Source organism: Dipodomys spectabilis, unplaced genomic scaffold (assembly GCF_019054845.1).
Source record: "Dipodomys spectabilis isolate Male_0828 unplaced genomic scaffold, ASM1905484v1 ptg000512l, whole genome shotgun sequence".
In the NCBI taxonomy this organism is placed as follows: Eukaryota; Metazoa; Chordata; class Mammalia; order Rodentia; family Heteromyidae; genus Dipodomys; species Dipodomys spectabilis.
The window spans coordinates 444306-563962 of record NW_024871189.1 but is presented as its reverse complement, the minus strand read 5'-3'; the positions used below and the strand labels follow the sequence as shown (position 1 = coordinate 563962).

Sequence of the window (119657 nt, the reverse complement as noted above, 5' to 3'; positions counted from 1 at the left end):
TGTGTGTGTGTGTGTGTGCCTCATGGACGGGCCCGGCGCCCGGGGCTGGCAATGCCACAGAGCAGCTTTTCAGCAAGGGCCTCCGAGTGTTCTTGGAAGCAGGCTGAGTATAAATTATAAATAAACAAATGAGAACTCCACGGCCGGCGTGGGCTGGGAGAGATGGAGACAGCAGAGGGGCACCTGGGCTCGAATGCTGCTCCCTGGCCCGTGGCCGCCGCCCGCTGGGCCTCTGTCCCCCATGCCACCCGCCCCTGGCCAGGGCCTCGGCTCCCCAGGAGGCATCCCGGGGGCTCGCGCTTGGGGAGGGGCCCAGCTCCCCGAGACTGAGTCTGATCCTTGCCAGGCTGACTCCGTAGAGCGGGGTGGGCCCCTGTGGAGACCCCATGGTAGGGACTGGGCCCCCAGAGCTGAGACACCGCCTCCTTGGACCAAAACCAGCCCCGCTGGACACTCGTGGGAGGTGTCTGCCAAATGTTTGAAGGGGGAAAAATCCCGTTTGCTTAGGAGCTTTTTTTCCTTTCTATTTTTGCATTATTTTTCTAAATGACTTCATTTCTAAGAAGGGAGTAGTGGAGAGGAGGAGGATGGACAGTTGAAGGTAGAGGACCTGGGCCTGGGGGCGAAGGCTTGGGTGGGAGAAAGCAGCGAGCAGCCGGGGTCAGGAAGTAGTGACCCCAGGAGTTTGTGTCTGCAGACCCGCGGCCGCCGCCCTCCCGGGAGCTGTGCCCGCGGGCTGGGCCTGCAGGCGGATGGTGCCCAGGGCGCAGCCCCGGCCCCTCGCTCTTCCTCCCATGTCTCCAGAATAGAATAGGCAGCTGACGGGCAGGAGCCCCTGCAGGGTGCTAGCTGCTGACGCAGCCGGGAGCCGGCCTGGTCTCGGTGACTGCGCAGCCGGGGCAGCAGGACACAGCCCTGGAGTCCCGGAAGTCTGCTACTGCAGCGTCCCGCGTGGGTCCCGGGACGGCTTTCGGGGAGCTGAGCGCCAGCTGCGTCTGTCCCCAGCAGAGCTCCGGCTCCCGCGTGCGGACGGACACGGGGCCTGTCGCGCTCACAGGGAGCGGCCACCCAGCATTCTCGTCACTCAGCCAGTGTCCCTCTCGGCCCCTTGAGCTCCGGAGATTCTGCCTGGACAGACGGGTGCACGCGGGGATGCCGCCACGGTGGCCTCTGGGTCAGCAGGACCCCGGTGGGGACACACAGCCCGGGAGGAGCGCAGTCGAGGCTGAGGTGGAGCTGTGGCCCTGAGAACGCGGAGCCTGGGGCCCAGGGACCTCCAAACCGTCCTCAGCCCTGCCCTGCGCCCTCCGTGGCCTGGGGAGCGGGGAGGGGCGGCTGCTGTGAGCCCCCCCGTGAACCCATGGTTTGACCGAAAGCGATCGGCACTCAGCTCCGGAGCCCTTGACGTCCCAGGTCAGGACACGGGCAGCACGGGGCCCTTCTGAGCCAGTTCCAAGCCTGGGGACCCCTGGTCTGCGGACCATCCCCCCACCTCCGCCTCCACTGTCCATCTCAGATCTCCCTTTCATCTGTCTGGACAAGGCCAGAGGCAAAGGTTCTGGGTGGACACATCTTTCCAGGGCCGAAGTTCAGTCCCCTGTGAGGGGCCAGGGTGCGGGAGGAAGGGGGGCAGGAAGTGATGTAGGGGCCAGCTGCCCCGCCCACCCTTGGCCTCCCTCCCTAGTGATCGCCCACATCTGCTTTAGCTGACCAGATCGGGGTCCTGCCCCATCTAACGTCCCGGGGCGGGAGTGCGGCAGTGCGCATGCTCCCAGGGCCCCGGCCCGTCCGTACCCTGCCCCGCCAGGCGCGGCCCGGGGAGGGGGGTGCAGCCTGTCCACACCTGACAGCGTCTCCTTTGCCTCCCTGGCACCTTGGCCCTGTCCCCCCATGAGGCACAAGCTACAGGAGCTCGTGCAGACAACCCCGCCCTGGCCCGCAGCTCTGCCTCGCTGGCGGGCGGCGCCGGGCCGGCCCCCACTTGGGACAAGGCGGTAGCAGAGCCAGCGCAGGGCCCGCCTTGGGGGCGCCCCTACCCGCGCCGGCCGGCCGCCACGCCCCTCCAGGGCAGCCGTGGGCAGCAGAGCGCCCGGGGCCGCGAGGGCACGCTGACGCTTGGGGGGCGGCGGCTCTGCTCAGGTGTTTCAGCCCGGGGCTGAGTGAGGTGCACCTGTGGTGCAGCCTGTGCCCCCCCCCCGCCCCCGCCCCCCGCGGCCCAAGGTCATCACCGGCCCCGGCTCTGAGCCGCCAGCCACCTTGGCCGGCCCAGGCCAGGTCGCTCCTGGCAGACGCCTCGGCCGTTCTTGGGAGAAGAAAAAAAGGCAACTTCCAGCAAAGAGAGGCTGACAGCCGGGCTGAGTCACAGGCGGGCGGAGGCATCTGGTGAACAGAACGGCGCCGGGGTGGGCCCGCCTTGGGGTGGGAGTGGAGATGGGGCACGGGGGCCGTGTACCGGGCCCCCCGGACCTCTAGACTGCCCCCCAGCCCCTCTGGGGCAGCGGTGCCCAGGTTGGTGCACGCTGGGCACTGACCGGAGCCTCTGGTGCAGCGGGACGCGGGCGGCAGCCTGGTCTTCCCGAGCTGCCGCCTCCCTGTGTCCCGTGCCGTGTCGCCCTGTGTCCGGCCCGGGCGAACGGAGCATGCTTGCCACTCCAGCTAGGCTGTCACCACTGCAGGCCACAGCTTCGGGGTGCAGGCCGCCCTGCAGTGTCACCACTGTTCTGAGGGAGCTTGTGGGGTCTGGGTGGTCCTGCTCCCCCAAACAGGGGTTCTGGGGGTGCCCCTGGGGTTCTCCCAGCCTCCACTCCTTGGATGGTTTCCTCTATGATCTTCCACTCTGCTTTCTTGGCTCCCGGTAACCCCAAGGGGCCCTCTGCCCAGTTGGTTGGAATCTGGGGGTCCTCAGGACGGGGCGGGGCGTTCTTCCTTAACCGGCATCCTGCCTGCTGGGAAGCCGGGCGAGCCGCCTGCCGCTCCTGCCGGCCTGGACGGCCCAGGCCAGCTGGCCTGGTGCCTGGCTCACCGAACACATGCAACCCCGCCTCGGGGCCCAGCCCCGGGCACCCTGGCTCTGTCTTTTGGGGTGTGCTGGCACCCCACATTGCTCTTGGGGGGAAGCCCAGCAGAGCTTGCTGAGGATGTGTCCACCCTGCCAAACCCAGGAATCAGGTAGGTGCTGGGAAACTTCCCCAGAGGTCTGTAGACCTGAGGGACTTGGCCAGGGCCTCTGGCCAGGTGTGACGGAGCCTGTGGCCCCGCCTCCCTGCCAGGTCCCCTGAGCCCCTTCTCCACCACCTGGCACCTTGGTTACACCCCAACGCTGGAACCCCTGTGGGCCCAGCACCCCCCCAGCGTGCCTCTCCTCCCCCGCTGGCGCCCGCCTCTCCCGCCCCCACGCTCCTGGCGGGAAGGGGTTCCTATGGTACCCTTCCCCCGCACACACTTAGCTCACTGGCAGCCATCTGCCCCGGGAGGCAGCAGATGCCTCCATGCACAGCGGTGCCTGAAACGCGGGCGGCCTGCCTGGGTGGACTGAGCGCCAGCAGTCAGTGCCGGGCCCCGGGGCCGAGCGCGAGGCCAGGGTTCAGAACAGGACCAAGGGCAAAGCGGTTGGCGGGGCTGGCATCCCATGCCCCGCACTGCCCCGAGGGGTCTGGTGGGGCCTCTCTAGCCAGCTCCGTTCCTGGGGGTAGGACTGTGTGGTGGCCTGCTCCCTGGGTGGGACCGGCAGTGAGGGAGGGGGAGCCGGCCACCGCAGGGAGTGGCTGAGGTTGATGGAGGGAGGGGTCGGCGGTTCTGAGGCTCCGGGCCGGCCTGGCTGGAGGGCAAGCCTGGGCCTCTCAGCCCGCCTGAGCAGCAGACCCTCTGGGCCTCCGGGCCTCCCCTCAGCCTCATCCGCCTCCCAACCTCTCCTTAGCACAGTGGGGGTAGGTGGCAAGGGGGGGTCAGCAGACCCTCGCTCCTTGGCGGTGGCCACAGCCCTGGGCCCACTGGCTGTGCCCAGGACACACGAGGCCACCTGGTAAGCCAGGTGCAGTTCTGCACAGCCCTGGCTTGGGAAGGTGGGGCTACGGAGGGCCCCCGGAGCCCAGCCTTCGGCTCAGCTCTGCCTCCCTCAGCCCCAGGAGCAGGACTTTGGAGTCATGTGTCCCCAGCTTGGCACGGATGGTGAGCCCAGGGCCCAGCACGGGCCAGGGGTCAGCACTGGAGCCCTGAAGCACTTCTACCCGCTAATATGGGGGTGTACGCTTTGGTTGAACCTAAAAACCAGTCCAGCATGGTGCACATCTATAATGCCAGCACTCTGGAGGCAGAGGCGGGAGGATGGAGCGTTTGAGGTCAGCCTGGTGTGTACAGAAAGTATCTCAAAGACCAAACAAAACAATTAATTAAAAGCCCAAATTGAGCAAAACCCAACCGACAGGGCTGGAGTCCTCTGCTCTGGCTGGTGCTGGGTGGCGCTCGGTCTGCACGGAATTAGAACGTCTCCGGATCCGCTGGCTGGCCGGCCGGGCCTCTGGGACGTTCTTGGCGGGAGGGGAGAGGGTCTCTGGGCAGCCAAGGTCTCACTGTGCCAAGGTGGCCCGGGCTGGGGGACAGACAGCCTGCGTCCCTGGGACCCCGTCAGTGGTGATGCCGGAGCCTGTGAGCCCCCGTCCTGCCGCCTCCTCCCCGCGTCCCTGCGGGGCGAGCGTGCAGACACACGCAGGCTGGCACACGCGCACGCACGCCCCCAGGCCGCCTCGGCTGCCTTGCAGCGTGGGTTTGTTTTGCTTTAGCAGGGCTGGAATGGGGACACGCTGCTCTCTCCCCACTGGCAGCTTCCTCAGCCCCCCTCACAGGTGCCATATGTCAGCGTCATGAACAGGCGGGGGGGGGGGGGGCTGGGACGTGGCAGCTGTCAATCACTGGCTGAGCGGAGCAGGGAGGGGCGGGGCTGCAGCCTGTCAGGGTAGGGCACACCCACTCCGTGGGGGGGGGGGGCGAGCCAACTCCAGCTAGTTGCTTGGAGAGGGCCAGGGTCCCACCTGCCCAAGGTCTCTGCTGCCCACGGGACCAGCAGAGCCAGCACCTCTACTTCTGCATGCCGGCTGGGAATGTTCTGTCCCGGTGAAGGGAACTAAATCCAGGCACGCCTGTGTCCGTCCAGCTACAGTTCATGTTCACAGCACTCCTAGGACCTGGGCCATCATTCCCACTTCACAGACGAGAAAGGGAGGCTAAGGAGGCTTTTTTGGTGAACACCCTCACATCTTCCAGCTTGCTGGGGGTGGAGCCTGGGCTGCCACTGGTTCCAGGCGTGGAGCTGCAGGCAGCCCTTCCCGAGTCCCACCTGGGCCACTGTCCGCCTGGGGCCTCTCTACCCACCGCCCCGCCCTCCCTGCCACCCCTCCCCTGTCCAGGGGGCTTGACTGCCGCTGCCTCCAGAGCTGTGCTGTGGTCCTGTCTCATTGTCCTCCTTGCTCTCAGGACCCTGAAACAGAAGGCCCAGCAGACACGTCAGGAACAACGGCCTGCGCAGTTGTCCCCAGGCCGGTCCTGCCCCAGCTGCCGCCTCTCAGCGGCCACCTGTTCAGGTCGGTCCCTGTGGAGCGAACACGTGGACAGAGGGAGCTGCAGGATGGAGGCCGTGCTGAGGGCTGAAGGCCACGGAGGCACCGGCCGGCGCTCCGCAGGCCCGCGCCTCGCTCCAGCCCTGCTGGAGGCCGAGTCTGGGCGGATTGGCCGCTCCAGGTTAATTGGCTCCTCTCCCTGCCAGCATGACGGATCCTGCCTGACATTTCCCCAGATAGTTAATTGATACCAAGTAATTTGTCATGGAGACCTCGTTATATGCCAAGTGGGTCCCCTAAGCCGTTAGCGTCTGTGCCCCAGAAACAAGATTGGCAAGTTAATAATGGAGCCTTAATCACACGCTTCCCCGCTGGCTCTGGAAGAGGATTTCTGGGAGACGGGATGAAGTCTCATCTGAGCTGAAGGTCTCTGCCCCTTCTGCAGAAAGCCCCAGCCTCAGTTTCCCCACCTATGTGTACTTGCTTTGGGTAAGAGGGCGGTCATGTCCCGCTGAGAAATGCCCTCTCCCCACGGTGGGCTGAGGTGTGTTTCGGCCCCTGGCTCCGTCCGGGCTGGCTGCCTCCAGCTGGGTCCTGGCATTACTCTCTCCTGTCCCAGACCACCATGATGCTCCGGGGAGCAGGCTGGCAGGCTCACCTGTGTTACCTGGACTTCCACTGGGCACTGGGCAGAGGAACCCCCAGGCAGGGGGCCCTCACTGGGGCAGAGGTGAGCTCCCGGCTGCTGGAGCCATGGAGCCGAGAGGAGGGGCATTGGCGGCTCCCAGAGCCAGGCATTGGCCAGGGCCCGAGAGCCGGCTCCTCCCTGGAGCTGTGGACAGGACCTGAGTTTGGCTTCACCTGAACTCTATCACATGTGACCTGGAGTGGTGACCATGCACAGGGCGGTTTGGTTCACAGATCTGCAGGACCCACGGGTGAGGGCCTGGGGAGGGGACGGCAGGAGTGAGGGTCTGGGCCAGGACCTGTGCTATGGGAGAGGGAGGGTGATCATGAATATGGCTCTGCTCTGCCCTCCGCCGTCTGTGCCACCAGCCGGGCAGGAGCGGCTGGCAGGGCTGGGAGGAGAGGTCCCGCATCACACACTGCCTGGGCCCCAGCCTGTGGGCACGGCCTAACTTCAGCACCAAGGACAGCGCCATGCTGATCTGCCCAGAGGCCTTCACACCCCAGGTTTGGTCCCCAGCCTCCTGTAGATCTCTTTGGAGGGGGTTTAGGACCTGGGGCAGGCCCTCCAAGGGGATGGGGTCCCTGCTCTCTTGCTCTTTTCCTTTCCGGCTGGCATGAGATTCAGCAGAGGGCTTGGCTCCCAGCACTGCAGGCTGCTACACCATGGGTCCCAAAGCAACAGGGTGCTGTGGCCACAGAGATGTGGCCTTGGACGGAAGCCTCGGAGGCCACCGGCCATAATGAACCTTTCTGCTTTTCAGAGGGTTCACTCGAGCACGTTGTAGTAATGGGAAGCTGACTAACACAGGCAGCCTCCACCCCATGCCGTGGCCCCCCCCCCCCCCAGGGGCCCACGGGTGAGTGACACACACCTACACACAAAGCCAAATGACTACTTACGATAGTTAAAAACCCCAACAACCAGATTCCCAGGTCTGATGGCTGGAAGGTCACCATGGGCACAGGCTTCAGGGCCCCTCTCCAATGCTTAGACAAAGAGGCAATTTGAAATACAGGGTGGCAGGAGGGCCGTGCTCCAGGCTGCGTGGGGGCACCAACAGCAGGTGTGCAAGGCAGACAGGGCAAGTAGAGCTGGAGTTCAGACCCCAGTACCACCCTCGCCACCCCCAAAACACAAACAGCCACACTGTCCTGTGACCTGGCCTCCGGCATGTTCTGTGGGTCTGTGGTCTGACCCAGTGGCAGATAGCGGGCACACACTCCAGAGGGGCGAAGCACCAGCCATCCAGGAGGCTGGCAACACAGGCTCCAAGAATAAACAACTCATAGATGCCCTGCTGCTTCTAATGTAGAAGAAGATTTATATTCATTTTATTCCGTTGTAGGGTTTGGGGATAAATAAGTAAGGGGTGCATAGAAAATAAACCTCCTCTCCTCCAATGAGGTAATTATAAACCCGTGAAAAAACAAGAGATCGTACAGAAAAGAAATGTAATTACAATACATTCCTCAGCTGTGACTAGACTATGAAGAAATAACCATGCAGCCACTGAATTCTGAGTCTATTGGAATGAGATGGGTGGAGTGCGTGCACAAGCGTGCGTGTGTGAGCAGGTGCCATGTGTGGGTGTGTACATATCTGCACGCCTGTGTGCGTGTGTGTGTGTGCATGCATGTGCATGGGCTACAGAAAGGAACAAAGTCCCAGTCCTTGCAGAAGGAAGTCATCGGGAGATTTCAAAATCTGAAAAAAACAAAACCTCCAGAAACTTCAATGCTACTTAGAAAGGAAAAGCTGAAGGATCCGCTAGCAGGATGTACCCGTGAGGGGAGCCGGGAGTCAGGGTGGGCTGTGGCTCTGACCAGAGGACATAAATGACACCGAAGGACCGAAAACACCTGTGCTGCCCCTGCCCCGCAGTCCCACAGTTGCAGAGGCTGAGGTGCCGGCTCGGGAGGAGCCTGGACTCAGGGTCTCTCCTCCTCCTCCCTCCTGCTTGTAGGGGTCCCCAGGAACATGACGGGAGGGGAAGAGGGGCCGTGCCTTGGTGCTGCCTTGGCTCTGCCCTCGCTGCCCTTGGGGAGGGAGCAGGAGGCAGGGGGCCCCCCCACACCAGAGGGGGGGCTCCTCACCTGACACCCGCCTAATTATCCTGCGAGCGAGTCATTCATCTGCAGCTCAGCCCAATGTAGCCACCTTGTGCTTTGCCTTTAATGAATAATTTGGCTAAAATAAAAACGGTGCAAAGCCAGGCCGGGGCAGGGAGAGGGCTGCAGCGCGCTCGCAGCCTGGCGAGCCCAGCAAGCGCCAGTCCTCCGGAGCCTGGAGCCCACGGGCAGCGGTCAGGCGTCGGCAGCCTGGCGTGGCCTGGGGGACAGGGTGGCCCAGCCTGGGGTGGTGGTGTGGACGGTAACCCTACTATCCCACGATGGTGAAGAGGCGAGGAGACCAGGCCGGCTCACAGCACACGGTGTGGCACCACTCACAGCGGCCCGCGGGGACACAGCTGCTGCGCAGGTCCTTCGGGGACTCTCCTGACCAGAGCACGCAAGGGGGGCGCGCGCAGCCACCGGGGACACGGCGGGGGAGCTCCCGAGGCCTGGAGGAGACCCGTGGCCCCCCTGACAGGGACGTGGCCGGGCAGGGGTTTGGGCTTCTCCCACTTTAGTCCCACACTAAAGTGTGGGCTTTAGTCCCACACTAAAGAGCCACTGCTGGGGCTCCACCGTTCCCAACGGCCGCAGGACAGGGCACGGGGACCGGCCGGGGTCTGGAAGCAAGCCAGAGGCCAGGCCCCGGCCTTTGCCAGCCCCCGGCGGGAAGGCAGGCCCGCCCGGAAGGCGCGCAGAGGCTGCAGGTGGAGAGAAAAAGTTCTTTGGATAGAACTTCAATTATTCAGAGCTTCAAGAATATTCTTAGCTCCAGGGAGCCGTGGTCTGCTGATGGACACGGCCAGGGCCCTATTTTTAAAGTTCTGTGGCGAGGCACAGATGCCACCGCACTTTGGGCCTCCAGGGGCCCCCCAGGCTCCTGGGGGCCTGTGTCTGGCGCGTGTACCCGTGGCCCCCAGGCCCTGTACGCACCCTCCCGCCGCCAGGTGAGGAGGCAGCCCGGCGGTGCTGGGCTGTGTCACGGCAGTGCCCCGGTCAGGCCAGGGGCTCCGTGCACGCTCACTGCTCCATGGGGGCCCACAGCCTGCACCCCACCAAACCCAGACTTTTCCAAAGAACCCTGAGGGTCTGCGGCTCCTGTGCTGCCTCTCTGTGCTCCTGGGGCCCCGCCCGCAGCAGGCATCCTCTCAGAGGGCCTGGTGAGCCTGTGGCCCAGGGTAGTGGGGAGTCTGCATGGGGTCAGCCAAGAAGGGAAGGCTCGGTGGACACAGCCCGCCACTTCTGGCAGAGGACACAGGTGGGAACGTGAAGCGTCAGGCCACTGTGGGACCTTCCCAAGAGCCACTCCACAGCCAAGACCCAGGCGCCCGAAGCATGGCCAAGAGTGAGTGCGGCCGGCTCACGGCTGGCCTAGCTACTCAGGAAGGCTGAGATCTGAGGATCTCGGTTCAAAGCCAGCCTGGGCAGGAATGACTGTGAGACTCTTTTCTCCAACGAACCACCCAGAAAAGTGGAAGTGGTGCCATGGCTCAAGTGGTAGAGCGCTCGCCTTGTGCCGAAGAGCTGAGGAACAGCGCCCAGGGCCAGAGTTCAAGGCCCCACAACCACCACCACCAGCAGCAACCAGGCCGAGTTCAAGGCCCACAACCACCACCACCAGCAGCAACCAGGCCCAGAGTTCAAGGCCCACAACCACCACCACCAGCAGCAACCAGACCCAGAGTTCAAGGCCCACAACCACCACCACCACCAACAAAAGTGAAGTTGGGTGCGGCACAGGGCCTGAACCCAGCGCTAGCGAAGCGCTTGACCTCTCAGCCACGTGCCCTCCCCTTTTGTGCTGGTACTAGGGCTTGAACTCAGAGCCTCAAGCTCTTGCTGGGCTTTTTTGTTCTAGACTGGTATTCTACAGCTTGAACCACACCTGTTTCCAGCCTTTTGCTAGCTAATTAAGAGGCAAGTCTCCTAGACTTGTCTGTGCAGGCTGGCTTCACACCTGGATCCCCAGGTCTCGGCTTCCTGAGTATGAGGATTACGGTGCGAGCCACGGTTTTTGTTTGTATTTTGTCCAAGACCTTGTCTGGCCTGGAACTCCCCACCCTCCAGCCTCTCCCACCAAGCAGCTGTGATTTGTGCCTGTGAGCCTTACTGGGCCTCAAAGTGCAGATGTTTCTAAGGACCTCAGGACACAGAAAACAGCAAGAACACATGTGTGAGGACAGAGCAGATGCTGCCAGACACCAGCTCCACGCGCACAGCACACCGCACGCACCGGAACCCGTGCTGCTCTACAGCAGATAAAGAAAACTTTTTTCTTTGTCAGTTGTGGGCCTGAACTCTGGGCCTGGGCGCTGTCCCTCAGCTCTTCAGCTCAAGGCGAGCGCTCTACCACTTGAGCCACAGCGCCACTTCTGATTTTCTGGGTGGTGTATTGGAGATGAGTCTCATGGGTTTTCCTGCTTGGGCTGGCTTTGAACCGAGGTCCTTGGCCTCCTGAGTGGCTAGGATCATAGGTGTGAGCCTCTAGTGCTTGGCTAGGAAACCCATTGTTAAAAGATGGGAGGACTTGAATTAAAGTTTCTACTGAGAAGAAACACAAAAGGCCAGCGAGCAGAGAGGCGACGGACAGCACTAGTCCCTGGTGAGATGCAAATGAATGGCAGTGAGCGCGCTCTCCACCCATGAGGTGCGCGGTCCCCAGCCACGAGCGTGGTGGACACACGAAGAACTGGGCCTGATATGCAGCTCCTCCCCTATGTGTGCACCCTCGGAGATGGAGGCCTTGTGCGCTCACGTGTGGAGCACACAGCCCTTGGACAAACAGTCCAGACACACGGCAACTTACAGCTGCACGCAAGGTAGACGTCCGCCGGCAGCGCATCTGTCAGTCTGGAAAAGGACGGATGTGCCGAGCCAGGCAGACCACAAACACCCCAAGGCAGCGTGGATGTGGAGGTGGCCAGACGCCTTGGGCTGGGCAGCACAGGGAGAGCTGGCTGGCGGTGGTCAGACCCGGGGGCAGGGGGGCAGGGGAGACACCCCACAGCTAGGGTGGCCGTGGCTCCTGAGGCCGTGCGTGCTCTTCAGGGCCTGTGCCGCCCAGCGGGCCCTCCACTCCCGGGCTCACGTGGTCCCGGGGTCTCAGCCTCCTGAGCGGAGCCACTGCACACAGCCAGACCGAGAGTGAGCTGCACACTCCAGTGTGAGTGAATGCAGGAAGTTTATTTTGAAACCAGCCAAGGGAAACCCACGTGGAAGCTGTCTGCAGGCTGACCTCCTGCTCTGGCGGAGACCCCACCTGAGGGCCGCGTCCCGCAGGGTCTGCACGCCAGCCCACCCCAGTCCTGGCAGGCCTCTGGCAGGGAACGATCCTGAAGACAAGACGTCGGCCGGGCCGTGGCAGGACGCTGGCTTGCCGGCTTTCGGGGGAACACGAGGGGAGCGGGGCTTGTGTAGGCAGAGGCGGGGCCTGGAGCAGGCTGCTGGAAGGGGTTTCACCTCCTGGGAGCCCCACGGTCCAGCACGCCCCGACGCTGCAGGGGGACAGAGGCCACAGCGGCAGGGCCCCCAGCCACGGCCCCCTGCGCTGTCCCAGGTACGCCGTGGGACGGGCGTGTCCGGGCAGGCTTCCTCTACCTCCAGGGGCCGTGTCCAGGCCCAGCCTAGGACTGGACCCCAGGACCCTTGCTTCACTGGCTGGCATCCGAGTGCACAGGGATGCTTGTCTCACACACACCCCGAATCCTGGTGAGACCCCAGGCTCCAAGCGGGAGCCCTTCTCCCCGTCAAGGACTGTGCAAGACTGCGCCCAGGGGGTCCTGTCACCCACCACCAACTGGCCACCAACTGCTGGGGGACCCGGCCGTTCTGCCCGTCCAGACAGCAGTGGGGGCAGGGAGGGCAGAGCCTGGGGCTCAGCCGGAGCCGTGGCTGCTGGCACGTGGACGTTTCCATCCCTGCCCCTCCATCCTGACCAGAAGTGGGCCCTCACCGGTCAGCCCCACTCCAGGGAGGCTGGGGTCTGGGCGGGGGAGTGAGGGGTGAGGGGCTGAGGACTCTGCAGGGGCGCACCTAGGAGCCCAGCCCCTCCGCTGGCCCTGGAGGGGGGTAAGGCACTGGGCTGAGGTCAGCTGTTATGTGGGGGGGCTCCCAGCCCAGCCCAGGCCAGCCCCTCCGCGGCCCCGGCAAGGCCACCCAAGGCCAGCAGTCCCAGGCAGGAGGGCGCAGTGAGGCTGATGTCAAGCCCAGCTGCCCAGAGCCCTTCCAGCCACCGCCGTGGCCGGCGAGGGCTATGGCTGGGGCCACGGCTGGGCCAGCTGCGCGGCGCCCGCCCGGCTCCTGTGTTCCACCAGTGGCTGGGCGGGGTCACCCTCGCCGTCTCCGGGGACCGGCTCCTCGGCGCAGCCCCCGCTCTGAGGCGGCTCCAGCGGCTGGTGCTGCACGGCCTCCCCAGCCCGCCGGTCCCCGTCCTGCTCCTGGGGGCCTGGCGGTGGGGCCTCCGGCTCGGGGCCCGGCCCTCGGCGGCTGCCCTCGCCCTGGCCTCCTTTGGGACGTGCTTCTGGCCCCTGCACCTTCTGGGTCCTGGCAAAGACATTGAGAGAGATGTGGCATGAGATGCCAGGGCAGCCCAGATTCCCACGTGCCTCAGTGGTCCCAGGAAAGCCTGTGACGGATCCCGCTGGGTGTGAGGCCCACCCGCATGCGGGCCGCCAGCCCCAACTCTGTTGTGCGGGGGTACCAGCTGCCTGGGGCCCGGGTGCTCCCGGCAGCTTGGTCAGGCTGGGGACAAAGGTCAGGGAAGAGCAACCCAGGTCGGAGCAACCTGCTAGCCTGCGAGGGGGGCAGGTGCGGAGAGAGCAGGCGGGGCTGGGCAGGGACCACGCGGCAGGCCTGTGCCAGGCAGGCAGCCTGCTGTGTCACAGCGAGCACAGGTCTGCGCCCCCCGCCCCCCACCGAGGGAGGGGAGACGGCAGCTCTGAGCGCACGTGGTGGGCAGGGTGTCCAGGGTGAGCTTGGTCGGCTCCCCAGGCCTCAGGAAAGGCTGGGCAGCCCTGCGGGAGGTCAGCCTGAAGCTGGTGGGCGGAGGGGGTGGGAATAGTCCACCCCTCCAGGCCCGACCCCTAGTCCTGAGCTACACGCCTGCAGCAGGGAGAGGCCGGGCCACCACAATGGCTCCTGGCACCTCGCGGGGGGCTCACCTCTCCCGGCCCGGTGCAGGTGGCCCTGGGGGCGCGAGGGTCCTGCGGATGTGCTCTCGAGATCGGATGTCAGCCTGGAAGACACAGACGGCTCAGAGAGAAGCAGAGCTGGGTCTGGGCTGCCCCCAACACATCTGCCCACCCAGCTTTTCACAGGAGCCTACTCAGGGCCCAGCCATGGGAGCAGCAGCCCCACTGCTGTGTGGGTGCCCAGGGGGCAGGGGCAACGACAGGCCTGAGTGGTTGGCAGGAGCCAGGCTGAGCGGGGCTCCAGGCTCCTCCCTGGAATCTCTCAGGCCAGCTGGTCTGTGCCCACGCTGGTGTCTGCTGCGATCCCTGCCCATCTCTAGAGGCCTGGGGCCCGGGGGCGGAGCAGGAGCCTGACTGGTGATCCTGGCCTCAGGAAGCCTCTGACCCCAGCCCAGATGGGCTTAGCCTGGAGGCATGTGACACACGGATAACAGCTCGTCTCCTACTTAGCTAATGGAGAGGTGGCACACGTGTGCACGGGCAATGGGAAGTCCTGCCAGCCAGCAGCCCAGCCTGGCAGGGGATCCTGGACCTGGCACCAGGTCTAGGGCCCCGTGGGGCCTGGGGCTGTGCCAGGGCGGGCACTTTTGGAGCAGGTGGCATGCATCCTGCAGCCACGGGCCTTTCTCGGCATGCGTCTCCATTTGGCAGGCTTTCCTGTGGTGCCAGGCCTGCAACCCCACCCTGTATCTAGAGGTTCAAGGTTATTACAGAAGGCTGACCCCTCATCTGCTAGGGAAGGGCGTAGCTAGAGGCAATGGCCAGCAGAGGCCTGCCCAGCAGGTCTGGGACAGTGCAGCTGGGTGCTGGGATCTCTGGGGCTTTCTCGTTAGGCTCCCGCGATGGGGTGGAGGAGGGAAGGAAGGGGAGAGGACTGTTCCTGAGGGACACCTACAACCAATGCAGACGCCCCTTCCAGCGGGGCTACGGTGGCGTGCAGGCTGTTGCTGCCCTCTGGAGGCCGCACCTGCACCTGCAGCCAGGAAGGCCCCAGGCACCCAGGGCTAACCTGGGGCTGACGGCCTCCACGGTGTCCACAACTGTGGCAGGCCAGGCAAACCCAGCATTTCTTTACCGACTCGCAGCTTTGGTAGCTGAGGCCCTGCCGGTAAGGCTTGAAATTTGACGCGGCTCAAGGCCAGCAAGCTCTGGCCTGCTTGGCACCTCCCTGAACCGTTCTTGAGCACATCTAACACCTTCCTGCCTCAGGGTCTTTGCAGATGCTATTCCTGTGGTGGACTGCCCTACTCTCTTCCTTCTCTAGTGGACCTCCTCCTAAGGGTGGTCCCTCCTGGGTCCTCTCTCTACCCACGGGCTTGGCTGAGGTGACAGCTTGTGACTGCTCACCAATGCCAGCACGTGAGCGTGGCTCAGCAGTGCCGATCCTGAGCTCTATCCCTAGATGCCTGGCATAGCTGTACCCCAGGGTCCTGACGTGTGCCCCTGGTCCAGCCCGTCTTGTCCAGCATGAGCCCTGCTGAGGTGACTGTCCCCCGAGGGCTGATTGGAGGATGGGGCTTGAGGCCTGAGCCCCCACTGCTGGGGCTTTGAGCCGCAGTGTTGGAAGGCCGAAGCGGATGCAGGGCTTGGGTGTGGTGCCGTGGCCGGGCCTTGCCAGTGCATCAAGGATCAGCTTCTCCTACCACTGCTGTCCCAGATAAGGGTGGCGCGTGTGTCACCGCCACCAGGGCCCGGCCCGGGAGCGCCTACCTGGCGCACTGGCTCGGGGACCCGGAACCTGCAGCAGCGGCAGGTCAGGCGCACGGCTGTCTCCAGGCTGGTCTTGTGGCCCACAGAGACGTAGAGTGGCTTGGAGCTGCGGTCATGGCTCTTCAGGGCCTGTGGGTGGGGAGCGGGCAGAACGCAGCATGGACACTTCCCTGTGTGGCTGGGCGAGCCTTGGGGGCTTCAGGCTGGGACAGAGTCCTGGGGCGGGGCGGCATGGGGGGGGGCTGGGTACTCTGCAGGTCAGATAAGGGTAACTCAGCCAAGGAAAGCCGCACACATCCCCTGCTGGGCTGGGTCAGAGAGTCAGGATGTGAGTTAGGCCTGTGCACCTGTGTGGGTGGGAGCCGGGTGTGTCTGATAAAGCTCTTTGACCTGGAAGCAGTTTAGGGCAGAAGCATGACACTCACCACTCCCAGGACAACCCCAGAATCTCCTGTCAGAGGAAACTTATCCCCCGCAGCCCGCAGAGCTTGAATCTAGGAGATGGGGAAAAATACTTGTAAAATCATTTTTTCTCTTTTTGTCAGTCACGGGGCCTGAACTCTGGGCCTGGGCGCTGTCCCTCAGCTCTTCAGTTCAAGGTGAGCGCTCTACCACTTAAGCCACAGCGCCACTTCCAGCTTTTTCTACATATGGGGTGCTCAGGAATCGAACCCATGGCCACATGCATGCAAGGTAAGCACTCTACCACTGAGCCACCTTCCCAGCCCCTTAAAACATTTTGTCTTGGTGAAGCTCTGAAGGCAAGTCTCTCAAAATGTAAACAGGACACATTGTTAAACTATACAACTTGTGGGTGGGGATGGGAGGGAAACACCAGGGGCCAGTGAGGAAGGAGCAACACTATCTAAACCAGGAGCCAGAGGCTCACTTGTCATCCTAGCTGTTCAGGAGGCTGAGCTCTAACTGCAGTTCAAAGCCAGCCCAGGCAGGAAAGTCCATGAGACATCTCCCATAAATGACTCAAAAAGCCGGGAGTGACGCTGTGGCTCAAGCAGTATAGCACTAGCTTTGAGTAAAAGCAGCTCAAGGACAGTGCCCAGGCCTAGAGTTCAGGCCCTAGGACCAGAAAAAAGAAAGTACTGTTTACCTGACTTATGTAACTCTACCCACTCTGTACATCATCTTTATAATAACGATAAAAAATTAAAAACCCCACTAAGTAGTAGGGCTGGGCGCAGGGGTACAGGCCTGTCAAGCCCAGCTGCCAGAAGGTAGATGCTCACTGTCCAAGGCCAGCCCTGGGCAAAAGTGCAAAATCCCATACAAGCCGCTGGAAGGTGGCTTCGTGGTGGAGCATTAGCCTTGAGCTGAAGAGCTGAGGGACAGTGCCCAGGCCCAGAGTTCAGGCCCCACGACTGTAAGTAACAGAGCCCCTGCCTAGCAAGCTTCCGACCTCAAGGCCCTGATCTTAGAGAAGCCGGAGCTATGCCCAGGCAAGGGCCACGTCTCTGGGCATCAGCTTGGCCAGGCCCTGAGGCCAGGGGATCTCATCTTACTTGACCACGGGTCTCAGAGAAAGGGTGGCACTTATCCAGAGCCATTGTACCAGTGGGCAGAGGCAGGGGGTGGTGACCTACCAGTGCTGGACACTGCCCTGAGCTCAGGCTTCCCCTGCGGCTAGGATTTGGGCACATGGGAATCAACTCACAAGCCTTGTCTTCTGAGTGGGGGAAGGGTGGGCTCGGGAATGGATAAGGCTAGGCCCCTGCAACTTAACACGTTTCCTAAGCAATGTTTGCTCCACACAGGTGTGTGAGAGCTAGAGAGACAGGTGTGGTCTCTGCTCGCAGTCCTGAGCTAGAGGAAGTGTGGGTGCGGCCCTGCAAGGCGGGGCACAGGAGGGTCCAGAGGACGGGTCGGTGAGTACTGCTGGAGGCTGGGCTGTGGAAGCCCCCGCGGGGAGGTGCAGGGGTGAGTCGAGGGAGGGCACAGAGGCAGGGTGGAGGCAGCAAGGGCACCATGGCAGGAGCTGGGAAAGGAGGCAGGGAGTCCTGAGGGCTGCTAGCCATGTGCTGGGCCGTGGAGAGCACACCAGCAGGCCAGGCTGGAGCCCCGAGGCTGTCCGTTACCCAGTGTGAGCCGCGGGTGGGCGCCGGACACTCCTTACCTTCTCCTTGTGCAGGGTGTTGTTTTCCAGCCCGTCCACCTGCAGGAGCTTCTTGGCCACCCCAACGCAGGGCAGCCCTGTGAGGACACCGAGGTGGCAGGCCACACCGAAGCCTGCCAGGAGGCAGAGGGGTCAGGAAGCAGTAAACCAAGGGGCCTGGAGGTGGGCGCAGGACACGGGCAAACCTGGAATCTCCTGTCTATAAACAGGAGAGAACTGAGGCACCAAACCCACCTTGAACGAGGTGCTCTGGCCTGACTGGGGAGAGGACTCCTTCCCCTGGCCCCCTAATTTGCATTCCCACAGCCGTGGAGGGCAGACCCGAGGCCTGAGAGCAGCAGCGAGTGAGGGAGGAGGCGGGAGGCCGTGTTGGGCGCCGCCTGGATAGGCACAGCTGCTCACTAGCCGCAGCCATCTCACCTGGGCCCGGGTCACCGGACATCAGTGGGGCCAAACACCTGGTGGCAGTGCAGGCTGAGAGTGGGGTGTGGCTACCCTGGTGTTGGGCGTGGGTGGCAGCACCCAGAGCTGGGCGGCAGAGGGAGCTGTGGGGGTGAGGGGCAGGCAGAAAGGGTGGGATGGAGGGGAGCCTCCTTTGGGGTGGGGACACCGAATGTCCTGACAGTACACACACGTCCAGAAAGCACGTGTCAGTGGTAGTGATGTCATGCGGGGGCATGGGAGACGCAGCGCCCCAGTCTCCCACAGCACCCCTGGGAGCAGGAGTTACCTCGGGGGTGCAGCAGCCCGTTCCCATCCACAAGAAGGACCTGCGGAACCACAGGGGGTCCCGGTCAGATGAGCCTCTGCCCTGTACCTGCCCCGGGGCGCTGGGTGGCGAGGGGCCAGCAGGGGCTCCCCCTCAGCCCCAGAAGTGAAAGGCCCTCTGGCACCTGCCTGGGGCATGAGGCCTGGCTCTGTCTCCCGCAGCCGCTGCACCAAATCCACCAGGAAAGGCACCTCGCGGAAGGCCAGGAAGCCGGAGATGTAGGGGGCGGTCAGGCTGACCATGCGGCTCTCCTCGTGGATCACCTGGCGCCAAAGCCCTGAGGTCAGCAAGCAACCCCACGCACCCACTCCTCCACGGTCCTCCCTCCCCAACCCCACCTCTAGCGACACCCTCCACCCCTGGAGGAAGAAGAGGGTCGACTCCCAGGTGCTTGCCGGGCCTGCGTGGACCCAGTGTGTGTGTGAGCTCACCCTCTCCCCAGCCAGGATGCGCGTGTCTGAGGGGCTCTCACCCACCAGGAGGGCTTGGTCTCTCTGGCTAGGTGACCAGCCTCAGCTCCGCTTGCTCCTGGCCCCTCCTCATGAGCTGGATGCCCCTCTGGCCTCCCTGGTCTGCTGCCCAGGCGCTTCAAGCTCCAAATCAAAGCCCCAAAATGTGCCTGGGTAAGTGGGCCACAAATGGAGGGCACACTGTTCTTGTCAAAGGACCCTGGGGGGAGGCTGCCAACGCAAGCCACAGAGGAAGAGGTGTGCAGTCGTTCAGGAAAAGGAAGGCACGCCCCTGGAGATAGACAAGCTGAGAACAGCAGTGCTCAGGGCTGGGGGAGCTCAGGACCAACTCAGGCTGCGAAGCAGCAGCACGCAGAGGTGTGGACCGGGGACAGCCTTGCCGTGGGCGCTCGGAGGGTGCGGACCAGGGGGCTTTCCACACAGCCTAGGGACCACGGAGAGGCTTTAGAAGGCCGCCAGCCACGGTCCTCTGGGCTCCCCTGGCAACCTGCCACGGGTGGAGCATCACTAAGGCCTGCCTAGAACAGGCGCGCACTGCGTCTCCTGACCCCTGGTCTTCGTGGGTCTCACTGGCTGGATGGGAGGTGATTCCCACAGCACACACAACTCTTTTTTACGTCTACCCTCCAAATCTAGCTTCCCAGTCACAGTCCCCACTTCCCCTGGAGGCTGGCCTGGGCTGAAGAAGCCTGGGGCCTGTCCTCAGGACATTCTCAGTCATCACTCCTGAGAAAGTCACCAAACTTTCCAATGACGCAAAGTGAGGAGAGTCCATGCCAATGGCAGCCGGGAGAACCTGACCTGTAACAAGCTGATGACTGAAGTCCACACAAGGCAAGGCAGGGACACGTGTGCAGTGAAGTGTCAGGGTGACCGTGCCATAAACTTCACAAGCCAGAGAGAGCTCGGCGAGGGAGGCCTCTCCCAGCTCGCCCCTCCCTGCTGACTGCACCCATGCCTGAGTGCGCGCGCACACGGGAGGAGAGCCGCCCAGGCAGTACAGTGGCTTGGCAAACATGGAGGCCCTCAGAGACAAAGGCCAAGCCAGAGTGACAGACATGGAAGCTGAAAGTAAAGCCAATGAACAGACCAGAAAAAGAAAAAATGCAGAGCAGTTAAAGGAAAGATTGAAGCTGGGCGCCAGTGGCTCAAGCCTGTCATCCTAGCTACTTGGGAGGCTGCAATCTGAGGATCATGATTTGAAGTTTGAAGGCAGCCCAGGCAGGAAAGTCTGAGATTGTGAGATGCTTATCTCCAATTAACCTCGAGGAGGGGGGGGGGGAGATAAGCAAGCAAGAAAAAAAGGATCGAGGAGGACCTAGATTTGTGCCTCAAGTGGTAGATCAGCCATAAGAGGAAAATAAACAGAGCAAGTTTGAGGGTGATGGTGAGTTCAAGTCCTAGTACAGACTCAAAAAAAGAAAAGATTGACGGGCATAGGATATAGCTTCGTGGTACAGTGCTTGCTTGACACGTGTAAGGCCTGGGTCTTATCCTTAACATGGCATTTGTATGCATGCGTATGTGCACATGTGTATAGAAAAGCTGGGCACTGGTGGCTCACACCTGTAACCCTAGTGGAACTATGGTTTAAGGCCAGATGGGGCAGGAAAGTGTATGGAATCCTTTCTCAGCCTATAGCTGGGCAAGTGGCAAGCTCGGGGGTCTCATCTGTTTAAGAAGGGTCCAGGGCCTGCTGTGGAAGTGCTTTCCCAGCCTGCGATTCTGGAATCTGTAGACTTTAACAGCTTTATTGCTATTCCAATTCCAAGTGTTTTTTATTTTTTGGTGTTTGCAACTAATTTCAGAACACTTTCCAAGATACTCCTGGACTTAACCTCACCCCTCTCTCCCACAGCTCTAGGTAATCACCAACCCACTTTCTGTCCCTAGGGACCTGCAAGTGGACTCTGTATTCTTAAACACACCGCCAGGTGACCCATGGGAAGGCATTTGGAGCCCAGAACCTTCCAGACCCTTTTCTCATCTAAGCTTACATCAAGGGACAAAGGCCAACCAAACGCTCAGGTTGCAGGTGTGGCGCAGGGTGAGGGGTTGCAAGAGGACAGTGGAGAGGTGCCAAGCTGGCACATGCACCCATCCAAGCCTAGGACACAGACGCGGGCGATGAGGTCTGCAGCCAGGGTATGGCGGGAGAGGGCAGTGTTGACTGCTTCCCTCACGAGGCTACCACATGGGTGAAGAGCTTCCTCCTCCCCACCTCAGAAAGAAAAGAAAGTGGGAGGGTGGCCAAAACTGGCGGAGCTAGAGTATGGACAGGAGTGGTCTCGTCTGGGGCCTACAGATGGGCAGTGGTTCCCCCCAGGTCCTAGCAGTGCCTGTGCTGGTAAAAAGGTCTGCCTGGCAGAGCTACAGGCGCAGGAAGACGACGCTGGTGTTGGGTGTGGGCGGAGGAGCAACGCGGGAGGTGAGGCGGCAGGGTAGGGCCAGCTCCTGAACCCCTGGCTGTCAAGTCGACGGGCTCACTGCTTAGTCATGTACATTGGCTTGGGGAAGGATGTGTGTCTTCTACAAGCCGGGGCAGAGGCACTGCTGGTGGGCAGGTTCTGGCTCCTGGCATTGTGGAGTTTATGTTCTGGAAAGGAAATGGGCCAATTCCGTTCCAGTAAGATGAAGATGAGGATTAAGGCAGTTACGTGCTAAGACTGTAGTACACAGGTGATGAGATTAAAAGGCAGGCCTTGGGGAGTGGTTCTAGCATGTGAGGACAGGGAAAGGGTGACAGGAAGGGAGCTCTTTCCAGATCTTCACCACGCTGACCCCAGATCAGTCAACACAGCCCCGAGACACAAGCTTCTGCCCTTTATATAAACCACCCAATCTGGGGCATTTTGCTATAGTAGCCCAAATAGATGAAGACTCGTTGATGAGAGCAACTCTTCTTGGGGCTCACTGGAAGAAATGTCTAAATTGGGCCCTGGGAGGAAGAGATGCCAGGCAGGTGAGGGCTATTTCAGGAGAGGAAACATGGCTGCAAAGACTGGAACTCAAAGCTGTCCAGTGGTGAGTGGAAAGGCTGAGGGTGCAGTGGGAAGTCTGACCTAGCAAGCGAAGGGAACAAACAAATCAGACTCTGATGCTACACCGGTGAGCGTGCCCTTGTTTACTACAAGATCACAGAAAGGGCGATAAAGAGCTTACACCTGCTGTTTACAAAAACTTCTCTCCTAGCAATGGGAACAAGCAACGCCCGAGACAGAGGGTCGTGGAAGATATGGCTCAGTCCCCTACAGGATGACAGCAGCGCAGACAGAGGAAGACAGAGGAGGCAGAGAAAACAGAGCTGATGTAGGACAGGATGCGGCAGGGAGGGTCATGAAGGCACAGTTCTAGCATGGGCACCCGGGGGCGCAGGTGAACCAGGCAAGATGACAGTCAAGATCTGGAATCAATTTTCCCAATTCCCTTCCCCCTCCCTCCTTTTTCCTCGACATTTCACAAAATTCTACAAAAGGGCTGGAGGTGCAGGTCAGTGGCAGGTCATTTGCCAAGCAAATTTGGGGTCCCAAGTTCAGCCCCCAGCACCAAAGAGAAAAAAAAAATTCCAAAAGGAACGCCAGGCTCTACTCTGGCTTCGTCCCCTCTTGGAGGCTCTGCCCCTCTCCAGTGTGGCAAGTCCATGCTGGGTCAGGTTACCTCGAGCTCTGGGTAGCTGAGCACCACCAGGGAGGCACAGGCACAGGCACTGTCCCCTTTCACAAAGGACACATCGACACCCCCGACCCTCTGCAGCCCCGAGAAGCTGGGGTCTTGTTGCCACGGCTCTGTGTCCCAGTCTACCACGCGGGCCTTCAGCCAGGTTTGTTCCCTAGGAGAAAAGACTTGTCAAAGCAGAGCAGGGACCAGGCTGAACTCTTGTTATAAATGTGCCCTCCAAAACCACTGGAGTCACAACTGAAGATGGGAAAACAAAGAACTGTCTTCACAAAGCCAAAACCTACTTCTGCACAGAAGAGTAAAGTGCCAGCCAAATTTCAGGCAAGCCAGAGCAGGTGGCAGCTAGAGTCCTTTTATTCCCTAACACAGCAGGCCCTGCCCCTCTGCTCCAACTGGCCAAGCTCAGGTTCCCAATCTGCGGATTGGCTAGTTTGAAGAGGCTAGGATGTATTTACATGTTGACACCTGCCGTTAATTTCCTAGAACAATCTGAGGCATGCTTTCTAGAACAATCTTAATTACTCACACCTTCAGCTACTTTCTGGAATGCTCTCACGGGTGACTTAATTACACCCTCTTCTTCTTTCTAACAAGAGTTGAGCAGGAATTTTTTTGGGGGGGGGGCTTGTCCCTGAGCCTCTCTGGCTCAAGGCTGTGTATGTGGCACTGAGGAATCGAACCCGGGCCTCGTGCGTGCTAGGCAGGCGCGCCCCCAGCAGGAACGGTGAAGAAGATCTCGGGATCGACAGAGTGGAAGCGACCGCCGCTCACACTCCCGCCAACCCCCAAGAACGCAGACGGGGGACTCGGAGGCCCAGGGAGGCCGGAAGTGAGGGCCGCGAGCTGGGCACAACTTCCGGAGGCCCGGCCGGAAGCGGAGCCCGGGCCCAGCCGGGAGCCTCCGCCGCCGGGCTGCGAGGCTGAGGCCGCGGGATGACCGCGCGGCCCCGGGCCCCGGCTGCTGCGCGGCCTTCGACCCCATTACCGTTCCCACAGCGACAGGGTCTCCTCCGGAGGCCGTTCCGCGGCCTTCGAGTCCATGCTCGGTCTCCGGCCGCTTCCGAGGCGTCACTTCCGGCGCGCCCCGCGCGGCGTCCTCCGCGCTGCGACGCCGGCGCCCCTGGTCCGCTGGCTTCCGCCTTCCGGCCCCGCCGGCGCGCTCGCCCCGGTCCCGCCCCCGTCGGCGCGGCGGCCCGGCCCGGCCCGGACGGGCTGAGCGTGCCGGGCCCCGCGTGGCGCCCGGGGCCCGGGTCGGGAAGACGGCGGACACGTGCGGCGGCCGGAGGGAAAGCCATGCCTGCGGGAGCTGGCCTCGAACCCGTGGCTGCGGAGGGCCGTGGGGAGCCATGAGGCTAGGGGTGGCGATTTACAGCCCCTGGACAGGGCCTGGACAGCGCCCGCGAGCTGGGGGAGCCCCACTTCGTTTTCTTTTTCTGTGGTCGGTCGTGGGGCCTGAACTCTGGGCCTGGACGCTGTCCCTCAGCCCTTCAGCTTAAGGCTAGTGCTCTACCACTTGAGCCACAGCGCCACTTCCGGCTTTTTGCTTTTTGCTTATGTGGTGCTGAGGAATCGAACCCAGGGCCTCAGGCATGCAGGGCAAGCGCTCGACCACGGAGCCACCTTCCCAGCCCCGAGTCCCACTTGCTCAGGACCCAGTATTTACCAGCCCCTGGGCTGTTGTTTCCCTTGTCTTTATTTTCATCATGAGGAAACTTGGGGCTTCCAAAGGGCAACTGGCTTGCCTGCTAAGCGTGTCAGCCTGGTCCTGCCCCGCCCTGGGCGAGGATTGGTAACACAGCCTGAGTTCTCAGTGTAAGGTCCATTCCTGGACGGCGAACAGACCTCACCCAGTACCTGCGTTACCTAGGCAACTGGGATACCTGGAAGAGGTCACATCCGCATCCGCTGAGGTCACATCTTAACCTGATGTGGCCGCACCTTTCTCCCACCTGATCCCACTTCCCTTTACCTGGACACACCCTTCCCCACCCCCTACCCTATATAAGGCCTAAACCGCGGCCAGACCGCCCTCTTTTCCTTTTGCCAGCCGCGTGGAGTGCCAACCTTGCCTGGTCCCAGCAGGTCTACTGAATAAACCTACCCCTTACCTGAATACCACGTGCGTGGTGCAGTTCTTACTCGGCCACCTCTTTTTAAAAACCTAACACTCAGGAAGTAGCTGTTGTCTAGGGCGAGGTCATGGGCTCTTAGGGTACAGGTGGAGATCGGAAAGAACAGAGTAAGTTCACATAGGGAGGGCAGGGGGCTGCAGGCCACAGAGTACTGAGCTTGCCCTCCCCATTTCACGGTGTCATCATTACTGACAGCTCTCAAAACACCCATGTTGAAAGGAAGCGGGCCGCTGTCCAGAATACCCTACAGAAAGGTCTGAAGGTGGATTCTGAACACTGCCGCACAGGCTCAGTCCACGGGCCAAGGGGTCAGAAAAGCGCACGATGCAGTATCAATGCTAGTTATCTTCACTCACTCAGATTTTGGCTCAAGGCCTCAATTTCTCCATTTACCCACGGAGAGCTCTCCCAAGCCCCATTGGTTCTGAAGCCTGGTGCTTCGTATCAGAGATGGTTCTTAATGGCACATCGGGGTATGTGGGTCTAACTAGCCCTTTGAGCTGACACTTCTTTACCATGACTTTACTATTAGAAGTTTCTCAGTTGGAACTGCTTGAACATACAAGGATGAAGAAAATAGCTCGTGGCTGTCTGATCCAGTTAACTTGCACACTCGATCGTTGAAAAAAAAAGTATAGTTTGATGACTGCTTCTCCTTTACTGCCTTTATTCTTGATTACTAAAATGAAATGGGGAAACCCATTCCACAGTGTCATCATTACTCATGGGCTGCTAGAGCTGAGCCGTCTGCAATAAAACACATTTAGGCACAAGACCTGCTCTGGCTCAAGGCTGCAGCCTGTTTGCGGCTGGCTCCACCATGGACAAGCAGTTCTGTGCTCCTTTTGTCCAGGTAAAAAAGTTTATGTTCTCAGCAAAGGCATAAATTTTGTGTTCTGAATTCTGTATTTCATGGATAGAAGGATCCTGTAAGAACATTTCCATAGAAAACAAACCATTCTCAAATGCAGGCCAGCTGGGTTCTTTGTGCTATATAAATGGAAGTACTGCCCACAGAAAATATTCCTTTTCGGCAAAATTCAAGTTTATTAAATATGACAAGGATAATTATGCTAGATATCAAAGTTAAGGCTTTGAAACAAAACACATAAAATGAGACATCTTAAAAAAAATCATAACAGTGGAAAAAATTCTTAGGCCCAAGGAGGAAAAACAAATTCTAAGGAGATTTGACACCCAATTCCCACCTGCTAAGGTGTATTCCAGTGAGAAGCTAAGTTTGAGCTGCTACCTGGCAGGGCAAGCTGCAGCGCTGCCCAAAGGTAGCTGATGTCCATTCAGAAGGCAGAGGTGTGGGAGGGCGTGGTCTGGCATGGTCAAGGAGGATTGTCGTGGATCACTAGATGTGAACATGTCACTTCTCCAGGTCCCCTCACTGCACTCCCACGAGACACACAGTGGGTGTCAGCACAGATCACTCCTGGGTGCTGTGTCCAGGGCCGGGATCCTGGCTACCAGTTAGTATTGTAGCTCAGGAGTAGATGGGCCTAAGAGTGGGTAAGTCCCTAACTCATTTCAAATTCATGTGAGGGCGTATGTGTCACCTCTAGCTACATTGGCTGTCCTGATCTCACTGTGAACAAGGGCTAGGCCGCCAGGCAGGGGAGTTTGTCCAGACACATCAAAGATATCATATTAACTTGACAAGAGACAGTGGTTATGAGAAAAGGTGAGCTGTTTTTCCTCAGAAGTGTGAATGATTTTGTACTGAGTCTCATCTTTGGTTCTGATTCAAATAAAAGACCAGATAGTTATATATTGGGATGTTGAGACATAACCAAGACTGTGTATTTATCGGGCAAATGCTAGACAATCAGAAAACTCCAAAGCATTGCCCAAAATGCACCTTTGATCCAAGTTTGTATCAATAAACTTTCCTTTAGAATCTGAAGACCTGAGAATTGGAAGGAGCTTTGGCTGCCAGTATACCCTGTACATTTTATCCAAGGGAAACTAAGACTCTGAAAATATCCCAGGCTCCTCCTAATATCTGGCTCTGACCCTGAGGAGTTTGGCAGTGGTTTATTGTGGGCTGGCTCAGCTCTTGTTCATGAGGCTTTAAGGCGTGTTATAGACACCTGGCTCTCCTTGGGTTAGTGAGAAGGTGGAAGGCATGGGGCACATTTTCAGTTTCTTGGAAACCAAGAAATATGGACAATACTCAGAAGCTAAAGAACTGAGAAGTAGACTTTGTATGTGTATGTGCGTGTGTGTGTGGCACATATGCTCAAACGGTAGAAGAGAAATGAGTAGCCTGTGCTTTCTTTTTCCTCCAAGTAGTGATGTGAGGAAGACGTTCCTAATGGTCACGAGGTAGGATGCTGGCAGGCTTGAGACCTCTGCACCACGGCTTTTGCCTCCCGGAATGCACAGGATGCAGCTGCTTTCTACTGTTGGTCTTCCTCTCACCTCCTAATGGACAGTACCCACTGAACAGTTTTAGAACATGCATGTTGTCCGCTTGCATGCGCGCGCCGCCTGGACCAGAGCTGCGCCTGCACCGCGCCCGGGCGCTCACAGTCACAGTCCTTGTGGGATCCAGGCTGATGGGAAGGGAGCGGGAGCCATCCTACTGTCTCTGCCGCTCCTGTTTCCGGGTGGCGGCTGCTTTCCACACTGAGATGCAGCTGGACATCGGGATCTCTTCCGGGAACTGGGACTCCACTTCCGGAAGGGGTTCACTCTCTTTAAAAATCATGTAATTTACCAGAGTTTCCTTTATTCTGCCAAGAAAGAACAGGAGGTGGTGTTTATAATGCAGTGGGCCTCTTTCTGTCACTGATGCTAGCTTGGTACTAAGGGTCAGCTAAATGCTGGCCTCCTGACGTGGGCTGGATGCCACGTTCAAGGCCTGTTCTCAGTAGAACAAATTACTATGTATTTTGTAGTTAGAATTGTTGTTGTTGGTTGTGGGACTTCAACTTGGGGAGGAAGGGCGTAGGGGTGGGCTGGGCGCTGTCCCTGAGCTCTTTTTGCTCAAGGCTAGCACCTTAACCACTTGAGCCCCAGCTCCACTTCTGGTTTTCTGGTGGTTAATTAGAAACGAGAGTCTCACAGACTTTCCTGTCTGGATTGGCTTTGAACCATGATCCTCAGATCTCAGTCTCCTGAATAGCTGGGATTATGGGTGTGAGCCACTGGCCCCTGGCAGAATCTCTTTTTTTTTTTTTTGCCAGTCATGGGGCCTGAACTCTGGGCCTGGGCCTGGGTGCTGTCCCTCAGCATTCCAGCTCAAGGCGAGCACTCTACCACTTGAGCCATAGTGCCACTTCTGGTTTTCTGGTGGTTTATTGGAGATCAAAGTTTCATGGACTTTCCTGACCAGGCTGGCTTTGAACCGTGATCCCCAGATCTCAGCTTCCTGAGTAGCTAGGATGACAGGTGTGAGCCACTGGTGGCGGGCTCAGGATCTCTCTTTTTTTAATCCCAAGAGACTAAAACCAAAGTAGGCAGAGCTGGGGTGTGCTGGAGAGGGCCCCACACTGGAGGGAGGGTTGGTGTTGCGCAGCACCCTGGCTCCAGGCCTGAGGCGCGACCGGGTGAGCCCGTACCTCCAGTGGGGTTCGAAGCTGCTGTGGCTCCTGAGTCTCAGCACCATCATCTCGTGCAGCTCCAGGAGGAAGGCATCCAGGCCTGGGCGGTTCAGGAAGGCCTGGAGAAGCCTGGCATCCTCGGGGCTGAGGTCTGCTTTGAACTGCTGACCGAGGTCCCGGAAGGGGTCCTGGTGGGGAGGACAGACAGGAATAACCGCGGGGGGAAGCGGGGTACAGCTCCCTCCATCCAGGGAAGGCAGAAGCCAGACTCACTTTCTTGAGGTGCAGGAGCTGTTCCGACTTATATGCCGAGAGGAACTGCCAGAGGGCGATGGTGTGTTGCAGCTGGCATTTGCTCAAGGAGGCCTGAGGGGAGCAGAGCGGGCTGGAGGTGAGGAGCCCCCGGCTGCCCACCCCTGCGCACCAAGGAGTCTGTGCCCAGCTCTGCTCTGTACAAATCCCATTCGCCACGGTGGCGCACAGCTGTGACATCATAGAGCACACAGAAATCGCGGGTGCTCTGGTGGGGCACTCAGCCGGGCGCCTGTCTGACTTCTATCCCTAGCGTGCAACGTTCATTTTTTTCTTTCCGTGCCAGTCCTGGGGCTTGAACTCAGGGTCTGGCACTCTTCCTCAGCTTGCTTCACTCATGGCTGATGCTCAGCTACGTCAGCCATACCTCCAGATCTTGCTTTTTGCTGCCTAATTGGAGATGAGATTCTTGGGTTTGTCTGCCTGGGCTGGCTCTCAGCCCTCAGAGTAGCTAGGATTACAGGAGTGAGCAACTGTTGTCACCGGGCTCCCAGAACACAGTGTGCATACTCACCTCCCCCTTGTGGGGGCGCCCGCCTCCTTGCTCCCGGGCAGGAAGCAGGAGACTTACTTTCCTAGATGCCTCAGACAGGGCCTACCTTTAGAACTGGGGTCATCTGATCCCTCATTCGCAGGACCTCTTGGACATACACATCCAGCTGCATGTTGGGATCTCCTCCAGCTGTGCTCAGGAAGCCCAGAGTGACTTCGACAACAGACAGCGCTTCACAGACGTTGCTGTAGGACTGCAGCTGCCCAATGGTGCTTGTGGCCGAGCTGGGGAGGGGGTGCTGGGAAAGCAGAGGCAGGACAGGGGTGGCTGTGGGCTTCTTGTTTCTTGCTACTGGGAAGAGCTTAGCTCTGTCCCCGCTGAGGGAGGCCAGCCCTCCAGGGACAGTCAGTGTCTGCTTCTGTGAGAAGTCAAAACCACCCAGGACAACAGTGCGGCCATGGCCACCCATCTCCTATCACCCAGCCCTACACGCTAGCGCCGTCTGCCCGCCTCTGTGGAGGGCACGGGGCCCATCAGAGCCCCTGGGACTCCGGTGTGCACGGCAGACACGGGGGACAGGGTAGGGCTGCCCTGGGGAAGTGGCCGCCCTGCAGGAAGCAAGCATCATCAGGAGCACCTGTTTCATTTTGTTCTTGATGCCCATGAAGAGAAGTTCATAGTTCCAGTCATGTCTGTATACCAGCGTGGGGATTCCCTGCCACGAGAGAGAAGAGAGGGGTTTTGGAAATTAAATCTGTACGGCGGGTTTGCACAGATGACAGATAACGCCCGTGGTGACACTCCGTGGCGGCACGGGCCAGCGCCATGTGGCACAGGAAGCTCTCAGTTGCGTCTGGTCTTTCACTTTCAGAGCCCAGGCTACCCACCGTGGCCCCAGACACTGCCAGCAGAACGCTGTGCGTCAGGAGTGCCCACGCCAGGCATCTCTTTGACAGCTATTATGCATAGATCACAAACAAGGTGGTTACCTCTTGATGACAGGCCTGTCAGCGTGAATAAAAACTGTCTGGGTCCATCAGTTCTCTGTCTAGTTGAGGACAAGGAGGACTAAGTACACCTAAGCACAACATATCTGACTGGAAGGAAGGATGGGGGGGGGGGGCTGCCAGATGAAGGAGCAGGGGTAGAAGTGCCATTAACAATGGCTGGAAAGGGGCTGGGAGGGTGGCTCCGTGGTAGAGTGCTCACCTGGCACGCATGAAGCCCTGGGTTTGAGTTCTCAGTACCACATATACAGAAAAAGCTGGAAGTGGCACTGTGGCTCAAGTGGTAGAGAGCTAGCCTTGAGCAAAAGCAGCTTAGGGACAGTGCCCAGGCCCTGAGTTCAAGCCCCAGGACTGGCAAAAAGAATGGTAGAAAACCCAAACAGAAGATCTAGGGATGTGGTTCAAGTGGTAGAGCATACACCTAGCAAGCATGAGGCCATGAGTTCAAACCTATCCTGCCAGACGTGGAGTCTGTGAAGACTCAAGGTTCCCCAGGGGCTTTGTGGCTCACATCTGTAATCCCCGCTACTCAGGAGGCTGAGACCTGAGGGTCGTGGTTCCAAGCCAGCCTGGGTAGCAAAGTCCATGAGACTCTTATCTCCAACAAACCACCAGAAAACCAGGAGTGGTGCTGTGGCTCAAGTGGTAGAGCTGCTAGCCTTGAGCTGAAGAGCTCAGAGACAGCGCCCAGGCTCCAAGTTGAAGCTCCGTGATCAACAACAACAAAAGACTCCACATGGGGACTGAGTTGGAGATGGTGGAGAGGGACGAGCAGTGGTTGTGGGAGCCCCGCTCCCCCGGGACACACAAAGGACACGCAAGAGGCAGTGTGTACGACATGCACGCGTGTGCACTCAGCAGCACGGCCCCTACCCTGAGCGTCAGCCTGGGCTTGCCCTGGAGGAAGCGGCTGCCGATCTGCCGCTGGATCTTCTCCAGGTCGAAGTCCTGCAGGGTGTCCCCGCCCTGCTGCACCTGGTATTGGCAGTTGGAGAGGATCAGTGGCATCAGGTCCCGCTCCACGTCATAGCTGACCACGTGCAGGTCGGTGACCTCCGAGGCGTCCACTGAGTAGCTGAGGACACAGGAGCAGCTCCTGGGTGGCAGCTCGTGTCCTGAGCTGCAGGGTGTGTGGATCCCGCTCCCATGTCGCCCTCAGGGTCTGGGGGGGGGCCCGGGGGGCTGGGGTGGAGCTGGCTGAGGAAGGTCCGCTGGGGAAGGCGCAGGTGCTGGCTGGCGGCTGCCATGGGCCCACGGGCGGGTGCGGGGTCTCGGGCCCTGCTGGCTGTGCACATACCTGTTGTCTTCCTTGAACTTTCCCATGATTTCATTGTGGAGGCGGATCAAGTAGCGGACTAAGGCAGTGGAACAGAGGCCCAGGCCCTGGGGGCGTGGCAGGATGACCTCGAAATCGCTGTCCAGATCCAGGTCAGAGCAGCAGTAGTCTTGGGGTAGCTTGATTTCCCCTGGAAAGGGCAGGGTGGTGAGCGGCGTGGCAGGGCCCTGCTCCATTCGGGAGGCCCTGCAGCGAGGCCAGGGCGGGAGGCCCGCTCGGCTGGCCTGTGGCGGCTCCCCTGCTCCCAGGAGCACCAGGGGTTTCTGGCGTTAGCTCTTTTATTCCAGGCCTGCCAAGGCACCCCTGGCAGAGCCAAGCTGGGGAGCGGCCTGCAGGACGGGCGCTGCTACGCACGCTTACCGTGGGTCTCCAGGGAGCGCCTCAGCGCGTTCCACGTGGACAGGAAGATGGCGATCCGGTTGTGGAGCAGCTGCCGCAGGCCATCTGTGGAACCAAACGCCCAGCGTTGGAGCCCAGGGAGAGCGAGCCCCAGCCAGCTCCGAGTCACCCTGCACCCATCCCCGGTTCCCCACATCACCTCCAGCCAAGGTGGAGTCAGCGCCAGGGGAAGGCGGGCAGTCTCCGGCTGCGGAAGCCCACCGTGGGTGCGGGGCTCAGGACCCCTCCACCTCATCCTCAGGTCCCAGAGTGCCCATTAGCCTGCACCCCTCCGGGGGACCTTTTGGTTAAGCACCCCTCAGAGCGGGGGGCAGAGTCATACCTGAACTGTGACTGCTAATAAAGCCTCGGATGGAACTGAATTCCACCTCTGGAATATTCTGGAAGCGTTTCACTAGATCCCTCTGCAGCGCCAAAATCTCTGGCAAGAATTTTACCAGCCTCAGTTCTGCTTCCTGGAGGGAGGAAGCCAGAAGGAAGTCGTTGGGTGTATGACGGACCGGCGGGGGCCCATGCGGGGGTTTACCCCAGTCGGAGGGCCGTGTGTCAGCACCACACACCCAGAAGCTTGCAAGTGGGAGGAAAGATCACCCCAGTCTTTCTCCAAGCACCTGCAACGGCTGGGAAGAGGTCATGCCCGGGGTGGAAGATGAACAGCTAAAGCTGATGTGTGGACGTGAGAGAGAGAGAGAGAGAGAGAGAGGCTCCGGATGGAGAGCTGAGCCTCCAGCCTCAGCAGACGCAAAAACCAACTGAGACAGATCAAAGCCCGAAACATAAGACCCCAAATTCTGGAACTACCAGAAGAAAAGTGGGGAACACTTTAAGGCATTAGGGTAGGCAAAGATTTTGTGTCAAGGACTCCCAAATTGCACAGGAAACCAAAGCAAATATTGACAGACGAGATTCCATCAAACTGAAACGTTTCTGAATGGCAAAGGAAACAAGTCATAGAGTGGAGAGGGAACCTGCGGTGGGAGAGAAGATTTGCCCATTATCCATCTGACGGAAGGCAAATATCCAGGAAATATATTACAGATTCAAAAACTTAACAACAGCTGAGATCTGAGGATCGAAGTCCAAAGCCAACCCAGGCAGGAAAGTCTGTGAGACTCTTATTTCCAATGAACCACCAGAAAACCAGAAGTGGTGCTGTGACTCAAGTGGTAGAGCGCTCACCTTGAGCTGAAGAGCTGAGGGACAGTGCCTAGGCCAGACTGGCCAAAAAAAAAACTAAACAAAAACACTTAACAAAAAATTGAATTAATAATCCAATTAGAATCCTGTTCATTTAAAAAAAAAATCACAGGAAGAGTAGAATCCAATCCATCAATGGGCAAAGGACACTTCTCAAAAGCAGACATACAAATGATCAACAAGTATTTGGAGGGAAAAAAACCTCAATATCATTAACCACCAGAGAAATGCAAATCAAAGCTACAATGAGATATTATCTCGTAGCAGTTAGAATGACTATTACAAAACAAAAACAAAAACCACCTCTAAGGCGGGTGCTGGTGGCTTACGCCTGTCATCCTAGCTACTCAGGAGGCTGAGATCTGAGGATTGTGGTTCAAAGCCAGCCTGGGCAGGAAAGTCCATGAGACTCTTATCTCCAATAAACCACTAGAAAACCGGAAGTGGCACTGTGGCTCAAGTGGTAGAGCGCCTGCCCTGAACTGAAGAGCTGAGGGACAGTGCCCAGGCCCAGAGTTCAAGCCCCATGACCGACAAAAAAAAAAACAAAACACCTCTAGGTAACAATGGTGGCCGGCCTGGGCGTCTTCCACAGGCCTGGGGGTCTTAGCATCCCCAGTGTCTATGAGAAATTCCAGCTCGAATCCTGCAGTCTTTTTTTGATTTCCAGGAGCCTTGATTCCTGCATGAGTTGGACAGGTCTGCAGCCTTCCACAGTCTCGCCGACACTTTCCTGCTACCAACCTTCCGCTCAGAAGTACAGAAAGGACAGGCTCACCCTGAACGTGGTTGTGGGGCCTCCAGGTCCCCAGGAGGATTTGCATGGAGGAAGGAAGGGCCACGGACGCACAGCCAGACCTACCTTCTGGAGGAACTGCCAGAGGAGAGGCACGGTCTCTCTGCCATTTTTCTGTTCCACCACGTGCTGTAGATACTCCACGGTGATCCTCTTCCTGCAGCTCCAAATCTTGGAACAGTGAACCACGCTTTTCCGGGGCAAGTGCGGCAGGAAGGTTGCTGGGTCTCCATATATGATCTTAGCCACGGGGTCAGAGCTGATCCGCTCGTCCTGGCTGATGATAGCATTCACGTCCAGCAGGGTTCTGTCGAGATGCTGAAGAAGAAAAGGACATAAAATTCTGGTCAGTCTGGGACACCTGGTGACCTCACCGGAAGCCCGGACCATCTTGACTGGCACTGGGTGTTCGCTTTTGTTACAATTTATGGGAGTTTTGTTGCGGATTGTGTGTTTCCTCAAAAAAGCCAAGACTCAGAAACTTCTATTTTGTTGGCTTTCTTTTATGTTCTGAATTGTTTTCTGAAGTTCAGTTATTCTCAGTGCTGTCCTTCTCTAAGAGAACTTACCAGTCTATGGTATCAGTCGGTGTATTTCTGGTGGGTCTCTACACAACAGTTTATTATTATTTTTTTATCTTTTACTCTCATGCCCTGTTGTAAGAAATAGTAGGGAAAGGTCAGGTGCTGGTGGCTCACACCTGTAATCCTAGTTACTTAGGAAAGTCTGAGATTCTCATCTCCAATTAATCAGGAAAAAAAAAAAAAAAGCTGTGGGTTCAAGTGTAGCGTGCCGGGTGTGAGTGAAAAGCTTAGTGAGTACCAGGCCCCGAGGTCAAACCCAGTGCCGGTGCACACGCGCACGTGTATGCACATGCGCACACACCTACCTTCAGTTCAGGTATAAAAAGAGCTTCAATGTGTTTTTCCCAATTGTTCCTCTGTCCTCTGGTTGACCATTGTGCATCAAAATCTAATGGCCCTGTAAAGAAAATAAAAGTGTATAGGCTGCCCAGGGAACAACAACAAAAAGCATCCCCAAACAAATGGATGGCACGATGGCCCTAGCTATTTGGGAGGCTAAGAAAGGGGGCCCGTGGTTTGAGGCTAGCCTGGGCAGAAGCATCTGTGAGACACTTCTCAACCTATGGCCACACAGGAGGCTGCAGCTGGGAGGACAGTGGTGCCAGGCCCGTGCTGTCAGCAAAGTCTGTGAGCCTCCACCTCCGCGGAAGCTGAGCACGGTAAAGAACATCGATCCTCCAGGAAGAGGCCTCCGGCAAGCAGCCGTGGACCAGGAAGCGTCTGGGCAGAAGTGAGACCCCATCTCGGAAAGGATGGATGAAAAACAGCGTTGAGGGTGTGGAGCATCACTAGGCACCTGCTTAGCAAGCACAGGGCCCTGAGTTCAAACCCTACTACTGCACGGGGCAGAGGGGGAACACCCCAAGGACCAGAAACAAAACCAGCAGCCTACCTGTGCTAAGTTCTGAGTAATACATTTGGTGCTAGTCCTGGGGGTGGCATAACAGCTTCCTAAGGTCACCAAGTATATGACAACAGCCACTGCTGCCACCACTGCCCCACTGGATTTTGTGAGGACCCCTCTGACCCCCAAGACTAAAGCCCTGAAGCCATTCTGAGCAGCCCCACAGACGCCCCACCTCAGCAACTGCTTCCCTGGAAGCCAGATCAGACTGGCTGGTCGCAGGCAACGTTGTTTCCTAATAGCTATTATCATTGCTGTTTTAAAATAACATGATCACTTCAAGGTCTGGAGTCCTGGAACTCAGAGTGAGATACCACATAAATAAACAGGTAACTGTGTCTTCTCTCTTTTTTTTTTTGCTGGTCCTGGGGCTTGAACTCAGGGCCTGGGTGCTGTCTCTGAGCTTCTTTTGCTCAAAGTGCTCCACCCCTTGAGCTACACCTTCACTTCTGGCTTTTTGGGGGTCCGCTGGAAGAGTTTCATGGAATTTTTGCCCAGGCTGGCTTTGAACCATCAGTCTGAGATCTCCACCTCCTGTGAAGCTGGGATTACAGGTGTGAGCCACCAGTGCCCGGCTCTCACAGTGGTAATTTTAGAGGAGCTTTTCAGGGCTGGGGATGTAACTAAAAGCTTGCCTCACATCCTTGCTTTGGTTTCAGTCCCTAGCAACAAAGCTTTTTACAATTGATCAAAACAAAGTAAAAATTACATTAGTAAGTGCTATTGCTGAGTATCTCACAGGCCTCTGTGTGTGTGTGTGTGTGTCATGGGGCTTGAACTCTGGGCCTGGGCGCTGTCCCTCAGCTCTTCAACTCAAGGCAAGCACTGGACCACTTGAGCCATAGCACCATTACTGTTTTTCTGGTGGATCAGTGGAAATAAGAGTCTCACGGGCTTTCCTGCCTGGGCTGGCTTTGAACCACGATCCTCACATCTTGGCCTCCTGAATAGCTAGGATGACAGGCGTGAGCCAGCAGCGCCCGGATCAACTGTTCAGAACACCTAGCGCAGCAAGCCCAGTGTTTTGCGGGTCACCCATGGTGGACACAGAGGCCTGGGGTCATGCACAGCCCTCGTATTTTCAGGAAAGCCGATGCTGGGGAGAGACCGATTGTTCCCCACATCGCCTGCTGTGGAGGACATGCTGGGTCCACGAGGTTAGTTCCCGTGTGCACACCTCTCCCCGAGGCGGCGATGTCGGGTCCTAGCCAGGTGTGGGGTGAGCGGAGGGACAGAGGAGCCGTGCCAGCCTCCAGGGGGAGAGGCGCGTTCTTGTGACTGTGAGCCACGGGGGTGGGGGAACCCCTGCTTCTTGGCAATCGTGCTACAGCCCCATACCTAGCTGGCCCGGCCCGGCCCGGCCCGGCCCAGCCCCGGCCCCGGCCCCGCGCTATTACTCTGGCTAGAGGCGGGGTGTGGCCCCCTGAGGAGGCTGCGCAGCAGGACGTGCACGGCGTGCGAGGTCTCGTCGGCGCCCTTGCCCAGCGTCTTGGCCAGCCGCTCCAAGTCCCTCAGGATGTGCTGCTGCAGGAAGCCTGCGGGGTCCCGCACCGGGGGCTTGATGATGCTCGACAGAGCCTGTGGGCGAGAGCCGGACGCGGGTGATGCGAGCGTGCAGTGGCTGCGGGCAGTGTGACACGGCTGCGGGGGAGGTGGGGAAGGGGGGGGAAGCCAGTGCCTGCTCCGGTGTTAGCTGTGGGCGCCCCTCACGCCTGGCCTGCTTTGTCTGCCCTGGGCAGTGGGAACTTGGAGGAAGTCCCCAGAGCCAGGAAGAAGGCAGAGGCAGGGGGGACCCCCCCAGCCTCCCCGCACCCCGGTGTGGACGGAGGACACGGAGCTGCCCTCAAGGTGGACGTGAAGCACCAATACACCTCCGCTCAGGCGCTGGCGCCACATCGCACTCTAAATGCATGCAGCTACTTGAGGTTAAAAATAAAAATAGGTTTCCGGGCGCCGGTGGCTCACGCCTGTCATCCTAGCTACTCAGGAGGCTAAGATCTGAGGATCACTGTTCAAAGCCAGCCCGGGAAAAAAAGTCTGTGGGACTCTTTTTTTTTTTTTCGGGGGGGGGGGGGGGGAGAGGATCGGTTGTGGGGCCTGAACTCTGGGCCTGGGCGCTGTCCCTCAGCTCTTCAGCTCAGGGCTAGTGCTCTACCACTTGAGCCACAGTGCCACTTCCAGCTTTTTTTTTTTCCTTTTTGCTTATGTGGTGCTGAGGAATCGAACCCAGGGCCTCATGCATGCAAGGCAAGCACTCTACCACTGAGCCACCTTCCCAGACCTGTCTGTGGGACTCTTATCTCCAACGAACCACCAGAAAACCAGAAGTGGTACTGTGGCTCAAGTGGTAGAGCACTTGAACTGAGCTGAAGAGCTCAGGGACAGTGCCCAGGCCCTGAGTTCAAGGCCCACGACCTACATTTAAAAAAAAAGTGCTGGGGTGCAGTGGCTCAGGGGCAGAGCTCCTGCCTGGTATTTCTGAGGCTCTGGGTTTGACTCAGAACATGCAATCTATCAGTCAATAAATACATTAAAAAAAAAGGGGGGGCTGGGTAAATGTGCCTAGTAGTAGAGCACTCGCCTTGCATGGATGAAGCCCTGGGTTTGATTCCTCAGCACCACCTACACAGAAAGGGCTGGAAGTGGTGCTATGGCTCAAGTGGTAGAGTGCTAGCCTTGAGATGAAAAGCTGAGGGACAGCGCCCAGGCCCTGAGTTCAAGCCCCATGACTGACCAAAAATAAAATAAATTTGTGCTGGTCCTGGGGCTTAAACTCAGGACCTAGACACTGTCTCTGAGCTTCTTTTGCTCAAGGCTAGCACTCTACCACTTCAACCACAGCTCTGCTTCTGGCTTTTTGTGCTGGACATAAAGAGTCTTATGGACTTTTGTTCCTGAGCTGACTGCAAACTGCGGTCCTCAGATCTCAGCCTCCTGAGTAGCTAGGATGACAGGCGTGAGCCACCAGCGCCCAGCTAAAAGCAATCTGAGCAGTAGTTCTCTCACTCAATCACAGACTGCAGTGGGAAGAGTGGGGGTATGCACATTTCGTATTACTTGGTGGCTCAAGGGACCAGCCACAGACTCCAAAAGTCCCCAGGGGGTGGCTAGGAGACCAGCAGAAAATCCCCGCGGCCGTGTTCCCATGGCAACCCGGTGTGGAGCAGACGGCGGTGGTGTGCCCCACATACCTGTGGGTTCTGAGCAGCTCCCAAAAGCATCGTCAAATGAGTGAGTAACCGGAGGAGGAGGAAGACCACGGGCGACAGCTGGCGATCAGATGCCACGGTCACATTTGTGGGCTGTGGGCTGCCCAACACGTGGCCAGTCTGAGTCCTGTCTGGGACTCGGTTCCTAGAACGGATGGGAGAATGTCAGGAGGGACTGAAGGTGGCTGCTGGCTCCCAGCCCAGGGCACAGCCCACGTCCTTAGGGCTCAGAGTCAAAGTTCACGTTTTTTGTTGTTCTTTTTTCTTGGGACGTGGGTCTTGAACTCTGGGCCTGGGCACTGGCCCTCAGCGCTTCAGCTCAAGGCCAGCGCTCTACCACTTGAGCCACTGCACCACTTCTGGTTTTCTGGTGGTTCACTGGAGATCAGTCTCACAGACTTTCCTGCAGCGGCTGGCTTTGAACCTCAATCCTCAGATCTCAGCCTCCTGAGTAGCTAGGATGACAGGCGCGAGCCATGGCACCTGGCTGAAACACCCCGTTTTGTCCTACAGATCTAAGTGTCCCGCCAACCCGGCCCCTGTTTAAATGAAACCTGCTGACAGGCCAGCAGGAAGGCGCTGCACTGGGGAGTGTGATCGTGGAGGCTGCTTTGAAGTTAAACGGGAGCTGGGCATTGCTATCCAGTACAACGGGTCTGTGCGTGCCCCAGAGATACTTAGGCTACTGTTGGTATCCATTTAGCAGCAGGAAAAGAAACAGCCCCAATGCCCAGGGCTTGGCTGCCCAGAAGGAGGTGGAAGCTTACGTACGGAATAATCTGAAAGCCTGGGTCTGGCCTGTGGTTGATGCCTCCGATCCGAGCCCCGCAGTCAAGGCAGGTACTTTGTTCCATTGGCTGGCCGCACTAGGGAAGACAAACAGCATTGGTCCACGCACAGAGCCCCGTGCAGGGGCTCTTCCCGTCTACCAGAGGTGGCTGGTCCAGCCTCCCCGGGTGGGTGGACATACTGTCGGGAGGTGGCTGGGGTCAGGGTGGATGTTTACTGCACGTGGGTTGACCGTGGGGAAATGCACACTTGTTTTTATTTTATGCTGTGGTTTTTTTTTGGGGGGGGTGGGAGGAGTTGGGAGGTTGGTCGTGGGGCCTGAACTCTGGGCCTGGGCACTGTCCCTCAGCTCTGCAGCTCCAGCTTTTTCTTTTTTTTTTTTTGGGTCCGGTCGTGGGGCCTGAACTCTGGGCCTGGGCGCTGTTCCTCAGCTCTTCAGCTCAAGGCTAGCGCTCTACCACTTGAGCCACAGCGCCACTTCCGGCTTTTTTTCTTTTTGCTTATGTGGTGCTGAGGAATCGAACCCAGGGCCTCAGGCATGCAAGGCAAGCGCTCTACCACTGAGCCACCTCCCCAGCCCTCCAGCTTTTTCTGTGTGTGTGGTGCTGAGGAACTGAACGCAGGGCCTCATGCATGCTAGGCAAGCGCTCCACCGCTGAGCCACCCTGGGCGGACAGGCTTCTATTTTCACTTCACAAATTCCTCCTTAGCACACACTGCCATTCCTGCACCAGCGGTCACAGCCTCTCGTGCTGCATCACCCGCATCTGCTTCCCAAACAAAACCCCATCCTCAGCTGACACAATGTCGGATAGAACACCACCGCTCTGTTGCAGAGGGCCAAAGCACAGAACCCTAGAGCTGGAAACACCTGGACAAACCCTCTTTCTTTCTTTTCTTTTCTTTTTTTTGTAGGTACTGGGTCTTGAACTCTGGGCCTGGGCGCTGTCCCTCAGCTCTTCAGCTCAAGGCGAGTGCTCTACCACTTGAGCCACGGCCCCACTTCCGGTTTTCTAGTGATTTATTGGAGATCAGAGTCTCATGGACTTTCCTGCCGGGGCTGGCTTTGAACCATGATCCTCAGATCTCAGCCTCCTGAGTAGCTAAGATTACAGGCGTGAGCCACCAGTGCCTGCCAGACCCTGTTTCTGTCTCATTTCCTGGCCTAGGAGGTGCTGAAGCTCAGGAAGAACAGGTGTTGTTCTAGGATTTGCCCTCCACGGCTCTAATTTACTAATAACGTGCATTCTGGCAAGGGCGGCTGGGCCGCTCTCCTGTCCTCTGCTGCCCGTGCACACTCCTCTCTGCCTAGCAACCCGTGGACCATCTCGTCAGCTGGTAGCCATTCTCCAGGCTGCTGGGACCCCAGGAGTGGCCTCCATCCCACAGCTGGATCTCTGGCAATGTCTGGGGACATCCTTGGAAGCAGGGGTGGGGGGGCCTGCTCCTGACGCTGGGGCGTTGGGGAGACACACTGTTGTCTGACCATGCACAGGGCGGACTTCACAGCACCTGCTGTATGCACAGCGCTGGAGGGGACTGGGGCCAGCCCTGAGACCACCGTGCCCATGCTTAGCCAGAACCCCCCCCTCCGCAGCAGCAGCTCCCGGGCCTGCCCCGTCCCCCTCTTCTCCTTGGAGCTGGAGGAGCACGGTTGAGTCCGATCCCAGACCCCAAGACTCACCTCTCCCACAGAGCACGGGTGGCCATTGGGACAAGCTGTGAAAAGAACAAGCAGAGTGGCGTTGGCTGGAGAGCGTGCGTCAAACACCCTCCACAGCCAGTGCTCTCCTCCCGTCCTCACCACAGGCACCGCACAGCCGCCCCCGAGCACCTGCTGCGGGTCCTGCCTGCAGGGTCAGCTCCTGACATATGCCCAGGGCTCAGCAAAGACACTCGGTGAGGGAAATGCTAAGCTTAAATCTCCAAAGCAGAGGGGAAGGAGGTAGCTCACACCACAGGCAAATTGGGGGCAGGATGGGTACATTGTGTATCTTTTTTAAAAAAGACTGTACTATAAAGGTGAGGGGGAGAGCCAGCATCTTTGTTGGTTGCTGACATAGGAAATAGAGGTGGAGGTTTGGGCTGGAGGGCAGCGCTAGGCCGCAGAAGCCGTCGGGGATAGAAGCTACGCGTCTGCCCTGCTCAGGTGGCACGGAGTATTTTATCTTTTTGTTCTCTCGTAGTTTTTTTCTTTTTTCTTTAGTTATGAGCATGCTTAATGAGTTAATGAAGGCATGAACTTTGGGGCTGATACCAGGGTTTGAACTTAAGGCCAGTGTGTTCTCTTAGCTTTTCTCACTCAAGGCTATGGCTCTACCACTTGAGTCACATTTCCATTCAGGCTTTTTGCTGGCTCACTGGAAGTAAGAGTCTCATGGACTTTTTGGCCAAGGCTGGCTTTAAAGCACAGTCCTTAGATCTCAGCCTCCTGAGTAGCTAGGATTACAGGTGTGGGTCACTGGTGCCCACGCATGAACGACTTTATTTTCTTTCTTTTAGTCGTGGGTCTTGAACTCTGGGCCTGGGTGCTGTCCCTCAGCTCTTCAGCTCAAGGCGAGTGCTCTGCCACTTGAGACACAGCGCCACATCTGGCTTTTTCTGCTTATGTGGTGCTGAGGAATCGAACCCAGGGCCTCATGCATGCAAGGCAAGCGCTCTACCACTGAGCCACCTTCCCAGCCCTTGTACCACAACTTTCAAAGCTAGTGTTCAGAGATTGCTTGCTCAGGGCAACAGCATCACCCACACCCAGTGGAGGTTACATCACTGTGTCCTGGGCTGTGAATGCACCTGAGCATGCATGGGTCCCCCGTCTCCTGAATGGCCTATTTCTCTCTGGAGGATGAACCCTAGGCCCCCAGGGCAACCCCACGCCTGCTCACAGTGCCACCTGTGTGGCCACGGGCTGAAGCTCAGTGCTCACGTCCCAACACTTACTGTACCAGCGGAGGGCCTCCAGGCCCTGCCACCCCTGGGCTTGAGCCAGCAGGTCTTCAGGCATGGTTGGAAGGAAAGCACTCTGAAAGGCCAAAGCACAGACAACACCGGCTAAGCGTGCAGCTCATGGCTGCCACGCAGCCCGAGCCCAGCACCAGCGAGGACTCCCCGCTCCCTGTCACATGCTAGTGGCAAGGACGCATGGCCGTGCCGGGAGTCAGCGCGGGCTCCACGAGTCTACGCCACCTCGGTGGGATGACGGATGCAGTCGGACAGAGATGGAAAGAGAATTGAAGGGAAAGGAGCTTTCCCGGCACCCACGGCCACGGAACTACGGCCAGTGTTACTGAGAAATCTGGGGTGAACCTACCGTCATCTGGGCTGGGGAGAAGGCCAGGTTCTTCAGCGGTTCCAATACTTTGTTTTGTCCACACATGAGGACACAGGCAGTGTGAATGGCCAATTCTATCACTGTCCCCTCAAGGCCGCTGTCACCCTGGGCCGTCAGCAAAGGCAGAGTATTGTCCACGAGGGATGTGGCGAAGTGCCTGACGTCCTGAGAAGCCAGCAGCTTGCTCTCCTCGATGAACTGGTTCATCGCCTCGCATTGCTGGCAGCGAGAATGAGCTGACGTTAACATACATCACCTAGAGGGGTACAGCGCTTGCCTCGCATGCATGAAGCCCTGGGTTCCATTCCTCAGCACCGCATACACAGAAAAGGCCAGAAGTGGTGCTGTGGTCCAAGTGGTAGAGCACTAGCTTTGAGCAAAAGCAGCTTGGGGACAGTGCCCAGGCCCTGAGTGCAAGCCCCAGGACTGGCAAGAAAAAATATAGCTAATAATAACAATAAAATGATACTTTCAAAATAGATATAGTCAGGCCCTGACTTCAAACCCAAAAGTGTAAGAATATTAAGGAAAAAATGCTATATCCAGACACGGTGGTGTCTGCCTGTAGTCAACAGCACACAGGAAACTGAGGCAAGACTCTGAGTTCTAGGCCTGCCTGGCTACACGGCAAGACCGTCTCCAAAAGAAGAGCAAGAGACGCCCTGCGGGGACTCAAAGTCAGCCCCAATACCAAATTATCACCAACTAGAGACACATTTTTCAAAGGAGGAAAATCCCTGCGCACCCGCCTGGGAGATGCTAGTTTAGTGGACATTCGCTGGTGTTCCTGAACTCGTTGGAATTCTGACTGCTTTGGGCCACCAGGAAATCGTTCTTCCCCACAATGAGGTTGTGTGGAATCTATCCTTGATTGTAAACGATGGACATAATTTGTGTTTGTGACTAAAAACGAACGAGAGGGAGAGGGAAAGGGAGGGGAGAGGAAGGAGATGGAGGGAGGGAGACCCTCCAAAGAGCGAGGCTTGGAAGCTGCGCCCCAGTGGAATGTCTCACCTCCGGCCTGGGACGGAGGCTGGCGTGCGGGGAGCGGTGCAAGACGGCCACCTCTCTGTACAGGGCCAACAGCAAGAACGCGGCTTGCTGCGTCCTGGGGCTCCGGCAGGCCTGCCAAGACAAGGGCATCCAGGGTGAAGGCCGAGGGTGCCCCATGCAGCCGCACGCATCGGCCCTTCCCAGGCAGGCCCGGGCGCCTGGGCCTTGCGTCTCAAGAGCCATCCTCCAGCAGCAGCTCTGGGGCTACGAGGTGCACTCCGGCGATGCTCTGCACGCGCTCTGACCCCACAGCAGACAACAGGAGCGGCAGGAGGTGACCGAGGTCTGACCTCGCGCGGCACAGAGCCGGGGTGGAGGGTGACTTGCGGAGGAAGCGGCCCGAACGGCGACGGGGACGATTCTGTGAGCCGGGACTTTAGCAGAATAAATTGCGAGGCCTGATTCAGCACACCGTCACAGCGGTGTCTCAGCGGCCGCACATCCACGTCCAGCCAACAGTGCCACACACAAGGCCGCCCCGGAGGCCGTGGGCATCCGACTCTGATACGTGGTATCGCTGTGTCACGCTGAGGGCTCTGTCCACACCCTCCCCACCACCCGACTAGCTAGCAAGGGCAGGCAGCCTGGGGCGCTGCCTGCCCGGGGAGCAGCTCCCAGCCCATCCTACCTTGAGCGCCTTTCCAATGTTCGGGGTCTCGCATTGCACCATGGCTTTGCCCACCGCATCGCGAACAGCCTTGTACTCCTCCCCATGAACCAGGAACGCATCTATCTGGCCCTGATTCTCCTTCAACAACCCAAAGAGTACAGGGGTTCATCATGTGGCAGGGATATGTGTGTGTGTGTGTGTGTTGTGTGCAGGGGGCAGGGTGGAGGGGGTGAGCTGGGCTGGGGCAGGGTGGAGGGTGGAGGGGTGAGCTGGGCTGGGCTGGGGCAGGGTGGAGGGGGTGAGCTGGGCTGGGGCAGGGCAGGGTGGAGGGTGGAGGGGTGAGCTGGGCTGGGCTGGGGCAGGGTGGAGGGTGGAGGGGTGAGCTGGGCTGGGGCAGGGTGGAGGGTGGAGGGGTGAGCTGGGCTGGGGCAGGGTGGAGGGTGAAGGGGTGAGCTGGGCTGGGGCAGGGTGGAGGGTGGAGGGGTGAGCTGGGCTGGGGCAGGGTGGAGGGTGGAGGGGGTGAGCTGGGCTGGGGCAGGCGGAGGGTGGAGGGGTCCCAGGCAGAGCCCTGTCGCCCCATGGCCCCGTGGCCCACCTGCAGGGCGAGCACAGCTTCGGGGAACACCCACTGGAGGGGGTGTCCGGGCCGGGCCAGGCCCTGCAGGAAGCTCATGCCGCGCCGGCTGCACAGCCTCCGCACCAGGTACACGCAGTACCAGCCGCCCCCCGCACGGGTGCAGAACTGCTGCACGTGGCCCAGGAAGCGTTGCTTGTCCTCGGCCAGCTCTGGGAAGGGAAAGGGGACAGGACAGAACACTTAGGACAGGCCTCAAAGCCAGTGAGGGTGAGGGCCGATCAGGGAACTCCGAGCGACTCATGGAAGGGAGAGCAGAACCCCAGGAACGTGGACCCCTAAAGGAACGGGGCGGAGAGGTGGACACCTGCCTGAGCCCTCCTGATGCTCCGAGAGGAAGTCGGAGGCCTTGTCCAGACACAGCCGGATCCTGGCCACTTCCTGCAGGTATTCCACGGACCCCGCTTCACAGTCCCGTCCTCCCGAGAGATACGCGGAGAGGAAGCGCCCCTCCTCTCTCAGGTGGCTCAGCTCGCTGCTCCCGGAGAAAGCGCCTGTCTTCTCGTACATGGAGTCCTACACACCAGAGAACAAGAAACCAAAGATGTAGCTCTGCACCAGTCCTTAGGCTTGAACTCAGGGTCTGGGAGCCATCTCTAAGCTTTTTTACTTTCTTCTTTTTTCTGTCAGTCACCTGGCTTGAACTCTGGGCCTGGGCGCTGTCCTAAATCCAAGCCCCTGTACCCACATTGACGCCGTTTACAAAAGGAAAGCGGGGCGGGGGGGGGGGGGGGCTCACACCTCCAGGCAGCTGATAAACAGCAAATACAGTTCCGTCTTGTCTTCAATCAGGAATGTCTTCTTCTCTAACTGGGACAGGTAGTTCTGAACGTAATCTCTTACTTCACGGAAGCTGTGGGAAAAAAAATATTCCTAGTTATGTCACATCTAGAGACTCATCTTACGAAAGAAAGCATCTGTCTATCTGTAATCCCATATTTTAGGCTGTAATTCCGTATTTAGCTGTTTTTAAACAACATGACTTCCGATGCTTTAAAGAGAAACAAACAGAAGAAAAAGAGGCTTAGCTGGGCACTAGTGGTTCATATCTATGATCAACTACTCAAAAGGATGAGATCTGGAGGATCACAGTTCAAAGCCCCAGTTTAGGCAGAAAAGTCTGCTAGACTATTTCCAAACAGACAGATCAGAGACATGGCTCAAATGGTAGAGCTCAAGCACAAGGCACTGAGTTCAAATCCCAGTGCTGGCAAAACCAAACAAATAAAACAAAGCTCAGGCTTTGACACCCACAGAGGGCTTTTCTTTAGGTAGCTTGCAGCTATCGATATTTATGATATGCATCATTTAAACAGAAGAATTTCAAAAGCGTTTGCCAGTGAATTTACAATAACAAGAATAAACGGAGTCCATGTTAACAGACTAGCAGGTGACTACTCGCTTTTCCTACGTGGAGTTAAATGAAGGAAATGACACCGCTGGAAACAGGACTTTTCTCTGATACTGTCCCAATGCAGATCAGCCATCCTCTCTAGAGGTAGGGGCCAGAACCTGGATAGATCGTGTGTGTGTGTGTGTGTGTGTGTGTGTGTGTGTGTGTGTGTGTGTGTGTGTGTGTGTGCGTGTGCGCGTGTGTACAGGCGCACTGGTAACAGGACTTTTCTCTGATACTGTCCCAATGCAGATCAGCCATCCTCTCTAGAGGTAGGGGCCAGAACCTGGATAGATCGTGTGTGTGTGTGTGTGTGTGTGTGTGTGTGTGTGTGTGTGTGTGTGTGTGTGTGTGTGTGTGTGTGTGTGTGTGTGTGTGTGTGTGTGTGTGTGTGTGTGTGTGTGTGTGTGTGCGCGTGTGTACAGGCGCACTGGTACCATGACTTGAACACAAGGCCTGGGCACTGTCCCTGAACCTTTTGGCTCAAGGCTAGAACTCTACCACTTGCACCACAGTTCTACTTCTGGCTTTCTGGTGGTTAATTGGAGATGAGTCCCCTGGACTTTCCATGCCTAGGCTGGTTTTAAACCATGATCCTCAGATCTCAGCCTCCTAAGTAGCTGGGATTACAGGTGTGAGCAGCCAGCTCCTGGTATCAAACTGACACTGTTTAGTGGTCCTGAGGAGTGAGCCCTGGGACTTTGCGTATGCTTGGAACGTGTTCAGTCCCTGACCTTGGTAGCCAAGCCGGGCAGATCTCGTGATGCTAACACGGTTTTATTGCATAGCGGATCAGGGGCCAGAATGCCACCCATGAGCATGGGCACAGATCTCATGGGGTCTTTAGGTATCAGATGCACATCAGCTCACGGAAGAGACGCAAGTTTTACAGAATTTTAAATTTCATTACAAAACTTGAACGGTCTCATTGGCTACAAATGCTGCAGTGGTATTGGGGTGATCAGCAAGCTCACTTCTGTGTCCTCGAGACACGCCTCGGACATCCCTGGGCGTGCCAGTCCTCTGCAGGCTGGCCCGGGGACAGCAGCGTCGCTCACTCAGGACTGCGGGGAGTGACTTCCTCAGAGGCTAACAGCCACTGTCTGTCTGTCTGCCTGCCTGCCTGCCTGCCTGCCTGCCTGCCTGCCTTCAACTTGCAGCTGGAGCATTCTTTGCAGGCCTTCCATTCCCACAGAACATGGTAATGTTGCATCGTTAATGGCCAATAAGTGGAACTGACATGGAGAAGATCCACGTCCTTCTCGGTGGGGATCCCAGCGCCTCCCGGCCAGCTCCGGGAAGGGCCGGTGTGTTGACAGGAAGGTGACATTGTCTCATTACTCCAAACACGGTTTTGCACTCAGACTGCCCTTCCAGTCCCAGAGTCTACAGCCCCCGTCCCGTGGCCCCTGCCCCCGCACTGGAGATGTTTCTAGAAGCACACCACCCGGGGGAGCTGCTCCTACCTGTACTTCAAAAGCAGCTTCAGGACCACTGAGCGGATGATGGGCGTCTTGTCCACCAGGTCATCGAACGGGGAGAGACACTTGGTGAGTTCCTGCTGTCCTGGAGGCAGAGAGAGCGAGAGAGTGAGAACGAGAGAGAGAGAGCGAGAGAGAGCGAGAGAGAGCGAGAGAGAGAGCGAGAGAGAGCGAGAGAGAGCGAGAGAGCGAGAGAGAGCGAGAGAGAGCGAGAGAGAGCGAGAGAGTGAGAACGAGAGCGAGAGAGCGAGAGAGAGAGCGAGAGAGAGAGCGAGAGAGAGCGAGAGAGAGCGAGAGAGTGAGAACGAGAGTGAGAGAGCGAGAGAGAGCGAGAGAGAGAGCGAGAGAGCGAGAGAGAGCGAGAGAGAGCGAGAGAGAGCGAGAGAGAGAGCGAGAGAGAGAGCGAGAGAGAGCGAGAGAGAGCGAGAGAGAGCATGCGCGCGAGCGCGGCGGGTGGCGAGTCCCCAGCGCGGTCCCGCACTGGAACGAGGCGGGCGACCGGGTGTGGGGAGCTCACTTTGGGGAACGTCCTGCAGGAGCTTCTTCTGCACGAAGAGCAAGGACAGCAGGCTGTCCACCACCTTCTTCCGCGGGGGAGCGCCGTCCTTGAAGCACATCGTGGACACCAGGTCCACGAAGAAGCAGTTGCAGAGGTGCCGGAACCGCGCGTGTTTCTCGATCGCTTTCCTGAGGGAGGTGACATCTCAGCCAGAGACCAGTCAGTGGAGGCCAGGGGGACAGGGGACGGGGAAGCCGTGGCTCCCACCTACGACCCTAGCTGCTCAGGAGGCTGAGATCTGAGGATCAGGGTTCAGAGCCAGCTGGGCAGCAGAGTCTGCAAGACTCTTATTGCCAATGAACCACCAGAAAACCGCAAGTGGAGCTGTGGTTCGAAGGGGTAGAGCACGAGCCTTGAGCGAAAGAGCTCAGGGACAGTGCCCAGCCCTGAGTTCAAGACCCACGACGGACAAAAAGAAAAAAAAAAAAGATTCCAAGCTTACCAGGGCTGAAAAATCTATGATCTCAACTAACCAGCAAAAAGCGAGCTTAGAGATGTGGCTGAAGTGTGAAGCACCAGACTTGAGTGGAAAAAGCCAAGAGCCCAAGGCCCTGAGTGCTTTCAAACAGAATCAACAGAGGCAACGAGCTCCTGGCTAGGTCAAGGCTGGGCTCCGAAACTACCAGACCACGTCTGGATGTCTCTTTCTCAAACAGCTTGAAGAGCTGTCTTACCCAGCCACACCCAAGCAGGACAGGAAGGAAAAGCAGCTGATACCGGAGCCAACCAGCCCACCTAGCACACACCACGTCTGGGCCTCCACCTCCAACACCACGGGAAAAGGAAAAAAGACAAGCTACGGCTACATTTGGGAGCTCTTTCTGTGAGTGTTCCGCTTCATTTCTCTTACTTTTGTTGTCTTCAGATCTGCTTTGTTTGTTTTGTGCCGGGCCTGGGCCTTGAACTCAGGACCTGGGCACTGTTTCTTAGCTTTTTTGCTCAAAGTTAGTGCTCTACCACTTAAATCACAGCTCTACTTCTGGCTTTTTTGCTAATAAATTGGGTCATAAAAGTCTCACAGACTTTCTTGCTTGGGCTGGCTTTGAGCTGTGGTCCTCAGATCTCAGCCTCCTGAGTAGCTGGGATTATAGGCGTGAGCCACCAGTGCCTGACTGGGAGAGAAGAATTTTTAGGGCACCTGATGTCTGGGAAGGTTCTTGAGTTGAATCTGTGTAAAGGGAGCTTTCTGAAGCCAGGCTTTCTACCAAATGAAGGTGAGGAGAGAGGTATTTCTGAATCTGTAGTTGAAAAGGAAAAGGAGAGAAAGGCAGGAAGGAAAGAGGAGATGCCTCACCTGTGTTCCTGGGAAACCGTCGGCGAGAAGTCGTCTGGCAGCTCGGTTAAACAGTAAGGGCACTGCATCTGCCCCGGGGTGAGGCAAGTCTGGATGCAGGGCAGGCAGTACACGTGGTCGCAGGGCAGGCACACGGGGTCCTGGGCGTCTCCCAGGCAGACGAGGCACGGCTGCAGGCCGAACCTAGGACCCATAAGGTGCTCAGTGGTCACCTGGACGCCGCCCCGGAGGACGGCTGGCCCCCATCCAGGTCCCAAGCCAGGGCTCACCTAGCTAAGGAACTGCTGGCTTTGTCCTTGCAGTCACAGAGCAAGTTCATCACAGCCGCAAAAGGCCGGGGCGTCTTGATGTCAGAGTTCTCCTGCAGACACTGGGGTGGGATGGGGTGGGCAGGGGTGAAGCTGTGCGGGCAGTAAGGTAGGGCAGAGGCAGCAGAGGGAAGGGCCTGCTACGCAGGTGCGGGGCGGGCAGGTCGTGGGGCATCTATAGTGCCAGGCCTTCTGCATTCTTTCATAGTACCGACCCTTTGGCTGCCTTTGCTGACTGTGTTGGTCTTTATGTCCAATTTCTGAATTTTTCCCTTCTTCCTTTTTTTTTTTTTTTGGCTGGTCATGGGGCCTGAACTCTGGCCTGGGCGCTGTCCCTCAGCTCTTCAGCTCAAGGCTAGAGCTCTACCACTTGAGCCACAGCACCACTTCTGGCTTTTTCTGCTTATGTGGTGCTGAGGAATCGAACCCAGGGCCTCATGCATACGAGGCAAGCACTGTACCACTGAGCCACCTTCCCAGCCCTCTTCCTCTTTTCTTTGAAGGTCTACTTCCTACCATTATGAGATATTTCAAATTTTAAATAAGAAGATCACCATGACTGGTGGCGTACCTATCATCTACTTTATTTATTTTTGGTGCCAGTCTTAGGGGGCTTGAAGTCAGGGCCTGGGCGCTGTCCCTGAGCAGTTCAGCTCAAGGCTAGTGCTCTACCACTTGAGCCACAGCACCTTGAATTTTAAAGATTAATTACCTTTGGAGATTATACATATCTAATGTAATATATATTACATACTTTTTATTTTATTTTTTGCTGGTCCTGGACCTTGAACTCAGGGTCCGGTGCTGTCCCTGAGCCTCTGTGCTCAAGAGGAGCACTCTACCACTTGGGCTATAGTGCCACTTCCAGCTTTTTCTGAATAGTTTACTGGAGGTAAGAATATCATGGACTTTTTCTGCCAGGGCTGGCTTCAAACCATGATCCTTGATATATTTTTAATACCCAGATCAATTTGATGTTTTAATCCAAAATGGACAATGGAATTAGACATTCCTCCAAGCAAGATGCACAAGTGCTCAGGGACACACGGGAAGATGTTCAGCACCATGAGTACCAAAATGTGAAACACACCCACCACACATACCATATACACACAATACATGTGCCACACACATCACATACACCTACACACCACAACCACACACATCACAACCACACATCATGCACACGACATACACCACACACACACCACATATCATACACATCACACACGCCACACACGCACCACACATCATGCATACCACACACCACACACATACCACACACACACGCCTCACACTACACACTGAGCACCACACGCATCATACACCACACACATATCACACACATCACACATACCTCACACACTCACCACACACAATCACGCACACCACATACCCTGAGGGATCCTGTGGCACACAACTACTAGCAAGTTTGTCTGAAGTCACCCACCCTGATGTAGCGACCAGGAGAGGGAGTGCACTGAAACCATCACAGACTGTGATGGCAGACTCCTGGCATTGCCACTTTGTACTGCCGGGGAAAATCGCCGAGGTGCCAGGGGCAGACGCAGGCGGGGGGGAGGAAGCGTACGGGGTGGATGAGCACCGGGGCGGGTGCGCTGGCCTGACTCGCGTGGAACTGTCAGGGAGAGCTCAGGCACTGTATCTTTTTTTTGGTAGTACTGGGGATTGAACTCAAAGCCGAGAGGCAAGTCCTCTACCACTTGGACCATGCCCCCAGCCCTGTCAGCTTGTTTTTCCAGAGAGGATCTTGGGCTTTTGCCCGGGCCAGCCATGGCTGTGACTCTCCTGGGTGTCTCATGACTACCTGGGTCACAGGCCCGAAGCATCAGGCCCGCTCTTCACCAGGCCCCATCCTGCCCCAGGGGGGTGGGGAGGAAGGGGGAGGGGGGGACTCAGCCCAGGCCAGCGCTTACCTTGTTCAGAAGCAGGACGTGCTCGGTCACCAGCGGGCTGAGCTCGGGAAGCTGGCTCTGGGTCTCTAGGAGCACGTGCTCCACGAAGAGCGCCACCGAGAAAATGCGGTTCCACTGGGCTCTGACCAAAGAGGAGTGAGTGTCGCTCACTCAGTGCTGACAAGGCAGCCTGAGAGGCTGGAGGGGTGGGGGGCAGGGGCAGGGGGCGGGGATAGGAAGGGAGCCAGGGTAAGGAAGAAGAGCCTGTGCCAGGCTGTGCCAGGCTCCTGACCTACAGGCGCTCTCGCTGAGGCTGGGCACAGGCAGCCTCTGTGTCTCCCACTCGGTGCCTGCGCTGACGTGGTCCCCACCACAGCTCTGCAGCTAAGTCCCTCCTGGTGTTCACACCCGTGCGGGACACCCCCAGCCCTGAGGGCTGTCCCTCTACAGCCATGCTCGCTGCCCTGCTTCCACGATCCCCGGACCCCCGGGGTGATCCTTTGTCTGGATCAGGTGAGCTCCTGGTGCTAGGAAGGGCTCAGCAAACGCACCTGCTGGCTCCCGCGTCAGGACGCTGTAGGCCCACAAGGGAAGGCCGAGGCGAGCCCCCAGCGGCCGGGGCCCAGCTCTCACCTGACCTGCCGGATGACAGCCCTGGCGGTGGCCCCGCCGCCTTCCTGCAGGTAGCCCTCAGAACACACCAGCTCCAGCGGGATGGACAGGCTCTTCACCAGCTGCAGCCAGGCCTGCGGGCTGGGCGTCAGGATGTCTCTCGTCAGCATTTCCACACAGGCCATGGCCGCAAAGGTGTCCAGTGTCTGCCAAGAGCAGAGGCACGCGACTCAGGAGGGTCCCCGCTCCTCCGTTCCACATGGCGATGGGATCCTGAGGCCAGGGCTCTCTCAGGGCCGCTCCTGTGGGGCCGGCTTATGGCCCCCTCCCCCAACATCCTGGCACGGTCACGCGTGTGTGCCCAGCAGGCCTCCCCATGTGGGACACAGTGCCCTCCCTCCCCCTCGCCCGTGCGTCCCGGCACGGAGGACCCCGGCGCTCGCCGGGATTTCCCCACAGAGGCTGTACCATTTCGGGCCTGTGCTGCTGCGGGGCTCCAATCAGGCTCTGCAGAACCTGAGGGTAGATGGCCAGGATTCGGCTGAAGGTCTGCAGCCGGGTCCCGAAGCGCTGATAGGCCAGATGCACCCACGGCAGGGAGAGCGGAGCCTCCGGCTGGCCGACCACCGCCTGCAGCTCTCCGATGCAGGACCACAGCGCCATCTGCAGGACCTAGAGGACCAAAGGCTCTCAGGGAGCTAGATTACGAACACACATTTCCCTGCGGAAAATCTGAACTATTGAAAAGTTACCCAAAGACAAGAAAAAAGAACTAAAAAATCAGGCTCCTAATCCCCTGTTGCTTTTTGCTAGAATCCACTGATTTGCTAGAATCCATTTTTTTTTCTTTTCTTTTTTCTTTTCATTGGTCATGGGGCTTGAACTCAAGGCCTGGGCCACTGTCCATGGGATCCTTTGGCTCAAGGCTAGCTCTCTACCACTTAAGCCACAGCGCCACTTCCAGCTTTTTTTGTGATTAATTGCAGGTAAGAGTCTCAGTTTTTTTTGCCCTGGCTAGCTTCAAACTGCAATCCTCAAGATCTCAGCCTCCCAAGTGGCTAGGATTACAGGCGTGAGCCACCAGCACCTGGCTAAAACTTGACATTTAAAAAGAAGATGCTACCAAGAAATCAGAGGACTTGCAGGGAACAAAGTTGTAGTCGGTTAGTCCCCAGCAGTGGCCTAGGACTGGCCCGTGTGTGGTGAGCCGCTGGAGGGGCCTTACCACCCCCAGGCCTGTGAGGACCCCGTCCTGCTCCCCCGTGACAGCACGCGCTGCAGGAAGCCACACCTGCGGCGAGCGCCATGTCTACCTCGTGTTAATGTCATCTTCCTCGCGTTACTATCATCTTCCTGGTGTTAATATCTACCTCAAGTTCTTGGTAGCTAGACACCCTTCTGGTCAAGAGCAGGAAGTCCTTTGTGAAGTCCTGCAGGAGTTCCTGTTGCTGTTCTTCAGGGAGCTGAGCGAGAAACCTGCCCAGGGGAGTCTTCTGGAAGATTTCCACCAACTTCTTAGAGGGCCCTGCAGGCAGACAGGAAGCCACACAGTGGCCTCAGTGAGAGACACCATGTGCTCTGCTGATCACCACTGTGCTCACCGCAGTGACGTCGGCCGCCTGACCTTGCAGAGAAGGGACCAGGCATGGGCCCGACAAAAGGAAAATGGATCAAAGGCAGAATCTACCTTAAGCTTAGGTCACAAATAGCCAAGCAGGAAAAACATGAAAAACAACATCTGAAACAGCTCAAGTTCTGTGCTGCATGCCTACAGTTCCGGGGTCACACTGGAGAACCCCGCCAGCCAGAGGCCCGCCTTCCGGCACACAGGAGCCTGCTCATATGCCGTGCTGGAAAAGCACGTTTGTGCCAACAGAGTGGCAAAATGCTGGCCCAGATCAAGGTCTCTTGAGTGTTTTTGTCAGTCCTGGGGCCCCTGAGCCTTCATGTTCAAGGCTAGCGCTCTACCACTTGAGCCACTGTGCCACTCCCAGGCTTTTGTGGTCAATTGGAGGTCAGGCACTTTCCTGCCCGGCCTGGCTTTGAACTGTGATCCTCAGATCTCAGCCTCCTGAATAGCTAGGATGACAGGCATGAGCTGCTGGTGCCCGGCTCCTTTGAGCAGTTTGACCAGTGCTGTGAGAACAGTTTTTCAGTGGGTAAAAGGCAACTTTTCTAAGCTATCTTGGCCACGGCTGGTTTTTCTGGAGTGACAACAACCAGCACCCTGGGCACGTGACAGGCAAGCCGAGAGCTGCCCGGCCAGGGACTGTCGGGGGACGGAGCGACCGCTCCCTGAGCGGAAGGGTCGCTGGCTGCTAGCCGGTGCTGGCTGCCGTGGATCGCTGCCAATCTCCTCACAGTGTGATTTAGAGGCTTTGGGTCCCCTGTTGGAGACGCTCTCCACAGAGGTATTCCACAGGCAAAGTTAAAATCTCCCGGATGAACCGAGCGCTCGCTCACTGCTGCCGCTCTGCCTGTGGCCGGTCAGCGGGTCTCTGAAAGGTGGAGCCACCCACACTGCCCTGCACCGGTCTGGGGTGGCCTCACCGTCGGCGTCGCCAATATACTGAGCCTGGACCCAGAGCTCTTCTAGGTAGTCCTTGATCCTCCAGCTGAACGGGACGCTGTTGGACTCGTGCTCGGGCAGGCTCATGTCACTCTGCACCAGGATGGGCGGCATCTCACTTTTGGCTCTGCGGCGGGGACATGGGAGTGAGACTACGGAGTGTGGATGGAGCACCGGCTGGGCTGCAGCAGCCACACGACACCCCTCGTTCACAAAGCAAAACCAAATCCAAGACAGGCAGTAGTGGCTCACCCCTATCCCAGCTACTCAGGAAGCTGGGATCTGAGGATCACGCTTCACAGCCAGCCCCGGTGGAAGAGTCTCTGAGATTCTTATCTCTAATTAACCAACAAAAAAGCAAGAAGTGGAACTGTGGCTCAACCAGTAGAGTGCTACCCTTGAGCAAAAACACTAAGGGGTGGATAGGGCCCGAGTTCAAGCCCCAGGACGAGGAGAAAAAAAAAAATCAAGGTGGGCAGAGGCCAAGCAAATAGCCAAGTCTTGGGGCAGAGCCAGGTCTTCTAGGGATGCACCTGCCCTTCCCTCCCCTCCCCTCCCCTCCCCTCCCCTCCCCGCCAGCGGTGCCCTGGCTCCCCTGTACATAACTACGGCAGTTAAAATGAGGTTTTCCCTCGTGGATACCAACACTGCCCTGACTTCTACCACAGAGCCTCAGCGGGCAACTCAGAGTCCTGGTTCTTATGTACACGTCCTCGGCCAGGCCCCAACCCAAAGTTCCCTGTGATCCAGACAGCCACGTCGGGAGGTCCGCTGCGCCTACGCCCACAGGGCTCCCAGGGCCGCCCAGCGCCCGCAGGCCCGGGCGCAGGCCAGGGCGCAGAGCGTGGGGCGCAGAGAGCGGACGGCTCCACAGCCTCCGTGGGGAACAGAGACGCGCACGGCCGCCTTCCCCCGCCATCCTCCAGGCCACCTCCAAGCCATGACGAAAAGACAGTCCTCACTCTAGAGGGGACGCTCACCGCCGCAAATGCTCCCGAGAGCGCGTGGCTGGCGTGCCTTTCATTCCCTCCCTCCCTGTAAGATGAGTCTCCTACTCACGCCATGGTATTTGCCACAAGAGGAATGTCCAGGAACTTGACGTCGCCAAAGATGAACATCCACACGGCCTGCACCCAGGCTGGCGTGTCGGGCCTGGTCAGCAGCTCCAGGTTGCCGTCCCGGTCCATGAGCGATATCATGCTGGCCAGGAGCGGGGAGACCGTGCCCTGCACCCGCTTCCACAGGCTATGCCTGTCACGGGGACAGACACCGCTGGGCACAGAGGAGCCCGGGGAGGGCCCCCACAACTCCCTCCCTCCCCGGCCTTGCAAATCCTCCAACTCCAGCACCACTGCAAGGTGAAACCTAGACTACTCTTCCTCTTCTTCCTACTATTATTTTATATAGGACAAGACATTCATAAATGGAAATGTCCGGGTAGAGGCAACCAGCAGGGTGGACAGACATTAACTCAATAGCTAATAGGCTGGAGCTTCACCATGAAGGTGGAGAGACATTTGCCTTGAATATATAACTGTGCTCTACAACGAGTTTTACAATCCCCGGGCTTTATAAAGGAAGAAAACAGACCTGGGCGCCCGTGGCTCACACCTGTAATCCTAGCGAGGCAGGAAGCTAAGATCTGAGGTTCTGGTGTGAAGGCAGCCAGCAAACAAATCTTTGAAACTGTTATCTCCAACTAACCAGCAAAAGGCTGGCAGGGGAGGTGCGGTTCAAGTGGCAGAGGGCCAGCCATGGGAAAAAAATTAGAGGACCAGAACTTTTGCCACCCTAGGGAGGGAACCCAGGGCCTGGTACACGCCAGGCCAGCACACGGCCACGTGAGCAAAGCCCTGTTTTCATTTTTGTTTTGGAAAAAGGGTCACCGACTTTTCTCAGGATAGCCTGAACCCTGGTGCCTGCACCTTCCACACAGCCGGGGATTACAGGTGCGTGTCCCCATGCTGGTTCTCACGTTATGATGAAAAGAACGCCAAGAGACATGAGTAGCGTCCAATGAACTCAGCCATACCCACTCCCCAGCGGCACCTGGGGCTAGGGGGCGGAGGGGGGGGGCAGCAGCCCTCCCGCCCCATTTCCTCAGCCCGGGAGGGGCTGCGGGAGCAGCGTCCACCCCTGCGGCGTCCACCCCCACAGCGCCCCCTGCCGCGGGTACCTGAACGTGCCAGCCTCCTGGAGGGCGTCCTGGTTGGCTGCCTCCCTGGAGACCCACGCCTTGAGGCTGCACAGCAGATTCTCCTCCTGCTTGCAGAGGAGGACGTGGAGGCGCTTCTTGGACACGCACAGGAAAGCGGCTATAAAAGGCACAGGGGACACAGTTGGCTGGTGAATCCTAGAGTTGCGCTCGAGAGACGCCCATGGACTCTGCCTTGTCAGCTCTGCCCGAGGGGCTGGGCCCGCACCCTGGGGCCCACTCCACCCTCGGGAGCCGGCCCCCCAGCCCCTCTGGGCACAGGCACAGACCGGAGCCCCCCCCACGGGTACCAACCGTTGCCTTGGTCCTCGTCCAGGAGGCTGAGCAGAATGGAGACCCGCCGCATGTTGCGCGTGCCGCCCTGGTCCCGCAGCAGCCCCACCGCACCCTGCACGCAGCTCCTCAGCAGCCGCGTGGTGTCCAGCACCTGCCAGGGCCCGGACAGCGTCTCAGCTCAGGCCACGGCCGAACTACAGGCGGAGGGGGCGGGGGGGAGGGCGTGTACCCGCCCCCTGCGCCCAGGCCGCCAGCCTTGATGACCAGGACGGAGGGCGGGGAGGAGGGAAGAGGGGAGAGCTCCACCGACACCCAGCACAGCGGCCTGGCTGCTCTCTACCCTCGTCTGGCCAGGGGCTGAGATGCACTTCCGGTGCCTGCAGAAGACTCACCTCGGCCGCCCCGGGGCCAGAGTCCTCCCACTCCATCTCCTCCGGACCCCCCGACTCCGCTTCTGTCTCCGGCAGCTCCCCAGAGGTGTCGTTTATGTCCATGTCATTCTCCTGCTCACCTTCCCCTGCAGACACAGCAGACAGTCACTCAGGACAGCACCCGGACACGCAGGGGTGGGGCTGGCCGGCACCGGGCCGCCACCTGTCAGGTGTCCCTGTCCTTAGCAGCAGTGCTGGCCCCAGGTAAGGGATGTGTGACATGCAGACAGAGGCCTAAATCTCCCATTCGGCACCCACACGGGAGCCGGGCCTGGATCCGCCCCCCCACAGCCGACACGTGGCTGCGGGCACGCTTCCTGCGGTGAACACGGCAGGTCCGGGCGCGGCTGAGTTCTCGCTAACGGACGGGCGCCGAGGCTCCAAGGGGCTCCAGTGCGAACTGCCACACGCGGTGCCTCCCGCCCGCCCCGGCCACCCCTGCGTGGTCCCCAGATGGCCACCTCTCCGCTCGGGTGCAGGCGGGACTCCCGGCCGGAACAACTGGCTAATGGTGAAACTCTGCAGCTTCGTCACATCGGAGGCCATGAGCGTGCATCTCTGGAGGTCATCGATGTGCACGGATCGCCACGGCCCTGCGGGGAACACCAGACACTCCGTGTCCTCCCTCCCTCCCCGGCCTCCCCGGGAGCTCTGAGCAGGGACGCTCGCCAGGCCAGGCCCGCTTCCACGGCTGCTGAGAGCCTAAGGCCTTGGACACATCAGAAGCTATCAGACAAATACCGCAAAGGATAGACAGATAAGGCTGGAATTCTCCACGGAGTTCCTCTCATTATCATGATCAAAAGGAGTAAAGGAGTCTGGCACCTACCGTGGCTCACACCTGTCACCCTAGCTACTCAGGAGGTTGAGACCTGAGGATCACGGTTTGAAGCCAGCCTGGAAAACAAATCTAAAAGACTCATAACACCAAATAGCCACTAAGAAGCCAGGAGTGGAGGTGCGGCTCCAGTGGTAGGGTGCTAGCTTGAGTGAAAAGAGTAAAAGAAAGGGTAAGATTGAGTTCAAGCCCCAGTACCAGTGTGCACACACGCACAGATGCGCATGTACACACACACGCACACACACAGAAAAGGGATATGTGGTGTTGGCTGGATTTGCTTTCCATTATCCATGAGATTTCTAAGCCAAACTCTGCCCCCGGCCCCCCCCCCCCCCCCCCCCCGCCACCATGTCCCTGTTTATTTCTTTCTTTCTGTTGGTCATGGGGCTTGAACTCTGGGCCTGGGTGCTGTCCCTCAGCTTTTCAGCTCAAGACCAGCACTCTACCACTTGAGCCACAGGATCACTTCCAGTTTTCTGGTGGTTTATTGGAGATAAGAGTTCCACAGACTTTCCTGCCTGGGCTGGCTTTGATTGGTGATCCTCAGATCTCAGCCTCCTGAGTAGCTAGGATGACAGGCGTGAGCCACCAACACCCGGCTGTCTCTGTTTCTAAAGTACCAGTCACCTTATACCACACAGATGGTAAACATTCAAGAGACCAAGAGACCAAGAGACATGCGGAGATGGGAACATTGCATTTCAGGGCCGATGCAGTGATCAGTGCAGGTGCTGGGTCAGGAGATGGAGGCCACACAGGAAGGAGGCGGCCAGCCCCAGGGCCCTGACGCCCCCAGGACACGCTGAGGCCACCACAGGGCCCCAGACGATGCCTTGGGTGTTTTTCTCTTGAGACTGAGCCTTATGACAAAGCCCAGGCTGGCTTTGAGTTTGCGGTGCTCCTGCCCCAACCTCCGGAGTGCTGGGATTATAAGTGTGCACCACCACGCCCGGGCTTAAGAGGCTAGCTATGAACCATGACCCTAGGTATGAGATCTAATTGTATCTGAAGACAATGTCCTGGGGTTCATCTTCTGGTTTCAGATATGGGACTCCCAAAGCAATAACCAGGTACTACTAAATGAACACACTTGGGACACTGGGGTCCTACCTCCATGGAAACCCACATAGGATGCCCCACTTCCCATCCGGGATAGCTTTGTGATGAAGTAGACGAAGATGCGGCCCTCTGACTCTTGTACTTTGTTGATCTCATTGATTGCAGAATACCTGTTGAAACAAAACAGACAACTATCAATCCCAGTGGCGCTGTGGCCATAGTGGTGGAGCCCTTGTCTCCAGCTGAAGCGCTCAGGGACAGCGCCCAGGCCCAGCGTTCAAGCCCCATGACCGACAACAAATAAAAAAATAAATCATAGAGTACTTTTAGGCTGGGAAGGTGACTCAGTGGTAGAGCGCTTGTCTTGCATGCATGAGGCCCTGGGTTCGACTCCTCAGCACCACATAAGCAAAAAGAAAAAAGCTGGAAGTGGCACTGTGGCTCAAGTGGTAGAGTGCTAGCCTTGAGCTGAAGAGCTGAGGGACAGCGCCCAGGCCCAGAGTTCAGGCCCCACGACCGGACCCAAAAACAACAACAACAAAATCAATCCCAGCTGGGTGCCGTGGCTCACGCCTGTCATCCCAGCTACTCAGGAGGCTGAGATCTGAGGATCAAGGTTCAAAACCTGCCCGGGCAGGAAAGTCCATGAGACTCCTAGCTCCAATAAACCACTAGAAAACCAGAAGTGGTGCTGTGGCTCCAGTGGTAGAGTGCTTGCCTTGAGCTGAAGAGCTGAGGGACAGCGCCCAGGCCCGGAGTTCAAGCCCCACAACCGACCAAAAAAAAAAAATTCAACTCCAAGCCAGCCACTGAGCGGAAGCCACACTGTGGAAGGCAGTGGGGGTCTGGCAGGCCACGGGGCCACCCTTGGTGACAGGAGTTTTAGCCTGAAGTCATTGTCATACTTCATGACAGGCACTTCTTCCCCGTGAGCGAACTCACAGGTGCTCATTCAGTGGGCCACCACCAGCCAGAAGCCTGCCCTCCCCCCCATCACAGGGCCCCGATGCTTGTGCAGCCTGGCCGGCCCTCCAGGAGACCCCGAGCATCCTGGCTGGCCCTCCAGGGGGCCGGGGCCCAGGAGCCAAGGCTGGACCCGGCGGGGTTTGACAACTCTGAAGGAACTTCAGCCTCCAGTGTGTTAAAACGCCCAGATATCACTCTATAGCACGCTGCCATAATCTTGATAATTGCCAAATGAACACAGTTAATCTGGTATTTCACATAGTTAATCCGGAGAGTATCAGAGTTCCACTAGGAACACCATAAAGATGTCCAAAAGCATTCATACAGTTTTGTGCCTTTCAACTTGCAGTAACTTCTAATTGGGCAATTGAAAAATCAACAAAGACCAAAAACTTGACTATTAACACTCTATTATTTACTTTTCTTTGGCTTTTTTGTCCCTCTCAGTACTGAGGTTTGAACTCAGAGCCTTGGGCAGGTGCTCTACGGCCTGACCAACGTCTCCAGCCTTTCTTTTTTCTTTTTTGCAGTTTCTCTAGCTCTCCTAGTCTCCAAGGAGGAGCGCTTTCTTATGATTATATCTGTGTTTATTGGCTTCAGGGCAGAAAGTCCTAAAGAAATCTGGGTTCCCTACGCTGTTTCAGAGACAAACCCTGAAAAGCGTACTTGGCCGAGGCGATCAGCTGGCCACCTTGGGTGGTGTCACTGAAGTCGGTCTGGATGATGAGAACTCTGTCCCCAGCTGTGTCCTCGAGGCAGCTTCTGAAGAAAAAGGGGAATATGCAAATCAGCTCCCCCCCCCCCCCCCCCCCCCCGCCGCCTTCCTCCCTCCCTCCAGATCCAGTGGCTTGGTTTTCAGGGTCTGGGTGCAGCCTCTTAGCTTTCTGTTCAAGGCCAGCATTCTATCACTTGATCCACATCTCTACTTCTGGCTTTTTGCGGGTTAACTGGACATAAGAATCTCATGGACTTTCCTACCTGGGCTGGCTTTGAACCACCATCCTCAGCTCTCAGCCTCCTGAGTAGCTAGGATTACAGGTGAGAGTCACCAGCGCCCGGCTCTAAGTGAATTCTCCATCTAAGAAAGGGACAAGGAATTTCCCCCCAAAAGTGCAGAGGCTGCACAGAAACTAGCAGGCCGCTGTGGTTTCCCTTCTGAAAAGCAGACCACTTAGAAAGACAGCCGAAACAAGCATCCTAAAGATGGGAGCTGAGAGGCGGGACAGAGGGGCCTTGCGAGGGTGTACAGGAAATGGGGGGGGAGGTGCAGCTCACCTGACTTTCTTGAGGAACGAGCTCTCCGTGTCAAACTGCTGCAGACACAGCAGCGTGGGTCTGGAGGCCAAGCCCTGCAGCTCTGCCTCTAAGGCCTCACAGTCGTGACCGGTGAGCAGCCTGGAGAAAGTAGTGACCTGCAAAGTGACAGCATGGACGGTGGGCTGGAGCCCCAGTGCCCCGTGGCCCGCAGGCCTCAGGGTCAGAGGGACCCGGAGAGTGGGCACGCCCGCCCCGTCCTTCTGAGATGCCCACGTGTCTTCCGGCCCTCGGTGCCAACTCGGGTTCTCATCCATGAGCCCGAGGCTCAGCACACTCTGGTCTGGTTCATGCTCGAGGGTGGAGTCAGTGTGAAAAGTCAAACGTTCTGTTCCTTAAGGTGTGCCGACACCCCAGCTCCCGAACCGAACCCGCAGCCCGGGCTGGCCCGACCACCAGCCCACCGACTCCCACACCCGCCAGCTCCAACGCACCCAAGTGGGCTCCACACTTGGCTCCAGCCTGTGGCTCATCCCTGTGATCTCAGCCCTGACAAAAGCTGCCAGCTAGCTCCGAGGAGACCCAGGGGCGCCCTAGAACCCCCCGCTGCCTGCTGCCCCTCTATGCAGTGAGCAATCAGCACTACCTGTCTACAGCTAGCTTTTTTCTTCTTTGTGCCAATCCAATTCTGGGCCTTGAACTCAGGGCCTGCACACTACTCTGAGCTTTTTCACTGAGGCTGACCTTCCACCCCATGAGCCCATGCCATCAACCCCCTCAATACCCTGGGCCTGCGCGCCTGGTGCTGTCGACAGCGTGGCCACCAGCGCCCAGCCCTGCTCAGAAGCCGATGCTTGAAGCTCAGTGACACTGAACTTCTCTTTACTGTGCACAGAGGAACCAAAAGCCTCAGCAGTGCTCCGCATCATTCCTACACCGTGGCTTCCCCATGATGGAGAGTTCTCAGCCCCAGGGGTACAGGTGGGGGGCTGGGGGGCTGGGGGGGCAGGCACCTCTGTGAGGACGGCGTGGCGCTCCGGATGTGGGGCGCGCAGGTGAGCCTGCAGGAAGTCTGCGAAGGAGTCGTGCTGTTGCGCGTGGTAGTAACTCCCTGCCAGCTGCCGGGCAGTGTGCGCGCCCAGCGCGGAGGCGCTCAGCCGGACCACGGCGTCCGGCGTGGCACAGTCCAGCAGGATCAGCTTGGCGGCCTCCAGCACCCTGTCGGACGTCTCCTCGGTGGACAGCTCCCCGGGGCCCTGCCTGTCCATGGCCTGCAGCACGGCGGCACCACAGGCGTCTGCGTGGTAGCCAACGAAGACGTCCTCGGCGCGGTACCTGTGCCCGGCCGTGAACTGCTGGGTTTTCACCTCGGCGAAGTCCCGCGCCCACTTGGCCAGCTCCTGCACGATGCCCCTCTGCCTGTCCTCCAGCATGGTGCGGATATCCAAGTAGTGCTTCTCCAGCCGGTTGATGAGGGGCACGGGGAACTGCGTGTACACCACGTCTTTCTCCTCGATGACGATGAGACGGAAGTCCGCGTGGACCCGACACTTGACGCGGTGGGTACCCAGGCCGAGGTCCACATACTTCTGGCCCCCGAGGTAGACGTAGTACTGGTTGAGTGCATCGTACAGGCTCTCGTACAGGTTCTGCAGGTTCAGCAGCACCACCGTGCGGCCGGTCTCCATGCAGATCTTCACCCGGTTGATGTTCCTGCAGATCTGGCTGTATTCCTGGTCCTGGGGGAAACTCGAGCCAAAAATGATCTCGGGCTGCTGGGCCCCCGCGCTGAGCATCTGCTGCAGGATGGGCAGGGCTGCGTAGTTCTTGGTCAGCACCAGGAGGTAGCGGGCCTCGGCGTCGTGGTCGGGGTCTTCGCCGGCTGCCCTCTCGGGGCCCCCGAAGATGTTCTGCCTGATCAGCTCGACGGTGCTGACTCTGTCCATGTACCTGGCCTCCGGGATGCTGGCCGTGAAGATGTCCAGGGCCGGGATGTCGTCTTTGCCGCTGAAGTTCCGCAGGATGGCATGCGCGATGCCCCGCTCCGAAGGCTTCCTGCTGGAGGCCTTGGCCGTGGCGAAGACCATCTTGATGAGGCTGTAGTAGTCGCGGAGCCCGAAGAACTCCTTGTCCTGTCTCCGGCACACGGCTTCGTAGGCCCTGGCAAAGGGTGTGAAGTACCCCTGGATTCTGCGCTGAACCATGGGGTCGGAGGAGCAGATGCCCCGGGCGCTCTCGATGAGCTCCCGCTCGTTGGGACGGCTGCGAGACACAAAGATCCCGCGGTTCATCTTGGCGGGATCCAGGGCCCAGTTGGAGATGCCCACGAAGCCGACTTTCTTGTGTGGGGACGGGTCGTCCTCGATGCACCCGTCTTCCAGCAGGGGGTGCAGCGTCTTCAGGGGCATCTGGGGGGAGTCCTCCGCCAGCCCCACCTCGTCCAGCACCACCACGGAGACGTAGTGCTGCAGGTCCTTGCCCTGCTGGAAGCGGGCGCACTGCTTGAAGGTGCCGATGATGCCTTGGGGGGTGGAGTGGGGGCTGCACTGGAAGGACACCAGGTGCACCTGCTTCAGGCTGCGGAACAGCTCGGAGTGCGCGGCCTGGCCCTGCATGGCGTCCGCCACGATGGTCTTGGCCAGAGACTTGGAGCTGCCCGGCTTTCCCACTAGAAAGAGCGGGATCCGGAGCTCGATGCAGACGATCATCATGAAGACATTCTCCTTCAACGCCAGGTTCTTGGCGATGGTCTTCCTGAGTGGCACCCCGTTCAGAAAAAGGTCCTGCGTGCGAGTGATCTCCTCCAGGATGACCCGGCTGTCATCGTAGGGCTCGGGGAAGCAGGGACAGACGGCTTTCCGGTATGATTCCTTGTCTTCTAAAGAGGCGTGGTAACATATCCCAATGGCCATAACCAGAGACCAGAGCGTGGGATTTCTGTCGAAGTTACCGTCGCTGATGTGGGACTCGCAGGGAGAGGCATCCAGCTTGGCCAAGAGCATCTCGCTGTGGTCGTGAAACCACTTGAAAACCTTCACGCAGCGCTCCACATCCCTCAGGCTGACAAAACTGCATTCGGTCTCCTTCTTCCTCATGAAGGCCTGCGAGGCGGCCAGCACGCCTGCGATCACCTGTGTGTCCGGCTCCTCCACCTCCATGCAACTAACCAGTCTCTGGACGATCTGCCGGATGTACAACTTCTCCGCTGTGTCGTTCAGCTGCCCAAAGTCCCACACCAGAGGAATGAGGCTCGGGGGCAGCGCGTGGACCCGGTACACCAGCTGCCTGAGGGGGATGGACCCCAGCCTCTCCGCTGTCTCCTCGGCCCTGACCCGGTACCCCAAGCCTGCCGCCTCCAGGCGGCTGATCGCCTCCTCCGAGTGCTTCCGGTAAGGGTTGCAGGCGGCGATGATCTGCAAGCCCGAGTCCTCCTCCAAGGGCTGCCCGTCCACCGTCCGGTCGCACAGGACTTCTTTGATGCAGCTGATGGCTTCTGTTGTGTTGGCTTCATCAAAGAACAAGATGGTGTCCAACTGGTGCTGCTCCTGATTCTCGATGGCGAGCTCCTGCGTCTCCCAGACTTTGGAGTAGATGGTGGCTGCGGTCGTGCCCCCGTGGACCTTCACCAACTGCATCGTTTCGGCAGGGACACCGCCACGTCGCAGGTCACTGAGGAACTTAATGAGCCTGGTTTTCCCGCAGCCTGTCTCTCCCATGATGATCACGGGGATCCCACACCGGAACCGCATTTCGATGGCCAGGATCTTGAGCATGTTGTCTGTCGTGAGCTCGTAGGTCTCGTCGGGGTCGGTGGCCCACTGAATCCCCAGCGCCAGGCAGAGGCGTTCCAGTTTCTCGTGTCTGGGTAGGCTGTCGAAGTCGATGTTGAAGGGGACCCGCTGAAGCAAGAGCCCCTGGTACAGCTCGGTCGTCATGACGTCGCTCTTGATCACCTGCTGGGTCTGGTGATTGATGGCGTCCACAAAGCCGTTATTCTTGGGTTGGAGGTGGAAGCCAATGAAGGTCATGGTTGTGCGGTCGCCGTTGAAGAAGACATACGGGTGGGGCTCCAACTCCCACCTCTTCCGGAGAGAGAAGGGAGCCAGATCTTCCTCCGCAACCCCGTCCATGGTGATCAAGTGACCCCCGGGGCTCTGGTCGGAGGTGTGAAGCGTTGGGGTGGCGAAATCCCTCGCCATCAGGATCATGAAGGTGACCACGAAGTTTTTGAAACCCCTCAGAGTGTCGCCGATGAAATCCGGCTTGCAGAAGAGCGAGTTCTCACAGTCCTGCAGCTGACAGTTCAAGAAATGAGCAAAATTCCTCAGCTCGGACCAGGACGGGTTCACCACTCCACAGTAAATGAGGAGGTGCTGGATGCACTCCTCCGGGGTGCCTTCCACGGAGCCTTCTTGGTACTCAAACCAGTCTAGGTTTTCCTTTTGGTGGAAGCGTTTCAGGTACTGGAAAGGTCTCTGGAACGCTGTGCTGCGGAACTCCTTCCTGTCCATCCCGGGCTCTCTGAGCCTCCGCTGTGGACTCAGCCCCATGTCGATCACCTCCTTGGGAGGTCTGCAGGTGACCGTGGGGAAGACGTCAAGAAATCTGAATGGAGGGACATGCGAATTCTGCAAAGGAGAGACATGAATAGAACTGTTATAACTAAGCTGGGCACTGGTGCTCACACCTGAAATCCCAGCTACCCAGGATGCCGAGATCTGAGGATCACGGTTCAAAGCCAACTGGGGAAGGAAAGTCCCTGAAACTCTTCTTACCTCTACTTAACTACCCAAAAGCCAGAAGTGGTAGAACATTAGCCTTGAGCACAAAAGCTCAAGGACAGAGCCCCAGCCCTAACGCTCAAGCACACAAAAAAGAAATGAAACAAAACAACCAAGTTTAATGGTGGCTATTTTTCTGTACTAACCATGGAGTCAGCTGCTTCCTATGGCAAAAGTGGTGGAGGCCGGGCGCAGGTGGCTCAGCCTGCCATCCCAGCTACTCAGGAGGCTGAGATCTGAGGGTCACAATTCAAAGCCAGCAGGAAAGTCCATGAGACTCTTATCTCCAATGAACCCCAAGAAAACCAGAAGTGGCGCTGTGGCTCAAGTGGTAGAGTGCTCACGTCGAGCTGAGGCCCAGAGTTCAAGCCCCACAACCGACAAAAAAAAATGTTGTGGAGAAGGGATGGGAAGGAGAAACAAAGGAGGAGGCAACAATGCTTGATAAGAAATGTACTCATTATCTTGCCCATGTAACTGTAACCCCTCTGTACGGTATTTTCACAATTTAAAAAAAAAAAGTTGTGGAAACCCAAGAACGGTTCACTCCCAGACAGAGGGGCTGGCGAAGCCCTGGCCAGGACCACAGCGTTCCCTGCTTACCAGCTTAGAAGACCGCTCAGGCTGCTCTGAGCTGCCCTTCTGGATTTCCACGATGTATAAGTGGCAGGGGTTCCGCAGCCATATCTTCCCCCTCACGTCCATGAGGTATTGTAAAATGAGGAGTTTGAAAAGGAACACCCAAATGCCAGTCTTTACCTAAAGAAAGGATCAGGAGGGCGTGTGAGCACAAAGCCGAGGCCGAGGCCCACCCCCAGGCCCCCAGGGCTTTTCTGGGGAGGAGTTCCCCCCGCAGGGAGGGGCAGGGGGGCACGCACAGAGCTGGTCACGTCCAGGTGGAATATCACAGGCGTCTGCTGATCTCTCTCGGTCAGGAAGGGCAGGAGGGAGCTCAGCACGTAGCTCTCATCCACCCGAGGCTCAGTCAGCCGAATGGTTTTTAAAGGCACTTTTTGATGGTTTAACTTCTTTCTCAGTTTCCCATGTAACCTCTTCACGTAGAGAGACTTTCCTGCAATATGGAAACGTAGACATTAGATCTCGAGGGGGGCCAAGAGGCAAAGACCTCCAAGAGATGCAGCCCCACGCCAGGGCAGAGTACACACAAGCCGACGCCTCCCCCGTCCCTGCTGCCCAGGCCGGTCGGCACCACCGTCCACACAGAACAGAGCATGACTGGTGGGCTAGGACAAGAGCAAGTTTGGGGCCCTGTCAGCAGCTGGTGGCCACCGCCACCCTGCAGCAGGGACACGTGCTAACTCAAGGGGCACCAAGGGCCCCTGGATGCTGGGTAGAGCGCTGCACGCCTGTAATCTCAGAGACTCAGGAGGTGGAGGTGTAAGACAATGAGCTCAAGACCATCAAGGCCAAGTGGAGACCCCGTGGCTCACGCCTGTAATCCTAGCTATTCAGGAGGCCGAGCTCTAAGGATCCGGATCGTGGTTTAAACACAGGCCAGGGCAGAAAAGTCTGTGAGACTCTTATCTACAATAGACCACTCAAGAAAAAGCTGGAAGTGATGCTGTGTCTCAAGTGGTAAAGCACTAGCCTTGAACACAAAGAGGCTCAGGGACAGCGCCCAGGCCTTGAGTTCAAGCCCCAGGACTGGCAAAAATAAATAAAAAAGATTGGGCTAGGATGTAGCTCAGTGGCAAAGCACTTGCCTAGCAAGTGCAACGTCCTGGGTTCGATCTCCAGTACCAAAAACAAAAACAAAAATAAAAAAGATCAGATTCTGGCAGATACGCTGATTTCTAACTACTGGGGAGTCACAGTCTCCCTGGACTCAGTTTCTCCACCTGCAGCAGGGTGTTATCTGTGTGAGCACTGCCTTCCTGGGTCTGTCCGGCGGGGACCCGTCTGCCCCAGGGCCCCCCTTACCGACACCCGCCCTTTCCGAAGTCACCAGCCCAACACACAGCCGGTCTCCAAACACAGCCGCGGCCGACGGGGTCTGCTCCGGGACCTGGAAATGGTCCCCCAGGTAGGCCTGGATGTCCTTGAGCGGAGCCTGCGGGACGAGGAGGACCTTGTGCTGGCTGAAGGCGGAGGGGAGGTAGCAGTGCTCCCGCTCAGTGTCGCACACCAGCACCAGCCGGTAGTCTTCGCGGTGGACGCGCTTGCACAGGTCCTGGAAGAGCTCCTCGGCCTGGGAGCCCACCTCGTAGCTCAGCTGGTCGGCAAACAGCAGGCTGTAGACCTTGTGGTCCTGGGAGCCTGGGGTGAGGCAGCGGCGCAGCAGCAGCGCCACCTCCTCGAGCTCGGTCTGCGGCGTGCACACCAGCACCTCGTCGAAGGTGGGCAGGGGCTGGTGTGGGTCCTGCATGTAGAGGGCCAGGGCGGCGGGCAGCACGTCGGAGTGACCACACAAGACCAGGTTGGGCCGGCCGACACGCAGGCCCCTGGGCAGGGTGCGTTCCACGGGAGGTCCATTCCGCCTGGCCAGCTCTGCCAGACAGCAGCCAAGGGCCTCCAGGTCCAAGCACCCGGGCAGAAGGGCACTGATGCACATGATGGACTTTTCCATGATGATCTTCAGCTTGGGCACCAGGCCAGGCATGAGTTTGAGCAACAGAGGGAGAGCTGTCCTCGCTCTGGTCTCCCGGTCTCTGGTAACCTTATCCACGCACGCCTCTGTAGCGCGGAGGATATCGCTGGCTGTGCAGCCGTCTAGGATGAAGGACAGCATCATCAGCGCGGCGGTGCTGGGACTCGGCTTCCTGAGCTCGGTGCTCAGGTAGACCAGTTGCTCTGCCGTGTAGAAGTTGAGGTAAAAGTGCTCTGTTCGCTTCTGTTTCACTTCCTCCTTCCACTGGCGCAGGAACGTCTCCATCTGCCTGCAGAGGGCTTCCAGGCACGCGAGGACGTCTCCGTGCTCTGCCAGCTGGTCCACCAGCTCCAGGCCCAAGTCCATGCGCACGCAGACACCCTTCCTGGGGCTGCAGTAGATCTCTACCATCCAGGTCCTGAACAGCATGTTTCCAGCAGAGTACAGGTTGATGAAGGCCTGGACAAGCCGCTGGACGCTGCAGAATACCTGTGAGGAGGAAAGCAACCGTAAGACAGACAGCGGGAGGAGCGTGCGGGAGACTGGTGCTGTGAGGTGCTGGACGGGGACCCGTATTCTAAACACAGCCTTGTAACTCCAACGTTGAGTCTTTGCCTTAGATTTGCTCATTGCCACAGAAACACACACAATCATTATGATTATTGCTCCTCCCTCATTGATAGGATCAGCCTCATCACAGCAAAAAGGTAAAAGATAAAGAATATCAATGGTGCTGGGCACTGGTGGCTCACGCCTGTAATCCTAGCTACTCAGGAGGCTGAGATCTGAGGATCACGGTTCAAAGCCAGCCCGGGCAGGAGAGACCATGAGACTCCTATCTCCAATAAACCACCAGAAAACCGGAAGTGGCGCTGTAGCTCAAGTGGTAGAGCGCTCGCCTTGAGCTGAAGAGCTGAGGGACAGCACCCAGGCCCAGAGTTCAAGCCCCACGACTGACCAAAAAAAAAAAAGAATATCAATGGTAGCTCACACCTGTAATCCTAGCTAGTCAGGAGGCTGAGATCTGAGGGTCAAGTCTAAAGCCAGTCTGGACAGGAAAATCCATGAGATTTTTTTTTTCTTTTTTCTTTTTGGTCAGTGGTGAGGTTTGTCCTCAGGCCTGGATACTGTCCCTGAGCTTTTTTCACTCAAGGCTGGTGCTTTACTCCTTTAAGCCAGTTCTGTTTTTCTGGTGGTTAACTGGAGACAAGCATCTCATGGACTTTTCTTTCTTTCTTTTTTTTTTTGGGGGGGGGGGGTCCGGTCATGGGGCCTGAACTCTGGCCTGGGCGCTGTCCCTCAGCTCTTCAGCTCAAGGCTAGCGCTCTACCACTTGAGCCACAGCGCCACTTCCGGCTTTTTTCCTTTTGCTTATGTGGTGCTGAGGAATGGAACCCAGGGCTTCAGGCATGCAAGGCAAGCACTCTACCACTGAGCCACCTTCCCAGCCCCTCATGGACTTTTCTGCCCGTGCTGACTTCAAACCACAATCCTTGGATCTCAGCATTCTGAGTAGGACTACAGGCTTGAGCCACTAGCGCCTGGCTTCTAAGAGACTCTTATCTCCAAATAACCACTAAAGGATGAAACTGTGGCTCAAGTGCTAGAGCACCAGCCTTGAGCAAAAACATGCCCAGGCCCTGAACTGAAGCCTTGGAACCAGTATATACCCATATACACACCCACTCATAAAATATCAAGTGTAAAGTTCATATGAACTTTAAAGAAAACCTCCTCATACAATGAGACTATTTAGACACCAATCCATGTATATCCATTAGGCTGTGATGGTTTTGACAATGCCCAATCGAATTGAATCTTTAAGTGTGTGTGTGTGTGTGTGCGCGCGTGCGCACGCGCCAGTATTGAGGCTTGAAATCAGGGGCTGGGTGCTGTCCTTTCAATTTTTTGCTCTACACTTGAGCCACAGCTCCACTTCCAGCTTTTCGGAGTAAAAGAGTCTCACAGACTTTTCTACCTAGGCTGGCTTTGAACTTCAGTCCTCAGATCTACGCTTCCTGACTAGCTAGGACTATAGGCGTGAGCCACTGGCACCCACCAGGTGTTTGAGTTCTTGTCAGGTGAAGCAATTTACCATTTTTGCTTTTTCTGAGGACCCCTGGGTCGTCTCCTCTGGGCACAGCCGGGCCCGTGTGGGGACCACGAGGAGGAAGCCCTGCCCTCGAGGCCTGCATGCTCAGGGGCCTGTCCACAGCTACCACGCGTGCGCAGGCCCCGTGCAGACCCAGACGGCTGGCGAGCACAGCCAGCTGCCCATCCAGTGCTAAGGCTGACCCCTTGCCCCAGGCCAGAGATGGAGAGCGTGGCACAGCTCCACGCAGCAGCACGGAAGCACACCCTCACCTCAGAGAACTTCTCCAGCTCCACGTGGTTGTGGTCTTTCTTGCCAGACATCAGCATCAGCTTGTTCAGAAGTTCCTTCAGCTCCTCCAGGGAGTAGTCGCGCACGGTCTCCGTGCCGCCGTGGCCCTCAGGGAGGAGCAGGCGCAGCACGGCATCCATGCTCACCTGGGCGGGTCAGGGGCGTAGAGAGGGTTTTCAGGCCCAGATCGCCCCTCCCCCGCCCGGGCCCGCCAGGAACCCCGGGGGCTCACCTTCCCATCTCCTCGGGGCGCCTCAATCACATAGATTCCCCGGCTGTTGATGGCCGTGGCCAGGGACAGCGAGGACAGCTCCACTGAGCCGTGGCTCTCCTTCACCGTCTTCAGCCATGCCAAGTTCCTGGCGGAGTCTCTCTGTTGAAACAAAGGTGGAGGATACAGCCGGGGTCTGTCTCCCCCGCCCGGCCTTCTGCTCTTTGCCCATCTCACCTCCGCCTGGGCCTCACACTGGCCACTCCACGGCCCTCATCCTCCGGGGCCGGGGCGGCTGCCCCGGGCCCGGGCCGCGTCCATGGGCTCTGCCCATTCCAGCAGGACCCTCCTCCGGGGCCGGGTCGTGTCCATGGGCTCTGCCCATTCCAGCAGGACCCTCCTCTGGGGCCAGGGCGGCCGTCCCGGGCCCGAGCCGCGTCCATGGGCTCTGCCCATGCCAGCAGGACCCTCCTCCGGGGCCAGGGCAGCTGCCCCGGGCCCAGGCCGTGTCCATGGGCTCTGCCCATGCCAGCAGGACCCTCCTCCGGGGCCGGGGCGGGTGCCCCGGGCCCGGGCCGTGTCCATGGGCTCTGCCCATTCCAGCAGGACCCTCCTCCGGGGCCAGGGCAGCTGCCCCGGGCCCGGGCCGCGTCCATGGGCTCTGCCCATGCCAGCAGGACCCTCCTCCGGGCCCGGGCCGCGTGGCTCTGCCCATGCCAGCAGGACCCTCCTCCGGGCCCGGGCCGCGTCCATGGGCTCTGCCCATTCCAGCAGGACCCTCCTCCGGGGCCAGGGCGGCCGTCCCGGGCCCGAGCCGCGTCCATGGGCTCTGCCCATGCCAGCAGGACCCTTCTCATGCAGTGGGCTTGCCTCCGCTCGTCGCTCATGGCCACGGAGGCTGAGTGGGGGCTGCCGCGCGCCGCAGGGGCTCAGGGCCTCGGAGGACGGATGCGCGGGGAGTCCTGACTACTCTGGCTGTGCTTCTGCTCTGCAGTCCCGACGGGGCAGAGCACTCAGCGGCTGGCTCGGCTCCCTGCTCCACACCCCGTCCTCCTCTGACTGCACCCGGAGAATTGACCCGGGTCTGCCGGGACCCAGCACAGCTTTCTCCAACTTTCAAGGTAAGTTCATTTATGTCCGAGTGTTTTTAAAGCCTGGCATTGGTGGCTCACGCCTGTAATCCCAGCCAGCCTAGGCAGGAAAGCCTGTGAGACTTGCATCTCCATTAAACTGCCCAAAAAGCCTGAAGTGGCACTGTGGCTCAAGTGTTAAGAGTGCTCGCCTTGAGCCAAAGCAGCTCAAGGACATTGCCCAGGCCCTGAGTTCAAGCCCCAGGACAAGTGTGTGTACATATACACACACACAAAAACACACAATCAATCAATATCAATTGTGGAAAATACCAAAATCTCACAAAATAAAATGGTCATCATTACCATCTGGAGAAAAATACTGGTAACATGGGGCTGGGAAGGTGGCTCAGTGGTAGAGCACTGGCCTTGCATGCATGAGGCCCTGGGTTTGATTCCTCAGCACCACATAAGCAGAAGAAAGCTGGAGGTGGCGCTGTGGCTCAAGTGGTAGAGTGCTAGCCTTGAGCTGAAGAGCTGAGGGGCAGCGCCCAGGCCCAGGGTTCAAGCCCCATAACTGACAAAAAAAAATACTGGTCACATGTAGTGACGCTTTGGTCCACACGAGTTTGGAGCTTGGAGATGACTGCAGTGGTCTGCAGATGTACATCTCTCTGACACATTTCCACACAGGAAGAGTCGTAGACAGCCATCTGTTAAATGGCTCTGCACACACCCTCCACCCAGGGGCGTGACCGTGGGCTCCGTCTTGGCCCGAGGACGCTTAGAGGCGCCTCGGTGACCGACGTCTGTCCCGGAGGTGGAAGGAATGCTCACCAGCTTGTTGGGTAGGCATGGGTCGTTGTCCAGAGCCTTCCACAGTTCTCCCAGCTGCTGCTGGACCTCCCGGAAGCCTGCCCCGGGGTCCAGCTTGTACAGCAGGGAAGCGTAGCCCTGCACGGCGTCGTGGAAGCAGGCCACCCGGTCCACGTCCATGTCATTCTCCCCGGCTGAGATGGAGGCCAGGTCCACAAACACCTTGAGCTCGTGGATGCCTTGTGAGAGAAGAGAGGTTAGCACATTCTGCTCCTCTGCGGGCATGGGGTTCCGATCTGGGGCAACACCCCACTGTGAGCTGTGAATGGCCACGCCAGGACCACAGGGGGACAGAGCCCGGACGCTTCCCTGCCTGCAGGAGGGATCTCTGACCCTGGTGCACTGATATCCAGCTTCCTCGGCAGCGATGTCTGCCCTTGGCCCTGGCTGGGGCGGCAGGCGCCTTATTTCTTTAAATCTATGCTAGGTTCGCTGAAGCTCGGCTGTTATTTCTATACAGGTGATTCACTCTAAAACCTGAGACAAAACCAGGGGCAGTGGCTCACACCTATGATCACAGCTACTTGGGAGGCAGAAAACAGAACAATTATAGATGGAGGCCGGCTGAGGTAAACAAGACTCCTGAGCAATAAAAAGCTGGCGTAGTGGGGTGAATCTGTCGTTTTACCCATGAGGAACATGAAGAGAAGGAGCACAGTCCATTCCAGTCTGGGCAGAAAGCTAAGACCCATCTCAGAAATAACCAGAGCAAGCTGGGTGTCCGTGGCGCACGCCTGGAATCCTAGCTACACAGGAGGCTGAGACCTGAGGATCGCAGTTCAAAGCCAGCCCTGGCAGAAAAGTCCGTGAGACTCTTATCTCCAATATTTTTGGGGAGGGGGGAGGGGTCGGTCATGGGGCCTGAACTCTGGGCCTGGGCGCTGTTCCTCAGGTCTTCAGCTCAAGGCTAGCGCTCTACCACTTGAGCCACAGCGCCACTTCCAGCTTTTTTTTTCCTGCTTATGTGGTGCTGAGGAATCGAACCCAGGGCCTCAGGCATGCAAGGCAAGCGCTCTACCACTGAGCCACCTTCCCAGCCCCGATCTTATCTCCAATTTAAAAAAAAGTAAAACACCAGAAAACCGGAAGTGGCGCTGTGGCTCAAGTGGTAGAGCGCTCGCCTTGAGCTGAAAAGCTCAGGGACAGTGCCCAAGCCCAGAGTTCAAGCCCCATGATCAACAAAAACAAAAACAAAAAACAACAAAAGAAATCACCAGAGGGAGTGACAGCGTGCCCGCCTAGGAACTTCTAAGCCTGAAGTTCAAACCCCAGCACTGCCAATAAAATTAAAAAGAAACTCAAGGTCATTCTCCCTGAGCTAGTTACCACCGAAGGGTACAGATGCAAGGGGGCCCTAGCGTCCCCGGTGGAGGCAGCAAAGCTCCCACAACAGCTGGAGCCAGTGCAGCCTCCACAGCGGCAGGAGGCAGTCCCTGCAGGTCCCTGCTGCTGCCTGCCCTCTTCCCACCTCCCCGGGCTCTGTCTCTGCCTCTTCCACTTTCCTCTAGCGAATCCCCACAACTAAGTTTGTCAAGCTCTTAGCTGGGGAAGAGATGTACACCATCCGTGATGAAGCCATACATTCTCCCTGACAGGAGCTCCTCATTTTCTGGTGAAAATCACTTGGAGGAAGACTTGCAGGCAGGGACCCCCAGCTATGAGGGGCAAGCTGGGGGTGGGGTGGGGGAGAGGAAGTGGTTTATATACAAAGCCACCCAATGCAAATTCTACCCCTGGTCAACACAGCCACCGCAGCCATCCGCACAGACGGCCAGGAACAGCTTCCTGCCCTTCGTATGGCACAGGGCGCCCGGTCGGGTGCCCGCAGCGCCCCCTCTGAAACTCTCTCCGGCCCCCAAGCCCAGAAGAGCGCGGTACCTCCCAGCGCCTCTCGCAGCCAGCGGACCAGCTCCATCTGCAGACACAGCTCCTCCAGGCAGCGGCGGCGGCGCTCGTTGATGTCGGCCAGCAGCTGCTTGGTGTGGATGAGCTCTGGGCTGATCTGGGCCAGTTTCTCATTGTGGTAGGTCTCGATGTCCTCGCTCTGTGAGAGGAAGCTCCGGTGGGGGCCGGGCAGCAATGCCAACCGCCCACAACCCCCTCTCCCCATCTCCCGGCTGAGCCCTGCGACGGTGCGTGCCTGGCACCGTTACCAGCAAGGGAGACAAGGGGCACCTCTCCGCTGCCCTCCCCGGTCGGCCGGGAGACAGGCCCGACCCACACCGTCTCGGCCATAATATCAGCCATGATGTATCATAAATATGGAAAGAAAACCAGGCACCAGTGGCTTGTGCTTATAATCCCAGCTACTGAGGAGGCTGAGATCTGAGGATCATGACTTGAAGCCAGCGCAGGCAGGAAAAGTCCATGAGACTCCGATTAAGCACCAAAAAGCTGGAAGTGGAGCTGTGGCTCAAGTGGTAGAGCACTGCCCTGAGTTCAAGTCCCAGGACCAGCACAGTCCCCCGCTCCTTACACACACACACACACACACACACACACACACACACACACACACACACACACACACACACTCCCATCTTAGCCCAAACAGGAGTGATGGAGTATTTCCTGCTTCTGGAGATAACTAAATATGAACAATTGACAAAACGTGTCCCTCCGGTACTTTCATAACCCAAAGAGGCCAGGGCCCTCTCTCTCCTGTATTCTCCATCCTCCTACTGACCCAAGAAAACTCCCTGGCTAAGGAGCAGCCGCATTCTCCAGAAAAGGTGGAGCCAAGCATAGCCCACGAGCACCTTTGCTCCCGTTTCCCGGGCCAGAAGGGCACCAAGGGGTTTGAGGTGGGTCCCCCAGCCCCCAGGAGGCCCGAGCAATCACTTACAAAGCTTAACAAAGTAGAGAGAACACTGAAGTCGCCCGTCAATTCCAAGTTCTCGCGGACCTGCCAGATGACCCTGGCGGCGCTGGCGGCCTGGTGCAGGCTGTGGTATTCTTTGATCTGTTCGACCCGCTCCGGAATCCAGTCCTGAGAGGCCTCGGGCTCCACCGTGCACATGACCTTCAGGTCAGCCGTCAGGTCATCGTATTTACCTACAAAGTCCTTGAAAATGTCTCTGATCTCCTGGAAGGTGATGTCTGCCGACTTCAGGTCCCGGTAGAGCTTGGTGAGCCTCTGGTAGCAGGGAGAGTACAGATGCTCCTGCACCAGGGTGAGCAGAACCATGGGCTTCTCCGACTCCTGGTCCAGGCTGTTCAGCTGCTCTGACGCAGTGTCCCACAGTGTGTGGAAGACGTGGCTGTCCTTCAGCAGGTCTATCTGCGCCACCATCTCCTGGACCTCCGGCTGCAGGTGGTAATGAGTCTTTGGCTTGGAGAAGGAGGCGGAGGGCGGAGTCACGGTCACAACTTCATCCAGTCTCTTGCTGCTCAGGTCCATCCAGTGCCTTTCTTCTATCTCTCCAAAGTCCACTTCGAACAAAGGGTTGAGAGTCAAATCTCAAACCACGGCAGCATTATTTACTGCTTATTGATGTGCTGTGCCAATCCTGGGCACAGAGGCCTGGGTGCTGTCCCTGAGCTTTTCTCCAGATGAGCGCTCTCCCATGAGTCACAGCCCCACATCTGGTTTCCTGGTGTTTAATTGGAGATGAGAGTCTCCAGGGCTTTAGTGCCCCCGCTGGCTTTTAACTACAGTCCTCAAATCACAGCCTCCCGAGTAGCTGGGATTCCAGGCGTGAGCCACCAGTGCCCTGCCCTTGGCAGCAGTTATTTTTCTTTCTAATCCCATCTCTAAGAACAGCCCAGTGAATGCAGCGCTGGGGTTGTTTCTCAGGAGAAGGCGGCTTCCCCGCTCCCCACTGGCTGCGCTCACCCTCCTCCTACTTAGATGGCAGGAGATAAAGACTTTTCAAGTCACAAAGGCAGCCATAGCCCACCACAGGCCCTGCCCCGTAAACCCCCAGCCTCCCAATCCATCTACATCTCAGCACAGAGACAATCTCCAGACAGGTAAAAAAGCTGAGGTCCAAGCAAACCCACAGGATGGGGGTGGGGCTCTGAGGTAGAGCTCAGTCTGCAGAGGTCCTGGGGCCCACCCCAGCACAGCAGGGGTGGGGGTGGGGAACAACACGGGGCGGGGGTCTGTGGCTCGTATCTATAATGGAGACTGACATTGTTGGGATTGCAATTCAAGGACAGACTAGGCAGGAATGGTTCATAAGACTTTTCCAAGGAAGGGCTGAGTGTGGTGTACACTCCTGCTATCCTGCCACCCACAGCCTAGCTGGCAGGGTTGGAGGGACTTTGTGCCCAGATATAGTCCAGGGCTGTAAAGTCTCTCAAAAATGAGGAGAAAGCTGGGCGCTGGTGGCTCACGCCTGTACTCCTAACTGCTTAGTAGGCTGAGATCTAAGGACGGTGGCTCCAAGATGCCTGCTTTGGCAGGAAAGTTTATGAGATTTTTTTTTCAATTAACAAGCAAAAAGCTGGATGTAGAGCTGTGGTTCAAATGGCAGAGTGCCAGACTTGAGCAGAAAAATCAGAGAAACAGTTCAAGCCCTAGAACAGCACTAAGGACACCAAGAGAGAGGCACAGAGGCGGAGATAGAGAGAAAACAGAAAACAGAAGGCAACCTCAGAGACAGGAGAAACTTGGCACAAGAAAGGTGAAATGATCACAGTGGCTTTGTGGCTCCCTGGAGAGTGTGGTCTTTACCTCACCAGGGTTAATGACCTTCCCAGAAGCGCAAGCCTCCAATCAGATGCCGCGGAGGCCTGGCGTCAGGGGCAGGGCCTCCAATCAGATGCCGCGGAGGCGTGGTGTCAGGGGCAGGGCCTCCAATCAGATGCCACCTGAGGTGTGCCGTCAGGGGCAGAGTCACCAATCAGAGTCTCCACAGGAGGTATGGCATCAGGGGCAGAGTCTCCAATCAGATGCCACAGGAGGCGTGGCATTGCAGGCAGGGCCTGGGAGGAGAGGCGGCACTTCCTCTCCCCCATGGGAAATCATCAGAGAGCACTGATACCCAGAAAACCAGGGGACGGTTTGCAAACATGGAGGCAAATACCATAAAGGAAGAATCTGTGAGTTAAGCTGGTTCTCCCAGAAAATGCATAGGAAACTTGGTTTACAAAGTAAAAACAGGGCTGGGAATATGGCTCAATGGTAGAGTGCTTGCCTAGCATGCATGAAGCCCTGGGTTCCAGTCCTTAGCACCATATACCCAAAAAAAGCTGGAAGTGGTGCTGTGGCTCAAGTGGTAGAGCGCTAGCCTTGAGCAAAAGCAGCTCAGGGACAGCACCCAGGCCCTGAGTTCAAGCCCCAGGACTGGCAAAAAAATGAATAAATAAAACAACAACAAAAAGATTCTTCAATCCCTGCTCCAGTGGCTCACACCTGTAACCCTAGCTACTCAGGAGGCTGAAATCTGAGGGTCACAGTTCCAAGTCAGCCTGGGCAGGAAAGTTCATAAGACTCTGATCTCCACTGAACCACCAAAAAGCTAGAAGTGGAGCTATTGCTGACGTGATAAAGCTCCAGCTCAGAGATAGTGCCCAGATCCTGAGTTTGAACCCCAATACCAGCACAAAAGAAATGAGGGCCTGCTACTATGTTCTACTCTATGAGCAAACTCCCCTGACCATCCCCATAGGAGCGGCTGTCCTGAAGATTCCTGAATGCTCACTGACCATCCCCATGGGGCGGCTGTCCTGAAGATTCCTGAATGCTCACTGACCATCCCCATGGGGCGGCTGTCCTGAAGAATCCTGAATGCTCACTGACCATCCCCATGGGGCGGCTGTCCTGAAGATTCCTGAATGCTCACTGACCATCCCCATGGGGCGGCTGTCCTGAAGATTCCTGAATGCTCACTGACCATCCCCATGGGGCGGCTGTCCTGAAGATTCCTGAATGCTTACTGACCATCCCCATAGGAGCGGCTGTCCTGAAGATTCCTGAATGCTCACCTTGCACAAAGGGCCTCAGCCTCTCACACAGCTTCAGCAGGCTGTCCACACGCTGCCTCTCCTGCTGGAGAGCCTGCAGCTCGGCCTTTCTCCAGTGCAGCATTTCCTTCATGTCCCACTTGTTCTGCTGGAATACAAGATCTGCTTTCTCTGGAAAACAAACCAACGAACAGTTATATATGACCCCTTTCTACTGCCGTATGCTGAATGCATTCCTGGGGAAACACGGCTTCTACTCAAGGAATGCAAACCGAACCAGCACTCTTGATTTGCCTTTTTCTTTTTTGGTGCTGGTACTGGGGCTTCAACTCAGGGCCAGAGCTCTGTCCCTGTGGTATTTTGCTCAAGGATGGCACTCTACCACTTGAGCCACAGATTCACTTCTATGTGTATATATGTAATTAGATAAAAGTGTCATCTACTTTCCTGTCCAGGCTGGCTTTTTTTTTTCTTTTTTGGTCAGTCATAGGGCTTGAACTCTAGGTCTGGGCACTGTCTCTCAGCTCTTCAGCTCAAGGTGAGCATTCTACCATGTGAGCCACAGCGCTACTTCTGGTTTTCTGGTGGTTCATTGGAAATAAATGTCTCATGGAGTTTCCTGCCCGGGCTGGCTTTCAACCATGATCCTCAGATCTCGGCCTCCTGAGTAGCTAGGATTAACAGGCATGAGCCACCAGCACCCAGCTTCCAGGTTGACTTTGAACCAAGATCCTTAAACCTCAGCCTCCTGAGTAGCTAAAATGATGGGTGTGAGCCACCAGATGCCAGGCTTTGCTTGCCTGTTTATGAAATAGTGTCCTAGGAGTCCCCTGAAAATTATAAAGTATTACCTGTCAACTTTCTTGCAAGAAGTGGTACTGCCTATACGTACTAAAAAGATCACCAACCACTCAACCACACCAGTGGCTCACGCCTGTCATCCTAGTCACTCAGGAGGCTGAGATCTGAGGATCGCAGTTCAAAGCCAGTCAGGGCAGGGAAGTCTGTGAGACTCTGATCTCCAAGTAACCACCAAATAGCTGGTAGAGCTGTGGTTCAAGTAGTAGAGCACTTGCTAAGCAAAAATGGCAAGGGGATCGTGCCTAGGACATGAGTTCAGGTCCACACACACAGATCACCAGCCACAAAAGCCACATGCCAACGCTGGCACAGGTCCCCTGGCTGCTGCAGCACCCTGCCACGTACTTAGCCCACAGATGCCAAGGAACTCCTGCTCGTGCCTGATGATCAGCTCCAGCTGTCGGACCACAATGGTGCCATCCACGAGGTCACCCACGACCCTTCTGAATGCAGCATCCGCGGCGTCAAAGAGCCTCCGGCTCTCATCTGTGGTGTGGTCTAATATTCTCTTGTTAGTCCCTGAGGAGAAGAATAGAGCTCACACTGTGGGCTCCGGGCTGCTCTGTGTCCCGCCTCCCAGTGGCCCCCAGTTCTTAGACTGCTACCCTGCTCCTGTAAAACCCACCCGTCAGCAGCCGCACAATGATCCTCACCAGGGATGAGGGATGAGCCGGCACAGGCCGCCTTGGGGCCAAGGACGCCAAGCCGAGCCTGCCTGCTCTGTGTGGCTCAGCAACCTGGAAACACGTGGGTGGGAACCTCCCCATCCATTCAGAGGGCAAGATTTTAAATACGCTCAGCTTAACCATCGGACCGTTTCTCTCACTAATATTACATTCACACAGTATTGTTTAAAGACAATAGTGTCTCCTACCTAGCCTAGCTATTCAGCAGCCTGAGATCTGAGAATCGAGGTTCAAAGCTAGCTTAGGCAGACAAATTGGAGAGATACTTATCTCTAATGAAGCAGCAAGAAGTCAGAAGCGGAGGCATGGCTCAAGGGGTAGAGTCCCTGCTTTGAGCAAAAGAACTGGGAAGGCAAAGTCCTGAGTTCAACCCCCAGTACTGGCATCCTCACCAAAATGTGACCAAGTGTGTCTGAACCATTAAATGACAGCTGAAAGCTGTGGGGCGTGCGCACACACACACACACACAGACAGACACAGACAGACACACACACGACACACACACAGACACACACACACACACGTAATCCTAGCTACTCAGGAGGCTGAGATGTGAGGCTCAGGGTTCAAAGCCAGCCCAGGCAGATATTTCTTCTACCCCCTCATCTGAAAACTGAGGCTTTAAGGAGGATGAGCAGAGGGGGGAGGGGAGGCACGCAGCACAGCAGGCACTCAGCAAACAGTACCTTTGGTACTAGCCGCTCCATACTACACAAGGTGGCCCCAGCCAGCCTGAGTCCCTCTGCCCGCGCTGTTTCCTGCACAGAACATCGGCCCCTCCCACAGGAGCCCTGGGGCAGGGACCCGAGGGTAGGCTCCCTAGACAGGCCCTGCCACGGGGGGCCCTCAACACACCGTACAAGCTGAAGACCCGCTTTGCGTCTGGCCATGTGAGCAGGTGCTTCAAAATCTTATCCAGGTCCTCAGTGGGTGTCCCACCGTTCTTGGGCCATGACTTGGTGATCACGGCAGACACGAGGACTCCAAATCTCCGCTGATCCCGACAAGAGAGACCCGTAAGGATGCTCGTGTGCAGCTTCAGAAGGAAAGGGAGCAGGGAGAGTTTAGAAGGGGCTTATTAGTGTGTTCCAAAACAATACCAGTTACCCCTCCGGCGGCAGTTCATTCATTCTAAATAGTGTTTTGACTTCTGTTTGCCAGTCCATAGACTTGAACTCGGGCTTTGACTTCATTGGACTTGCTGGCTCCTGACTGGAGCTGTGCCATCTGAGCCTGGCGCTTTGGTGATTAACTGGTTTTCCTCAAGCTAGCTTCAAACCACGAACCTCTAAATCTCAGCTCCCTGAGTAGTTAGGATCGCAGCGTGAGCCACTGGTGCCCAACTCGAGCTCTAGAAGGCCTCAAGAGACAAAAGTAGAGACTGGGAGGTGGCTTAGCATTACAGTGCTCAGCTAGCTGTGGCCAAGACCCTGGACTCAACACCCAGCACCAATACAAGAAGAACAATAATGAAAATAGTCAATGGTTAACACTCCTCAGAACACCTCTGCTTCCTGTAGATGACCCCCTTAGGGGCTCAGTACTGGAGTCTGGGGGGCCCTCTGCCCCTTGCCACTTTCTTCATTTCTCCTGGACTTAGATGCCATGAAAAATGCCAAAACTAGCTGGGTGCTGGTGGCTCACACCTGTTAATCCTAGCTACTGAAGAGGCTGAGATCTGAGGATCGAGGTTCAAAGCCAGCCCGGGCCGGAAAGGTTGTGAGACACTTATCTCCAATAGACCACCCGAAAACCAGAAGTGGTGCTGTGGCTCAAGTGGTAGAGCGCTTGCCTGGAGTTGAAGATCTGAGGGACAGCGCCCAGGCCCAGAGTTCAAGCCCCATGATTGACAAAAAAAAAAAAAGGCCAACACTAACATGACAAAATTATCTAATGTATAACACATTCTACTTTCCTAACCCAAACTTCTTTTAAAGAATGCCCACAGAAAGCACCAGCTGGGCACCGGGGACTCACGCCTATAATCCTAGCTACTCAGGAAGCTGAGACCTGAGGATCATGGTTTGAAGACAGACCTGTCCAAGAGACTCTCATTTCCAATTAATCAGCAAAATGCTGGAGGTGGAGGTGTGATAAAACAGCAGCCATTCTTGCCCATGTAATTGTAACCTCTCTACACGGTATTTTCACAATTTAAAAACAAACAAAAACATCAGCCGTGAGTGGAAAAAGACCGTGAGCCTGGTTTTCCTCAGTTCCACACGTGTTCATTCTGTACGTGTGTGTGTGTGTGTGTGTGTGTCAGCCCTGCGGTCTTCTATTGAACCGGCGTTAGGAGACCGTGAGCCAGCGAGAAGGTCAGGGGGCCAAGATCGCAGGGCAGGGCAGGGCAGGGCAGGGCAGGCCAGGGCAGGGCAGGGGAGGGCAGGGCAGGGCAGGGCAGGGCAGGGGGTGCGAGCAGCTGCGATTCCACTTGGAGGACACGGGCCTGGGTGGCAAGCAGCCGCGCTGCCCCTTCCTGGGAGTTAGCGAAGTTTCAATTCTCTGGATTTCAGCACCACTGTCCTAGCCTAGAGGATGACCGGCCTGGACCAGTCCACAGCCAGCAGGGGCCTCCCAGGCCGGTCACCTGAGAGGCGGCGCTCACGGCCTCGATGGCGCACTTCTCGAAGCTCCTGGCCACGCTGTCATTGCCCACAGCGTCGTCCCAACGAGTTTTACAGAAGATGGCAATCTGGAAGAGTGGCCGCTCCTGCAGCACAGAGGGGAAACTGAGGCCCAGCTGCTGCGGAGGGGCCCACGCTCCCCCTGCCCTGCCACCCCATCTGGACGGTTCCCACCACTGAGACCCCTCCCGTCCCACCCCCAACCAGGGCAAAAGCGTGTATTTAAAAACAAAGTAAAATTTAAAAAAGGTTAAGTTTGAGAAATCAGTTACTTTCTGTGCTTCTGTTTCTTCCCTGCCCCCCAGAAACAACCCATTGGGTAAGTATATAGAATTGTCTCATCTCATATAAAAACCAGCTTGAGGTGGGCACCGTGACCCTAGCTACTCAGGAAGCTGAGATCAGAGGATCGCGGTTCAAAGCCAACCCCGGGTAGGAAGGCCTGTGAGACTCTTATCCCCAACAAACCATCAGAAAACCGAAGTGGTGCTGTGGCTCAAGTGGTAGAGCGCTCGCCTTGAGCTGAAGAGCTGAGGGACAGAACCCAAGCCCAGAGTTCAAGCTCCACGACCGACAAAAAAAACAAAACCAAAAACAGTTCTGCGCGGGTCCTAGGCCTTCATTCTAAATGAAGAGTGCTTCTGGTGGGCATTACTGAGGTTCCGGCCACTGAGGCTTTGGGTCTCGGGCCATGTCTCTGGTGTGACAAGAACTCATTCCCTTGTGGGCCTCACCCGTCACACTCGGGCTGTGAGAGCCCATCGAGGGACTGAAGAGCAGCCAACCTCGACCCCGTGCCCGGGACGGTCAGCCCGTCCACGCAACGCGCCGTTCATGGACCTCTGTTGTTACCAGGGTCGGGCTTCATCGGGGCTCCTTCAGCCCCAGAGGGGCGGGCCCAACCTCAGTACCTGCTTGAGCCTCTCCTCCATGAGCGTCAGCAGTGCGTCCTTCCAGCCGTACTCCTCAGGAAAGTCGATGTCCACCAGCCGCTGCCATATCTGCAAAAGCCACGCCGAGTGATCAGCCCCGGGACAGCCAAGAGCCGCTGCCACAGGGAGAAGGAAGTGGAAAGACAGATGGACGGCCAGATGGCCAGCCACAGTATGGGAAAGACAGATGGACAGATGGCCAGCCACGAGGCTGCCGGGGGGGTTGAGGTGGGAGGGTATTCGCACCCAGGATGGCCTGGGCAAAAATGAAACCGGACAGACAGATACCTGGGCTCTGTCTCGTCTCTGGCTGCAGTGAGCTGTGTCAGGGGCAAATCAGGGCAGAGGCCTCCACCTGGCCAGGCCACCACTTCCTCCCCAGTGCCACTGGCTTTGGCTCTGCAGATTCCCCACTAGTGTCCACTTTGAACAATTCCCCACATACGGAAGAGAATTCCCCACCCATGAAAGCTGCCAGAATAGCAAACAACCCCTGTCCTCGGACGGCGACGCCCTGAGGTTCAATCACCTGTCACGATGACATTCCCACACACAGCACACATCCACACCATGCGCACACACATACACGCGCACACACGTGTGCACCACGCTCTTCACTGCAGAACCACTCAAGACAGCTGCGACCTCACACCGCTTGCTGCTGTGCACCTGAGCCCGTGTCCCCCTGCGGCCCTCGGGCCACGTGTACACACGTCCACCCTGCGCCCTGCCTGCCTGCCTCCGGGAGGCAGCTGGCTACCTGCATTAGCAATCCCTTCTCTTTTCTAGAAAATCTCTGCCTGCCTCTGTACAGCCTGCCTGCCTGCCTTCTTTCCCTCTCTCCTTCCTTCCTCCTTTCCTTCCTTCCCTCCCTCTTTCCTTTTCTTCTTCCTCCTTTCCCTCCCTTCCTTTTCTTCCTTCCTTCCTTATCTTCCTCCTTTCCTTCTCTCCCTCCCTGCCTTCTTTCCTTCCTCCCTTCTTCCTTTTTCTTTCCGGGCTATTTTGCAGATTGCCTCTTGATCTAACTTACTCCCTGTGATGAACACCACTAGGTTAGACACACAGAGAAGCACTTTTGTAGGTTGGGGGTGGTCAAGTATCCACACCTTCCCACGGCTGCCCGCCTGCGCACCTCTGGCCGCTGCTGCCCTCGGAGCCCGGGCTGAGGAGCCCGTCAGGCCTGTCTGCTGTTGGCTGACGGCCGGGGACGTGGTGAAGGCCGCATCCACCTGATTGCTCTGCAGTGAACATGCTCTCTTCCCCTAGTATCACACTGTAATCTGCCACAGGACCTGGTGCCCTGGTGGACGGGGTGCCCTGAGAAGTCTGCCCGTTGGCTTGAGATCACATCCCAACCACTGGCCTACTCTGGCAGGGACTGCCTGGCCTAGGACAAACTTCTTCTACATGGCGGCACTGACTTAAATAGGCCTTTCTTTTCTATCTTTACCTCTAAAACACTAGATTCAAAGTATCAGTAAGTTTTCATCCATTCCCTATGTAGGTTAATATTCAAATTGCCCCAGATTTGAATAATAAGAGTGTCATCAATATATATACTTATTTTTGTACTGGTCCTGGGGGCTTGAATTCAGGGCCTGGGCGCTGTCCATAAGCTTATCTGCTCAAGGCTAACTCTCTACCACTTGAGCCACAGATCCACTTTCCGCTTGTTGTTATGTAATTGGAGATGAGGTAACACGGCTTACTTCTAGCTCGTTGGGGTAAGCGAACTGCACCTCGGATCCCCATCCCTGTTCCTGTAACATTTTGCATACGAATGCCTGGCTCAGCCAGAGCCTGGTGGTGTCCAGGGCTTGCTGGATTGCTGTTGTCACGGAGACACTGGTGGCTTCAGCTTCTTCCCCCGTCACCTGGTCCTGTGGACAAAGATCGGGTTGACTCTGCGGCCCCAGGCCTGCTGCTCCCTCCCGCCATCTAGGACAAGCACTTGGTGTCTGGGCTGCTCCCCTACCCCACCCCCGAAGCCACTAGAACATCCTTGATGCTCAGACCCAAAGCGAGCATGGAACATGACCGGCTGAGCCTACCCCCTACTCCAACCCAGCTTCGTAAGCGGAAGCTGCACACGGTCCTGTGCGTCTCCTGGGCACAGGAGGAGCTCCATTAACTCACGCACTTACCGCCACAAGCGACACAATGACAGAGAGGATCTGAGCGGACAAGGTGGGTATCTCGAACAAATTCCGCAGCTTGGTCTTCTGGCAGACGATGCGGTGGAGCTGCAGGCCCACAGCCAAGGAGGACTGGGAGGGGGTCTGCCCAAGAGCCCTGCCACACACGGGAGAGGATCAAGTCAGGGAACCCCTGGCCGTGACCCGGCCTGCCCGGGAAAGGCCTAAGGGCAGGCACGTGGGACTTCCTTTAGGTTAACACCTGAACATTTCCCATCAGTCTTGAACTCATGACCCATGTAGAAAGAAAACAAGATTCTTTACTTATTGCCAATCCTGGGGCTTGAACTCAAGGCCAGGGCGCTGTCCCTGAGCTTCTTTTGCTCAAAGCTAGCGCTCTACCACTTGAGCCACAGCACCATTTCTGGCTTTCTCTGTCTATTGATGAATTGAACCCAGGGCTTCACACATGCTAGGCAAGCACTCTACCACTGAGCCACCTTCCCAGCCAACAAGGTTCTTTTAATGTGTATCCAGTCTAAACTAAAAAAAAAGTCTAGGGGGCTGGGAAGGTGGCTCAGTGGTAGAGCGCTTGCCTTGCATGCAGAAGGCCCTGAGTTCGATTCCTCAGCACCACATAAGCAAAAAGAAACAAACCAGAAGTGGCACTATGGCTCAAGTGGTAGAGCGCTAGCCTTGAGCTGAAGAGCTGAGGGACAGCGCCCAGGCCCAGAGTTCAGGCCCTGCGACTGGACACAAAAATAAAATAAAATAAAATAAAATAATAAAAAGTCTAGAATGTGTATTACTAATTGTTAAGATACTATACAAATTTTGGGGGAAAAAACATTCAGAGAAATATGGGAAGGAGACACAGGGAGGGGGGAAGAATAAGAAATGGGGGGATACCTGAGGATCACAGTTCAAAGCCAATCCAGATAGACAAGCCCATGAGACTCTTCTTCCCAGTTAACTACCCAAAAAGTCAGAAGTGGTGCTGAGGCTCAAGAGGGGAAGAGCTAACACTGAGCAAAAAAGCTTAGGGATGGTGCCCAGCCCTTGGGTTCAAGTCTAAGACTGGCACACACACACACACACCTGTGAGACTAGAACATGTCAGAACACATTCTACTTGTAGAATTTCTCCATCTCCAGGTCTGGTGCTTCCTGACCCACAGGTCAGGCATGGACAGGAGTGGACATGTACATGCCAATGGACCCCAGACCCGGGCAGTGCCACCTACATCATGAACGGTCCTGAGATGCAGGTGTGGGAACCACAAGCCAGTGCTGACAATGTCCCCAAACTCCCTCCAGGTTGCATTTATGTGCATTTTGTTTGTAAAGGTGCAGGAGAAATTTATTTCAGACAATTGTGCAAAGTTATCTTTGATTTTTCTTTTAAACTGACCTGACTTAAAAAGAATACGAAACTCAGCCGGGCGCTGGTGGCTCACGCCTGTAATCCTAGCTACTCAGGAGGCTGAGATCTGAGGATCGCGGTTCAAAGCCAGCCCGGGCAGGAAAGACCGTGAGACTCCTATCTCCAATAAACCACCAGAAAACCGGAAGTGGCGCTGTAGCTCAAGTGGTAAAGCACTCGCCTTGAGCTGAAGAGCTGAGGGACAGCGCCCAGGCCCAGAGTTCAAGCCCCACGTCCGACAAAAAAAAAAAAAAAAGAATACGAAACTCAATATTATAGCTAGGAACCCGTGGCTCATGCCTGTAATACTAACTTCTCAGAAAGCTGACATTTGAGGCTCACACTTCAAAGCCAGCCTAGGCAGAAAAACCCAATTAACCAGCAAAAATCCTTAGAAGCAGAGGTGTGGATTGAGGGGAGGAACACCAACTGTGCACAGAAAAGCCAAGTGAGAGCACAAGGCCTTAAATTCAAGTGCCAGTGCCGATAAAAGCAAAACAGCCAACAAATCTGCCATGTTAGCCCTGCCCAGTGGCTAATTTACATCCCCCCCCCCCCCCTTTTTTGTGGTCAGTCATGAGGCCTGAACTCTGGGCCTGGGCGCTGTCCCTCAGTTCTTCAGCTCAAGGTGAGCGCTCTACCACTTGAGCCACAGCGCCACTTCGGCTTTTTCTGCTTATGTGGTGCTGAGGAATCAAACCCAGGGCCTCATGCATGCGAGGCAAGCGCTCTACCACTGAGCCAGCCCCGGGTGACTGTACTTTAGATGTGTTCGCGTTTGTGTGTCCTTCAGCGGATCAGGCTGCCAGCCTTCAGCTGCTGCTTGTCCCTGTGTTCTCCTTACACTAAGCAGTCCCTGTGCTGTGGCGCTCTGCCCTTCTGTCTGCACATCTGCCGGATTTCCTCTGTACCACCTATTTTGGATCTTCTTGTGTGCTTGTGGTTCCCATGATTGTTGGAAACAATCTGTAGTTGGTTTTTTTTTTGTCGTGGGGCTTGAACTCTGGGCAGGGCCTGGGCGCTGTCCCTCAGCTCTTCAGCTCAAGGTGTGCACTCTACCACTTGAGCCACAGCGCCACTTCCGGCTCTTTCTGTTTATGTGGTGCTGAGCAATGGAACCTAGGGCCTCATACATGCAAGGCAGGCGCTCTACCACTGAGCCACCTTCCCAGCCTCTATACCATACTTTTATAACGTTGAACATTTCATATGAAATAAATTATACGCAAAAGAAATTCTGAAGCTGGGTGCTGGTGGCTCACGCCTGTAATCCTGAGGAGGCTGAGATCTGAGGATCGTGGTTCAAAGCCAGCCCAGGCAGGAAAGACTGTGAGACTCCTATCTCCAATAAACCACCATAAAACTGGAAGTGGCGCTGTAGCTCAAATGGTAAAGCACTCGCCTTGAGCTGAAGAGCTGAGGGACAGTGTCCAAGCCCAGAGTTCAAGCCCTACGACCAACCAAAAAAAAAAAAAAGAAAGAAACTCTGGGTCTTTAAGAAATTCAGGATGAAAACATAAATCTGTATCTTAAACATAAACAATGAGCCTGTTAAGGTAAGTTAAAAAATGCATAGGAAAAGTAAATAAGGAAAAGAAAATCTTAGCAGCCGACTGACATTATCCATCTCCCCTGCCTTTTTGTCGGTTGTGGGGCTTGAACTTTGGGCCTGGGTGCTGTCCCTCAGCTCTTCAGCTCAAGGCAAGCACTCTACCACTTGAGCCACAGTGCCACTTTCGGTTTTCTGGGGGTTTATTGGAGATAAGAGTCTCTCAGACTTTCCTTCCTGGACTGGCTTCAAACTGCGATCCTCAGATCTCAGCCTCCTGAGTAGCTGGGATTACAGGCATGAGCCACCAGCACCAGCTCCGCCCTCCCCCACTTTTGAAGTTGGACGACAAACTGAATAACTGGATAAGAAACTGAAAGGTGCACTGGTTTATGACTTCCCCAATCAAACTGGAGCCAGCAGTACACCACAGCGACCACAGGAGGCGCTGTGGTCAGATCCCCACAGGACCACGCACACAGCGGCTCTTCTACTTACGAGTGCTGATAAATGTCCAGGAGGTTCAACAGCATATTCAAAACAGCCTTGACATCCTAGGGCCAGGGAGAGGAGAGAAACAGCACAACTTAACAGCACCGCAGGGTGTCACAAGGCTACGTAAGCCCAGAGCGGTAACTCATTTATTCCCTGTCTAACCAACACTGTCCTCAGGGTACACAGGTACCAATCTGTCTTTCACCAAGAAAATTCAGGTTGTAAATTCTATCATCATTTTTAGTGGAGGCTGAAGGGTCAGGATGTTGGTTCAAAGCAGCCCAGGTGGGAAAGTCTGTGAGACTCATCACCAATCAAGCCAGAGATGGAGCTGTGGTTCAGCTAGTAGTACACTAGCCTTGGGCACAAAAGCTCAGAGACCAAAAAAACAAACAAACAAAAAGCAGAAGCAGAGCAGTAGCTCAAGTGATAAAGCGCTTGCCCTTGAGTGTAAAAGCCCAGATCCTTAGTTCAAGTCCTAAGACGAGCCAACACACACACACACACACACACACACACACACACACACACACACACACACACACACACACACACACACACACACACACACACGCCGAGATAAGAATCTACATCTATGTTTTTACAGGGCTGGGGATGGAACACAGGCCTTCAAAGAGCTTGGTGAGCACTCCACTGCGAGTCCTACCCACGGCCCTCCGGCACTTAGCTTCCCACCTCTTTTGCTGAGCAGGCCTTGTCTGCCTCCACACACACACCTTCATGTTCAGGGGAGCGATCTCTCGGAGTCTTTGCAGCTGGTAATGCGCCCCCACCAAACAGTCGAAGACTTGAGCTGGCTCCTGAGTCAGGTACTCAATGGTGTCTCCCATGTAGTCAGCCAGCTTTCCCAGAGGCAGCAGACTGAACCAGGATCGGAAGAGGTACGCGTCCACCTGCAGCAGGTATTTGTGGTTCACTGTGAACCAAAGCATATGTTTCCTAAGGAGAGAATGTCAGGCAGCCGTGAGTGACAATAAAGTAAAACACAGCCATAAGAGAAAAAAAAAAAATCCCAGGCTTTAATGCCTCCTGGGAAAAAAAATCACAAATCCAAGGAAAAGCAAACAGCGACACACTAAAACATTACCCACCCAAACCTGTCATCCTAGCTATCTGGGTGACAGGGATTGCAGTTCAAGACCAGCCGGGGAACAAAGGTCCTTGAGCCCCCGCCACAACCACAGGCTGAGCTCAGGCATCTGAGGCTGCCCTCCTCAGCACAGGTGGGAAAATCGCAGCCCAGCCAGTCCACACTTGAGAGACCTCACCTCAAAGATCACCAGTGCCAGCTGGGCACACCTAAAATCCTAGCTATTCGGCAGGCTGAAATCTGAGGATCCAAGTTTGGAGCCGGCCTAGCCAAGAGACTCTTATCTCCAGTTAACCAGCAAAAAAGGTGGGACTGGAGGTGTGGCTCAAATGGTAGAGTGCCAGCTTTGAGCACAACAAATAAGGGACTGAGCCCAGGCACTGAGCTCAACCCCAGGACCAATACAAAAAAAAAGAAAAAAAGCCAGGCCTGGGGATGCACAGCCTGGCGGAGCCCTTCCTGGGGCATTCCCCAAGACAGTGCATACAAAAAAAAAAAAAAAGCCCAGAAACCAGGCCTGTGGTAAGTTGTTAGCTACGCCCTGGATTAAACCATTCAGAAGACCGGCCCCGTGGGCTGCAGATCTGTACTGAACACCCCAAAGACTGGGAACACACAGAGTAAGGAAGAGACAGAGGCTACGAAAAATACCAAGGAAGGCTCCTGTTCTTTGTCTTTCCTTAGTGTTCGTGGTGCTGGAACTCAAGGCATCACACAGGCTGGGCGGGTGTGCAGCCTCTGAACACGCCCAGCACCTTCACCTTCCTACAGCGGTCACCCAGCCAGCACCAACAGCTTCCCCTCGCTCCTCTCTGTCTCCCCCCTCTCTCCATCTCTCTGCCTCTCTCTCCTCCCTCTCTGACTCTCTGTCTCTTTTCCTCCTCTCTCTCTCTCTGCTTCTCTCTATTTCTTTCTCTCTCTCTCTGCCAGTCCAGGGACTTGAACCCTGGGCCTAGGCACTGTCCCTGAGCTTCTTTTACTCAAGGCTAGTGCTCTACTACTCAAAACTACAGTGTCACTACATCCAACTGTTGCCAAGTAGCTTATTGGAGATAAAAATCTCACAGGTTTTCCTGCCCAGGCTGGCTTCACACTGTCATCCTCAGATCCCAGCCTCTTTATTATTATTATTTTTTGTCAGTTGGGGGACTTGAACTCAGGGCCTGGGCGGTCTCCCTGAGCCTCTCTCGGCTCAAGGCTAGTGCTCTATCATTTGAGCTACAGAGCCACTTCTGGTTTTCTGGTGGAGATTAACTGGAGGTAAGAGTCTCAGGGACTTTCATGACCAGGCTGGTTTCGAACCGTGATCCTCGGAGTAGCTGGGATGACAGGCGTGAGCCACGGGTGGCTGGACTGACCAACAGCTGCATTTGTTCTAGACAGATGCGTATCTTTGAAGGGCATTTGAAACAGATCAAGAAATCATTCTGATTTGGCTTAAATTTCATAAGATTCTAATACTAGTGAAGAAACAAGAATCCCCTTTAGCGCACGGCTTTACTCCAAAACTCTGCAGGTTCCTAGTGGATTTGGGGGCAAGCAGTAAAACACTGAACACATCCCTAGCCTCTCCACCCTTCTCTTGCTATATAGCCCAGGCTGGCCGTGAACGTAAGATCCTCCTGCCTCAGCCTCCACAGACCTGCAATTATAAGACTGCACCTCCATATGCAGTAACACATGTGCTTTGAACACTGTGAGATGGGGCCAGGGGGGTCAGCTCAACACCTCCCCCCACCCCAACAGCACGGGGCAGCCTGCACAGAACAATCTGGTCACATAAGTGCAGCAAGACTGAGGTTCAGAAACCATGTCTGCAAGTCACAGGAGGCAACTCTGTAACCTGACCTCCTGCAGGCTCACTGTGCGCATTACATCCACATGAGTTTGGGAGTTTGGGGTTTTTTTTTTGCTGGTCCCAGGACTTGAACTCAGGACCTGGGCACTGTCCCTGACCTTTTGTGCCCATGGCTAGTGCTCTACCACTTGAGCCATACCTCTACTTCTGGCTTTTTGGTGGTTCATTGGAGATAAGAGTCTCACGGACCTTCCTGCCCGGGCTGGCTTTGAACTGTGATCCTCAGATCTCAGCCTCCTGAGTAGCTAGGATGACAGGCGTGAGCCACCAGCACCGGGCACATTCACATGTTTTATAACAAAACTCCCAAATTCTTCATCTTCAAGTAGTTTGATTTAAAAAAAAAGTAGAGAAACTGATGTAGATGAGCAAAATGTTCCCTTCCAGTATGATTTTACAGTGATATCATACAATTGAAAATCTGTGAGTGACTAAATCGGTTTAACTCTGAGGGGCTGGGGGCAGCTCAGTGGTCCAGTCTTGACCTGGCATGTACACCAGGGTGGTTCCTGTTCCAATGTTCAGGACCGCAAAGAGGTGAGAACGGGGTATCTATCTAGCTGATCCCCAAAAACTCCAGCATCTAAGTTTTCCCAAAGACTTTCCTATCACAGTTCTCTGTCGTAAAGGTACGGGCATTTTACAAAAAGCCTTACCAGTTGTGCTTGTACGACTCTGTGCCATAGAACATAAACAGAGGCAGAGAAAAATGTAAGAAAATGCAAGCACCACAGGATGCACATGGCTCACGCCTGTCATCCTACCTACTCAGGAAACACAGACCTGAGGATTGCAGTTCAAAGCCAGCCTGGGCAGGAAAGTCAGTGAAACTGTTTTTTGTTTGTTTGGTTGGTTGTGGGGCCTGAACTCTGGGCCTGGGCGCTGTCCCTCAGCTCTTCAGCTCCAGGCTAGCACTCTACCACTTGAGCCACAGCGCCACTTCTGGCTTTTTCTGCTTATGTGGTGCTGAGGAATTGAACCCAGGGCCTCATGCATGCAAGACAAGCACTCTACCATTGAGCCACCTTTCCAGCCCTGTGAAACTGGTATCTCCAATTAATCACCAGAAAACCAGAAGTGGAGCTGTGGCTCAAAGTGGTGGAGCACTCACTCACCTTGAGCAAACAAACAAACAAATGAAAAAGAGGACAGCGCCCAGGCCCTGAAATCAAGCCCCACGATGGGGAGAAGAAGGGAAAACCAAATTTGAAATGGGCCCAAACCCAGGGCAGAACTGGCTACATTAGCAGCACACTCTCCAAACAGAACACAAGGCCAGGTCATCCTGAGCCCCTCAGAGCGTTCTGACATGGAATGCGAACGCAGGGGAACACCCACGGTGTACACCGAGGAAGCAGCGGACGATTGGTCGCTGCAGTTCACGTGCGCAGAACCACGTCTGCACCAGGAGGTTCCCCAGGCTCCCTGCTCATTCCTCCTCTCTACAGAGCCCTGCTTCCCCAATCTGAACATTATTAATAATGTTACTGTGATTTCTTCTGTCACCAGGGGCAAGGAGTCTGCCATGAGAGTCCACAGGGCTCTGAAAAGCAAAGCCTAAGAATCTCCAGTGGCTCACACCTGGAATCCTAGCTACCCAGGAGGCTGACACCTAAGAATCCGGGTTCAAAGCCAGCCTGGGTGGGAAAGTCCATGAGATTCTCACTTCTCATTAACCACCATAAAGCCAGATGTGTAGCTATGGCTCAAGTGGTAGAGCCATAGCTCTATTTTTCCAAAGTGGAAAAGTCAAACAAGAACACCAGGTCTTGAGTTCAAGCCCCAGTGCCGTGCCGTGGTCCGAGGAGAGCTGTGTACGCGCTCCACTACTTACTGATAGTCGTCGTGGTCCCAAGGCTGCGGGAAGGGGATCCCTCTGAGGGCCGCCCAGGTCTCCTCCGACTGGCTCAGGACGTCCCTTCTGGGCGGCGACAGCTGCATGACGTAGTGCAGGACAGGCAGGATGCCCAGCCCACAGACCACCTTCTCCTCCACACACCTCTTGCACAGGTTCTGCAGCCAGTCCTGCCACCTGCCAGGGAAGGAACGGGGGCCCTCAGAGAGCTTGAACAGGCGGGACAGGCCTGCCAGGCGGTCTGAGGCCACAGCCTGCACAGGAGTCGCACACCGGATGCGTGTGGACAGGAAAGGCAGGGAGCCAGGACACCCTGGGCCTGCTCCTCGTCCTCACGACATCCTGGGCCCTGGCTGAATCCCCATGACGGGCTTTGCCTACTCCAAACGCACTGGGGAGCACCAAGGCTCATGGGCCAGATTAAGGAGTCACCACGGGGGGGCTGGGAAGGTGGCTCAGTGGTAGAGTGCTTGCCTTGCATGAGGCCCTGGGTTTGATTCCTCAGCAACACATACACAGAAAAAGCCAAAAGTGGCACTGTGGCTCAAGTGGTAGAGTGCTAGCCTTGAGCTGAGGGACAGTGCCCAGGCCCAGAGTTCAGGCTCCACAAACCCCCGCAAAAAAAGGAGTCATCATGGGGCCCTGGAACCCGGGGTGTGTGTGTGTGTGTGTGTGTGTGTGTGTGTGTCTGTCTGTCTGTCTGTCTGTCTGTCTTGTCTGTGGGGGTGTATGTCTGTGTCTGTCTGTCTTGTCTCTGTGTGTGTGTGTGTGTGTGTCTCTGTCTGTCTGTCCGTCTTGTCTGTTTGTGTGCATGTGCCAGCCTGGGGGCTTGAACTCAGGGCCTGGGCAATGTCCTTTATCTTTTGTGCTCAAGGCTAGTGCTCTTCTACTTGAGCCACAGCTCCACTTCTGGCTTTTTGGTAGTTAATCAAAGATGAGTTTCAGGGACTTTGCTGTCCCAGCGGGCTTTGAACCTCTCTCCTCAGATCTGTCTCCTGAGTAGCTGGGATGACAGGCGTGACCACCAGTGCCCGGCTGAAGCAGCATTTTAAACAGAAGAGATGGAATGTTTCCTCCGGCTGTGGACTGCCAATGCTTCTGAACCCCACGCGCCCCCCGTGGGGGGCCCACGCACCCCCACCGCTACACCTCCTGGGCTGCAGAATTCACACAAGGTGGGAAGGTAAAACACAGGCGACCCACAGGCCAGTGCCGGCCAGGATCAGTCAGGAAAGGCGGCCATATCATCACAGCTACAGACAAGGCTAAGAACAGTCCCTGCCCTGCAGGCCCACAGGGTCAGAAGACCCTCCTGCCACGGCACAAGCCAATGCCATCTGTCACCCCAGCTACTCAGGAGGCTGAGATCTGAGGATCGAAGTTCAACGCCAGCCCAGGGCGGGAAAAGTCCATGAGACTCTTACCTCCCTATTAACCAATCAAAGGCCAGAAGTGGAGCTGTGGCCCACCTGGTAAAATGTTAGCCTTGCTTGAGTGAAAAAGCTATGGGACAGCGCCCGGGCCCTGAGTTCAAGTCCCAGGTCTGGCATACCCAGGCAGAGGTGGAAGCAGCAGCTGGTGGCCTGCGCCGATGCCCACTGACACACGGGAGGCTGCGCGGGACACAGGGAGCCTCGTAGGACTGCTTTTCACCTTTGTAACTTTTCGATGTAGGGTTTGGCTGTGTGGCCCAGGTTGGCCCCGAACCTCTGAGCTCTACCCGTCCTTCTGAGCAGCTGGAACTGCACGTGTGTGCCACCACGCTACACCATGGGGCTTGCAGGGTATTTGGGAGAACATAGAATAGAACATCAAGCTGGGTGCCGGTGGCTCACGCTTATATTCCTAGCTACTCACGAGGCTGAGATCTGAGGATTGTGGTTCAAAGCCAGCCTGGGCAGGAAGTCCATGCAACTCTTATCTCCAAAAAACCACTAGAAAACCAGAAGTGGCTCTGTGGCTTAAGTGGTAGAGCACTCGCCTTAAGCTGAAGAGCGCAGGGACAGCGCCCAAGACCTGAGTTCAAGCCCCACGACTGACCAAAAAAAAAAACAAGAATAGGGCTGGGAAGTTGGCTCAGTGGTAGAGCACTTGCCTTGCATGCTCGAGGCCCTGGGTTCGATTCCTCAGCACCACATAAGCAAAAAGAAAAAAGCCGGAAGTGGTGCTGCGGCTCAAGTGGTAGAGTGCTAGCCTTGAGCTGAAGAGCTTAGGGACAGTGCCCAGGCCCAGAGTTCAGGCCCCACGACCCGACCCAAAAAAAAAAAAAAAAAAACAAGAATAGAACATCAAAAGTGAGCTGGGTGTCGTGGTACATGCCTGTAGTCTCAGCCCCACTGGCTGAGACTGGAGGGTCGGGAGCTTGAGTCCAGTTTGGATACAGAGTGAGTTCCAGACAGCCCTGAGTTGTATCGCAAAACTCTACCTTGAAAATAATAGGGCTGGGAAGGAAGCTCAGTGGTAGAGTGCTTGTCTGGCATGCATGAAGCCCTGGGTTCGATTCCTCAGTACCACATACACAGAAAAAGCCAGAAGTTGCGCTGTGGCTCAAGTGGTAGAGCGCTAGCCTTGAGCTGAAGAGCTGAGGGACAGCACCCAGGCCCAGAGTTCAGGCCCCATGACTGGCAGAAAAACAACAACAAACCAAGCATACCTCGGGAATGTGTCAAGAATGTGCTGCAGGTCGTTGCGAAGGGCCTCTAGGGAGGAGTCGGTGGGGACAAGGAGCTGGCAGAGCAAGGCCAGGTCACTCTTGGCCAAGGTCAAGTTCATGGTTTTCACTTGGAAAAGCACGATCAGGCCCATCCTAAGTCTTCTCTGCACCGGTAAGTCTTGGGGCAGTGAGTCTTTGCTCCTTTCTTCTAGAAATGGTTTCATCTGCCTCTCCAAACATTCCCACAGGTGTTTCTTCACCTGATCCCAGAAGGAATGGAGATGAGTGAGCTCCCCAGGGGAGCAGGCCTCAAGCCGCATGACAGCTATGGGGAGGCCCAGGGCCGCAGGGCAGGGAAAGCTAGCTCGGCAGAGCCGCCCCTTCCTCCCCACTGCAGGCCAAGCCTGGGGGTGGGAGGGTCTCTGTCCAAATAGATGCAATGGGGGGTTCCACCATCCAGCCACTCAGCCCCAGGCAAGGTGAAAATCGGGCCCAACATTGGGCTTGGGGCTCAGAGCTGTCCCCGGAGTCAGCATGGGGAGGGAGGGGATTTCCTGATGGAAGATGGCAGGGTCTCCTCGTCCACCACGCCTGGCGCCCAGGTCCCGCCCCGTGGAGACTCCGTACCTCCCACTCATCATACTGCAGCGAAGTCCAGGGCTCCGGCGCCTCCTCATACACCATAGACACCCGGACGACGGAGAAAAACTGCTGGAACTGGGTGAAGAAGCTCTGCAGGTTGACCAGGCTCCAGGTCTGCAGGATGCTGAGGACGCGGTCCAGCATGACGGCGGCCGCGATCTGCTTCCCCCGCACCAGCTCCTTCTGAGACTGGTCTATGACCAGGTTTACGGTCTTCCTCACCCACGTAGGGTTCGTGCACACGATGTCATCGTACTGGTGCCAGTCTGCGAGTTACGGCAGGAGCCTCGTCAACCCACAGGCGAGGAGGGGGCGGGGAAGAGGACACTGGCCAGCATGCACTCCGTCCACCACCAGCGGCGGGCAGCCCAGAAGGCCATGGGCGCCACGTGCTCCGCACGCGCTCACCACGCTCTGCACCTACACAGCGGCCCTGGCCTGCACTCTGCGCTGCAACACTGAGGCCCTGCCCCCGCCCCCCAGGACAGCCGGGCCTTGGTGGGGGCCTGGTACAAAGGAGAGCTGAGTTTGGGGCTGCCTTGGGATGGGCTGGAGAAGATTCGAGTGCAGGTTCTAGTGATGTCAACCATGAAACAACCAGAAAGCCAAAGTGTGGTCTGATGAGTTCTCTCTCTGTCTCTCTCTCTCCCTCTCTCCTTCTTCCTCTCCCCCTCTCTCTCAATGAGTTCTCTCTCCCCTCCCCCGTCTCCCTCTCCCTGTCCTTCCTCTCCCTCTCCTACCATCTCTCTCTCACACACACACACCAGTCATAGATAAGAAAACCAAAGCCACAGCCAGACCTATGGGGGGCGCTGTTCCCGCACCAGCAGCACCGAGGCCTCAGGCTCACCCCTGACCAGTGATGGCTGACATGGGACAGGCCCCCTGACTCCCTGTGACTTGGCTTCAGCCCAGGGTCTCCTGACCCCAACCCGAGCAGAAATTCCATTCTTCTGGTGGCATATCCACCCCCCACCCCTCCTCGTTAAAGCTGAAGTGCTCGGCACAAGCCAGCCAGGCGTCTCGGAACTGCGTTTAATCAGAGACAGTCTGCTCCGAGCTACTCGGACAGGAGGCAGGGAGGACCCCCGGACTTTGAGGCCAGCCTGGGGAACACCAAAGGACAAGAAGAAAGAAGAAAGGAGAAGGCACTAAATAAAAACCCAAACTTGGGAAATTCAGTAGGATGGTCTTTGTCCAAGGTATATGAGGGATACCACCCTACAACCCTCTTCTGTGTCTGTTCTTGATTTAACAATGAAAATAATGCACAAGCCTAGGCGCCAGCAGCTCACACCTGTCATCCTAGCTACTCAGGAGGCTGAGATCTGAGGATCACCTGTTTGAAGCCAGCCCGGGTAGGAAACGTCATGAGACTCTGATCTCTAATGAACCACCAGAAAAGCACCAGAAGTGATGCTGTGGCTCAAGGTGATAGAGCACTAGCCTCGAGCAAAAGAGCTCAGGGACGGTGCCCAGGCCCTGAGTTCCAGCCCCATGACCGACAAAAAGTAAACGAATAAAATAATAATAGTGAACAGCCAGGCTCTGGTGGCCTATAATCCTAGCTACTCAGGAGGCTAAGATAGGAAGATCATACTTCAAAACCAGCCTAGACAGACAAAACCTGTGAGACTCTTTTTTTCTCTCAAGTACTGAGTTTGAGTCCTGGTTTCAGACAGAAAGAACAAGAGAAAGAGAGAGAAAGGAGAGGGAGAGAGAGAGAGAAGGAGAGAGGGGGAGAGGGAGGGAGGGAGGGAGAGATGGAGGGAGGGAGGGAGAGATGGAGGGAAGGAGGGAGACAGCAGCAGTGCCAGAGGCTCTAGAACATTTGCCAGGATGTCTTCTCTCCTCTATCTCATCTACAGTCTCTGTCTACACTCCTGGAAGAGCAGCCCAGAGGCCCTCGCCCACCTGCTCACCTTCTCACCGCCCCGCCCTTCCTGCACCTAGCTCCCTCCCTTTCCCTTGGCCACAGAGGCCCGCACAGACCGCCCGTCCTCCTTCCCAGCCGGGCCCTGTGCTGGAGCTCACCTCCCGAGCCCAGGAGGGTGGACCGCACACGCAGGCAGCGGTTCACATACTGGCTCTTCTTTGGAGACTTGTAGATGTACTCGTATTCCACGGAGCTCTTGCCACCTCGGTCAACGACGTACTTGTACGGGATGGAGGTGTCCAGGCTCTGCCTGGGGATGACCAGGCTGCCCTCCACCAGAGACCCATGCTCCCCCAAGTCCCTGTGGGTCAACAGGACAAGGGCGATTATCTAATCCCACTCTTCCTCTGTGTGTGTGTGTGCACGCGTGTGAGCGTGTGTGCTGGGCCTGGGACGTGAACTCAGGGCCTGGGCGCTGTCCCAGAGCTTTTTCGCTCAAGGCGAGCGCTCTTCCACTTGAGCCACGGGGCCAGCTCTGGCTTTTTGGTAGTTCATTGGAGATAAGCATCTCACCAGCTTTCCGCCCAGGCTGGCTTTGAATTGTGATCCTCAGATCCCAGCCTCCAGAACAGCTGGGATCACGGGCGTGAGCCACCCGCGCTGGGATCCGTGCACACACCAGAGATGGCAGGCACAGCCGTCACTGACACGTCACACACAGCCTGGCAGCTCCCAGCCGGCACTGAGAACCCGAGTCGACGTGGCAAGCCCATGCTGCGAAGCGCCAGCCTGCCCCATGCATTTCCCAGAAGTCTGGGGGGCATCGGCCGGGCCCCAGCACTGAGCCACACTCACACTCACTTGGTGTAGTGTAGCTGGCACGCATTCTCCCACGCCGGCTTCCCCAGCCCTTTTCCTCCTCTGATGAATACTTTATGGGCGTCCGGCTTGAATCCAAAGTGATTAGAAAGAATAGCGTGGAAGTAGACCGTGACCCCTTCTCCAGGGCTCAGGGCGCTGGAGAGAGCAGAGACAGGCGCCGTCACCAAGTCTGTGTGGCCTGTGCCACACACACGTACGTACGGACACACCCATGCACAAACACACACATGTGCGCGTGTAGGCACGCTGCAAACGTGCAGTCACATATACATAGTACAGACGTGTACACCCACACACACATCATCACGTCCAGAGTCCAGATCCTCCCCCCACGCAGCCTCTACTCTCCCTCTAAAAGGGAGGGCCAACCCTCAAGCCCTGGGGCCGTCTCTCCTGAGTTCCAGGGACCCATGCCAGCCCTGTACCCCAGGACGATCAGTGGAGGATTTGGGGCCCGGGCCCCGGTCCAAAGCTGAAGCTGGCAGAGGAGGGGCACAGCCCTGCACCTGCCCTGAGCCGGGCCCACGGCCCACCTGGCCAACCCTGAGCCGGGCCCACGGCCCACCTGGCCAACCCTGAGCCGGGCCCACGGCCCACCTGGCCAACCCTGAGCCGGGCCCACGGCCCACCTGGTCAAAGCCCTTGGCACTGCGGTGGTCTGGTTTCTCTGCTCCCTCTCATTTTTCACAGCAGCTGCATGTTTTCTGTTGCTTCCTTCCAGCTTCCTGTCCTCCGGCTTCGGCTCTACCTCCGGCTTCCTCTTCTCCGGCTGCTTCCCTTCTTCGAGCTTCCTCCCCTCATGCTTCCTCCCTTCTTCCGGCTTACTCCCTTCCAGCTTACTCCCTTCCGGCTTCTTCCCTTCTTCCGGCTTCCTCCTCTCCGGCTGCTTCCCTTCCTCTGGCTTCTTCCCTTCCTCCAGCTTCCTCCCCTCTGGCTGCTTCCCTTCCTCCGGCTTCCTCCCTTCCAGCTTCTTCCCTTCTTCCGGCTTCCTCCCTTCCAGCTTCTTCCCTTCCTCCGGCTTCCTCCCTTCCAGCTTCTTCCCTTCCTCCTGCTTCCTCCCCTCCGGCTTCTTCCCGTCTCCTGGCTCCTTGTCTTCTGGCTTCCCACTCCTGTTTTCACCCACGTTCCCAGGAACAGCCGCCGGGCCCTTGGTCTTAGCTTCCTGGAATACCAGATCAGATCCCCAGTGCTTAGAAGCACACTTCCTATTCACCCGTGTCCCTCTGGGCTCAGAACCTTCCAGGGTCTTCCAGCCCATTCTCCAAGATCCCCAAGAACCCCTCCCCTAGCCTCACTCAGCCCCTCCTCCCCTCACTGGCCTGGAGGCGCCGCTTCCTCTGGCTGAGGGTAGACCCACCATGGTTGGCCTCGGGGCCTTGGCACATGCCCCGCTCTTCCAGGGCACAGCGCAGGGACCCCATGGCTCACCCTCACTCCTGGTCTCTGTTCCCAAGGCACCTCACCAGAATCCTTGCCTGGGGCATCCCGGCCGCACCCCAGCTTTCTCACTGCCTGGCTTGCTTTCTGTGGCTCTCCCATAAAGACCAGAGGGGGTGGGGGTTGCTGGCTTGTTCACCTCTGACCCTGGAACCTCATAAACACTCACAAAGCAAAGGAGGGAAAGAAAGAAGGAAAGGAGGGAGGAAGGAAGGAAGCCAGGAGGGAGGAAGGGAGGAAGACAGGAGGGAGGAAGGGAGGAAGACAGGAGGGAGGGAGGGAAGGAGGAGAAAGGAAGGGAGGAATGGAGGAAGACAGGAGGGAGGGAGGGAAGGAGGAGGAAGGAAGGGAGGAAGGGAGGAAGACAGGAGGGAAGGAGGAAAGAAGACACAAGGGAGGGAGGGAGGGAGGGAGGAAGACAGGAAGGAGGGAAGAAGGAAGACAGGAGGGAGGAAGGGAGGAAGACAGGAGGAAGGGAGGAAGACAGGAGGGAGGGAGGAAGACAGGAGGGAGGGAGGGAGGGAGGGAAGGAGAAGGGAGGAAGACAGGAGGGAAGGAGGAAGGAAGACACAAGGGAGGGAGGGATGGAGGGAGGGAGGGAGGGAGGGAGGAAGACAGGAAGAAGGAAGACAGGAAGGAAGGAAGAAAGGAGGGAGGGAGGGAGGGAGGGAGGAGGGAAGGAGGGAGGGAGGGAGGAAGTGGCCACAGGGAGGTGGTCCCACAGAGCAGCCTAGCCACCAAGCCCCTACCTGGTGGGGTCCCTGGGAGGCAGGGGTGCTGTGTGGCAGTTGCTTTGCCGTCCGAGCCTCCGTGACGGGGCTGGCTGGCTCTGCCGGGGCACCAGGTGGCTGGGAGGAGCGAAGACCCCGTAGCCGTGAGCCCTGGAGCCAAGAGGAAGGGGCAGCCTTGGACCATGTCTGGAGGGGACATGGCAGTGCTGTGGGGGGGCAGGGGCACCCCCCCCGCCCGCCGCCCCCTCTTCCGACACTCACCCCCGGGGCCGAGGCCAGGGCGTCTTCCTGCTGCATGTCCACCTGCCGCGTGGCCGTCTGCCCTTCGGCCCTGGGTGCGGAGCCGGCCCCTTGGGGCTCTGAGGCCCGGGGGCCGCTCTGGGCGGCCGAGGAGGCTGTGCTGAGCCCCGCCTGGGAGAGGCCTGTGTCCCCAGAGGTCACGGAGGGCTTGTGACCCCCCGCTTCTGCGCCGTGCTGGGGCACAGGGCGGCTGGGAGCTGTCTCTGTTGCAGTGCCCCCTGGCTCTCCCACCGGCGGAGCCCACGGAGGGCTGCTGCCAGGCCGGGCACGCGTGGCAGGGCCGTCTCCCTCTGGCCCTGCGCCCAGGGGCCGGCCGCGTGGGCTGGCCGGTTGGACAGGGCTTTGGGACAGGCCTGGGACCTGGGACCCGGGGTCAGCAGCTGAACTGGAGAGCCCCGAGGGGGCCGGGGGGAAGGCGTCCGGCTCCCAGTCCAGCTCCGAGGAAGTGGAGCCCTTCTTCTTCTTGGTCTTCTTCTTCTTCTAAATGGAAAGAGAGACCCATCAGTGACTCAAGACTGTCCAGCTTGGTGTGGCCAAACCATTTACATGGGTCTCACCTGCGGGGAGGGGGGGAGAGGGGAGGGGGGGGAGTAGGGCCTTGGGCTCACTAGCACACACTTCAGAGCACAGGGAAGCCCTGGTCAGCACATGGGGGGCCGGGAAGGAGGCTCCGTGCCGGCCAGGTCTTCGTGCAGCTCGGTGCTGGTGCTGACAGCCAAGGCACCATGTTTAGAAGGCAGACAAGATTTTTTTTTTTTTTTTTTATCAGTAATAGGGCCTGAACTCTGGGCATGGGCGCTGTCCCTCAGCTCTTCAGCTAAAGGCGAGCGCTCTACCGCCTGAGCCACAGCGCCACTTCTGGTTTTCTAGTGGTTTATTGGAGATAAGAGTCTCTTGGACTTTCCTGCCTGGCTTTGAACTGCGATCCTCGGATCTCAGCCTCCTGAGTAGCTAGGATGACAGGCGTGAGCCACTAGCCGGGGGGCAGACAAGCATTGTGGGGCTCTCCTCCAGCCTCTGAGGCAAGACCGGCCAGAAGGGCTGCACGGGGCAGGAAGCCCGAGCCGGGGCTCCCGCGGCCTCGCTCCTAGAATCGGCTGGGCCTTGCTCTGGAAGGGCTCCTGGCACAGCTGCGGGGTGCTGGTCCCTCTGCCCTTTCTAATGGCCTCCCTTGTACAGAGCCAGGGGGTGACAGCCCACCCACAGGAGCCTGGCGGGAAGCAGGATGTCTGGGGTGAAGTGCACCCCTAATTAGGGCCGTTCCCCAGGAGCAGAGCAGGCAGGCTGTGCTTGGGGGGGGGGGCTCTGGGGGAGCTCAGCGTCATCGAGCTAGGCACCTCCAGGGCTCACTACAGGGAAGGGGGGAGGGGGGGGGTCCCAGCTTCCCCCAGACAATATCCACATTGACTTGTTTTTGTAGTGCTGGGATGGAACCTAGAGCGTGTGTGTGCCAGGCAAGTGTCCGGCCAGACCATACCCAAGACCGCCCCTGTCCTGTCTAATCATGCCAGTCACCATGCGGCGTGGCGCCGCGCGGGGCGGGGCACTGGCGTTCCTGTGATTCCGGGCACCGCCCGCACCGTGTGGCAGCGGCGGCGGCTTTGTGTCCATCTTTTTCACACACTTCCTTCCTCCGCCGCCGCCCACTTGCACTTCACGTGCGTACACTCCAGGATGTCTCCTTCAACTTCCCAACAAAATAAAACTCATCTGAACCTAGACTGCCCTGATCCACTGACTGGCTAATCTCACCTCGGGGAGAGCCCTCACCCCTGCAGGGGACGGTCCGGGCGTCCGCAGCAGCTCTCACCGGAGGAGAGAGCGCAGAGGAAGACCTGAAACTTGAAATCTACTACCAGAAAACGTAGGAAACCCTGCAAGTGAAGGCACAGGCAGCAATTTTCTGCAGAAGCTCCAGTGGCCCAGATGATGGAAGCGAACGATGACAAATGGGACTAGATCCAATTAAAGAATTCTGCCGGCGCCGGTGGCTCACGCTTGTGCATCCTAGCTACTCCGGAGGCTGAGATCTGAGGATCGCCGTTCAAAGCCAGCCCGGACAGAAAACTCCCCATGAGGCTCTTATCTCCAGTTAACTACTCAAAAACCGGAAGTGGTGCTGTGGCTCAAGTGGTAGTGTGCTAGACTTGAGCAAAAGAGCTCAAGGCCACTACCCAGGCCCTGAGGTCAAGCCCCATGACTGACAAAAAAGAAAAAGAAAGGAAAAAGATTAAAGAGAGGTTTCAAACTGCAAAACTAAACAGTCACTAGAACCAACAGACAACTCCCATAATGGGAGAAAATCTTCCACCTACTCAACAGGTGAAAAATTAACACCCAGAATCTACAAAGAACTCAAAAACATGAAATAGCAATAAAACAAATAATCCTATCAGGAAACGGACAAGCAAAATAAATTCACACAAACACAAGATAGTAGATGTATGGAGAATGTCTCAGAATCTGAGCCATGAAGGCAATGCAAACCAAAGCCACACGAAGACTCCACCCCTCCGCAATCAGAATGAAGCCCAGGGGGACGGGCAACAGATGCTAGGGAGGATGAGGATGGATGAAGGCGGGAGGTGAACCAGGGTGACCACCAGGAAGTCAGTATGGAGGTTCTCCAAAAAGCTAAAGGCAGACCTTCCCTGGAACCCGTCATGCTACAATGGGGCGCATATCACAGTAGGCAAACGATAGAACAAGCTAAAGTACCCAACAACAGATGAATGGATAAAGTAAACATCACACACACACACACACACACACACACACACACACACACACACACACCTATATACCCATTTCCTTAACTATGTACACACAGAACACAGACCATGGCTCTAAGGAACTACTTAGGTTATCGGGAAGGAGGGTAATTTTGTAGTGCGTTTTAAGCATGAACCCGGCATACAGACCCCCGTGAAAGCTGCTGGTCAGCAGGATTGTGGGGGATGGGGAGAGGGAAGTAGGCCAGTCAGAGGCCGGTACTAGAGCAGTACTAGCAGAGTGGGTTGGGTTAACGTGGGGGGATGAATATGGCTGAATTTTTTTTTTTTTTTGCAGGTTGTAGAACTTGAACTCAGGGCCTGGGCGCTGTCCCTGAGCAATTTTGCTCAAGGCTAGCGCTCTACACTTAGAGCCATAGCTCTACTTCTGGCTTTTGAGTGGTTAATGACAGATGTTACTACCTGGGCTAACTTTGAGCTGCAATCTTCAGATCTTAGCCTCCTGAATAACTAGGATTACAGGCATGAGCCACCAGTGCCCAACAATATATTTTTTTTGGGGGGGGGGCCAGTTGTGGGGCCTGAACTCTGGCCTGGGCGCTGTCCCTCAGCTCTTCAGCTCAAGGCTAGCGCTCTACCACTTGAGCCACAGCGCCACTTCCAGCTTTTTCTGCTTATGTGGTGCTGAGGAATCTAACTCAGGGCCTCAGGCATGCAAGGCAAGCGCTCTACCATTGAGCCACCTTCCCAGCCCAAAATATAATTTTTTAACTGAAAACAGAACAATAAAACCTGAAGATGTTTTGGGAGGGGAAGATTGGGAAGGTGATTTGGGCTTGTGTGGAGTTGGGGGTGGGGGTGGGGAATGGGTGGGGTTGATTGAAATATGTTGTAAATATTTGTGGAAATGCAACAATGAAATCTCAAACCCCAGGGTAGAGTGCTTGCCTAGCTCGCATGCATGAGGCCCTGGGTTCAATTGCTCAGTACCACCTACACAGGAAAAGCCGGAAGTGGAGCTATGGCTCAAGTGATAGAATGCTAGCCCTGATCACAGAGAAACTCAGGGACAGTGCCTAGGCCCTGAGTTCAAGCCCCAGGATTGGTTAAAAAAAAAGAAAAAAAAAATCCCAAACCCCACCCTGTATAACAAATACAAGCTAATTAAAAAGAAATAAACCAGCCACTGCCCTCCACTGGAAGATGACAATCATTTGGACAGAAAGCACCCCACAAAGCAGGCTCCCATATGGAGAGTTTGGTCCCCAGCTAGCGGTGCTGCTTGGGGAGTGTGTAGGAGGAACTTTGGGAGGTGGGACCTGGCTGGAGGAGGTCCCTCTCTGCCCCTCTCTCCCCTTCCTGTCCACATGAGGGTTTCCCTCACCAAGACACCACCACGAATGCACCGACGGCTGGAGACTGAGACCTCCAAGACCCCAACCTAACACAGCAGCCATCTCTGTCATGAAAAGTCACAGGAAGCAGCGGCTCGGTTCCGAGGCCCAGGCCTGTGTGCCTGAATGCCACAGGAAATGACAGCCAGGAACTGAACTCTCACAAGCACGCCCTAAACTGGAGTTGGGCGTTGGCCATAGCACTGAGCTGTGGCCGGGGCACGGGTCAGCCTGGCCACCCCCTCCGCATGCCCACAAGCCTGGCCTCCAGCTCTTTTCTGTGAGCAGCATCCTGGGTTACCAATGGAGCCTCAGACCGGGGAAGGACACCAGCGATAAAGGCAGCATTTCCAAAATGTCCTGGATCACCACCGCCAGGGCGGAGTAAGCCCTGCCACCGCACGGACCAGGCCAGGTGCCACCCGAGCGGGGTCGGCACACCAGCCCGGCCCGGCTGCCCTGGGGGTGCGGCGCTGCCCGCCGGCGGGCCTGGCTGGGGGGGGCAGGACAGCTTGTGCAATCGTGCAGCCAGTCTACCTGCTCCTCGTCTGCGAGCGCCACGTCCACACCCTCAGCCTCGGCCGTGACCCTTCTCCTCTTGCTGGGCGGGTGAGGCGCGGCTTGCAGCCCATCTGCCATGCTGTCACCACCAGCTATATAAACCTCTGGGGCCACTCCCTGTGGAGACAGGAGCTCCTCAGACACAGCCGGCCCGCGCCACTCCAGGCACCGACCACTCCATGCACCGCACCCAGCTCAGCACAGCCTCGGCCGGACCACCCTCCCAGCACCCTCAGAGGTCCAGGAAGACCAGGCTCCCACAGGGGGTCACGATGCAGGAGTCGACACCACCCCACCCACCCCCATGCAAACTGGGCCGCAGCAAGCGCTGCAGATGGACAGCTGCAGGTCCACGAGGGGCAGGCCAGCCCCAGTGCCCAAGGATGAGGGCGCGGAGCCGGGCCAGGGCTCCGGAGCCCGGCCCATCGGTGGACAGGCGTGCCTGCTTCTAGCCAGCTCCTGTCACCTCACACGGAACCTTCTAGCAGGAAGCCAACGAGGGAAACCCAGGATGAGTCAGCCATGCCTGGCCCTTCCACCCAGAGAGCTGTGTCCTCTTCCCCTCACTCTGGAAAGTTCTAACCCAGAGGCCTGGGAGAGGATGCAAGAACCTGCACCGCGCTCTGAGGGGCCCCAGGTGGGAGCGGATCCCCTGGTAAGGGGAGGGCAGCAGACGTGGCACGGCCCCCATCTGCAGGATGAAGCCCCCCCCACCCCCGCCTCGGGGGTGGGCTCACCAGCTGGGCTGCCACACCCCAGCACCCCCCCCCCCTGCGGGGATGGGCTCACCAGCTGGGCTGCCACACCCCAGCGCGAACCGGGCTGTTCTCCGTGCACATGTGTGGCTGGCTGAGGAGACGCACCGTGGGCCTTGGGCTGATCGCCGGCCCCACACAGCACCACGCGCACACCACGCGCTTTGCCGTCCACATTTCACGTGTGGAGAACACGTATCCAGGCTTGCTTCTTTTTTTACAGATCTCCTTCTATGACAATATCTACTGATGTGAACATCATAAAATGGACCTTTTCTTTGTGTGTGCCAGTCCTGGGGCTTAAATTTAGGGTCTGGGCACAGACCCTGAACTTTTGTGCTCCAGGCTAGTGCTCTACCACTTTTCCAGCTTTTTGGTTAACTCAAGGTAAGATAAGACGGCTCTTACTTCCTTGCCCCACAATGGCTTTGAAACACAATCCTCAGATCTCAGCCTTCTGAGTAGCTAAGGTGACTGGCGGGAGCCACTGGAGCCTGGAAGAACTTCTTCCTTTCCTCCTCTTCCTCCTTTTAATGATGGTGTAGACCCAACCCAAGGACTTACTCTAGGCCATGTTCTCTAACCCTCAGTAGAACACTCTTACCCCAAACAAGCTATTTTAACAGCTGTGCACCAGTGGTTCGTGGTTCGAGCTATGCCTGTAATACTAGCTACTCAGCAGGCTGAGCTCTGAGGACGTCAATTTGAAGCCAGCCCCAGCAGGAAATCCACGGGAGTCTGGGGTCTGACACACTGAAGGGCCCCCTGTAGGGCACCCTCCCCAGGCAAACGACAGCCCAGCCTCTCCCTCGGAGTACCAGACAGCCTGTGTGTGTCCTGAATCTCTGCCCCGGCCACCTCCAGGCCCACCCTTCCCATCCTGGGACACAGAGAGGCCATGTGCAATGGGAGCTCAGGCCCCACCGGGCCCCACCACAGTTCCTGCCAGTGCTGGAGAGAGGGCTGGATGTGGAGGAGGGAGGGGAAAGCCTGGAGGAACCAGACCAAGCAGCAGCTCTGCTCCTGCAGGGAGGGGGCGCTGTGGGCTGACGCCAGGGATGCTGGGCAGAGGCTTTTCCCAAAGACCCAGGATCGCCTGTGTGGGGGAGCCTGGGAGGGGCAGAAGGGGTGGCAGGGGCTTGGCTCACTCACACTCTGGACTATGATCCACGAGGCGTCGGAACTGGGTTCCTCAGAGTTTCTCACATTCTGGACCATGATCCAGGAGGCGGCGGCGGAACTGGGTTCCTCAGAGTTTCCTTGCCAGTCACCAGAGCTAAGGGACAGGTCCTGGGTCTCCTCGGCCTTGAGCGCTTCTCCAGTCTCCATGTCTCCCTCTGGGACGGTGGCAACATCCTCAGGGATTTTGGCCTCAGAATCTACACAGGTGGAAGGGGTGCGGGCAGGTCAAGCGTGGCTCTGGGCGCTGGCTATCAGCCCCGGCTCCCGGGGCCCTGACTGTGCAGGCCGGGGGGGGGGGGGGGGGGTCGGTGGGCAGCCGAACATTGTGCCCCATGCCCACAGCGCCGCCCACCCATCCCAGCCAAAGCACCTTCCTCTTTGCGGAGGGCCAGCACCCTGCAGGTGCCAGTGCCACTGTGTCACGAGGTCCTGGAGCTTGCTCCAAATTGCCCACTGGGCCAGACCTCGCCCTGGGGGCAGGGGGCGGGTCTCTACAGCGGCCTGGGTCCCGTAACCCCGAGTCGCCCTCATACCTGGGCCGTGGGCCACTCCCAGACCTGCTTGTCTGCTGGGAAGCTTCTTGTCAGCCTCGCTCGCCAATGGGGCCCCATCCTGCCACCAGGAGCGCCCCTTTGGGTGTTTTCTCCCCACCCCTGTTCTCTTCCCTCACCAGCACTAAGCTGGGTCACTGCTCATCTCCTCTTGGGAAAGCTCTGGATGGCAAGGGCTGCACAGATCGGCCTCGGCCTCGAGCAACTCAAGGACTAGCAACACAGCCATCAGCTCGCACACCTCTAAGTGTGCACCACATACACTCACTCACTCTGTAACACACATATACACTACCACCCTCCATAACATACTATCACATACAAAGGCCAGGCGCTGGTGGCTCACGCCTGTCACCTGAGCTACTCAGGAGGCTGAGATCTGAGGATTTCGGTTCAAAGCCTCGGCAGGAAAGTCCTGAACGCTCTATCAGCAAAAAGCTAAGCTGGAATATGGTTCAAATGGTAGAGCTCCAGCTGTGGGCAAAAAAAGCCTGGTGAGAGGCTCTGAGTTCAAGCTCTAGTACTGGCACCAAAAAAAAAAACCCACAAGTTTTGAAACCAAGACTGGGGTCATCTGCAGAGATGGAAGGTCCTGACTTTGGACAGACCACAGGGACAGAAGGGGAGGGTGCCAAGGGCTGGGAGGTAACTGGAACAGGAGCAGGGACTCCCTTTGAAAAGAGGTGTGGTAGAGCATGCCCGTAATCCCAGCGCTTGGGAGTGGAGGATGGTGAGTTTGAGGTCAGCTTGGGTGACAGATAGCTGGTAGTGATGGGAATGTGTGTCATGCCCCAGGCAATTCACTTAGAGAGGGTCAAAATGGCCAACCACGCCCTGTGATCGAACTCTTCCATCAGTCAATAATTCTCTCGGCCTACAGCATGTGTGCTCTCTGACATAGCAGAGAGCAAATCCTGGAAAAGAGGTAACAGCCTGCAGCCCTGCCCAGGCAGGGACCAAGTCCACAGCCTCCCACACGGAGGCCGGGCACAGTGGGGGGCCTCCGGGCACACTGGGGGGCCTCCGAGCACAGGGGTGGGCCTCCGGGCACAGTGGCGGGCCTCGAGGCCCAGCCTTCAGTCCTCTATGCCTGTGCCAGGGGCCAGCTGAACCCAACAGCCCCGGCTCCAGAGAGGAGACGGCTGCTGCTTCCAGGAGGAGTGTGCAGGTGTGCCTGAACACCCCCCCACACACACACACACACACGCGTGTGTGCACGCAGCCTCCCTGCCTCCCCAGCCTCAGGGGCCACCAGACAATCTCACTCGCCTTCCTCATTACAAAACCACGCAGCCTCCAGGGAAAGGTGGGAAAATGTAAGAAACAGATGGCCCAGCGCTGCAACCCTTCTCCCACAGAACCTTCTAGTATTGGAAGACAACAATCCCACCCGGCCCCAGGGCTGTGGAGGGGATTCATTTGTGAGGGTCACTCCCCCGCCCCCTGCTGGCCACAGAAGAGCTCAATCCCCCAAACGGGGCGCTCCCCCCACCCCTGCGCCCCCATCCTCCGGGGCCCCAGGACCCCCCTCCACCCCCACGGCCCACAGGTCCCCATCTTGTCTGAAACTTCTGGGAAGCCGGGGAGGGGCCACTTCCTGGTTGAGTTCAGAGGGCACGGAGGTAGCCTGCTTTCAGTTTCTGTTCCTGTGGTCACAGTGGGGGTGGGGTGAGGAAGGGGGGGGCTAGGGTCGGGGTCAGCTGACTCAGCAGAGAGCGTGCACGCCCTCCCCCCCCCACCCGGGCATCCCCTCCTGGGCAGCCAGCTAAGAGAAGACTTCACAGCGCTGCGGCCCACCCCGTGCTCAGAGCTGCAGCCCTGCCTGCTCCCCTCACCGCCCCTCCTCTACCAGGAGACCCACCCCACGAGGGGTGGAGCCCAGGACCCCATGAAGCCCCTGGGGTCTGGGGTGTGCTCCTTCTCGTTTGGTCCCAAGACATAAATTGCCTGGAGTCCCTCTCCTGGACAAGCTTCTGAAGACAGGAAGACAGGACTACAGACATCACCTGAGCCCGAGCAGCGCCGGCTCTTCCCTCACGCTGAGGCTAGCCACGCTCCCGCCAAGAGCCCCGGCCAAACGGTTCAAAATCCCCACTCTGCTCAGGCCTCAGTGGCTCACACCTGTAATCCTAGCTGCTCAGAGATGAGATCTGAGGATCGCAGGTAGAAGCCAGACCTGGCAAGATCTATGGGACTCTTCTCTCCAATGAACCACCAAAAAGCCACAAGTAGAGAGCTGTGGCTCAAGTGGTACCACACCAACCCTCAGCCATAAAGCGGGATGGTGGCCTGAGTTCAAGCCCCATAAAGCAAAGAAAATCCTGGCTGCCGCATGCGGGCTGAGTAACTGTGGACAAGTGGTCCAATCCGTCTGTGCCACACTGTCAGCATGATTAGGGTGGGACTGGGGCAGCTGGGCATGTCTTGGATTAGCACACCGCAGACTGCAAAACCCACTTCTAGGGCCACTATGCCAGCAGGGATGCAGGGAGGCTGGGAGGCAGGCAGGGAGGCAGGGATGCAGGGAGGGAGGCAGGGAGGGAGGCAGGCAGGGAGGCAGGGAGGCAGGGAGGCTGGGAGGGAGGCAGGCAGGGAGGCAGGGAGGCAGGGAGGCAGGGAGGCTGGGAGGGAGGCAGGCAGGGAGGCTGGGAGGCAGGGAGGCAGGCAGGGAGGCAGGCAGGGAGGCAGGCAGGCAGGGAGGCAGGCAGGCAGGCAGGGAGGCAGGGAGGCAGGCAGGGAGGCAGGGAGGCAGGCAGGGAGGCAGGGAGGCAGGCAGGCAGGGAGGCAGGCAGGCAGGCAGGGAGGCAGGGAGGCAGGCAGGCAGGGAGGGAGGCAGGCAGGCAGGCAGGGAGGCAGGGAGGGAGGCAGGGAGGCAGGCAGGCAGGGAGGCAGGCAGGGAGGCAGGCAGGGAGGCAGGGAGGGAGGCAGGCAGGGAGGCAGGCAGGGAGGCAGGCAGGGAGGCAGGGAGGCAGGCAGGGAGGCAGGCAGGCAGGCAGGGAGGCAGGCAGGCAGGCAGGCAGGGAGGCAGGGAGGCAGGCAGGCAGGGAGGCAGGGAGGCAGGCAGGCAGGCAGGGAGGCAGGCAGGCAGGGAGGCAGGCAGGGAGGCAGGCAGGGAGGCAGGCAGGGAGGCAGGGAGGGAGGCAGGCAGGCAGGCAGGCAGGCAGGCAGGCAGGGAGGCAGGCAGGGAGGGAGGCAGGCAGGGAGGCAGGGAGGCAGGGAGGCAGGGAGGCAGGCAGGCAGGGAGGCAGGCAGGGAGGGAGGCAGGCAGGGAGGCAGGCAGGGAGGCAGGGAGGGAGGCAGGCAGGGAGGCAGGGAGGGAGGCAGGCAGGGAGGCAGGCAGGGAGGCATGGAGGGAGGCAGGGAGGCAGGCAGGGAGGCAGGGAGGGAGGCAGGGAGGGAGGCAGGGAGGCAGGCAGGGAGGGAGGCAGGGAGGCAGGGAGGCAGGGAGGCAGGGAGGGAGGCAGGGAGGCAGGCAGGGAGGCAGGGAGGCAGGGAGGCAGGGAGGGAGGCAGGGAGGGAGGCAGGGAGGGAGGCAGGGAGGCAGGGAGGGAGGCAGGCAGGCAGGCAGGGAGGGAGGCAGGGAGGGAGGCAGGGAGGCAGGCAGGGAGGCAGGGAGGCAGGCAGGCAGGGAGGCAGGGAGGCAGGCAGGGAGGCAGGCAGGGAGGCAGGGAGGCAGGGAGGCAGGGAGGCAGGGAGGCAGGCAGGGAGGCAGGCAGGCAGGCAGGGAGGCAGGGAGGCAGGCAGGCAGGCAGGCAGGGAGGCAGGCAGGCAGGGAGGCAGGCAGGCAGGGAGGCAGGGAGGCAGGCAGGCAGGCAGGCAGGGAGGCAGGCAGGCAGGGAGGCAGGCAGGCAGGCAGGGAGGCAGGGAGGCAGGCAGGCAGGCAGGCAGGGAGGCAGGCAGGCAGGGAGGCAGGCAGGCAGGCAGGGAGGCAGGGAGGCAGGCAGGCAGGCAGGCAGGGAGGCAGGCAGGCAGGGAGGCAGGCAGGCAGGCAGGGAGGCAGCAGGCAGTGGGGCTGGCCGCCCGGTGGTGGGAAGTTCGGCTCGGACCTGGTCCGGCCGGGGCCTGCACCCCAGCGTCCCGCCTCCCCATCCCGGGCTTCCCGGAAATGCTCCCCGGGCCCCGCTCCGCCGGCCTCCGGAGGAAGGAAAGCCTGCGCCCCGAGAAAGGAAACTGAAACTTAGCGAAGAGCCCCAGGGCCCGGGGCTGCGGGGCTGCGGTGTCCGGGGCTGCGGGGCTGCGGGGCTGCGGGGCCCGGGGTTCCGGGGCTGCGGGGCTGCGGGGCCCGGGGTTCCGGGGCTGCGGGGGTAGCGGGGCCCGGGGCTGCGGGGCCCGGGGTTCCGGGGCTGCGGTGTCCGGGGCTGCGGGGCTGCGGGGCCCGGGGTTCCGGGGCTGCGGGGCTGCGGGGCCCGGGGTTCCGGGGCTGCGGGGGTAGCGGGGCCCGGGGCTGCGGGGCTGCGGGGCCCGGGGTTCCGGGGCTGCGGGGGTAGCGGGGCCCGGGGTTCCGGGGCTGCGGGGCCCGGGGCTGCGGGGCTGCGGGGCCCGGGGTCCGCCCCGGCGCTCCCGTCCCGCCCGGCCTCACCTGCGTCGGGGGCCGCGGGGCGCAGGCGGCTCCCGCACTCGCTGCAGAACCGGTCCCGGGGCCCGCGTCCGCGCCGGCACGCGGGGCACTCCATCCCGCGCCAAGCGCCAAGCGCCGCCCGCGCCGCGTTTTAAGCCCGCGCCCCGCGGCACGTGACCGCCGCCCGCTTCGGTTTCATTTTCTGGGAAAGTGACCGACGACGTCCGCGGCCCGGCCGGCGCCCGCCCCGCGCCCGCCCCGCGCCCGCCCCGCGCCCGCCCCGCCCCGCCCCGCCCCGCGCCCCGCGGCCCGTGCTTCTGGCCCCGCTCCGCCCCGCGCCCGCCCCGCGCCCCGCCCCGCCCCGCCCCGCGCCCGCCCCGCGGCCCGTGCTTCTGGCCCCGCTCCGCCCCCGCGCCCGCCCCGCGCCCGCCCCGCACCCGCCCCGCGCCCCCCCCCGCCCCGCCCCGCGCGCGCCCCGCGCGCGCCCCGCGCCCGCCCCGCGCCCGCCCCGCGCCCGCCCCGCGCCCCGCCCCGCGCCCCGCCCCGCGCCCGCCCCGCGGCCCGTGTTTCTGGCCCCGCTCCGCCCCGCGCCCGCCCCGCGCCCGCCCCGCGCCCGCCCCGCGGGGCGCCGCCCTCGGGGAAGAGGCGGCGCCCGGGACGCCGGAGCCGGGGACGCGCCCGGGGGCCCCGCGGTGCTGCCACCCGGGCCCGGCCCGCGCGCCCCAGGCTTCGCCCGAGGGGACCCCCGACAACCCCACAGGGCGGCTGCCGGCGGGGGTCGTCGCCAGGGAAGGGGGCGAGCTGTGTGCGGGCCTGGGGGTGCGGCCTGGGGAGGGAGCCGCTGGACGCCGCCCGCTCCCCGCCTGGCCCAGGCAGGTTCAGGGGCGGCTGCGGCTGTGGCCAGGCCCGGAGGGCGCCCGGTGTCCACGGCCTCTCTCCCCAGACCACTTTGGGTCTTGCACCTGGGACGGCGGAGGAGAGGGGGCGGAGAGGCCCGAGCTGTCCAGTCGGCCACCCTCCTGACCGGCCCGGGCGTAGGTTGGTCTACAACAGGGCCTCATAAAATAGCACCCCAACAATAGGGTCCGAGATCCAAAGAACGAGACTGGAACAAAAGTGAAAAGCAAGCAAGCTTTATTCTTGCACCTAGCACCGAGTAACAGGTGGCAGCAGACCCAGGCCCCGGTTTGCATCGGAGAGACACACCCCAGCTACTGTCTGACCCCGTTTTTATAGCAGATGGACCACGAGGGACAAGCTGGACACACGCAGGTGACCAATAGGGTTGTGACATTCACACAAAACCGTATAGTCCTGTCGCGTCACGCGCAGGTGACCAACTAGGTTGTAACCCATCTCTGGGCAGTTGTTCAAACAAGCCAACCCTTCTGGCCGGCTTCGGCGCACAAGGCGGGGGTCAGCAACTGTGTGGAAAGGGGGCATGTGTGCTTGTTACTGGTTGGATGCCTCCACCTGGCTCCTAACCGTGGTTCTCTGAGCTCTGTTACCACATTTACAATCCACAGCTTGCAGGAATTTGCGCCCGCAGCTTGTTGGCTTGGTAATTGGGGCCAATCTTACTAGATGGATGTTTAGCAAGCTGCGCTGCGTACTGCTTGTCACTGATTTGAAAGCAGGAGAAGCAAGTACAGTCTACGGGAGTGAAACAGGATAGGCGGGGAAGGGAGGCGTGAACTCAAGCCTAGAGCTGGCCCACTGCCCGCGCCGGTGGCTCAGACCTGAGGCTCACGGTTCAAAGCCAGCCAGGGCAGGGCAGGAAACCGGAAGTGGCGCTGTGGCTCAAGTGGCAGAGAGCTAGCCTTGAGCTGGCGCTGGCTGAAGAGCTGAGGGACAGCGCCCAGGCCCAGAGTTCAGGCCCCATAACTCCCTCCCCCCCCGCCCCCCCCCCCCCCCCCCCCGCAAAAAAAAATCTGGTCCATCTACTTCCCTTAAGATTAAGGGAACAGGAAGTGTCGCTGTGGCTCAAGTGGTAGAGAGCTAGCCTTGTGCTGAAGAGCTGAGGGACAGTGCCCAGGCCCCCTGTTCAAACCCAAGACAAAAAAAGAGAAAGATTAAGAGAATAAAGTCATTTTAGGGGGAAATGAGGCAGAATAGACCAGGGGAAAATGAGGTATTTTAAGTTTACAGCAAACACTGGAGATAGTCATCTATTTGCCTTAGGATTAAGGGACCAAAGTTATCTAGGGGAAAAACAAAGCAGGGTAAATTGAAAATGAGCTGGGGAGGCAGGTATTTAGAAGCATCAAAGCACTTCCGGAGAAAAGCAACTGGATGCGCTCCTTCCTGAGAGATGCATTTCTCACCCCTAGAATTAATCTTTGTTTGGCAGGATGTATGCCTTCCTAAAAGAAACACTTCCCCCAAATGAAAGCAGCTCCTACCCAAATACCCAAAATGCAGACAACAGAATGCTTTATCTGTTCTGTGGCAGGATGCATTGTGACCTGGAAGGAATGCCCAAAACATCCAGCCTCAGCAGCAGGAGCGATTAAAGCTAAAGCGAAGATGAAACACCTATCTTTGCGTAGCTTTGACTCCCTTCCTTTAACACATCAATACCCTAACTGCCCTTCCCGACTGCTTGTCTGCTCGCTGGCTGGGTTACTCAACACCATCATGACTGGTCCAAAAATTCTTACTCTGCTTCCAGAGTCAAGGACCCTACTTTTAGAGGGGAACGTCCCTAGCCCTTACCTGCTGGTGGCGACAGGACCCCCCCGTGGGGTGTGAGCTGGCTGCTTCGTAGCTCAGGATGAGTAGATGGGGCCTGGTTGGAAGTGGGGCTCCCCGAGAGGGACTTTGAGTCAGAAGACTTTACCTCTCAGTGTCAACTTCTGGACCCGAGGTGTTCACCTCGCAGGTGTGAGAAGAAACTTCCCCAAGAGAGGCAGGTTCAGGCCAGGTGCACGCACAGCCACCTGTGAGGATGAGGTTGAGATGCTGGCAGACAGCGGCCTGCCCTGACCCCCGGCCTGCCCTGACCACATACAGCCTGTCCTGACCCCCGGCCTGCCCTGACCCACGGCCTGTCCTGACCCCCAGCCTGCCCTTACCACATATGGCCTGTCCTGACCCCCGGCCTTCCCTTACCACATATGGCCTGCCCTGACCCCCGGCCTTCCCTGACTCCCGGCCTGCCCTGACCCCCGGCCTTCCCTGACCTCCGGCCTGCCCTGACCCCCAGCCTGCCCTGCCCTGATCCCTGGCCTGCCCTGACCCCGGCCTTCCCTTACCACATATGGCCTGCCCTGACTCCCGGCCTGCCCTGACTCCCGGCCTGCCCTGACCCCCAGCCTGCCCTGCCCTGATCCCCGGCCTGCCCTGACCCCGGCCTGCCCTGACCCACTGCTTGCCCTGACCACATACAGCCTGCCCTGACCTCCGGCCTGCCCTGACCTCCGGCCTGCCCTGACCTCCGGCCTGCCCTGACCCACGGCCTGCCCTGACCCTCCCGCCTGCCCTGACCCCCGGCCTTCCCTTACCACATATGGCCTGCCCTGACCCACGGCCTGCCCTGACTCCCGGCCTGCCCTGACCCCCAGCCTGCCCTGCCCTGATCCCCGGCCTGCCCTGACCCCGGCCTGCCCTGACCCACTGCCTGCCCTGACCTCCGGCCTGCCCTGACCCACGGCCTGCCCTGCCCTGACCTCCGGCCTGCCCTGACCCCCAGCCTGCCCTGCCCTGACCCCCGGCCTGCCCTGACCCCCGGCCTGCCCTGACCCTGGCCTGCCCTGACCCACGGCCTGCCCTGACCCACTGCCTGCCCTGACCCCCGGCCTGCCCTGACCCCCGGCCTGCCCTGACCCTGGCCTGCCCTGACCCACGGCCTGCCCTGACCCACGGCCTGCCCTGACCTCCGGCCTGCCCTGACCCCCGGCCTGCCCTGACCACATACAGCCTGCCCTGACCCCCGGCCTGCCCTGACCCACGGCCTGCCCTGACCACATACAGCCTGCCCTGACCTCCGGCCTGCCCTGACCCACGGCCTGCCCTGACCCTCCCGCCTGCCCTGACCCTCCGGCCTGCCCTGACCCTCCGGCCTGCCCTGACCACATACAGCCTGCCCTGACCCCCGGCCTGCCCTGACCACATACAGCCTGCCCTGACCCCTGGCCTGCCCTGACCCCCGGCCTGCCCTGACCCACCTCCTGCCCTGACCCCCGGCCTGTCCTGACCACATACAGCCTGCCCTGACCCA

General features: G+C 57.8%; 2 protein-coding genes across 4 annotated transcripts; both read right to left on the bottom strand.

Annotated features, from left to right (window-relative positions):
• Nucleotides 1–11553: 11553 nt before the first annotated feature.
• Endov (endonuclease V) lies at nucleotides 11554–23355 on the bottom strand. Of its 3 annotated transcripts, XM_042670001.1 has the most exons (9): nucleotides 23284–23355; nucleotides 22278–22449; nucleotides 18279–18413; nucleotides 18112–18151; nucleotides 17382–17494; nucleotides 15679–15747; nucleotides 15254–15382; nucleotides 13514–13587; nucleotides 11554–12896 (listed from the first exon to the last, which is right to left on the bottom strand). In XM_042670001.1, exons 1-9 carry the CDS (start codon nucleotides 23337–23339, stop codon nucleotides 12605–12607), a joined length of 1080 nt encoding a protein of 359 aa, XP_042525935.1. In that variant the 5' UTR covers nucleotides 23340–23355; the 3' UTR covers nucleotides 11554–12604. The 3 variants fall into 3 exon arrangements, with proteins under 3 accessions (XP_042525935.1, XP_042525937.1, XP_042525936.1); XM_042670003.1 differs by lacking the exon at nucleotides 22278–22449 and having other exon boundaries at nucleotides 23284–23348; XM_042670002.1 differs by lacking the exon at nucleotides 13514–13587 and having other exon boundaries at nucleotides 12613–12896.
• A 2098-nt stretch (nucleotides 23356–25453) lies between these two features.
• On the bottom strand, nucleotides 25454–115553 carry Rnf213 (ring finger protein 213). Its single transcript, XM_042670012.1, has 67 exons — nucleotides 115460–115553; nucleotides 110300–110526; nucleotides 103667–104185; nucleotides 103424–103555; nucleotides 101867–102399; nucleotides 101217–101372; nucleotides 100514–100716; nucleotides 98465–98745; nucleotides 97838–98097; nucleotides 95164–95361; nucleotides 91098–91320; nucleotides 90364–90419; nucleotides 86903–87050; nucleotides 86468–86638; nucleotides 84738–84827; nucleotides 83790–83912; nucleotides 82055–82235; nucleotides 80858–81031; nucleotides 79673–79822; nucleotides 76587–77173; nucleotides 75620–75785; nucleotides 73703–73920; nucleotides 71817–71957; nucleotides 71566–71730; nucleotides 68535–69690; nucleotides 67472–67665; nucleotides 67197–67352; nucleotides 62826–66440; nucleotides 61834–61970; nucleotides 61225–61320; nucleotides 59644–59762; nucleotides 58154–58285; nucleotides 57654–57778; nucleotides 57280–57412; nucleotides 56947–57085; nucleotides 55830–56021; nucleotides 54752–54897; nucleotides 53572–53726; nucleotides 52670–52873; nucleotides 52223–52407; nucleotides 51611–51731; nucleotides 49635–49735; nucleotides 49366–49548; nucleotides 48030–48199; nucleotides 47498–47597; nucleotides 45380–45491; nucleotides 44950–45154; nucleotides 44600–44790; nucleotides 44023–44142; nucleotides 43356–43466; nucleotides 42321–42560; nucleotides 41951–42032; nucleotides 40695–40729; nucleotides 38993–39087; nucleotides 38204–38366; nucleotides 36410–36590; nucleotides 34414–34505; nucleotides 33591–33842; nucleotides 31854–31986; nucleotides 31493–31576; nucleotides 31094–31262; nucleotides 30670–30871; nucleotides 29427–29504; nucleotides 28896–29087; nucleotides 28258–28350; nucleotides 28003–28172; nucleotides 25454–27174 (listed from the first exon to the last, which is right to left on the bottom strand). The coding sequence occupies exons 1-67, from the start codon at nucleotides 115551–115553 to the stop codon at nucleotides 27021–27023; spliced, it is 15909 nt and encodes a 5302-aa protein (XP_042525946.1). The 3' UTR covers nucleotides 25454–27020.
• Nucleotides 115554–119657: the final 4104 nt, after the last annotated feature.

What these genes read in the sequence shown, in the direction of transcription:
- Endov (XM_042670001.1), bottom strand. Translation starts at nt 23,339, where the DNA reads ATGGACTCGAAGGCCGCGGAACGGCCTCCGGAGGAGACCCTGTCGCTG. An exon ending in ACCCTGTCGCTGTGGGAACG is followed by an intron (nt 22,450 to 23,283) that starts GTAATGGGGTCG and finishes CTTTTCTCCTAG; the next exon opens with GGAACAAACCTGGCTGAAGG. An exon ending in AGCCAGGCCTCATGCCCCAG is followed by an intron (nt 18,152 to 18,278) that starts GCAGGTGCCAGA and finishes GTGGTTCCGCAG; the next exon opens with GTCCTTCTTGTGGATGGGAA.
- Rnf213 (XM_042670012.1), bottom strand. Translation starts at nt 115,553, where the DNA reads ATGGAGTGCCCCGCGTGCCGGCGCGGACGCGGGCCCCGGGACCGGTTC. An exon ending in TCATTGTGTCGCTTGTGGCG is followed by an intron (nt 86,639 to 86,902) that starts GTAAGTGCGTGA and finishes CTTTGTCCACAG; the next exon opens with GACCAGGTGACGGGGGAAGA. An exon ending in AAGCTGTGCTCGCCCTGCAG is followed by an intron (nt 44,143 to 44,599) that starts GTGGGCCACGGG and finishes GGGTTGTTGAAG; the next exon opens with GAGAATCAGGGCCAGATAGA.